Source organism: Gigantopelta aegis, chromosome 4, assembly GCF_016097555.1.
Source record: "Gigantopelta aegis isolate Gae_Host chromosome 4, Gae_host_genome, whole genome shotgun sequence".
Lineage (NCBI taxonomy): Eukaryota > Metazoa > Mollusca > Gastropoda > Neomphalida > Peltospiridae > Gigantopelta > Gigantopelta aegis.
The window spans coordinates 48,584,984-48,720,640 of NC_054702.1; the positions used below are offsets into that span (position 1 = coordinate 48,584,984).

At 36.8% G+C, this 135,657-nt stretch overlaps 1 protein-coding gene across 2 annotated transcripts; it reads left to right on the forward strand.

Annotated features, from left to right (window-relative positions):
- The first annotated feature begins 17,593 nt into the window (after positions 1-17,593).
- LOC121370649 (xanthine dehydrogenase/oxidase-like) lies at positions 17,594-121,646 on the forward strand. Of its 2 annotated transcripts, XR_005957711.1 has the most exons (37): positions 17,594-17,877; positions 25,396-25,453; positions 28,232-28,328; positions 31,042-31,150; positions 32,663-32,789; positions 34,973-35,034; positions 35,323-35,400; positions 41,977-42,048; positions 42,621-42,765; positions 46,610-46,777; positions 48,216-48,292; positions 48,658-48,751; positions 49,239-49,351; positions 50,461-50,645; positions 51,381-51,546; positions 54,233-54,440; positions 58,239-58,411; positions 61,526-61,645; positions 62,090-62,308; positions 69,684-69,747; positions 70,319-70,388; positions 73,414-73,501; positions 73,846-73,932; positions 74,415-74,606; positions 77,610-77,755; positions 78,493-78,574; positions 85,514-85,609; positions 101,231-101,359; positions 102,744-102,818; positions 103,867-103,919; positions 104,360-104,474; positions 104,597-104,683; positions 105,186-105,353; positions 108,351-108,518; positions 113,660-113,874; positions 120,404-120,560; positions 121,022-121,646. XR_005957711.1 is itself a non-coding variant. In XM_041496028.1 (35 exons), exons 1-35 carry the CDS (start codon positions 17,812-17,814, stop codon positions 113,708-113,710), a joined length of 4,008 nt encoding a protein of 1,335 aa, XP_041351962.1. In that variant the 5' UTR covers positions 17,594-17,811; the 3' UTR covers positions 113,711-115,656. The 2 variants fall into 2 exon arrangements, 1 of the variants encoding a protein (XP_041351962.1); XM_041496028.1 differs by lacking the exons at positions 120,404-120,560; positions 121,022-121,646 and having other exon boundaries at positions 113,660-115,656.
- The last annotated feature ends 14,011 nt before the right edge of the window (positions 121,647-135,657 follow it).

The following is a 135,657-nucleotide window of genomic DNA, read 5'->3' on the forward strand; positions in this document are numbered from 1 at the left end:
TAAAAGTCGCCTGCATGGCAGACGAATCTTTATGATGCTTTTCGACAAACTGTTATTTTAGCTCGTGCAGCCAACGCTAATGTGTCAAGAGGTATCTCTTTAAAACGATCAGATGTGATGACCGAATTTACCAAAAACACTGCATCTATTTGTATTGGACACAAACAGAGAAAAAGTACGATTGTAAATGCAATTAATTCTACGCTAAACATTATTTACTTTCCTCGTCCTTTATAGTTAAGATTTTATGCCACTGAATAAGGTTATTATTATTTGTTTCTGCTGGTTTATCATGATCATGATCATCATTATATTATATTTTTATTCGAGTAGAATAAAAGAACAAACTTTGTGTATTGATACAAATCTACCGGTTAAAAATAACTGGATGGTTGGACCCACTGCTGGTAGTTGTGCAGGCGGGACGTAGCCCAGTGGTAAAGCGTTCGCCTGATGCGCGGTCGGTCTAGGATCGACCCCCGTCGGTGGACCCATTGGGCTATTTCTCGTTCCAGTCAGTGCACCACGACTGGTATATCAAAGGCCGTGGTTTGTGCCGTCCTGTCTGTGGGAAAGTGTATATGAAAGATCCCTTACTGCATTAGGAAAAATGTAGCAGGTTTCCTCTGATGACTACGTGTCAGAATTACCAAATGTTTGACATCCAATAGCCGAAGATTAATTAATCAACGTGCTCCAATGGTGTCGTTAAACAAAACAAACTTTAGAGTTAAACGAATCGTGCTATGTCGGATTCACGCAGGAAATATACATAATTACTGAAACTTCTAGGAATTCCACATAATTACTGAAACTTCTAGGAATTCTACATAATTACTGAAACTTCTAGGAATGACACATAATTACTGAAACTTCTAGGAATGACACATAATTACTGAAACCTCTGGGAATTACATATAATTACTGAAACTAGATAGAAACCATACATAATTACTGAAACTTCTAGGAATTATACAGAATCACTAAAACGTCTGGGAAACACAGAATTACTTGAATTTAAGGGATGATATTAAAAATGTCTTGAAATCATTCTTATGAGCGATGACTAACTATTAGGATGCAGGCGTCCAAAACCGCCCCTGCTCAAAGATCATTTTCTTTTTAAAATAATTTTTCCGTACCAGCATTTATCAAACCCCCATCATGGCCAGTAACATCACTTGCCACAGTTTCGAACCCTGCACTCGAGCCTGAATATATGTGATTTTTAATCATTTGGCCCAACTTTGGAGGTATAGTAATCAATGGGACATATGAACAGAACGTCATTAGCCAATACTACATATTAAATATTACATATTTATTAAAAACAGTTAATCATGTCACTGGCACAACAAAAACAAGCCTTTGAAATCAACTCACACACGTTGTATTTACAAAACAACAATTGATTTATTGTGCTGAAAGGCAACAACTATTTGACAACTTCAACTCCTTTTCCGACTTTTCTACTGTTAAATAGCAATTTACAATTTATATTTATTATATCATATGGTAATGTTGAAATTCTTAGCCATATAATAACAGTTATTGACAGCTGTATTTCTTGTAAACTTCTTGTTCCAGCTATCACTGGGGGAGTAATTTAATTTAATTATTTCCAAGTACTTTGATCATTTCGTTTTTATAATATAGACATTTTATTTCTATATATAGGAATACAAATTATGTGTCTCCGTCTGGCCTGCACATTCATATTGTTATTATTATTATTATTAATTTTTTTTACTGATGCTATTTAATTCATATCTCTGTTTGCTGACACTAGATTGTTTGGTATTGTGCAATGAACTGAACTGAATTGAAATGAATTGAATTGTATCGCCTGGTATCATTCATGGTTGCACTTTTAGATGATAACCTCATTGAATGCTTAAATTATGTTTTAAAATAATTTGGTAAAAAGAATAATTTAATTCTCTAAAAAATTAATTTATTTTGCTCTTTTTACTGTACTGAGATTATACAGATGAGCTGAACGAGAAAACGTAACGTTGAAGTAATCGCAAAAGTTGGAAAAACTAACACCTATTATAGGTTATATCTGTATGCATAATACAAACAAAACAAACCATATTGACTTTGTCAGCTATTAAGTACATGCATATTAAAAGCATTTATATTCAAATAAAGAATTTGTCATAAAGAAGCAACAATTGGCATAGCCAAGGGGCATGTCGCACCCCCTACCATCCCCGCCAAAAAAGCAGCTATATGTTTCCCCCACCAACGTTTTAGTATATTTGTCTGTCGTTCCATAACGACTCATGGTGTGAGCCCCCCCCCCCCCCCCCCCACACACACACAGAGACTATGTGTACCCTCCCAGTAGAAAATATTGGCTATGCCAATGGAAGCAACTTGTGAACTTTATCAGAAATACTAGTAGTCAAAGAAGTTACATTGAATCCCAGATCCCTTGCTGTTAATGGAACATGTTGCGGACAATATGTTAGAAGTACCAAATGTTTGATATCCAATAACCGATGACGAATTAATCAAGGTGCTCTTGTGGTGTCGATATACAAAACAAACTTAAACTTATTATTGTATTAGAGACATGGTGAAATAAATTTAGCAATCTGATTAAAATTAGCTCTACTGGTCTACCAGTAGATCTAACAGCATTGCGTGGACTCCCATGTCCAGGTGACATTTCATCTGTAAATAACATACCGGCCTCGATGGCGTCGTGGTTAGGCCATCGGTCTACAGGCTGGTAGGTACTGCGTTCGGATCCCAGTCGAGGCATGGGATTTTTAATCCAGATACCGACTCCAAACCCTGAGTGAGTGCTCAGCAAGACTCAATGGGTAGGTGTAAACCACTTGCACCGACCAGTGATCCATAACTGGTTCAACAAAGGCCATGGTTTGTGCTATCTTGTCTGTGGGAAGCGCAAATAAAAGATCCCTTGCTGCTAATCGGAAAGAGTAGCCCATGTAGTGGCGACAGCGGGTTTCCTCTCAAAATATGTGTGGTCCTTAACCATATATCTGACGCCATATAACCGTAAATAAAATGTGTTGAGTGCGTCGTTAAATAAAACATTTCTTTCTTTCTTTCTTTCTGTAAATAACAATTTAAATATCAACCATGTCATGTCATGTCATAGGGTTTTACGTGCACATTCAGAACAAGCTGTTATAGCGTACGCCTGTCGTGGGCACAAGACAGGAAAGGTGGGGGGAGGGCAGAGGAGGGACCGCCTGCACTGGCAGGTGCAAGGGAGCACCAGCAGCCCGATCAAATCGGTAGCAGGCGGAATATCGACCAATTACACTTCGCCTTTTATAGCGTTATTCGGGAGCATATTCTAAAAATATCGGGCTAGACTGTTTATGCAATAGGCGAACTTGTTGGTCTATTTCAACATTAAAAACAGGGTGAAAAGTGCAGTAATAAACTCTGGATTGTATACTAGTATAAACAGATTATATGGCTATACCATCACGGTTTTTTCCCCGTCTTGAAACGAATTTTATATAAAATTTTATATTGAAATTAGTTTCCGGCATACTTCGTAATTCACCCGAATCATTTCGTATACCTTCGGCATAATCCGAATGTTTTAAAATTCTTTTCAAATCACTGGCATGATTTTGCAAGTAAGATTTTGATTGGTCGAACGAAAGGTCAACTGGACATCAGCTCCAACGGGGTGCTGTTAGATCCACAGGTACTAGTAATTAACCAGGGGAGCTAATTTTAATTAGATTGTAATTTTAGTAGCCTACGTTTTTAATTTAAAAAATCAATAAAAATTTAAAGTTATTGCTATCACGGACTCACAATACAATACAATACAATACAATACAATATATAAATTTACAATCTTTACTGCAACCATTGTATGCTTACACTTTTTAAGGGGACAGATTTCGATTGCAAAAAAAAAAGAAAGAAAAGAAAAACAAAAAAAGAAGAAAAAAAGAAGAAAAAAGCTCATGCTACTCTGTTGACAGTGTCGCACGTTGTACCTTAAATGTCGTCACTACACGCCATAATGCTGTTGGTCAAACTGATGGTCATCAGCAACAGCCGCACGTGATGGGTCACGGCAAAATCTGTCACACTTTTCATATTATATTATTATATGGGTGGGTTTTTTTGGTTGATAATATGAAATGTCTTTCGAACACGACATCTGAGGTAATGTAATCACAACTGATACAAGAATATAAGGTTAATTTGTGTATAAAACCCACAGATATCAACAATAGAAAATACCAAACAGGTTCCCACGAGATACCGTTTTCAGTTACAAGTGTGCTTTCAGTACTTAATCACGAGCGAGCGCGAGTGTTTTACACTCGAAAGCACACGGGTTGAATATGAACATTCTCTTGATGAAACACTATAGTTATTTATTTATAACAACGTTATATATATATATATATATCTCTCTCTCTTTCTATCTCTCTCTCTCTCTCTCTCTCTCTCTCTCTCTCTCTCTCTCTCTCTCTCTCATAAAAAAAATAAAAAAATAATAGTAAAAATAAAGAAATCAAGAAATAAAATGTAATAATTGAGAAACCTAGCCGTTTGTAAATGTTTTTATGCGTGTGCACGTTTTGGCGATCTGCCGAGTGTGGAACCCAACACTGCGATATCGACTTGAGTAAGCCACGAAGTGTTGACACAGTTTGATCTATGTTTGCGTACGCTATCTTATGCCTTGTATACAAGCAGGAAATATAATATTACTCGATTTTTTCTTGGTAGAAAATAACACACACAACACAATACAAACAGAAAGTAATCAATTTTATACATTTAATTATCGCAGCTGGTATTGAAAATATACAGAGGGATACAGCTCACGAACAAAAGTGTCGGATATTTATCTAAATATTTCCTTTCAGGCGTAATGCGGAAACACGTGCTTTGACAATGGTTTTGATTGAGGTTATTACCCCGATGTGCACATTTGTATTCTTTGTCACAAGTAGGAAATGCAAAACAAATGATGAACCAGACGAGAACAGACGCTAACAGGAAATTTAGAATTGTTTGTTAGCACACTGATACTGTGGAGTAGTGGATATTTGTTCTAATATGTGACACAAGATGTTTGCTGACCCATACGGCCATGCTTTGTGGTGTTAAACAAATACATACATACAGGGCTCACATTGGAATAAATTTTGGTTTAGTCAGTTTTCAAATATGTAGATCATTTCCTTGTAAATTATTAAAATGTTTTTAATTTAAAGAAATTGTTATTAGTCAAAGATTAAATGTTGTAGCCACATTGTATATTTTTTATACTTTTTTTTAGCAATTGGCTAATTTGGAAATGGACATAATACGTACGTACATACATACATACATACATACATACATACATACATACATACATACGTACATACGTACATACATACATACATACATACGTACATACGTACATACATACATACATACATACATACATACATACTTTTTTTTATAAAACAAAACAAAATCATCGTAGCCTGCTTCCTAACACCAGGGAGACTCCCTAAAGCATCCCTTTCTGAAACACATACAGGGATTTCGTGCAAACACTTGTAAGAGACTGCTGCGGACGGCGACGGCACGTGACAAAATGCTGGGACATACCAGCCGCATTGAGAATGTTATGTGTGCAGACTCTAAGAAAACTTGGAAAACATTTAGATATTTCATTAAAATAACAAGGTAAAAAATGTTGCCCACGGGCTGGCTTGCCTTCAAGACCTCTCAGTCAACAGTGTAGTCCTAAGCCGGCGACGTGCAGCGCGCGCTAGAAAGCTATTATCACATGGGTGAGAATCGTGAGTCAGTTTTGCGCCGATCCGTTTCTCAGGATTAGATCATCCATTCCACATTTTACAATAACCCGAATGTCTTTGAAAGTGGACACTAAACTTTTGAAGTTTTCAAACTTGAAAGAAGGATTCCTCATGATCGATTACGTTAGGTCAATTACTTTGACCCGCGGAACTGTTAAAAATGCTTAGCCGATATTCTTGGCTAGTAAGTAAGAGTTATGTGAGAATTGTAATTATGACGGCCAATCTGCAGCTGGTGTTTGTCGTCAGTGGTAAATAGTTTCAACATACTGCATTGTGATTGTTATTTGAACAAGCTGTAAAAATAGTAGTATTGTGTAAATTCATAATATTTTCAAAATCAACTTTTACATATGGATGATAAAGTTACAGTTTAGAACATATTGATTAATAATGTGTTGGCTAATGGATGTCAATAATAAATAAATAATGAAAAATGAAAAGGTATTTTAGTATTTTATATGAATTGTTTATATGTGAATATGTAAACCTATTACAGCAGGCAGGGTGTGGCAAACAGTGGTGTGGTGTTTAAACCGATCTGCGCCTGCAGGTGCCTTTCCTCCAGTCCAGTACTTACCTTACTCTGTGAAAACACAATATAAACATTTTATTTCAAGTTATTTTCCCCCTCCGCCTGCTACCGACCACGGTCGGGCTGCTGGTGCTCACTTGCACCTGCCAGTGCAGGCGGTCCCTCCTTCCCCAACACCTTTCCTGTCCTGTTCGGAGGAGCCGGCCGAGGCCGGCTCTTGTGCCCAAGACATGCGTGCGCTACAACAGCTTGCTCTGAATGTGCACGTAAAGACCTATGACCTGACCTGACCTGACCTGACTTATTTTCGTGCTTATCTCCAATTAAGGTTCAAGCACGCTGTCCTGGGAACACACCTCAGCTATCTGGGCTGTCTGTTCACGACAAGGGGTTAGTGGTTAGTTGCTAGTGAGAGAGAAGAGGGTGTAGTGATCGTACACCTACCCATGGAGTCGTTAAAACTCGCTCTGTACCTACCAGCCTTATGTCCGATCTACTGGTGCTGCAAGACACGTATTAGTACTAATATTTAAACTTAATACTGTGCTAATATTTAAACTTAAATACAAGGTCAGTAAATTTAACATATCATCATAAGGTAGGTTTGTTTGTTTGTTTGTTTCTTTTGTTTAAAGACATCACTAGATACATTGATTTATTAAACATCGGCTATTGGGTGTCAAATATTGGTAATTTGACGTATAGTCTTAGAGAGGAAACCCGCTACATTTTTCTATTAGTAGCAAGGGATCCTTTATATGCACCATTCCACAGACAGAATAGCACATACCACAGCCTTTGATATACCAGTCGTGGTACAATGGATGGAACGAAAAATAGCCCAATGGGTCCACCGACGGGGATCGATCTTTGACCAACCACGCATCATGTGAGCGCTTTACAACTCAAGGCTACATACCTTCCCTTGAAATATGTTGATTCTGAATCTGAATCTAGCTCTCAATGTTCGAAATGAACAAATAATCGGAGCCCAGTTTTTTGACTGGAATGAAATTATACTGTAATGGGAACATTATCGCTAAATAAAAGTACATGTATCTATGAATATATTGTATATATAACATAATACATGTTTGCATATTTCTGCATACTTTAAATTGCATATTAAGGTAGTATGATAAGTTTATATATTATAGCAAAACTTAAAATTAAATAGATATACCATGTAACGAACAACGTTTTCCGGATACACTTTCCTTTAACACAGGCAAGTAGCAAGTAGACATTAGACAGTAAGTAGGCTGACTGAGATCAAGGGTGCAAGGGGGGGGGGGGGGGGGGGGGGGTAAGCTCCCCCATACATTTTGAAAACTAGATGTCTTGAACTGCAATTAGCTGCATACTACAAGTAAAATGCATCCCTGCTTTAAGATTTACTACCAATATTATTTTTCATTCAGAATCCCTTCCCCAGCCCTCCCTGCTCCGCCGTGGATGTCACATGTATTGTTATTTATATATGTTGATTGTATTATATTTCTGTGTACGTGTTTCTCGTGTACTTGACTCACGAGCGTACAGATGAGCTGTACAGTGCAGTGTCAAAGAATAATACTCATTATTAGAGGAATCCTTCGTCCAGTGTAAATTGTAGTACCTTTAAAACGCCTTTATAAATATGGATCTGGGATTAGTATATCGACAAGTCTAGGTGGCCTTACGCCTCATAAGTATTGAGTTCGCATCTCAGTACTGTCCAGGCCGTTGTGCAAATTTGCATTTTATTTTAGCTCAAATCAGTAAAATGTATTTCTTTTTTTATTCTTATTACTATCAAGAATTAGAAATCCATTGGTAGCATTTTTTTCAGTCATTTAATCATGGCAGGCCATCTTGAAATTCAAAATGGCCATTATTTTAGGATATTTTACATATATCTTAACTCCCAGTTAACATAAAAACACAATTTTTGTGTCTATTTACATTTTTGAGATCAATAAACTAGCTGATAACATTTTGTTTAGTCATTTGGGCATGACAGCCATCTTAAATTTCAAAATGGCCGCCATTTAATATTTACTCTCAGTTAACCCACAACAACAATTTAGGTATCTGTTTACATTTATAAGCTCAGTGAATGAATTTGTAAAGAAATCAAATTGTTGTCTGACCTAGGCAGATATCTTGAAATTCAAAATGGCCACCACTTTAATACATTTTTCAATATATCTCATCTCCCGTTTAACATACATGTAGAAATACAATCCTTTTTGTCTATGTACATTTATGTAGTCATGAATTTATTGGTGACATTTTTATAGTCATCCAATCATGGCAACCATCTTGAAATTCAAAATGGCCACCATTTAAATGTATTTTCATATATCTTAACTCCCAGTTAAGGTAGAAGCACAATTATGTTTGTCTAGGATCAATGAATTCACTGGTGACATTTTTTATAACCATTGTCCAGTCATGACAATCACATGGAAATTCAAAACGGCATCCATATGGAAATTAAAAAAAAATGGCCACCAATTTAATCATTGGCAAATAATTTTCCTCCTAGTCCACATTCATTTTATGTCAAATAATTAAAATATTGCATTACTAATGACTTTCATGTTTTATATTGTAAACTAATAAAATGGAGGAAGAGACCTGTAGTTCACAATATCACATTAGCAGGGCTCACCCTACTCATGCCAAATTAGCCAATTGCTAATATTTTGAATGAATGAAATGAATTCATTGACCTAAAATGGTTTAATAGACCCTAAAAATATGGTTCTATGTGAAATGGGAGTGGAGATATATAAGAATTTAACTGTCCTGATTGAGGGGTCGTCTCATATCTCCAAAACATATTTATATTGTATGGTACAACGCCTTTCCAGTGATCGGTGGGTGGGGGATTTGCCTTGAAATTTTGACAGTGGCCAGCTGTTGGCATACGCGTTACATGTAATGGGGGTGATACTAATAATTACGTAACGCTCTAGGGGTAGAGGAAGAGGGTACAGGTAGTAGTAAACCAAATAAAATAGCTTGTGCCAATAGTAGGTTAATATCTATAGTTTCCATTAACATTGATTTTTATTGTCATTTTGACATATTTATAGGGTGCTAAGTTATATTTAAGAAAAATTTGTAGTTTTATGCAAAATTTAAAGTAAATTTGAAGAAAAACCTTACCAAAAACATAATTAAATTTGTTGTCACTATTGTGCCTTCGGTTCTTATTTATACATAACAACAGGGTTGTTAAACATATACTTAGATCTCCAGATAATTTTTTTCTCTTAATAATCACTTAGTTAGCTCTCATGAAGAGCATTTTGAGTTTATGCTAAATTCAGAACCAATTTTTTCAAATTTGATTATCTGCCTTGGATTAAGTTGATAATTTATTTTATTGTTAAAGTTGTATTACCTAATGTTACTAGCTAAATAAAATGCTGGATTACAGATTGTAGGAATACATCCAATATATGTATTGTATTCATCCGGATTAGAGAATAATGCAAGAAAATAGATGTTTGGGTACTTTTTTCAGTAATTAATCAAAAATAAATGTGTGAAAGTTGCATGATAATTCCAGATATGACAACTATTAAAACCTCCAACTACAGTAGGCTATAAATAAAATATAGTCAGGAATATTGGTGGCTGGCAATGGTTTTGATGGTTCATTATGAAAATCAGCATGGCCGATGGATTTGAAATTCCCACACCTGGTAACTTGAAGACACCCACACCCAGCATACAGGATTTCCTCCCAACACTAATGTTCAGGACATTAAGTCATTACTTCATACAGGTACAATCATGTTTGTGTTTCCTTCCTCAGACAGTGTATTTTTTTTAATACTGATATTTCTTTAATGTGCCTGTTAAGGTCTTCATAATCTAGGGGTCAATCAAGTGCATGTGTTTTAATGGAATTCTTTAAAGGGGTAGAGGTACTCTGACTATCTTTGTTGTCTCTACATATATACCTGAGTACACACACCCGACTGAAAGTAAATATCTTCAGGAGTTTTCTTTTAAAACATTTTGTTGTTTTATATGACATATTGCATTTGTACAAAACTACATGCAATATATATATGCCTTTTGAGGTGTACATTATATTAGGTTGCACTGTAGAAACAACAGTTTCAGTGAGGTTGTCGGTTTATGTCAGAATACACCAGATCCTGGTTGTCATAAAGACACATAGCTGGACACTTTTTGAAAAATGTATGTTATCAGTATAGGTAGTACTAAACCAAATAACTTCCGGCTGGGTCAAAGTTCGAGGTGCACCCAACTTTTGATAGAGAAGTGGACACCACAAGTCCTGTGATTGGTTATAAATGTAAGTGTATTGGTTGTAAAAAATAATAGTTTCATCTGGGTAAAAAAATATGCAATTTTATTTCATCTAGTACCAATGTGTCAAGTAGCCTTGTGCTTGAAACATGTATGGGGTACCTGTTAAAAAAAGTACTCGAATTTTGTGCGGAACTAGGGTAGACATAGACGCTACCCGTTATCTCAGAAACAAGCAGCTTGACCCCCAATTTTTTCTGATTCACTTTAAGTGTGAGGGGCGGTAGTATTTATATCCGTTGTGTTTATGTCGATTGATACGCTGTAGATAGGAGTTTTAGCCACATATGTTACTATTGTCGTCTATGGGATTTGATTTGGTAGTATACACCCTACTGTGTTCGATTTACGTAACATTTTTCAAGACTATATGTTATTTTTATTCATTACTTAGACCTAAAATGGTGTTTTTTGGAAATGCGTGGTCAGTCTAGGATCGATCGCCATCGGCGGGTATATAAAATACCATGGTATGTGATATCCTGTCTGTGGGATGGTACATATAAACGATCCCTTGCTAAAAAAAAAGGCGCGTGTGCAGGGATTTATATGGTCCCCCCAAAAATACATTTCAATTTTTTTAAGCTTGGGCAAGTAAGGGTTTCGACCTCCAATACCCTTCCCCTGAACATGCACCCGATTCCTCTCTAAGATTATATGTCAAAATTATCAAATGTTAGACATCCAACAGCAGATGGAAGGAAGGATAGCTAGGATATGTTTTATTTAACGACGCACTCAACACATTTTATTTACGGTTGTAATGGGTCGGATGATTATTAAATCAATATGCTCTAACTTTGATGTCGTTACCCCCCCTCCCCCCCCCCACACACACAACAAACTTTACCCTTTCCAAACGAAATAATATTTATTTGAATTTGTCGATTTTAACACGTAAAATTAAGAAGAGAAAACGTTCATTGTCTACTTTAGTATATTTTATTTTAAAAATATATACATGATTAATGTGTTACTAGTATACAAACTAAACTTTGAAAGTTCTACTAACACTTTATAAAATATTAATTCTGAAATAGGAAGATACGACTGTTGATAATACGTTGTCAAGATCAAACCGGTTTTAACGAAAGACTCTAGTAGGCCTACCGTATCCTCAACCGAACGTTCTTCGTACAGCGCAATATTTCTCTTTTAATTTATTGAGACGAACCCTACAATTTGAAATCGGCAAACGCACGTGTTAACTGAAACTGACAACAGGCTGTCGTTTGTGCTTTGCCGAGCTATGGCGGCACAGGCGACGAATCGAGCGTATACTTTTGACGATCTCCGTTCATAGCGAACACACACAAGTTTTTTTTAAAGTGCATTTGAGCTTGTATTTCATATTTGTACATGATGTTATAATATGGTAACCAGAGACTATAACTTTAAGATGGTTAACATGATTGTGCTTAGAAAAAAATGCTACCAATGAATTTCTGGTTCAGGTAGGTCATGGGAACAAACAAAAAAGAAAAACGAAGAAGAATTGCAACCTTCAAAAAATTAACATAATTCCCTGGACAACAGCGAGGTTTAGCAGCTCGAGGTAGGATGAAGGAAGGAAATGTTTTATTTAACGACGCACTCAACACATTTTATTTACGGTTATATGGTGTCGGGCATATGGTTAAGGACCACACAGATCTTGAGAGAGGAAACCCGCTGTCGTCACTTCATGGGCTACTCTTTATGATTAGCAGCAAGGGATCTTTTATATGCACCATCCCACAAACATCCCACGGCCTTTGATATACCAGTCGTGGTGCACTGGCTGGAACGAGAAATAGCCCAATGGGCCCACCGACAGGTAGGATGAAAGACACACACAAATACACAGAACAAAAGAAAAAAAAAGACCTCTAGACCGATTCCCTATCTCACCAGTTACTAACCATTCAATCTTGTCCTGGACTGACTGCCCAGATAGCTGAGGTGTGTGCTTAGGACCACGTGCCTGAACCTTAAAAGGAATAAATTAAAATACAAATAATAATAATAAATAAATAAAAATAAGTGTACCAGTATTAACATTTGCAGTGTAAGGGGAATAACTCTGATTGAACTAACCGTTTACACTCGGTATTGGTAACACTATACCAAATACAATCCCATAGGCGACCAGATTAATGTTTGTGTTTAAAAACACAATGTGCAATATATCAACCAAACTATGACCCACAAATATCAGTACTACAACCCCTACCTCAAAGTATTAACTGAAGAAAATTGTACCTTTCATGGCTCATTTTCGGTATAACCAGATGTTTTTACAACACCCCTAGTTTCGCACAAAATTTGAGTACTTTTCTTTAACTGGTACTCCAAACATATTTCAAGCACAAGGCTACTTGACACAGTGGTACTAGATGAAATCAAATTGCATACATTTTTAACCCAGATGAAACTATCATTTTTTTTTTACAGCCAACACACTCACATTTATAACCAATCACAGGACTTGTGGTATTATTGCCTCTATCAAAACGTTCGGTGTACCTCGAACTTTGACCCAGCCGGAAGTTATTTGGTTTAGCGCTACCTGTAAACGCAATACAAGAAGTAAAAGTCCTCGACCTAGCATATCCAGCAATGCAAGTCCTAGGAGTTACATTGCCTGGGAATGCTGGTTTGACTACATACGGTTTTCCAAATCCTGGCCGGACTCCCATCGCTGGACAATCAAAATATAGGCCCGGTGTAAACAGAGTCATACTTAATTGATGGGAAAAGTGTAGTATTAGAACAATAGATTCACTTGATAATTCTGTTTTAATCCAAAGGAAAAAAGGTAGATCTAGTTCTACCCAGTGTGTACAACCACCCAGAGAAGATTCTAGTCCGGTTATGAGGTGCCGAAAGAAAAATAAAGTTTGTTTTATTTAACGACGCCACTAGAGCACATTTATTTTTTATCTTATCATCGGCTATTGGACGTGAAACATATGGGCATTCTGACACTGTTTTTTTTTAAAGGAAACGCACTGTCGCCATGGCCTTTGCTGAACCATTTATGGATCACTGGTCGGTGCAAGTGGTTTACACCTACCCATTGAGCCTTGCGGAGCACTCACTCAGGGTTTGGAGTCGGAATCTGGACCAGTACCTACCAGCCTGTAGACCGATGGCCTAACCACGACGCAACCGAGGCCGGTGTGCCGAAAGAAATGCTTTCTATAACACAAGAGTATTTTCTGCTATTTTGTCATTGAAGGTTAAGAAGAAGTCAATGAGGGGAACAAGGAAGACATGTAAAATATGGAAAAAGGTTATTAAAAAGGACATTCAAATATTACGCAACACTCGAGGGGTGGGTGGATGTATGTCTAAATGTTATGTAGCATTACAGGTGATGGGTGGGTGTACTGAACAGCGTTACGTAACACACTGTTTTATTACCCAAATATTTTGTTGGATTTTTGTTCCTCCACCCCTACCCCCCAAAAAAAACCCCGTTCTGTCACGGCGACAATGTTTAACATATATAGATAGTTATAGCTGGATGTAAACACAATAATTATTATAAATTGAGTTCAAATGAATATCTATGCTTTCCCAAATGGCTACAAAAAACCCACACCCATAGCATGACTTGTTTGTGAATGGGAGTTGAGGGGTGGGGGGGGGGGGGGGGGGGGCGCTATGTGTGTGTGTGTCTGTGTGTGGTGTCTAGCGTCACGGAGCATCACACAGGGAGTGGGTGTCTAATTTTGACATTACGTAATATTTGAACGGCCCATGATATGTAAAACAAAAGACTGGAAATAAACTTGGGAAAGTTAGACTAGACATTAAACGTTTCATAGCATGTTCATTGAACATAGTCTGCTATACAGAACTTGTTTGTATTATATGGTAATATTATGTTGGTAAACATCCAAAATTGTCAGCAATGCCATCCATTTTGGATTTAACTATTTAAATTCTAGCCGAATGTGGCTAGAATATATGTTTATATATTTATAAATCATATTTAATTTGTTTTGTAACTTCATAAAATGTTAATGCTAATACCATGTAATGAACACAAAATGTATAATAATTTAAAATTGAAAAATGTATAATTTATTTGTAGGGTAACACAGTGTTCAGTATCTTCAGCGATATACAGTATATATTACAATTAATGTTATCCTTTACAGCTTCAGATACATAATAAGCTGTTTAAACAGAAACAAATGAAATATGTTTGTTAATTAAAACAATATACATATGGTTTGTGGACGATAAATTGAAAAAAATTGCATCAAAATATGTACATTATTATCACAAAAACGGTATATCACCATGGAAGTTATCTTTACACATTTTATTTTGCTATATATTGTTTCCATAGGCTCACATCATCAGTTTAATACCATACAGTAACAGGTAGAGGAATAACTAAGTCACACAGAAGTCTAAATATGACCCTGGGGTTGTGTTACAATGGACGCCATCTTGAATTCAAGATGGCCGCCAATATTATGATGGGAAAAACTGCCAACAATGGATTTATTCATTTATTCATGTTAGGTATGCAAAGAAGCTAAAAAAACCCAAAACATTTCACAAAAGGTAACAAAAAATGACATAACAGTCCAGACTATGTAGTTGCATTAAATACTTTTGACAAAAGCAAGATACTCGTCCTAACAAAAATGTAAGACGATTAAACGTGTCTGATCCACAAGTCTATGACGTAAAAAACAATTAAGTTGATACTCAAAAAACATTTCATATAGAGATTTGAACCCACAATAATCTGAAGAGAATCGTACAATTACCCATCACACTAAGAGGGAAGGCTGCCAAAACCTCATTTTTTTATCGTGTCTTTCTGACAGTTCGTGCAAATTGCAAAGTATAACAAACGGACATTTAATTTGCCGAACTAGAAGGAATTTAAATCCGGTAGGAATACAAAGTCCTAGGAACGCCTGTTACGTGTACCAGTACTCGTAAATAATCATAACTTTCCCATATCATATACAAACAAGATTGTCTTTTAGACATAATGCACTAGTATTTGAAAATAATAATAATAATTTAACTACAAAAATGTGATATTTGCGATATAAAATTTATGCTTAAAAGTATAAACTTGATTAATTAATAGAAACATCAGTGACTAAAAGTGGGTTTTAATAACTCAATAGGTCACTACACCGACTAAAACGAAGCAGTAACCCCTGTATTGTTATACTGTCAATAATATGCACACGCAATTAACACATGGCACTTTTACAATTGACAGTTTTGGTCATAGTAAGTATACAGGCATGGGGTTTTTAAGTTCGAATCTGGATAACATTTATTTATATTTGCAAATTTACTACCAAAAAGCTATATATGGTTCAAACAAATCACTCCGCAACTAATATTGTGAGTAGAATAATGGTGAAGTTTTCAGACCAACTAATGTTAACATCTAATTGGTGAAAGGTAATGTCTCAACTACATCCCTCATAAAAGCAGATATGGCACTGATGATTAAAGGCGACCACACATCGTTCGTAAAAACCAGGTCAGGTCAGATCATAGGTTTTAACATGCACGTTCAGAGCAAGCTGTTGTAGCATGCGCCTGTCGTGGGCGCAGGTGTCGACTTAAGCCGACTTCTCCGTCCAGGACAGGAAAGGTGTTGGGGTGGATGGGGTGGGAGAAGGGATTGCCCGCGCTTGGTAAGTGCAAGAGAGCACAAGCAGCCAGACCAGGGTCTGTAGAGGGCGGGGGTATTTATGGTGCTATTGAATTGTAAAAGTGTCACGTAGGATTGAGTCCAAAAATTAAATAGTTTAAGCAATTTCGTGAGGTAATTTTTCGTTTGACCACCAGGTTACACACTTTATACTCGTCAACCCAGTGGAGGCTTTGGGGGCCGGTACCGAGCTACGAACCCAGTACCTACCAGCCCTATGTCCGATGGCTAAACCACGACACCACCAAGGCCGGTCGGCTTTCCTACTGTATGGTGTTTACAAAGACAAACACTGTGAAGTGACACACACACACACACACACACACACACAGACACACACAGAGAGAGAGAGAGAGAGAGAGAGAGAGAGAGAGAGAGAGAGAGAGAGGGGGGGGGGGATAGAGAGAACGGTGACAAACATTCATAGACACATTCATAGACACATACATACATACATACATACATACATACGCGCGCGCAGATACACACACATACATAAATACACACATCACTGACATACACACAACATTGACACACGCACACACATGCACAGACACATACACGCATGCACGTATACACACATACATACACGTACACATACACGCATGCACGTATGTACACACATACATACACGTACACACACATACACACCCACAAAAACACACACAAACACACACTCATGCACGCACACAGTCAGATCAGGGCCGGATTTAGGTACTGGTAGACCCAGTAGAGCTCATTTTAATCAGATTGTGTTTCTACGACATTGTATACTGTCATTAAAACTGTATATAACTGCTACCCAAGGAATGTACAAAATGCTATCTTTGTGACCAGATGGTCTTTATATATATTACAATCAATCTGTGAAACCAGCCATTACGCGTAAAAAACCCGATATTTTGTAAAATCAAACACTTTTCTTCTTTCCCTATTACCTATGCGTGAGTATAAATTATGTGTATGTTCTAAACTACACTGCTCGAATGTTTACAACGTAAATCTTCTTTTGAGTGGCACGCCATGTGTTCGTCTGCAAGTTTAATTATAGCCAATCAAAGTTATTTTTACCCATCCCACTAAAGCGGCAAGAAGATACACGTATCGACCGACGTATTTTCGGTTCAATGCGTTGCCTTCCAGCCCAATACGTCATTCTACCAAATAGGGCACTGTTTATATCGTTACAGAGTATTTCAAGCGTAGCTCCTTTACGACGCTATGTATATAAATATATCTGTATCTATTCAGTTCGTGAAATATCTAACACGCAGTAAATCACAGAAAGAAGGTTCGATCGTTATAAAATCAAAACTGCAGCTTGGGGAAAATTGGACGACATTGCGAAATTGTTTTCCTCGCCTTCTTCAACAGCACTGGTGATTAGACTATATCGACTATTTCGATTTCTAACAACAATCATGGCTACTGCTTCTGCGTGTTCTACACATAACGGAGAGCTTATTTTCTTTGTGAATGGGGCACAAGTAAGTACACTAGTAAAGCACGAACTGGCTTGCTCTACTCAGATTCTAAATCGTATCCCAATTCCATCGACAGGGCAAAGTGAGGTCAGTCGGGAGGTGTAAAGCAACGGCATCCACTTCTCACTTTGAGGTCTTTTAACAATTACGTAACGCACAGGATGGGGCGGGGGTGTCATGGGATGCGTTAAGAAAACGTTAAGGGAGAGAGAGAGAGAGAGAGAGAGAGAGAGAGAGAGAGAGAGAGAGAGAGAGAGAGAGAGAGAGAGAGAGAGAGAGAGAGAGAGAGAGAGAGAGAGAGAGAGAGAGAGAGAGAGAGAGATATTTGTCCAGAAAACGCAGCCAGTTCTTGCTATATTTTTCTTTAACACATTATTTTTTATTTAGTGTTTATTACCAAACCAAACAAACAAATCCAAACAGAAACTCTAATAACATTGGTCAAATTACGTCCTTGTGTGAGGGAAAGCAGGTGGTATTGACTAGCGATACGTAATTTCACTGAATGTTTTAGAGAGAAAGTACCTAAGCGCTACAAAACGTTACATTGTAAGTAAATGTTGAACACCCCCTTGCATAGGCATCTGGATGGGGTGGGGTGGGGGCGAGGAAAGTCAGGCCATCTGGATGGGGGGGGGGGGGGGGGGGGCGAGGAAATTGGGATGAACTGGCCCGTCCGCTCTGAAGCTGAAGTAACCAGGATATGCTTTGTTCTTCCTCTCCCCAATTTAATTCACTAGGCAATAACCTCGCTCCAGCCAGTGCACCACGACTGGTATATCAAAGGCCGTGGTATGTGCTATCCTGTCTGTGGGATGATACATATAAAAGATCCCTTGCTGCTAATCGAAAAGAGTAGCCCATAAAGTGGCGACAGCGGGTTTCTTCTCTCAATATCTGTGTGGTCCTTAACCATATGTCCGACGTCATATAACCGTAAATAAAATGTGTTGAGTGCGTTGTTAAATAAAAAGATTTCCTTCCTTCCTTCTGTTATGATCAGACAACGCTGTTCAGAAAAGTCAAACATGATTGTGCCTATGACTGTGTTTTAAAATCAGTCTGCTATAAGCAAGAAATAATAAAGGGTGATTATAAATTAATTAATTAAAGGATGGATGGATGGATGGATGGATGGATGTATCAATGGATGGATGGACGGATGGATGAACGGATGGATGAATTATTAATGACCTTTACTCAAGGTTCATTTCTACGATGTAACGATGTATGTAGGCCGTAACTTGTAAAAAAGCAGGGTCATTTTATCCAGCTGGAAAATATTTTTTATTACTGTCCTGGTTGTTTTTAACAGTTCATCCAAAATCTACTTGTATTAAACTAGACACGATCCTGGTTTACTTGAGTGGGTAATTTCGTACAAAGACCACACAATAAAATATATATACATAAAAATATGTTCTCTGTTAGATCAATTCTGTATAAAGGTTATACCAGGTGCACTTGTGTGTAGAAGGAACATAATATTGTTCCGTTTCATAGACATGTGCTTGTTTGTTATGAAAGGTGCCATTTATAGCATGTTTAACTGTATACTAAGAAATGCAATGTCATGTAAACGAAATTACCGGTTAATAATTGTTATTAAACTTTTCATAAGCGTACAAACCGTACGCTAAGAAGGGAATGGGGAATTAATACCAGCGTTCACTTTTAAAACAAACAAAAAACTATAAAATATTATTTAATACACAATAAATTGTTATATGGTTTTAGTATGTGTGTGTATGTGTGCGTGCGTGTGTGCAGGGAGTGGGGGTGGGGTGTAGCAACACGAGTACGATTTGTACAATGTTGACAATTAGTGTATGACGCTCCCAACGGTATGGGGTGGAGTGGGGGTGGAGTAGGGGTGGAGTGGGGGTGGAGTAGGGGTGGAGTGGGGGTGGAGTAGGGGTGGAGTGGTGGTGGGAAGGTGTGCGCGGCACGTGACCTGGTGGTAAAGCGCTTGCCTTGTAACGTGTGCTAAAACATTTCAGGTCTTAAACAGACGTGTATCCGTTTTAATAGAAGTCGTTTCAGAATGTAAATTGTATTTTGTATTGGTTCTGACGTACACATTGTCAGGTCACCTCGGTACGTTTTCACCCTGACGTATAAAGATCTTTGCCGCCCCTTTTGTGCTATACACCGCTGATAGTCGTGTGCTATTTATATACGATAACCCGTCACAGTCGGGTAATACACACACACACACACACACCCCAATACCAATATCATGTTTACATAAACATGTTGAAACTTGTGTAACACTGAATCATTGATCGATACAACATATTTGGAACACTACTGCTACTAACTAATATAGCTCTGTATCGTCGCGTATTTCAATAACTGCGAGATATTTGAATGTGCACAGAAAATCCGGGATCATTGTTGTTGTTAAGGTCAATTAGTGCGTTCGTGTGGAAGGGGAAAGTTGCTTATATTCCGTTACGGTTTAAATGCACTCACTCACGGATTTAGTGGGTCTTATTTCTCTAAATACGGATTATAAATGGAAATTACAATCATTTGGAAAACCAAACCTCGCTATTTTAAACAAAACATTTTAAATGAACCACGATCGAGGGAATTCCATTATACACTCCATTTTTAAATTTTGGAAAAGTCATAAAATGTATGGATAAACCGACTCGTAGTGATAAGGCTATTTCGTACACACCCGTTGGTGAGAACACCATGCGTTATTTTTGATAATACATATAGGTATTTACAATTTCAAGACATATGACTGGCTGCTCCTTGGTGATGACCTCTGCCACGTTCCACAAAGCGATCTTTGCCCTAAGGTGATCTTAGTGCTAAGATCGCTTCGTGGAACGGGGTCCAGGTCACCAGTGCCATACCTCCAATATATATATATAACCCACAGAACGGTAGAAATCGATTACACTGTGACGTATAGCAACCATGTGTCTGTGACGCGTAAGTCAACTACAAGTGCAAAGGGTTGTAAATACCTTTTTGTTGGTAAAAATTTTAAATTTTGCTTAAAGCCGCACACCCTAGTTCCATCCAGCGAAAATAAATTATAATTTGGTTAATCTACAAACCTGTAACACACTTAGATCACGTTTTTATCAAATGGAGTGAAAAAGCAGGTTTTATATCGATAAATACCATGGGAATCCCCATGTCCAAATTGCTTGAAATAATTTTAAAAGTTAGTATTCTGATGTCACCGGTAGATGTCGCTTGAAGCACGACAATGCCTACATCACGACAAATTTCACAGAGTGCGCACAGACTTGGGGTGCGTTCTTTTCACCTCTCCTGGACATGTTCCAACTGTTCTGTCCTGGTTGTATCCCCTCTCCAGATATCGTAAGACTTAGCAAAATTATTGGTTTTAAGGGTTTGTAACGTTTTGTATTGAGACACTTACTTGTTTGAACTTTATTGTTACTGAAAATGTTCACGAACTGTGAAGAAAAATCTCACAAATGAACAACAACAAATCGGATGTTGATTGCGCGAACCGTGCACGAGAAAACAAACCGAACCAAACTGATAACGGTCACGTGATATACCAACGTCTGTGACATTAAAAATAGATTGGACCTCGCTTGCTTAACGGTTTTTTCTCGACAACACGTTTTGTGAAAAAATGCAAAAAATGCATTTCGTGGTTTTACAAACATCAGGATTACCAAAAAGCACTTCAGGTGAATGGAAATGTGTATTCTAAATAATAAAATGTAAGTAAAGTGCAATTTTATTTGTGAAAAATGGGGTTTAATAGCGAAAAACAACGCCGTAATGGTTAACAAATAAACGTAACTAGGGTGTGTCCCTTTAAAACATGGTTTTCGAGGATATGTAAGAAATAGTATAATACATTCGTATCCGTTAGATACCATTTAACTCACAACTCATTGTTAAAAACATATCAAACTCGCTTTCGCTACCGTATACAGGAGCACTGCAGGCGCGCGTGCAGGGATTTTAGCAAGTTCTAGCGAAGTTTACAGGGGGTGTTAAGACACGCTCCCCCTGAAAATTATCGGGGTAAAAATTACTTAAGCAGGCGGATATAATTTTGAAATGTATCAGTATTATTAAAAAAAATTTGGGGAGGGGGGGCGGGGGGGTTAGGGTGGGGGGGGCGGCAGGGGTTATTTTGTATTTTAATTTGTTTTTTTATGGTTGCTTTATTGTTTCTGTTTAGCTTTTTTTGTTTTGTTGTTTCATGGAGCTACCATACACAGTACCACTGCAGGCGGGTGTGCATGGAAGTTAACAGATCTGTTATATGTAATACAAAAAAAGAAGAAGAAAGAAATGTTTTATTTAACGAAGCACTCAACACATTTTATTTACGGTTATATGGCGTCAGACATATGGTTATGGACCACACAGATTCTAAGAGGAAACCCGCTGTCGCCACTATATGGGCTACTCTTCCGATTAGCAGCAAGGAATATTTTATTTGCGCTTCCCACAGGCAGGATAGCACAAACCATGGCCTTTGTTTAACCAGTTATGGATCACTGGTCGGTGCAAGTGGTTTACACCTACCCATTGAGCCTTGCGGAGCACTCACTCAGGGTTTGGAGTCGGTATCTGGATTTAAAATCCCATGCCTCGACTGGGATCCGAACCCAGTACCTACCAGCCTGTAGACCGTTGGCCTGCCACGACGCCACCGAGGCTGGTATATGTAATACAGTTCGTGGCTAATATATAATTAAACAATAATAATAATAATAATAATAATAACTTCTGGGAATGCCACCATCTTTAAGTCACTAACCGTACTGATCAACGTAACTAGCTAAACCGTTAACACTGTTACTGAATCATAGTTATTGATTATGCTTATCCGTAAACATAATGGCACAATGGCGTTTCTGGTATGTGCTCGGTTCGAAAACGGGTAAATGTGTCACCAATGTGGCCTATGACCAGCCAGTCGTTTTTCACTAAACGTTTGCTAATTATTTTAACTGATTCGCAAAGTGGTAAAATCACGTCACGGTGGGGTGGGTGTGGGAGGGGGCGCTTGTTACTGAAACATGACATAAATATAGAGGGGGACCCGGGAGTGGTCTCAGCGTTACTGGTAGGAATTTTTTCTTTTATGTTTCATTGCCCCTTACGCATTTCAAATATGATTACATTCAGCAAAATAACGTTTTGGTCATATTTATTGCAATCGGTGAAAAATCATTGTTAGTTTATTTATTTATTATTATTTTATTTTATTTTTTATATTTTATATTTTATATTTTAATTTATTTAATTTTAATTTTAATTTATTTAATTCTATTTTACTTGTTTTATTATTATTATTATTATTATTATTATTATTATTATTGTTTCATTTTTTTTTTTTTTTTATGAGTATTGCAGAGGCAAGATTAGGTTATTCATATACGGTAGGTGTCTATGGAAAACGTACACAAAAGGGTCCGCTAGATTCATATACAACCACGACCACCCTCCCCTGATCAGACCACGCACTGTTCGTACTTAGTGTATATTCCTCCTGTTCCAGATGGTTCGGTAATATGGATCAATCAAATACTTATTTACCGCCTTTATACATTTTTGCTGTGTATATAGCAAGCCCTCGTTACGGAAGACCTGCGTGTATATAGTCACTTCGTATATAAACACCGTCTAGTTCACAGTATTATTTAAAAATATAACAATTCCTATCCAAAACCAGCTGTAATTACTCATGAGGTTATGGCATATTTCGCATCATAATGAATTTAACAAGATGAAAAAGTAAGGTGTTTGTGACCTAGATATTTAGTTTTTTTCCGCGTACGACTAACGATACATTTACCTATACATGGAAGGCCTAACTAGTCAGGATTGTCGACGTTTAAAATACTTCTGTTACTAAAATAAATTAATGTATAAGCTTATTATCGTAACACGAGCTTGTTAAATCGTTCTGACACTGCGGTTATTCGGGGGATGCCCGTCACGTGACTAACAAATAATACGTCACACATCTGCTCTCCAAATACCCGTTATTTTTTCCCGAATTATGGACCGTCGACATGATTCAATTTACAAAGTATTAATAAGTGGGATATGATGGTTATGTAGATGGTTCAATAAAGTACTTTTAGATACAAATCAAATGTATATATTTTTAGATAATACTTTGTTGGATCATTAATTAGGTCAGCCATCTGTGACTGAGTGTCTTTAAGCACGCAGTCCACGCTGTCTGTCCACGACAATGGGTTATAGTACGTGAGCCAGGTCGATTTATCTGTGTCGGAGATTTCACATCTGCAACTCTTGCCTAAACCTGTACGTTAATTGGGAATTTGCATACTTTTGATGGCACGTTAAGGTCAATTTGTGTTCGATCTGCTGCTACCCGAAAACGACAGTCCACGACCCAGACACCAAATTTCAGTTATAGGGGGAGATTAAACACTTTAAATGTCACAATGGTCAGAGAACTTACTTTCACTATACACTTTGTCTTAAACAGAATCTCAATACAGGTAAATTGTGCGTGGGTAGGCCTACCTACCCTCACCATAAACCTTCCCCTGTATAAACATCAGTAAGCACGGGTGTACATTTCTAACAAAGCTACCATTAACTATTTTTAAACATATGTTTTAGACATTAGTAAACACATAATTTTGAGATCAGTTGATTCTTATATAATGGACCATTATAATCATATTTACGAAAAGCGAACTTTAAGTAGCATATTTGTAAAAAGTCCTACCCTCAAAGATAAGATAAATATAAAAAAACCCACCCTTAACTTCGCCTAGTTTGACCCTAAATGACCTTATATGACCCCAAAATGACTTTTAAAGGTCACTTTTGTGTGGGTACCTACCCTCACCGTAAGCCGCACCCACCCTCACCATAAACGATAATATGTACAGACCCCAGTAAGTATTGGTACCCATTTTCAGTAAACCATGCCTCGAAATGCGGACGTAACCTTTTCCTAAACATCCCCCACCTTTCGTTAAATTATGGATCTGTCCCGGAAATTTCAAAATTTCAATCAGGAAGCACCCGTACTAGATGTGTAATGGATATATCTATAAGCCAAAGCAATATTGATCAATATTATTGGAAAGAATTAAAAGAAATCAATGATTTGTGTCGTTTACTGTATATTATATATTCACTCCTGGACTATTAATACCGGGCACGGTTACTATACTGGTGCAAACAAATAAGGGAACACACGCCGCGCCAGATGGACTTTAATTGAGTATAGCGGACGTAAGTAGGAAGTACAATGATATAATGTGGGACTGGATGTCAGTAATATGGTTAGATTCCAGACAATACCGATGGACGTTTTGGTTGCAGCCAATATTCTTGGTATCACTCGTGTGTATTCCCTTATTTTTACCCATCAGTATTTATGTGTGTATGACACGATGGGTTTCACCCACAAGCCGTCAGTAATCATAGGCCTACTTCCTGTCACGTATAAAATATTGTCTTTATTACACTGCAGTGGCAATTTAATTATTATATACGTTTCTTTTGTAGGTTGTGGAATCAAAACCAGATCCACTAATGCCACTCGTGGAATTCTTACGGACAAAATGTATCCTTAAGGGTGTATACCACCAAATAAAATCCCATATATGACATGATAACACATGTGGTTAAAACCGCTACATGCAGCGTTTCAGTCGACATATACTCCATGGATATAAATACTACCACTCCTCACCCTTACAGTAAATCAGAATAAATTGGGGGTTAAGATGCTCGTTTCTGATATAACTGGTAGCGTCTATGATTACCCTAGTTCCGCATAAAAATTGCCATGCTGGTTTTAGTAGAACCCCGCACATGTTTCAAGCACAATGGTAGTTGGTACATTGACACTAGTTCAAATTAAATTACAGAAATTTACTGGCCGGATGAAACAACATTTAATCACAACAACCCTCTGTCGTTTATCACCAATGGCAGGACTGGTAGCCTCAACTGTGGGATGAAACGTTGGGTGCAGCTCGAACTTTTTCCCACTAAAATATTATATATTTGGTGTACGGCCACCTTAAGGGGTAACTTGACATTGAATGATCTTACTGATGGATTAAAAATAGTTTTTATATATAAACAAACTCTGCCAAGAAGGCTGGTACCATCAGCCCCGTTTGAGAGTTCAGTTGATTATTCTAATACTGTTATACTAAACGAGCGAACTACTGCAGGTTTAACAACGTTCACTTTGATTTTCATGATTTTGTCCTGGACACATACCTCAGCTATCTGGGCTGTCTGTCAAAACCAGTGGTAGCGGGTGGTTAGGTGATTTGTTTTATTCAGCCAATCAAAACATCACTAGCGCAAAATTATCAGAGTTAAACATTTTGTAACCAACATGTTCCATATAACAGTTCATAACAAAAGGTCACCTGAACACGAAGTAGTATTGGATAATGTCAGATCTGATAACGGAGGCTTCGACAATTTTCACAACTGTCCATGCATATATCCGATTAATCCGATAGCACACTCTCCTCGAATCATGCCTCATCTACCCGGTCTGTCTTTGCTGGACACAGATTAGTGGATTATAGTTAAAAAGGAAACCTGTTACCATCGTATGGGTGAGGGATCCTTTATAGGCATTAATATGTACATGTTTTGTACGTTCATACTGCGTCTAGTGGTGCACCAACTCAGGCTGGGACTGGCACCGGATTACGCGCCAACATTGATCAATGATCACTGACATCTCTTCTTGAGAGACAACTTAGATACCTGACATGTATACCCAGTTCCACGTGCTTCAATTTAGACTGCCGAGGTGTGTACCCAGTACTGCTTGCTTTAACTTAGATAGCCGAGGTGTGTACCCAGTACTGCTTGCTTTAACTTAGATAGCCGAGGTGTGTACCCAGTACTGCTTGCTTTAACTTAGATAGCCGAGGTGTGTACCCAGTACTGCTTGCTTTAACTTAGATAGCCGAGGTGTGTACCCAGTACTGCTTGCTTTAACTTAGATAGCCGAGGTGTGTACCCAGTACTGCTTGCTTTAACTTAGATAGCGGAGGTGTGTACCCAGTACTGCTTGCTTTAACTTAGATAGCCGAGGTGTGTACCCAGTACTGCTTGCTTTAACTTAGATAGCCGAGGTGTGTACCCAGTACTGCTTGCTTTAACTTAGATAGCTGAGGTGTGTACCCAGTACTGCTTGCTTTAACTTAGATAGCTGAGGTGTGTACCCAGTTCCACGTGCTTCAATTTAGACAGCCGAGGTGTGTACCCAGTACTGCTTGCTTTAACTTAGATAGCTGAGGTGTGTACCCAGTACTGCTTGCTTTAACTTAGATAGCTGAGGTGTGTACCCAGTTCCACGTGCTTCAATTTAGACTGCCGAGGTGTGTACCCAGTACTGCTTGCTTTAACTTAGATAGCTGAGGTGTGTACCCAGTACTGCTTGCTTTAACTTAGATAGCTGAGGTGTGTACCCAGTACTGCTTGCTTTAACTTAGATAGCTGAGGTGTGTACCCAGTTCCACGTGCTTCAATTTAGACAGCCGAGGTGTGTACCCAGTACTGCTTGCTTTAACTTAGATAGCTGAGGTGTGTACCCAGTACTGCTTGCTTTAACTTAGATAGCTGAGGTGTGTACCCAGTACTGCTTGCTTTAACTTAGCTGAAGTGTATACCCAGTTCTCCGTGGTTCGACTTGGATGGCTGAGGTGTATATTTAAAGTACTGCGTGCTTCAACTTAGACAGCTGATGTGTACTGCGTGCTTCAATTTAGACAGGTGAGGTGTACTGTGTGCTTCAACTTAGATAGCTGAGGTGTATACCCAGTACTGCGTACTTCGACTTAGACGGCATAGGTGTATACCCAGTACTGCGTGCTTCGACTTAGACGGCTGAGGTGTATACCCAGTACTGCGTGCTTCAAATTAGATAGCTGAGGCGTATACTTAAATTACTGTATTCTTTGTGACTTAAACAGCTGAGGTGTATACCCAGTACTGTGTGCTTCAATTTAGACGGCTGAGGTGTATACCCAGTTCTCCGTGGTTCGACTTGGATGGCTGAGGTGTATATTTAAAGTACTGCGTGCTTCAACTTAGACAGCTGAGGTGTATACGCAGTACTGCGTGCTTCGACTTTGAATGGACGAAAACTCGAAAATTATTTGAAATATATATACATACGTGCTGTTACATTTTGGATCCTGTCACAATATTATGGTCTGGCCTATTAAAGATTGTAGCTACCATTACGATGGGTTTTCTAGATAGAAATAACGATCTGAGGTCCAATGCTCTCTCATGCTGTGTATTCTGAAATGCCTACCTATTAGCTTGATTCCTAGAAATATATTCCTTAACATATAATCAGTACATTTGACGGGAACCAAGGTGGGGTGTGGTGAAGGAGGGTGCGGGGCCTGCACCGTCATGATATCCAGGTATAACATGAACACTGACACGGTAGTGTATCCTTTTTGACGAGATTTCCAGCTGCTGTACAGAACGGGTCGAGTCCATTGAACACAAGTTCAAATGAAGCTAAAACACAAACTACCCGCGTAAAATTCTCCTTTATACCTTTATAAATGCTATTTTTTGACAGAAAGTGCGTCTGGATATAACATGATAAATGTGGATGTCTGTACAGGTAACATAATAAATCTTGATATCTATAGTATAACAGGATGAATACAGATATCGGTATAGACTAATCCATGGGTCTTTTCTTTCAATACGATTTTTATGTCAACGTGTGAAAACCATATTTTCACGAATTGCAAAGCAAATGGTGAAATTGTGTTTTTTGCAAATCACGATTGACATAAAAATCGTATTCGAAAAAAACACCACGAAATGGTTTATTTATTATGTACATATTTCCTAATTTTTAAAATAAAACAACAACAAATAAACACTAAGATAGAAAGAAACAAATAAAGCCACTGTTAAGAAACGATAAAAGCCCCCCCCAAAAAAAAAAAAAAAAAAAAAAAAAAACAAACAAAACAAACAACAGCAACAAAAACAACAACAAAACAACAACAACAAAAAAAAAACCCAACCCCCCAACACACAACCCCCCGCCCAAAAAAAAAAGAAGAAAAAAAATCCGAATCAAGATTGAAAACCCATGACGCCATGATATATTTATGCATTTGATATACCAGTCGTGGTACAATCAGTTTTAGATCATTTCACTTCATATCCGCAAATAATATCCACAAATACGATCAGATGCCCAAAAACTGACAATGTTACACTGATCTCAATAATCAGACCATAATAATTTTCAAAGCAAATGACTGAAACATGAACTAGTTCCATCTAAATGTAAATATCGTTTCTATATTTTCATTGTAGCTTAATCAGTGAAAAATTACTTTTCGCTAAATATCACTGTTGTGGTTTCTGTACATCTACAAATGTCATGTCTATATATATATATAATAACCTACTGTGTTGTATAGCATAGTGAATGTAGAAAGCAATATAACGTAACATATGGTGGGAATGGAAGTAGAATCAGAATAGTATCACAATGTCATGATACATATAGATATCTGTATAGTTAGATGGATAACTAGTTTAACGTGCCCATATACCACTGGGGTTTCGAACACGCCCACCCAGAGTCCAACCTCCGATAAGATCGGGATGGGGGGGGGGGGGAGGGCGGTAGAGATGAAAATGGGCAGAATTTGGAAAATAGCAATTAGTAAAAAATTTAATAGAATTAAAAAAAAGATAAAAAAATAAATAGAATTGACTGCTCGGCCGAATATTTATATAATTTGAAGCATTTTAGGACAGTCCAAAAATAAATAAGAGAAAGACGAGAGGATCGGACTATTTAATAATATTTAAAAAAATAATTTCGACATAAAAATTTGAACGAAGGTCTAAAAGTTTAAAGTCCGATCTATATGTCCACGTGAGTGGCCTCGTTAAGGCCGTTACGGTGCACAGCTTAGACGGACGAGATGGGTTGCATCTCATCAAGAAAACCTCTAGATTGACAGGTATAGTGCTGTGCTGAAATACAGAGGTTTAGTCCAAAAATAAAATTAGAGTGCTCGGTCGAAAAGGTTTTAAGGTGATTTGAGCAGTTTAGACGGGCTATCAAAAGTAAAGTGTGTCGGACTATTTATAAAAATCTAAACATTAAATTTTTAATGACAGCCAAAATGTTTAAAGTCCGACTTAAGCCCTTGCCTAGAGGCAAAGTTCTTTGAGGTTGGCCTACGGCGAACTGATGAGCGGAGAACCGACAAAGGCGGGAATGAAGTGCATCCATCTCTGGTCGGTGAGGATGGTGATGATACTCCAGTAGACGTTGCCGAAAATGGCCTTGACAATCCTGTGGAAGGCGTGGCTATCCATATCTCTAACCAGGACCGCTTGTCGCTAGATTCCTTCTCGGCACTGAGTTAGTACCAACCCCGTCTTGCCGGATGTAGTTTTGATGGTGTGTAGCTCGTGAGCGCTTCCATGAGGCAGTTGTTGTAGCTCTGGTTCCACTAGTCCGCCCATCAGTGATGCCAAATCCGATGCGTCCCCCTGCACGAAGCCGGACCTGATTTCCCGATCTGAACTTTCCAGACGGCTTCCGAGTCGGAGGGGGACGGTGCTGGTGAAGGTGGAGGCCTTGCCTTGTCAGGCTGGTCACTTGGCTGAGTGATGGCCTTCCTCTTCGCAACGGCTCCTGCCCAGACCGCCGCCTTCCGAACTGGCAAGACTGGTGACAGTGGCCAGTTACATGTAGGCGGTGGCGTAGAGGGAGATGGAAGTCCGTCTTTTTTTTTTGCTTAATGTCCAATGACGCTAATGGTGCAGTTACTGGTTTAATATTTACTTTTAATCTGTTTTCAGTTCACAAAGTATATTTCAATTTTATCTAGAAAAAAAAAAACATCTTGAAAAAAATTTCAATATAGCCCACGGCAAAAAAACAACAACAAACAAAAATGCCGAAGAGAATGAAAAACTCCGCGGTAATCTCCATGGCATTGCCAATTGCCGCCGGCAATTGCAGGGGTTCATTATATTTAATGTAAATACCCGAATGTAAATATCTGTACATTGTGATATAATGAATGTGTAACATGACTGTTGTAGAGTGAAAGGAAAATAGTTAATTTAAGTAAGTGTTCTGAGGGCCCCAGTCTTAACACGCGTCAGTCACTACTCCATCAACTCGTGCCTGGCGCCACTCGCAGCCATGCACGGTCTGGCCGTTACTACAGTGGAAGGCGTTGGCAGTACGAAGACTAAAGTACATCCAGTGCAGGTAATACACTCACATGTACACACATACACGCGCACACATACATACAAAAACATGCACACAAAACCATATATCACATACATCACACACACACACACACACACACGCATGCACGCACACGCACACGCACAAACATTCGCTCGCGTATACAATTGGTAGGCAATGAATAGAATGTAACTATACAGACAGATAATATAGTAAATGAGTAGTGTATACAGACAAATACTGTACACATTGGTTGGACGATGAATGAAATGTATATATATATATACAAGTATAATGTAGACAGTGGGTAGACTATACAGACAAATACTTTACACATTGATTAGACGATGAATGGAATGTATATATATACACAAACATAATGTATACAGTGGGTAGACTATACAGACAAATACTTTACACATTGTTTAGACGATGAATGGAATGTATATATATACACAAACATAATGTAGACAGTGGGTAGACTATACAAATACTGTACACATTGGTTAGACACTTACTTTAGGAGATATGGTCATTACATTTTGACGAAATACCCTAAAAGTTTTTATTTTAGGGGCAAGGGATACAATGGACCCCATGTGTATTATCCAGCAACTCAAGGTATGAAATTGGAAAACGTATTGCTCTGAGCACTTAATGAAGAAACATTTGGCCAATTTGTGGAACTCTGCTTACAGTATTGGTTGACTGAGAAGCCAATGCACTTTGAGCTACTTTCAAATCGAAAGCGATTTCCGATTAAAAATATGTAAAATAAAGTCATTTTACCCCAACCTCGGTTTATGGCAATAAATAATGCAAAATATAGTTAGTAACACCCAAACAACTGAAATAAATCAAAATGAATAATCTATGTGTGTCAAATAATCAATTTATTGCATGAAACTCTAATATATTCATTTTAGTCTTTTGGCGGCCAACCGAAAACCATAAATGTGCTCTGCTGAGAAAACGTACTTAACCTGGAAGTGTTACCCAAACTTTTTCTAAAGGCCTTGCCATATAGAACAAGAAAATTTAAATTAATTCTCTAAAAGAAAAATGTACGCGAACTACTCCCCCCCCCCCCCCCCCCCGAGCCAGGACTATTGGCAGTAAGAGGTCTTTTATATATGACTTCCCTACAGACAGGATAGCACATAGTACAACCTTTGATATACCAGTCATGGGGGGCACTGGATGGGATGGAAATGGAATAATAGGGTTAACCGAAGAGGTTCGATCCTGTGAGCAAAGCTCCTAAGGCGATTGCTCTACTGACTGGGTTAGCCCCACGCCCTCAGTATCTTAAACCAAACTAAACTGACACCACGCACAACATACTGCATAATCGTTTGAACTAAGGTTGGAAAAAGAAGAAGAAGAAAAAACCCACCACCAGTATTTATCTAAGTGCATTTGGCTGGGGTGGGATGGGGGACTTTAGTGTATGTATAAAGTGCGATACATGCGATACATGCACATTTGTATGTAATTTGAATATCAATGGGTGTTGTTTTTTTTTTCTAGGAGCGGATCGTCAAGGCCCATGGGACACAGTGCGGCTTCTGTACCCCGGGTATCGTTATGTCCATGTATACCCTGCTGAGGAACGAACCGCTGCCGAGCCTGGAGCAACTCAGCACTACATTTGACGGTTCGTGCTCTTTCATTAACGCTGCATATAGCGGCTTTGTTAAAAGGCAAATAATAATAATGACGATATTCTTCAGCCAAAAATTTAAAATGAAAAGCAGTAAGGGATGAAGCCAACACTAACGGAAATGAGTGACTGCAACCAAAACCGTTAGTCTCAGTGTTAGGAAGTTAACTGTGTTACTGACATTTAATATCTCATTGCTGACATATTTTAATCCCACATTACATCTTCGTACTTTGTGCAGAAACCACAACGCTAACAGTAACTTCAATTTGGTCTACAATACCAACTTTCTTTGTCATATGCTAGATACCTAAAATACATTCATTTTCTTTGATTGATTGATCGATCTAGACAGTAAGATACCGTCTGACCTGTAACAGGATATTGATCAATCTAGAAAGTGAGATAGTGTCTAACCTAGAATGGTATATTGATCGATCTAGACGGTGAGATACTGTCTAACCTAGAATGGTATATTGATCGATCTAGACAGTGAGATACTGTTTAACCTAAAATGGTATATTGATCGATCTAGACAGTGAGATACCGTCTGACTTCGAACAGTATATTGATCGATCTAGACAGTGAGATACCGTCTGACGTCGAACAGTATATTGATCGATCTAGACAGTAAGATACCGTCTGACGTCGAACAGTATATTGATCGATCTAGACAGTAAGAATACCATCTGACCTGGAACACTATTGATCGATCTAGACAGTAAGAATACCGTCTGACGTCGAACAGTATATTAATCGATCTAGACAGTAAGAATACCGTCTGACGTCGAACAGTATATTAATCGATCTAGACAGTAAGAATACCGTCTGACGTCGAACAGTATATTGATCGATCTAGACAGTGAGATACCGTCTGACGTCGAACAGTATATTGATCGATCTAGACAGTGAGATACCGTCTGACGTCGAACAGTATATTGATCGATCTAGACAGTGAGATACCGTCTGACGTCGAACAGTATATTGATCGATCTAGACAGTGAGATACCGTCTGACGTCGAACAGTATATTGATCGATCTAGACAGTGAGATACCGTCTGACGTCGAACAGTATATTGATCGATCTAGACAGTAATTAAGATATCGTCTGACCTGGAACACTATATTGACCTATCTAGACAGCAAGATACCGTGTGACCTGGGAGAGTATATTGATCTATCTAGACAGTAAGATATCGTCTGACCTGGGAGAGTATATTGATCAATCTAGACAGTAAGATACCGTCTGACCTGGAACACTATATTGATCAATCTAGACAGTAAGATACTGTCTGACCTGGGAGAGTATATTGATCAATCTAGACAGTAAGATACCGTCTGACCCGGGAGAGTATATTGATCAATCTAGACAGTAAGATACCGTCTGACCTGGGAGAGTATATTGATCAATCTAGACAGTAAGATACCGTCTGACCTGGGAGAGTATATTGATCAATCTAGACAGTAAGATACCGTCTGACCCGGGAGAGTATATTGATCAATCTAGACAGTAAGATACCGTCTGACCTGGGAGAGTATATTGATCAATCTAGACAGTAAGAATACCGTCTGACCTCGAACAGGATACATGAAAAATGTACTCTGAAACCGAACTGTAGATAGAAGTCTACAGAGTACTACAATAAATATGCACCAAAAACTGTTTTAAAATCGGTTTAGCATGCATTGACATAGGATAGGGGATAGCCATACAGATAATTATCTTAATAACAAATATAATTTTCCACTTCCATGATCATTAATTAAACATATTTTTAGGGTGGGGTGGGGGAGCAGCTATGTGTATTACTGGATTAATAATACTCCATAATTATACTTCGTCATTGCTGAGTGAGATATACACATTAAATTTGAGATGATGACATTAAACATGAGATGATGAATTTAATGCGAAAATTGTATCATTAAATGTGAAATGATATAAAATGTGAGATAACATTAAACGTGAGATGATATCATGCAATGTGAAATTATATTTATTGTGAGATTATGATGATATTAAAATTTAATGTGAGATTATGATGCATTAAATGTGAGATCATGACATTAAATATGAGATGATGATATATTAAATGTGACATGCTGTATACATTAAAATAATGTGAGATGGATAAGACAATGATTTTGAGATGAAGCCTGTGTACTTTTGTTTGCAGGAAATCTTTGTCGCTGCACAGGATACAGACCAATCCTTGACGGTTACAAAACATTTACGAAGGTAAAACAAATATTGCCCATCATAACGCTATCAGGTAATGCTTTAAAACTAAATCTCAAGCTATTCACACAGGTCGATTTAGCATGGTCAAGTGGGAAATATGTTCCATATATATTGGAGTTCAAAATAGTTCAAAATAATTATGGTAGTAATAATAATTGTGATGCTGCTGCTGATATTGTTAATGATGATGATGATGAAGATTTTAATGACAGTTATTTTGTTAGAATTTTATATACATATATTGATTGACATTAGTCATTTTTATGATAATTTTCCTATTTTTAGGAATACTGTGAGATGGGTGGAAAATGTAGAAAGATCAAACGGAGAAAGCCTAGCTATAGACCCAGTATCTGTAATCAGGTGAATATATTTGATTAAAAATAGATGTTGTTATGACGACCAAGAGACACCAAAAGCTGGAAGTGGCCACGGCCTCTCTGACATGATTGATGATTACCTTTCATAACGGCTTTCTCATTCCAACCAATGCTTCATGACTGGAGTATCCTGTGTTTGTGAAATTCTATATGATAAGACCCATGCTGCTAATTTTCTAGATCAGCCTATGCGGCTATAGGGTGTGGTTCTTTTCTTACTCTTTAAACCAGGTGTCTCAACTGTTTTCATAAAACTATAAATCTGTCATGTTGTTAATACAAATCTGTCATCATGTTGTTAATACAAATCTGTCATCGTGCTTTTAATACAAATCTGACATCATGTTGTTAATACAAATCTGTCATGCTTTTAATACAAATCTGTCATCGTGCTTTTAATACAAATCTGTCATGTTGTTAATACAAATCTGTCATCATGTTGTTAATACAAATCTGTCATCGTGCTTTTAATACAAATCTGTCATCATGCTTTTAATACAAATCTGTCATCATGTTCGTAATACAAATGTGTCATCATGTTCGTAATACAAATCTGTCATCATGTTCGTAATACAAATCTGTCATCATGTTCTTAATACAAATCTGTCATCGTGTTCGTAATACAAATCTGTCATCATGTTCTTAATACAAATCTGTCATCGTGTTTGTAATACAAATCTGTCATCATGTTCGTAATACAAATGTGTCATCATGTTCGTAATACAAATCTGTCATCATGTTCGTAATACAAATCTGTCATCCTGTTCTTAATACAAATCTGTCATCATGTTCGTAATACAAATCTGTCATCATATTCTTAATACAAATCTGTCATCATGTTTGTAATACAAATATGTTGTCATGTTCTTAATACAAATCTGTCATCATGTTCTTAATACAAATTTGTCATCATGTTCTTAATACAAATATGTCATCATGTTCATATACAAATATGTCGTCATGCACGTAATACAAACCTATCATCATGCTCGTATACACATCTGTCATGTTCATATCCAAATCTGCCGTCATGTTCATATACAAATCTGTCATCATGTTCTTAATACAAATCTGTCATCATGCACATAATACAAATCTGTCATCATGCACATAATACAAATCTGTCATCATGCACATAATACAAATCTATCATCATTTTGAACAAACAAATCTGTCGCCATATTCTTAATATAAATCTGTCATCATATTTGTAATATAAAGCTGTCACCATGCTCGTAATACGTTGTATCCCGAAAGTAGTAGTGTATACGGGGGTGGGGGGTGGGGGGGGGGGGGGGGGGGGGGGGGGGGGGTTCGGGTGTTCAACCCCTCTTTCAGACAAGATTCCCTTTTGAAAAACAAAAGTATTTTTTTAGCATGACTGTATAATTAGATCCACTCCTTCACACAACGAACAACAAAGTGTCTGAGATATAAAGAGTTATTTACTAAATTAAGCATTTTCTTAATGATATTTGAACTGCACAAAAAAAACCCGGGAAGTATTGGTTACCACCGGTTTCAAAACAATTAACGTCTGTCACAGACTGCAGTCTCACAATGACATGCTTTCGTTTTTGTCTCGTCTTAACAAAGGAAAAAACCAAGATAGGCCTACAGGTTTGACAATTTGACAAAAAGTGGTCTTAGTGCCCTCATAGGCATAGGAAGGGAGGGGCAGGCTAGTGTTTGCTCGAATTAAACAAAAATGCCCGAATCTGGATAACAACATTTATTCATATTAACATTACTGCCAAACAGATATATAGGGTGCTTACTAATCACTACGCATTTTTACATGGATTACAACTCATTTTGCTGGTACAATGATGGAAATACATGTTAGAAAGATCTCAGATTAGCAAATTTTGCCCAAATATGTCTATCAATTTTGCCCAAATTTGAAAAATTACTCCAGCACTAGAGGACACATCTCGTTCAACCACAATCTGTAATTTAAACACCACCCACGTCTAATGCTACACTAAGAGAACATTATAATTTGTTCATTGAAAAAAATGAACAGTTTATTATCAAATTTGACAGACAAATAAGGAAGTAAAATATGACCTATTATTATTTTTTAAAATCATATAATTAAACAATAAAATCATTCCATAGGAATCCTCAAATAGTAGTAGTCACGTGATTATGTTAACACCATTTTTCACAATGACCTAGTTTAAAAGTTTTATCCTAGAAGACATTTGATAAATACCAAATTAAGTTTTTGTCTTGGTAAGTTAATGACACTATTTGATCAAAATTTAAAAGTTATTACACCTTCTTGAATTTTTCACATATTTTAAAGATATCCTTATATTACTGGAATGTCCACAAAAAATCATAGGTCACCAGACAAAATTTTGATCCACGTGCCATAAAGTGAATAGGTGTATGTTGATTAAAATTACATCCAGCAGACACAAAAGTACATATTTTCACTACTAAAACAGTGTTTTACAGGGTTAAGAATTTTACAAAGGTAGTCGGTTAGGCAACCATCGATTTTAGGGTATGGCTAGTATGGTACCAGTTAAAAAACAGAAACACACTGATGGTGGTGGTAGTTGCCCTCCATGTTTCTGCTCCATACAATAGTACCGACTTCACATTGGAGTTAAACAGGCTTATCTCCGTGTGTAATGACAGCACTTTGGAGCTCCAGATGTTCTTGAGCTGTATAGATGTTCCTCTCACCTTGCCAATCCGTGCTCTAACATCCACATCCGTGCCACTCTACTTGTTAACAGGTAGGTGAAGGTATCTACCTCTTCAAGTGCATTCCCTTCCAGTGTGACTGACTCAGTGCTGGCTGTGTTTACCTTGAGGACCTTTGTCTTTCCTTTATGTATGTTAAGCCCCACTCGTGAAGAGAGGGCTGTCAGTTCAGTGATCTTTCGTGCATCTGCTGGTGGCTGTGGGACAACAGTGCCAGATCGTCGGCAAAGTCCAAGTCCTCTAGTTGTGTCCACAGTATCGACTGGATTCCATTTCGTCTCTGTTACACTGTGTTTTAACTTAACTGTTGAATGTTTATATTGATGTTGATCATCACATTGTGTTTACATTTACCATAGTTTGACACCCAATAGCCGATGTATTTTTCGTGCTGGGGTATCGTTAAACATTCATTCATTCATTCTATTTCGTCTCTGAGTGGTGCATATCTTTATAATCCAATCTAAGACCAGAAGGACAACAGGCAGCCTTATATAACTCTGGTCTTTACTTCGAAACGGTTGGTTAGTTGTCCTCCATGAATTACTCTGCAGCATGTTCGTTCGTAACTGTTCTTAATCAAATTGACCAGCCGTAATGTCGTATTAGTTTCCACTGAGTCGAATGCCTTTTCGTAATCAACAAAGCTGATGCAGAGCGAGGAGTTCCACTCCAAGGATTGCTCTACTATGATCCACGATCTGATCCACGCATGCTCTGTTCGGACTGATTTCTTCCTTGGTAGGCTTGTCACACTTGATGGGTAGGTCCATTTCTGCTGGCTGTATGTCTGGTGGATCTAGTGGGGCAAGTCTGTTCAGAAGTTCTTCAAAATGTTCAGACCATCTGTTGAGCTGTTGCTCAGTTCCAGTGATGGTCTTTCCTTCCTTGTCTTTAACTGGTCGTTCTGGCTTACTGTACTTGCCTGATAGATTCCTGGTGGTGTCATATAGCTGTCTCATATTTCCGCTGCCTGCAGCTTGTTCTGCCTCATCTGCCAAGCTGTCAATGTAGTTGCGGTTTTTTTTTCTCTTGTGCTCTTCCTGTGTCTTTGCCTTTGCTGTTCTTGTTCGACTGTTGTTTACTGCTGATTTCTTCTCCCAGCGCACCTGGATCCTGAGCCAGGTTTCTGCTGTGATCAAATCTTTCATTTGCTGCTTCTTCAAGCCAACTACTTCTTGGCAGGTTGATGCCAGTATCTGTTTGGTGTTATGCCACTGGCTGTTGAGGTCTGGTTCTTCTTCATGCAACTCTTGTAGCACTTGAAATTTGTTAGCAAGGTTCAGCTTGTATTCTCGTCTTGTCTGTGTATCTTTCAGGAGGCTAACATTGTATTTTCGTCTGTCTCCATCCAAGTTTTCGTCAGCTTGAGTTTCAGTTTGGCAACCAGCAGGTGGTGGTCGGATGCCACGTCCGCTCCCCTCTTCACTCTCACATCTTGAAATGACCTCCTGAATCTCTCGCAAGTGTGATCTATTTGGTTCTCTATCACATGGTCAGGTGACTCCCATGTGGTCTTGTTTATCCTTTTGTGTGTAAAAAAAATACTGCCACTGATGACAATGATGTTCAGTGCACATGTGTCCGCAAATCTCTCTCCATTCTCGTTCATCTCTCCAACACCATGTGTTCCCATCACTTCTTCATATCCGTTGTTATCCATTCTGATCTTCGCATTGAAGTCTCCCATGAGAATAGTCCAGTAGAGCTACCTTTTGATAAGTTATTCAAAATTATGGTAAAAAACGATTCATATTTAATTAGCTTATATTATTCTGAGACAAAATCAAAATCTATCTTGTATGCAGTTCCAGCTGACACTAACGTGAGCGCATGCGCGCCTATAAAAATAACAATTGAATTTTCCATTATTACAGGGCTTATTCCAAATGCCAGTTAAAAGGGAACCGATGATTAGGCATAAAATTGATTGTCGTTGTCGGTATCATGCACGAACACCCACACAAAAAAAAAAAAAAAAAAAAAAAAAATCGGGGTTAAAAAAAAAAAAATATAGTTATAAATTACCATGAAACTGCATAGATTAAATCTTTTCTGATATAGGCTTAAGGCAATTGATGGGACATCCAAGGTAATCTGAACGACAAAACCGAAATATATGATCTAGGCCGTATCTCTGCACAGTGCAGTCGAATGAGCATTTGGCAAAATAGTGGATGATTCCATGGATCTCTATCTAGTGTCTCGTCTATAAGAGGGCAGGCACTCCCAAGGAATTCCTTTACTTGAGATTTTACTCCTCTTGCACCACTACAAAGACGACTGCCACTCCCAGACAAGTTTAATTACTAAAGCACGGTCGGTTTTACATTTAGTTTCTTTGTACTGCATTTTCTTTTTACCTTAGAGACAATGCAAGCCATTCTGCATACCTTGTCTGTTCTAGCATTTTGTCTTCACCCCTGTATTAAAAATGAGAGTTAATCTGTATAATTTAATGGTAATATGTAACAAATCAAAAACATTTTATTTATTTTGGATTTCTTTTTGAAAAAAATATTTGACTTGGTATGGCTTTAAAACTTAATTACATATTTTTATATTAATTTTAACTTTATTCATCATACAGTTGCATGCCAATTCATCGGTTTACAAGTAGTGGGCAAGTTGGTTTTTGGGGCGAGATGACCTGCTCCCAGCCGTCTCGCCAGCATGTTTTTGGGGCGAGATGACCTGCTCCCAGCCGTCTCGCCAGCATGTTTTTTGTTTTAATTGTGATCATTAACCACGTATGATCAACGTGTAGACATGTTGAAAGAAATGCTGGCTTTGGATGCGCTGTCCAATTGTCTTGGTGCCCCAAACATTTCCTCACACCAAAGGTCAAAACACCTTGCCCTACCACCTCCCCCCCAAAAAAAAATCCTACCCCTCTTTAAGTTTTATAACTGCAATCAGGTTAGGGTTGCAAAATATTTTTTCTTGTTTATAACTGCAAATATGACCACACCATCCCAATTCAGCGAGTACAACGAGAGAATATGGAAGATTTTCGTTGGACAGTAAAACAAATAATATGAGTGTTTTTTATGGTTTAATCAAAAGTATAGGGGGTGAAGGAAGGGAGATGTAGCCCAGTGGTAAAGCGCTTGCCTGGTGTACGGTTAGTCTAGGATCGATCCCTGTCGGTGTGCCCATTTATGCCATTTTTCGTACCAGCCAATGCACCATGACTGATATATCAAAGGTTGTGGTATGTACTATGCCTTGCTACTAATGGTAGTACTAAACCAAATAACTCCCAGCTGGGTCAAAGTTCAAGATGTACCGAACGTTTGATAGAGTAGTCACACCACCAGTCCTGTGATTGGTTATAAAGTTGAGTGTGTTGGTTGTAAAACAAAATTAGTTTCATCTAGGCAAAACATATATGCAGTTTTATTATTTCATTCAGTACCACTGTGTCAAGCAACCTTGTACTTGAAACATTTATGGGGTACCTGCAAAAATAAGTACTAATTATTGTGTGTGCAGAGCTATGATAGTCGTAGACGCTACCCGTTATCTCTGAAATGAGCAGCTTGACCCCCATTTGTTTCCAATTCACTTGGTGGTTGTATTTATATCCGTGGTGTTTATGTCGATTGATACGCTGCTGATAGGAATTTAAGCCACATGTGTTACTATTGTCGTCTATGGGATTTGATTTGGTAGTATACACCCAAATGGAAAAATGTAGAGGGTTTCCTCTCTATATGTCAAACGTTTAGCATCCAATAGCTGATGATTAATAATGCTCTGGTGGTGTTGTTCAACAATTTTTTGTTAATAAAAAAGTATACTCGAGATTACACTTTTATATGGCGATTAATTATAGAGTATTGGTGATATAGAAGATCTGGTGCCATATGACCCCGCTGACGAACCAAAGTTTCCACTTGACCTTAAGGTAAGTCATAAAATTAACTTCTATACTTATGACAACAAACCCCAGGTGTAGACATTTATCTTGATAAACCAGGTCATGTTTTAAAACCTTTCGCCCCTAAGAATCCTAGACCCATCCTTACTTAAAGTATGATGCAAAGTTCTGTTCATTACATCCATATACGGTTGGGTGTGATGTGAAGTGAATCTATAATTAAAAAAACATGCCCTTTTTGTCCAGCTATCACTTTGCCATAATTCTTTCTCTTTTTTCTTTTTGTTTTACAAAAACACCAAACCGATATATTACTTCTTCCCCACTAATAAAAAACAAATGTAAAGTATTCATACGTCATATAGCCCAGTTTCAATGGCTCAAATGTCAAGTGAATCGTCTACGTTTACAGGATGGCATGTGCTCTGGACTAAAACACTACAGACTGCACCTAACCACTATACCCATACTTTTATTGCCAGTGTGAATAAATGTCATCATCCTTACTACTACTACTACTACTACTACTACTACTACTACTACTACTACTACTACTACTATTATTATTATTATTATTATTATTGATTCAATGCAAACAGGTAAACCACGAGAAATATCACAAGACAAGTCTGACGTTTCGCACGGATCATGTGACATGGTTTAGACCAACCACTCTGGACGAACTTCTTGATCTAAAATCCACTTTTCCACAAGCAAGACTTGTGAATGGAAACACAGAAATTGGTATATTATTATATATATATTTATTATTATTATTATTATTATTATTATTACTTACATACTGTATTTTTTAAAAATATGAATAGACTAAATAAGTTCCTGAATGAGAGAACGTTTATGTTGTAACGGATGTGTTTTCAACAAGCGTGTACTTCAAGAATGAAAGAGAGTGCTGTACGATTAAAAACATATCAGTTGTAACCTACTGTGAAGCAACCAGTAACAAGTCTCAAAGTTATCTACAATATTTGTTGGAAACAATACATGTATTTAATTATTTATCTACAACCGGCCATCTCTTGCACGAAACATAATACTTCAGTTTATTCATGTACGTATATTTACTCACATAAATTTACTTCAGGAATACATTTGCATCTAGTCCTGATGTCGCGAAAAAATACATTTACTCATATGCAAATGTTCTCACTGCGAACCCTTAGCAAGACTACACACATGAATATATTCTAATTCACTTGAAATTGCGAAGGTTACATTGCAGTTTTTATAAACAAATGAAGAAATGCCGAAACTGAAATTAAACTAAAGAAGGGAAAAATACAAGATGGAAACAAAAGAGCAATATAGGAGGGAGGGAAGCATGCAGATCATTCTTGAATATATTAGCCAGCGGTAAAGTCCAAATGTCCAGGTCAAAACAAAAACACAACCAATTATGGACTAAATAGTCCAGTCAAATTAGCTAAAAAAACAGTGGTCAACCCATAAGTAATTGCATCAGAATTGATTTTAATGTTTTTTAAATCTGAAATACCTCATCTCCAACATATTATAAATATCAAGGCGTAGTCGAGGGGGAAATTGCATAGAATTGTATGTATCGCCAAAGATCGAAAAGCGTCTTAAGTCAAGAAGTGTCCTATTTTACGTACGGCATGTTTATTACGAATCTGCGCACGTGTGAACTTTGACAGCACAATAATTCTGAACCTGGAAGTACTTGCTACCGATAAAGAAGAAAAAAAAGAGAGGAAAAAACAGGTAAAAAGTTATTTTTATACAAAATGCATTATATACGATCGTTATTTGAAACAGTAGCATCGATTAAACTCATATGCTATATTAATACATACCTGCATCTACATAATTAGCACTTGTGAACAGCGAAAGAATCCTGTCGCTGTCACGTCTACTTTCATGTTTTGGTCAGGTCACGCAACGTACCTATTTCTTTTCAACAAACACGAATTATGGAAGCCCATCTTGCCCAACATAACTGAAGATTAAATTTGTGTTTTTTCATTTTCGATTTATTTTTTTAACATGGTTTGAAATTTTTTAAAACTTTAAAACAATATTGTGATTTTAAAAAATATATATAACAAAAATTTCAATATAAACTTTTCATTGTTTCAATCCTTTTAGATTGTTAAAATGAAGGTTGCAAAAAAACATGCATGTTACAAATCTGAGACATTGTTAGCTGCATGGAAAGCAGTTCAAGTGGGCATGACTGTCTACAAGGCTTCGAAACGTTTTAGCATACCGAAACAAACTCTGGCTGACCGAAAATAGGAAAAATACGTAACTCACAAAACACTGGTAGTGGTGGTGGTAATTTTAACATGCTTACATGCCACTAGAGCTTCAAGCATGTCTGCCCCGGGGCCGAGTCCTGGATAGCCAGGGGTCTGCTCCGGGCCAGAAATTTAACGGGGCAATTTAGATACTTACTCTAAAAATTAAATAAATATGGGGACAAATTTAAAAAATATATATAGATTTGTTTGGTGTAATCCAAAAACAATTTACTTAAAAATAAATAATACAATTTCAAATTATATCTTTAAATTAAACACGAAATTTTGAACGGGCTTCCGAAATGACACAATCTCATAGTCAGCTTTATATTAATTACTTAAGCCCTTGTTTGGAGAGGGTTGGAGGTTTAAAGGCTCAAAGAGTCACAGGAAGTACCAATTTTTTAATTATATTATTTAGCAGAGGAGTACCGAAAATATCGGTAACTAAAGCGTGGCCGAATGGTAGGGGGGGGGGGGGGGAGGGGGGGGGGAAGAGGGAGGCGCGAAAAAGGGGAGAGGGGGGCTAACCCCAGACAAACCTAACTCTCCCTACGGCCTAAACCGCCTACGCCTAGGCGCCTAACCACTAACCTCCGGTGGCACACCGCCCCTCCCCCACACCCCACCCAACAAACCCCCCCACCCCGCCCAGCCGTCGTGCCCTCCAACATCGGCATCCTCTAATTATCCAGAGGTGGTGTCCCTAGGAGAGGGGCAAAATTAAACCACCTCCGGCAAATTCAAAAAGGAGGTGGTGTCCCTAGTAGAGGAACATACATTCACCTCCAATAAAATTCAAATATTCTGCAAAGTCCGGCAAGTCGTGGGTGTGAAACGTATTCCAGTGAGTGAAGATCCGAGGCGCCTCTCTGTAGACCAAAAAGAACATAAACGTTACGTCATTCAAAAGACACTGGCACCCTTTAATTTAGAAAACCGACGCCTATGAGAAGATATGGGTAAAGCTACTCACTGGTAGTAGACAACTTTCAATATTTAATAAAATTCAATACAAGGAACTAGTTGATCAAATTACATATTTGGCTACTTTAGGTTACAGTTACTCTAGATCAGAAGTTGTCCAGCTGGCGACTGATTATGCCCATTTCGTGTCTGTTTTGCCACCTGACAGGTCATTAACTAATGGATGGGTAAAAAGATTGTTTAAAATATGGCCTGAAATTCAATTAATACGACCGAGAAGCACAGAAATATACAGGGCTAAATGTGCCACACCTGAGGCATTAAGCAAGTATTTTTCTCAGCTGAAAACCATTATGGAGAAGTATGATTTGCACGTAAAGCCACACTGCATTTATAATGTAGACGAAACGGGAATTAACACCGAACATAAGCCTGGTAAGATTGTGACTTTAAACAAAAGCAAACCCCCTTACATGTAACGCGTATGCCAACAGCTGGCCATTGTCAAAATTTCAAGGCAAATCCCCCACTCACCGACCCCTGGAAAGGCGTTGTACCATACCTCTATGGATATAAATATGTTTTGGAGATATGAGACGACCCCTCAATCAAGACAGTTAAATTTGTTCAAAAATTGCGAAATCTCACGTGATCTCTTGTTGGGGAATTCTATACTTTTGATAAGCCAATGGAAACCGAGATCGGTACGAGCCTGTCAAAAGTGTTCCACTTTCAAAATCATGGCTTTGTTTTTGACCTGGATAAGCCAGCGTAGTGAAACCAATGCGGAATTCTGCGTCATATATGCACCAAACGTAATTGGATTTTCTGTTCTATATGCTTAAATAATAAAAATATTCCAGGGAATGTAGTTTTAAGAAAAACAATAGTCAGGTTACCACAAAGCTATAGAGAAATTATTAAACTATTCTATTCAATTACCTATTTTATACCTATACATTATTTCCAACCTTAAGTGCAACACACTTTATTTGACATAGATTTCGTTGGTATAACAACCTTTCCATCTTCATGTGATCTACTCAAATAGAAAATTAAAATTTGTCAGCCTTTTTTTTTGTATAATTCATAAAATACTCACATTGTATTAAAATCATGTGAACTCTTAGCAATTTTGCTCTTCCTTACTTGATTAAATTTACTCTAGCAAGTTTACACACGAGAATACATTTTGTGCTCATATGATGTTTCCAAAATAATAAAATGATATGTTTACTATATAAACAATAGTACAAAATCCATAATCATGTTTGGATTACCTCACTTTTGACTAATACTTTTACATAACATTAATACATAAATCATTTTCAAAACCATTTGCATTTTCTTATGGAAGGAACAATGGTTGTCTATTTTAGCCATAGAAATGCGATTTAAGAAGATGAAATATGATGTGATGATTGCGACAACTCATATACCAGATCTGAAGACATTGGAAAGAAATAAATCTGGCATAACCATAGGAGCATCAATAACTCTCTCCAGACTGGATACATTCCTTAAACAGGAATGTGGGCAGATGGCAGGTACGATTATCGAAACATATAGTCTAAGAGGCATATGGGCAAAAATGCCGACATTGCCGACATTGTTAATTTTTGACAAGAGAAATTTTGAAAAACGTATTTCTCTGCACGAAAAATACATCGGCTATTGGGTGTCAAACTATGGTAATTCAAAACATGAAGTGATGATCAACATCAATATAAAATTTCAAAAGTCAAATAAAACACAGTGTAAAGAACTGTGCAAAAATACAAATATCATCACAGATATATAAAATTAAAATTTAGAGTAAAAGCCAATATCACGTAAAAATTGTAAAATAATTCTGGATGGAATCGAAATGATTCCATCACACTTCTCTGACCAAATATATCTTTTCGAGTTTCTTTCAGATGAGGACACTCCACCAAAATGTGGCGTACCGTCAGAATACACTGACAGTGCTCACACTGAGGTGGAGGATCCTTCTTCAAAATAAATGAGTGGGTCAAGTAAGTATGGCCGATACGAGCATAACACAAGACTATTTCATCCTTCCTGCACTCAATGGCTTGATAGCATGAAGCTTGTTCGCAACCGCACCGTCCCAGTCACGTTGCCAAGTCGAAAAGATAAATTGGTTGATACTATGTTTAAAATCAGTATAAGGTACACCAACCCTGGCATTTTTGTTTTTTAAATTAATTCATTTCTCTGTATAGATATACTTCGAACATTTTATATTGAAACTAGTTAAAGGGACATTCCTGAGTTTGCTGCAATTTTTAAGATGTTATCGACTAACAGAGACTTTTTAACGATTGTAATTACATATCAAATATATTTTTCAGCATAAAATATTAGGTGCTATATATTAAATGTGTTTTTGATCGTTCTAATATTTGTATTAGGTTAAATTTCATTTTATTTCGTAAAACATTGTTTTTTCATACGTATGAAATTATTTGAACACGAAATCCAGTTTGGGCTTCTTAGAAATATTAAGACGACCAGAAACACATTGAATATACAAACACTGATATTCTAAACAAGAAAATATATTTAATATGTAAGTTTATTCGTAGAAATATTTTATTAGTCGGAAACATCTTACAATGGAGCAAACTCAGGATTGTCCCTTTAAAATATAGCGATCTCAGATTTATCAAATACAATTTGCTTAAATATGAAAGATTCGTTACCAAATTTAACGATCATTTCCATGCTATAAACATGTACATTTTATTCTAGATAGACTTAAAAATTGTATAAATAGCATGTCTATGATTTCGTGTACTGCAGAAAATCTAAATTAACCAATTTAGAAACGCATTCGTTTACATAATAAACAAGTCATACACAAAATATTATTATTGTTGGTCATCTGGACGTAGAATGCAGTAACGATATGTACGATCTACAAAAGGTCACAACGCGGAATGGCAGTAATTAAGATCGGATTTGTATGTTTAATTTCAGAAGAAGAAACTCGAGTATATTCTGCCGTGGTCGACATGTTGCAGTGGTTTGGTGGAAAACAAGTGCGAAATGTTGCAGTAAGTATAACTTCACATTTCATGTACATTTTAGTAATTAACAAACAGATATACATGTAATTAGTTGTGAAATGTTGCAGTAAGTATAACAACATTTCATGTACATTTTAGTAATTAACAAACAGATATACATGTAATTAGTTTGAAATGTTGCAGTAAGTATAACTTAACATTTCATGTACATTTTAGTAATTAACAAACAGATATACATGTAATTAGTTGTGAAATGTTGCAGTAAGTATAACTTCACATTTCACGTACATTTACATATATATAATTAGTTGGGGGGTGGGGGTGGGTGTTATCTGAAACCAGTATATATTCTTTATGTAGCGGATTAATCTGTTAGACTACAATATTTTCAGGTTGTTGCTGGTAACATTATGACTGCGAGTCCTATTTCCGACCTAAACCCAATTTTCCTCGCTTCCGGTTCAGTATTAGACGTAGTATCAAGAGGTAAACTTAATTTTCTAATTATTTGTGTGTTATTGTTATGATCTGATGATTCTTTTGATATATCATATCATATTATATATTTTATTGTATCGTATCACATCGTATCGTATCATATATCACATCATATTATATAGCATACATCATATATCAGGTCATATCATATGATATATATCATCATATATCAGGTCATATCATATTACATAATATTATATCATATCATATATCATATCATATATCATATCATATATCATATCATATATCATATCATATCGTATCATATCATATCACATTATATTACATTACATTGCATTACATGTATTGTTATTTTTATTTATTTAACGATATAATCAGAAGTGGGTGTAAGTGGAGAATGCTACTTAAAATGGAATGATAAAAGTCTATCTCTTTGTTTGTCTGTGTCTATATAATCTATCCTCTATCAATCTCTCCATATACATATACCGGTACCATCTACGTTATTTTTTAGAACGAGGAAGACGCAAAATAAGGATGGACAACACTTTTTTTAAAGGATATCGGCGAACTGAGGTTAAACCAGATGAAATCCTTCTGTCTGTCACTCTACCAGCAACACACAAGGTACTTGGTATTATTTACAACGTGAAGGAAAACGCATATTGTACTCGGAAATGACACCAAAAATGGCACATCAAAACACTACTAGTTTGAACAGTTAAATATTTACAAGTATGAAAGAAAGAAAGAAAGAAAGAAATGTTTTATTTAACGACGCACTCAACACATTTTATTTACGGTTATATGGCGTCAGACATATGGTTAAGGACCACACAGATTTTGAGAGGAAACGCGCTGTCGCCACTACATGGGCTACTCTTCCGATTAGCAGCAAGGGATCTTTTATTTGCGCTTCCCACAGGCAGGATAGCACAAACCATGGCCTTTGTTGAACCAGTTATGGATCACTGGTCGGTGCAAGAGGTTTACACCTACCCATTGAGCCTTGCGGAGCACTCACTCAGGGTTTGGAGTCGGTATCTGGATTAAAAATCCCATGCCTCGACTGGGATCCGAACCCAGTACCTACCAGCCTGTAGACCGATGGCCTTCCACGACGCCACCGAGGCCGGTCCTACAAGTATGAAATAATTTAAATAGTATTTGAGGTTGACTAGCAAACAGGCAAAAGGTAGTATAACATATAATTTATTATACATATTTCTAGAAACTATAAACATTTAACGATTATATACATTTATTATTATTTCATGTCTATTTTACTTTAAAATGATAATGGAAAGTGGTAAATGTTTTGTATTACTAGTAAATTAGAACATCCGCTAACAAATACAAAATATTAGGGTTTGCTCTGTTTATAAAACATTTTATTATTAAAATACGAGTATGCATTTAAAATATGTATTAAAACTTTACCATCTTTACCAATATGTTTATCTTTTTGTTCTACTACATCCATAATGATGGTTACTGCTGCATACAATGTACGTATGCTTTCTTCGCAGACTGAAAAGCACGTAACACAATCTGTGCTATACAGTTTGTTTCTTAGTACTTGTTAGAATGGAGAAAAGCTATAGAGTAATTGATGGTAAACAATCACGTGACTTGAGACATGTTTTGTAAATCCTGCTCTCATGCTTACTGAAATCACATAATATAATTAATGTATACATTTTTTTCGGTTACCAATGCTTTCATTTTCGTTGTAGAACGAATATTTCTCGGCGTTTAAGCAGGCCAACCGGCGTGACGACGACATTGCTGTAGCCAATGCTGCAATGAAGGTCGTGTTTCACGACGACACCAACATCATCAAAGACATGGCACTGGCATTTGGTGGGATGGCGCCAGTCACTGTCATGGCAACCAACACCACAGAAAAACTCCGTGGCAGGTTAGTAACTACTCTAGCATCAGGAGATGTTACACACAAAATTGTTTATAGTAGTCTGTTAAAATAAGAAGGGAGAGAAATAATTTTAGTCTCTCGTAGTAACATCAAGCAATTCTCTCAGATTGATTCTAAAATCGGTTGTGTAAAAGGATTCGAAATATCGTTCGTATTCAAAATACCATTGATATATGTAGAACAAAATATGTTTTCTTGATTTTATTTGTAAATAATTGTGTACTAAACAAAATAAGACTGAAATTGTGCATTTATTTTCGACAATTAATTACAAAATGTTTTTATATATATATATATATATCATAACAAATAACATGAAGATACAACCTTTAACCCACAACGTCCGGTTAGTTTATTAGTAAAGGATTATTACTGAAACAGACATTCTGAGAATACTCCTAAAGCAAAACATGTCCCCTACCGGGCTCCCAATTTCAAAGACCACAACCCTTTTAAAATATTGATACATTTAATATTTGACAGATTTATAACCCTTAAATAAATTCCCATGTAAGTAACACTGAAATGTGCATGGCTGTACCGTTTGTGAAAAATTGGTAAATTGCCATGAAAGTCAATAATTGATCTGTAACTGTACATGATACATCTGTACACAAAATTTCAGCTCCGATCAGCCTCTATGGTGACAAACTATTTCCTATAGTTGTCTACAGCGAGTGTGATGGCTAAGTAATCGTGGTTTTCGTTTTTTTGGCGCAGTACCTGGGATAGTGACCTTGTCAGTACAGCGTGCTCGCTCCTCGCTGACGATCTTCCGCTAACACCAGACGCACCTGGGGGAATGGTGCAGTTCAGAAAAACGCTTACTCTGAGCTTCTTCTTCAAGTTTTACTTGCGAGTGAAATCAAAACTGACAATTACACTGGTAAGTAATACAAGAATAATATACGTAATAATTACATTTAAGAATAATTCGGTTGTAGGTTACACTGGCGTAGGAAGCAGGGGGTGGGGGCACTATTTTATTTAGGTAGAAATACTAAAATACCCAAATGTGACTTTGTTCCTTTAAACGCAGGATTGGATGTTCTCAGTGGTAGAGCGCTTCCTTGAATTATGGTGGATTGCATAATTAATTGCTGATGAATCTACTTTTCCTGATCCTAATTGGCCAGGCCCGTAGCCGGGGTGGGTGGGGTGGGGTGGGGGTGGGTGCGACGGGTGCGAACGCACCCTCCACGAGAATTGGAGTTTCGCCCAAAATGTATAATGCTTTTTATTTCTTATTGTAAGTATTTTAACGTTTACCCTAACAGATGGCTGTATTAAATGCTAGTTTATTCGGAACCATTATTGGAAGCCCGCCCTCTGATATTATTTGGCTCGTCACTGTAGAAGCTCAAATATTAATTTCAGCGTTCGGAAATTTCGTAAATATTTTTTGGCCTAAAATGGTACATATGTTACACGAATGATATTACAAGGCGTCGTTATGTTTATATTCAATTGAGAACCAGTCTATCATGTAAGTAATTGTGGCGCGCTCTTTTGTCGACTCACAACTACGACTATCATGGGACGACCTGCCAAACGATGGACGCTTTTCTTACGAAAAAAAAAAAATATAATATAACTGGTCAATAAAATAAACACGTTTACGAAATATCTTGATCAACTACGATCACCCTAGAAATAAATATGTCAGTTAAATATCACTGTTGACTTTGTTGCGTTCGGTGAATTGCTTTTTATAGTTGCGTGTTGTTTAGAGATTAATTTATTTAACAGCTTGCTCTGTCGAATGCGTTCTCAACTCAAACCGTGTCTGGCATGTGATTAGTACCGGTACCGTAAATACGTTTAACATAGATGTCTCGAATAAAGTCATTGGTGAAACTTCGATTGCAATACCTTCTCGAATTAACAATCAAGGGGGAGCAACTGACTTAAATATTATTCACGAAAGCGATTCCGATGCCGTCAATACACGAAATAAAAAACGAAAGCTATGCCCCGTACGAAAATTGAAACACATTGGTAAGCATACACACGTTACATATATTTACGTTTCTTCTACCCATACACATATGCAATATACTCAATTAAGTACATTATTCGTCAATGTTAACGGTTTTACAGTAATGTAACAAGACAACGTGTCACACATTTAATGTAGTTAGTTTACTGCTGCTCTTAAAGTCTTATAAAAAAATGTACACGCTACGACCTCAAAATACCTGAAATAAAATATTAAAAACCCATCATAAATAGCTCAAGAATGCACCTCTGAGCATCTACATTTAACAAATTTCCGGGGAAGCATTCTCCCGAACACCCTAGCTCACTCGCGACCTTTGGGCACTCGATTCAAGTGCCTTCGGCACCCATGATATAAAATTAGTTCCATGCAATATCTCAATGCACACCCCCACCCCCGCAAATATGGCTGACTACAGGCCTGACTAGCCCCACTTTCTATCTGTCGTCTGTCTCTATATGTCTGTAAGTCTGTATGAGTGTATCTGTCTTCTCTCTCTCTCTCTCTCTCTCTCTCTCTCTCTCTCTCTCTCTCTCTCTCTCTCTCTCTCTCTCTCTCTCTCTCTCTCTCTCTCTCACCACATAGTTGTAGTGTACAATGAGTTAAGGTGTGGTTACAGCCGGTAATATGGTGCAATGTATCACAGTGACCAGTGTGTGATAGCGACCAGTGTGTGACAGCTTATGACAGCGACCAGTATGTGACCATGACCAGTGTGTGATATTGACCAGTGTGTGACAGCACCCAGTGTGTGACAGTGTGTGACCAGTGTATGACAGCGCTCAGTGTGTGACCAGTGCGTGACCTGTGTGTGACAGAGCCCAGTGTGTGACAGCACCCAGTGTATGACCAGTGTGTGACAGCGCCCAGTGTGTTACAGTGTGTGACCATACAGTGTGTGACAGCACCCAGTGTGTGACAGCGACTGGTGTGTGACAGTGTTTGACAGTGCCCAGTGCGTGACCAGTGTGTGACAGTGTGTGACCAGTGTGCGACCGTGCTTAGTGTATAACAGCTCTCCACGTGTGACCAGTGTGTGACAGTGTGTGATCAGTGTGTGACAGTGTGTGATCAGTGTGTGACAGTGCCCAGTGTGTGACCAGTGTGTGACAGCGCCTATTGTGTTACCAGTGTATGACAGCGCCCTGTGTGTGACCAGTGCATGTATGACAGCACCCCGTGTGTGACCAGTGTGTGACAGCGCCCAGTGTGTGACAGCACTCAGTGTGTGACCAGTGTGTGAAAGCGTCCAGTGTGTGACAGCGTCCAGTGTGTGACAGTGTGTGACCAGTGTATGACAGCACCCCGTGTGTGACCAGTGTGTGACAGCGCCCTGTGTGTGACAGCACTCAGTGTGTGACAGTGTGTGACCAGTGTATGACAGCACCCCGTGTGTGACCAGTGTGTGACAGCGCCCAGTGTGTGACAGCACTCAGTGTGTGACCAGTGTGTGACTAGTGTGTGACAGTGTGTGACCAGTGTGTGACAGCGCCCAGTGTGTGACAGCACTCAGTGTGTGACCAGTGTGTGACCAGTGTGTGACCAGTGTATGACAGCACCCCGTGTATTTCAGGGTGTGGAGGACAACACAGCGCCGACTGACGAGAGCGCCACACAGCAGTTCGTGGCCAACAGGAAGTGGAAGAGCAGTCAGGTGTACGAAGAGGTCGAAGTCGGACAGCCAATCACCGATGCTGTAGGCAGACCTCTCGTGCACAAAACAGCCTATCAGCAAGCTACAGGGGAGGCGTGCTTTGTGGATGATATTACCCCTGTGGAAGGTAATTACAGCTGTGTCAGTATCCGCTTAACAGATACCACGTAGAACTTTAGATCTTGTTTAGAAAACAAAAACATAACTAACATATCTTCTAGATTTTAATCATATTTCATTTATAAAGTAACCTTTCTGAATGGTTGTTTTGTTTTCAATTTTTTTATTAAATTAAATCCAAGGTATTTATTCTGAGCAATATTACTTAAATGAACATGTTTTAAAAAGTGGTTGATAATTATTTTAAGTCCAAACATGTCACTCTATTATACTATTTCACGTGTTAACTGTTACGTCACTTTGGGAAACAAAACAAATAACAAACTCCTCATTCAGATTTACTTACAATCCAGATTTGGAAACATGTTAAGGTAAATTGCCGTGAAAAATGCTGTCGACACTATTTTTCCACAGCATTTGTTTTTGCCATGGTCATTTTCTTAATTGCAGGGGTTGGCAGCGAATAAAACACACACACATTTAATTAATTGAAAAATGCCATTTAACGATAAATGGGGGAAACTTCTAAAGACTCCTTTTTTGCATTGAAAATCAAAATTGTTTACTGAACATGACAGATGGGGTTCAAATACCTGCCACTGATTTGCGTGCAACACAAATCACCCCCATCCAAAGCCTTTTCAGTGAAACTTTGTTTTTGTTAATCACATACTCTCAAGGACCATGTTATGACGAATACACATAAAAGATACCACAGAGACCCATGTCCCCAAGCAGTAACGTCAAATGATACATGCAAAAATGAATGCAGCCAAGGGTCTTGTCTCCGGGCTGTTAGTGGCAAGTAAATATTCAAACTTGACTATATTTCATGTTATCCATCTAGTGTAAAATTCTAATTGACCAAGGTCCCTGTCCTCAGGCCATTAGAACCGACACACAACAGTTTACATATTAAACTCATACATGCTAGTTACCTAATCCATGTACATTCCTTTGTAGACCATTAACATTTAACCAAAGGCCCTAATAATACACATTGCATGTAGTTAAACAATATAAAACGTACATAAATATGACCAAGGCCTTTGTCCCAGGTCACTTATGACAAATATGATTATGTCAATACAGATATTGTATCATTAATGTCTCACAACAAAGCAGTACGTCCTTAAACCAAAAGTACTCAAATAAGGAAGACAATTGCTCCCATTCCCAGTTCACCAACCTAAACATAATGCATATCTAATAAAAGCTGAATGCAGGAAACATGAATGAATGAATGTTTAAGACACCCTAGCACACAGAAAAGAGATCTTTGTAATGTTTTCTACTAGCTAATGAGATGGAACAACACACAAATTAAAGATATATAATTTAAACCCATGTAGAGGACATGCGTAGCAATTTGTTAACCCTATCCCAACTGTTACTTACGTTCACTTAACTGAAGTGCCGGGATGCGGATGTATTTCGTGAATGTGTCAGAATGTCATCGTTCCATGATATGAATCTTGTCCTCCGAAATTATCTCGGGACTGCCAGGGTCCGTGCAACTTAAGGTTAATGCCCTCTGCTAGAGCCACGTGATATAGCTCTGGACTTACTTGATTCCACTGGAGTTGATCAGGACATATCTCACGCCACTGTCGAAATTTCATTTCATACTGCAATGGCATGTTTGTTTCTCAATATGTTGAATGGAGTCAAATCTAAACTGTGATGTGGATTGTTTAGGGTGTATACTACCAAATCAAATCCCATTATGCCATAGATGACAATAGTAACATGTGGCTAAAACTCCTACATGCAGCGTATCAATTGACATAAACGCCACGGATACGAATGCTACCAACCCTCACCCTTAAAGTGAATCAGAAAAAAATGGGGGTCAAGTTGCTCATTTCTCAGATAACGGGTAGCATCTATGACTACCCTAGTTCCGCACAAACGTTTTTTTTACAGATTTCAAGCACAAGGCTACATGACACAGTGGTACTAGATGAAATAAAATTGCAGACATTTTTTGCCTCACATTTATCACCAATCACAGAACTTATGGTGTTCACTTCTCTCTATCAAAAGTTGGGTGCACCTCGAACTTTGGCCCAGCCGGAAGTTATTTGGTTTAGTACTACCTATACATGCAAGATTGGTGCACCTCTGTATGGCAGTTGAAAACCATGCACAGACCGAAATATGCATCAAGCCATCCCTGTGCTGCAACTCATAAGTGTATGAAGTGACATGACCAATCTACTGTACCGACAAGACTGGTTCACCTCTGTACAGCAGTTGCCAACAGGCACATTCCGAAATATGTTGAAAGTCAACACGACCATTCCCAAGTGTGCCACTACTATACGTATGAGATTGGTGCATCTCTGTACAGCAGTTGCAAACCATGCGCAAACTAACATTTGTTTAGTAACCCAACAGATTGCTCAAATTATCATCTGTGAAATAAGCATGTACACAGAAAATTTGTTGCACTACAATTCAAAAGTGTACACGATAAACTGCATGCTGTTTACACCTGTATACCACATTATTACTAATGTTTGGAATTTGTAAAATTGCTCCACAAATGTTTCTGAAATATCATTAAAATGTACACCATCACAAAATATAAGTAACTGGCTATTGTTAACGCCCTTTAACTTCAAATACAATAAATTCATGTGTGATCTTAATTCAGCCTACTGAAAGGTATTAGTATAACTCACCAACAGGTAGTACTGGTCAGGGAAAGTTGATCTAGTTACAGTTCAGGTGAGTAAATGCAATATGGTTATCTTGGCAATACTATACCTTTGTCTGTAGCGGTCACATAACGCTACTAGACGGATAATTAACTCACGTGCTTGCTCTTCGTCTTCGACAAAGCTGTCAATATCATTACCTCTCCAACTGAACGATCAGATGCGATGGACGGGTCTCCATAATACATCGTTTAAAACGAGTTACATGCGTGTTATTAAAACCTCCCCCCCCCCCCCCCCCCCCCATCCAATGCCCAAAAGATGTACCCGTTTATTACAGTTAAAATGTTCAAATTCTGGATGTCGTTGAATGTAAGCCTGCATGCGTCGTACACGTGAAGTCCCGATGAAAAGTACCGACATGACTTAAACACAACCATTAACAATAATTATAACAAATACCTAACAACCAAACTGAAAGAATCGGAACAACTTCAACTTATCAAACACATTATGGACAAATGTGTAATTGCGGATTATCTAACATATATTAAAAACGCAAATTTTAGACCGGCAATTACGAGATCAAGGATTTATGCTCACAGACTAGAAATAGATACAGGACGTTATAGGAGTGTTGAGAGAAAAGATATATTATGCTGTCTGTGTTATCAGGGTGTAGAGAACGAAATACATTTCTTAACAAAATGTCCCTCAAATGTATACACAAGAATAGAAATACACTGTCCATATTTTACCTTTAGAACTGACTTGGAAATATTTTTTTCTTCCTAGAACGCAAACAATTTTTCTTGCGTGCCCAAATGGTCACGGGAGAAGAAAGAAATATAACTAGTTAAAAACGCAAATCACGATACTCAAGCGTGATACTAAAATGTGGATTTGTATTTGCCATAAATATATTATATAAAATAAATACTCATTTATCAGCAATCTTATTTGAATACTTTAACCAAATCGTTGTTGGCTATCACAATCCAAGAGATATATTTGAGTACATTTTTGATTCACTCTATTCCAAATCAAAATCAAAATCAAAATCTGACCACTATCTCATTTGTAATGCATAATAAATTAAAAAAAGGTAACAGTTGATCATATTGTTTGTTATTGTGTTTCAGGTGAATTATTCCTGTCTCTGGTTTTGAGCAGCAAGACTCACGCCAACATCATCAACATGGACGCCTCGGAGGCGCTGAGCATCGCAGGTGTTGTGGACTTCATTAGCGTAAAGGACGTACCCGGTCAGAACGTCCTACATGGAATTGATGAACACATATTCGCCACGGACAAAGTAACTAGAGACGCATTGTGTGCTCATTCAGTGTGACTGTAAAGTCTGCCAGCAGGGATATACAAAACATCCAATAGCCGATTTTTATTTTAAATTAATTAGTTAATTATTTTTTTATTTCTTAATATTGGTTTCTTTGGGTTTTTTGGGGTTCTTGTTACACATCCATTTGTATGCATAAGCAAGAGAGGGGTAGCGAGAAAGAGAGAGAGGTAGCAGTATACAATTAGTGTACCCGGGCACACAAAGAGTTCGCTTGTTGGTTTTGCACAGATGCATGTTTGAAGGCTAATTATTTGGAATAGGAAGTAAATTCTTACGCTTAGTGATAGCCAACGAGCTACTTTTAAAAATGCCAATCGGTTTGTCACCAGCAGTGCAAACAGTTGAGCTGTAATGAGGCTTGCAGGCTGTCAAGTGTCCCTACTTTTCCCTACTTTTTCATTTGGCTCCTACGTTTTCCTGCGGTTTTTAAAAAAAAATCAAATTGCTCTACTATCCCTACTTGTTTAGTTTGAGACATACAAAATAAAATAGATAAATAAATAATTATTGAAAATCGTTTAAGTATATTTTTAGATGTTGTGAAATTATGATGAATCTAGGCTGGATTCCTCTTGAAGAGTCTTGAGATTGAATGTCTTGGACTTGTCTGTCTGCTTTGCTGCCTCCTGCTATCATTTTAGGTGGATAGCATCAGGGTATGCACTTGGGATTTTTTTTTTTTTTTAAATGCCATTCGGGCGAGTCATGTCGGCATTCTGACTTGACCATGCATTTTGTAAGTCACCCGAATTTTATTTAAATAAATATTTTTTAAAATCTGTCCCCCAAACTAGAAACTGTATCTCTCCCACCATAAACACACATACTCCAGATAACGTTCATACAAACCTGAAATAGACTTACTGAAGTATCGTGCCTGTGAATGTGACAGACGCATATTTACTTTCCCCATGAAAATTTCAACGATGTCGGAAATATGCAATTGCCAAATGTAAGTACTGTTGAGCAGTCGTCGAATACACCGAAACACCGAAACAGGCTCTCCAATAACACTACAAACTGCACAATAAAAACTGTTAAAACCTCTTATCACGTTTTTACCACTTTATTTTCATTTTATTTTTAAATCAGATTACTGTCATACAAATAATTACAACACATGTTCAAACGATGTAAACATTTGGGCAGTTCTAAATATCAGAATAGACCCAATTAGAATTCCGAAAGAGCGACGCATTTAGCTTGGACTGAATTCCAAGAATTCAGGATCTGGAGGTAGTGTTGGCAGGATCAGAGATGGCAGACGCAGGACTATTGGACACAATTTATGCAATACTCCAAAAACAATTATGGAACTTTTTGGTTGTTATAAACATTAGATTTTGAACATTCCGAAATAATACGCTGTAACGAAGTTGTTTTCAATCACCTGGGACGACCAGGCGACCATAAAATGCATACCCTGCTGACACTGATCATATTTGGTCTCAAGTTCTAATCAAGATGTCTCAAGCCAGAAGATTCTGTCGGTGAGTAATATTGAAATAAGAAGACAAGTGATGAGTTTATTAGAAAAATCCCTACCTTTTTGGTAAACATTCCTACTTTTCCGTACTTTTCACCTACCTTTTTGTCTGCTAGAGCCCGTTTTAAAGGGACATTCCCGAGTTTGCTGCATTGTAAGATGTTTCCAACTAATAAAATATTTCTACGATTAGACTTACATATTAAATATATTTTCTTGTTTAGAATATCAGTGTCTGTATATTCAATGTGTTTCTGGTCGTCTTAATATTTGTAAGAAGCCCAAAGTGGATTTTGTCTTCAAGTAATTTCGTACGTACGATAAAATCTGTTTTAAGAAATAAAATGAAATTTAACCTGGTACAAATATTAAAACGATCAGAAACACGTTTAATATACAGCCACTAATATTTTATGCAGATAAATACATTTGATATGTAATTACAGTCGTCAAAAAGTCTCTGTTAGTCGATAACATCTTAAAAATTGCAGCAAACTCAGGAATGTCCCTTTAATCCCCTACTTTTTCATAAAAGACCACTTGACAGCCTGGGCTTGGTATTTATACACCGGGTTTTCCTTGTGACATAAGTGGGGCGTGATAATTTTGGGTAATTTTCAAAGAAACTGATTTTGTGAAAAAGTTAATAGCTAAACCTTTATTCAAATGAGGTTTTTTTTGAATTTTTATAAAGGTTTGATGAACAAAGTTTCCATAAATATATGTGTGATATCCACCAACTCCCGCTTGGGTGTGGTTTGTATGGGTGTGAACATTGTCCAGGGTTCGAACTTGTCAAGGCAAGTCAACGAAGAGACCAATTAACTAAATAATCATTTTATGGGCTAATTTTGATTGTTTGGGATATAAATTGGTGGTAACAAAAGTCCACTTTTGTGCTATCAATAAATAATGTTCTTGACATTTAGTTACTCACGGAAATGGGTATAATTCCGGTAAATTTCGTATTTGAAACTAATGAGTTTAACATAATTATTAATGAAAATCAAACATGTTTTTATGATTTGTGTAATTTTGTGTCATTAGGTACTTTTCAAAAACCACAAATAAATGCTGATTTAAAATATATGTACTTGCATTCTATAAGTACTGACCTATAAACGTAATACCGTAAATGTCAAAATGACAATGTCAAAAATGCACCCAAAATCATGCAGTTTAGACACATTATGAAATGACAAACATTTAACTAAAATTAAAAAAAAGTCCTCTTTTATAATGATGACCGTTATTGTAATTTCCGTGAGACTAAAATACCTGTATCTTTCTTTATTTTTAAACCATAGGTGGGCATTTCGGATGCTATGGGCTGGTATGCATAAATCTCAGCTGAAGATTAACAAAAAATTGTGGTCTTCAACGAGAGAGAGAGAGAGAGAGAGAGAGAGAGAGAGAGAGAGAGAGAGAGAGAGAGAGAGAGAGAGAGAGAGAGAGAGAGAGAGAGAGAGAGAGAGAGAGAGAGGGAGATAGAGAGTATGAGTATATATGGTTTTACCTCACGGCTAGATTTTACAGTACTTGTAATTGTAAATATGAAGTATCCTGTGATGTTTGTATTCCAGGTGACATGTCAAGGGCAGGTTGTCGGTGCGATTGTTGCCACATCTCACACCCTGGCGAAAAAAGCAGCGCAGATTGTTAGGATAGACTACGAAGAACTGGAGAGTGTTGTTACTATAAAGGTAGTACAAATTCTGTGCGATAGTGATCAGGCCAGAAGCTTTTAATGCCCCGACCCTAGTTATTAGGCAATGTTAAATACTTTTAGCTGTTACAACTCTTTTTGTTGTTACCTTACACATTACAATATTTTTCTTAAATTTCTGGTAATTAGTACAGCTAAACATTTATTTTATGCAAAAGAAAAAAAAGATGTTTCTTAGAAACAAGGGTCAGCGACTTTAATATTGGTAGTACTAGGTTCTTATCCTAGTAGCAGCTTTACAAGTTTACATGTTTTATATCGGGCGCAAGTGATCCCAAAACCAAAATCCTGACATTGACGCTGATTTGAAATTAATAAATTAATGTTAAAAGTCATTAGTGCATTTAAAATTATCCCGTAGAGGCTCTTCACCTATAAACAAAACCAGCTGTTTATATTACCAAGCTTTATTTGTTTACAGGACTCCATTGCAAAAGAGTCGTTTTACAAGTTTTCGCCTGTCCTGCAGCACGGCGACGTGGAGGAGGGGTTCCGCCAATCAGACCATGTAATCTGCGGGGAGGTGAGCACGGGGGCCCAGGAGCACTTCTACATGGAGACCCAGACAGCGCTGGCCGTCCCAAGGGAGGAGGGCGAGATGGAGCTGTTTGTGTCCTCACAGAATCCCACAGAAGTACAGGTACACACCTTCTTGAAGATGCTCACAGTTTTTTCCTTCTTTTCTTTTTCCTTAAAATTCTTTGTTTCAGAGTACATTGTGGCATCAACCGCCTCCAGTGTTTAGTCCCACTTGCAGTGGAGCAGAGTAGCACGTGCATTGTGCATTGTATGGTACTGTATGTCATAACAACCATTTCAAGATCGGTGACCATTTTGAAGGTGACGTGTGATGACTTAAGTGGCCAGTTTGAATGTTGCCATATGTGAAGCATATTGTTCTCTATTGCAGGTGCTATACAGCCTTCTGTCAAATGATTTAAAACACTTTTAAGTTAGTAAACCTGCTTTAATATAATGCTTAACTAATGTAAACATGAACTGTAGATATTAACAACTTCCAAGATGGCCCACAAAACTAAAAATGGCTAGATTTTGTCATACATAGAACCTTTTGTCCTTAATATAGTAACTATTTCCGGCTAGCAGATGGATTAGTTTAGTTTTAGATTGTAAACCTATGGTAATGTCATTTTAATAATACAGATCTATTAATATCATTATTAATAATAAGAAAGACAGTCAAAAAATAAATCCAAATGGCTGCTTGGTTTAACCAAGCATGAAAATAATTTCCATAGCCTTGTGACTGATAAATTACTTCAGCACATATAATACTAATGCTTAACAAATGTAGACATGAACTGTCCATAGAGGGCCGACAAAATACAACTACTGTCATAAAAATAACTGTTTAAAGTATTATAGCAACCAATTTTTTCCCAGCAGATGATTAGTTCAGTTTGAGGTTGGAAACCTATGTATATTAGACCGACTTCAGAATGAGCAAAGTGCCACCTGGAGAGGACATTATGTAGGCCTGCTTTTTTGTATTCCTCATCATATATCTTAACAAAAACGTTTTGGTAAACGGGCTTCTGGTGGTGGGTGTGACAAATATGGGGGTCAAAGTAGGCCCCCCTCCCAAAAACCAGGTTCAACTACTAATAGCACTGTCGGGAGAGCAGATAACTGGGAGAACCTTTCAAATGATAATATAAACATCAAACTTGGCACAGATGATCTCCCCGGGGCGTTCTTCAAATTCAGTCAATGAACCACGTGAATTTTCAATATGGTAGCCATTTTTCAAGATGGCTGCCATACTGTCCTACAAAGGTTCATTATTGAGATGTATTTTAATATAATTTTGTATATTAGTCATTTTATATTATTTTTATATGTTTAGAAACATGCTGAACCTAACGTCTGTTATGTAAAAAACCCTCTGGCGTTGGAATTGGCAAATACAGGGGGTCAGTGTATGGCAACCTCCATAAAACATGGTCACCTATTATTAGCACTACTGGCAGAGCAATCACTGAAATGACCTTTCAAATGGTGATACAAGCAAGAAACTTTGCATACATGATTTCAGTAGGGAGTTCTTAAATTTCCAACATTCGAAAATGGAGGCCTTTTTTCAAGATGGCCACCATATTATTCCACTAAAGTCCATTATTAACATTAATAAAGTTAGTAGACTTTTATCATCTCAGTGTCATTTTATAACTATGCTGAACCTCTTACTGATAATTATAATACTATTAGAATATACGTTTTTCTTTTCAAAATGGCTGCAATGTCTCCACGAAACACAGACACCAGCTACCAGCCTTATAATATCAGTTGAAAAGCATAAGCAAGTACAAGTGCACCTTGTTCTGTAACCAAATCACTCTACCTTATTCCAAACATTTACCGATACCATGTCTTATCAATATCCTATTTAATTAGTTTGTTAATTAGCTAATTGCATTATTAATATATCTTTTAAATGTATTATTATTTTTCATTTGTTTCTTAACGAATATATGCCTATACATCTGATCTTCGGTTTCTTTTAATAATTTATAATACGAAGACGTTACTCTGTATTATCTTTTTTCACCTCCAAATAAAGAAAAAAAAAACAATGATGAAGGCTACGTACACTATTCACTTACCCTATTATCATAGCCTTCACGGGAATAATTGTTTTGGTTACCCAGAGGGCAATTATAGGTGTACCCGATCCCCCATGCTATTGTTGGTATGGCCATGTAGGTACTTTCGACTGGACCCTAGTAATAATATAGCGTTGTATAACTCTAAACAAAAAATTTCATGACTCGAAAAAGATTAAAGAAGATTTGTGGTTGAAAGATTTGTGAGCCTTCACCCTTATGTCATAAAGGTAGTACTAAACCAAATAACTTCCGGCTGGGTCAAAGTTCCAGGTGCACCCAACTTTTGATAGAGAAGTGAACACCACAAGTCCTGTGATTGGTTATAAATGTGAGTGTATTGGTTGTAAAAAATAATAGTTTCATCTGGGTAAAAAAATATGCAATTTTATTTCATCTAGTACCAATATGTCAAGTAGCCTTGGTAGCATTCGTATCCGTGGCGTTTATGTCGATTGATATGCTGCAGGTAGGAGTTTTAGCCACATATGTTAATATTGTCGTCTATGGGATTTGATTTGGTAGTATACACCCTACAACACCACACCTGATTTGCTGTATACATGCATTGCTTCAATGGTAGGTGTCTTAATATCTGTAATCATGTAGGGGCAATTGGTAACATTTAAATCTCTTCTTGGAATCATCTCTGGATAGATATGTACTTTGATGTGTTTAGGTGGTTTTGTGAAGAGTTGTCATGCTTTCATCCAAAACAAAGAAGACATCTGCTCATGGAATAATAATACTTACTGAATTTACACTATTTGCCCTCCTGGGTATTGGATTTTCTCTAAGCATTCCTAATGAGAGGACTATGAATGAACATGGCACTGCGAAGATGAAAGGGATACAAGCTAATTACATGAAAATGCTATTAAAAGATATTAAATTAACCTGTTCCAAAGCTTCCTCTGGTTGTTAACGCTAAGTTGTATTTGACCAAGTGTGAAAACATGAGTTCAATAGCAAATTGCCCACTTCGAAGGTTGTGATGGTCCTTTGTACTTCTGCTGTTACAAGTACAGACATTATTCCTAAGTCAGAGATGGGCTCAGATCATTTACAGGTACTACCAAGAGGTACAATGTGGAACAAAGAGTATGAAGTCAGCACACAATATTCTGTTCCAGAGGCAGATGATTTGTCCCTCAATCAAAACGAAGCTGCTGATTGGTTAGCAGAACACCTCAGAAACACTCCAAAGTGTAATAGTTCTGTCTAGGGGAAGATTCCAAGAATATACCAAAATGGAACTTGCTACCAATCATTCAACAGGTATTATCTGTTCCTGTACTGAAATCATTGAAGGCGTTATAATCAGCTTATTTTATGCCATCCATATAATGTAAAATGGATTACAATGCGTGGTCATTCGTGCCAATGGCACTGTAATCGCTGTATTAAGCATATAGTATATACCAGCACTGACTAGCAAGTCTGCATGAGTTGATACGAATGTTGGTCTGTGACTCTTCAGGGACTTCCATTTTTCTACAATCTCAGTGGAAGGTATCTAACCAATTATCTTTGGGGGGAAAGGTGTGGTTTCAAGCATCATAGTTTATGATACATCAGTCATAAAACCTTTGGCAAGCATACAAAAGAACTCAGTCGAGATTTGTCTATTAGGCAATACAGCTATGCATCAGATGCCAGTGCAAGCCTATAGTAAGACATGATCTTCGGCCATTACAAACCCATTAAGACATTATCCTCAGCCAAAAAATATGTTTTATTATCAAAACTGGTTCTACCTATAGACGCTCAGCTTTGTGATCTTGCTACCATCAGTGACAAGCATGCTCTTCTGGTATAGCCAACTATAATATAAAAATTTCAACTGCACAGGAGTATACATAGTGAAATATCCAGATCTAATTTAATCATTTGTCAATGGATGACTTGAATAGATGTCAGAGTCTCTCTCCATCAATTAAAAAGAAGTTGTGTCAGAAAATTCTTGGTGAGGAAATATAGCCAGTGCCCAGACAAATTACCAAGGCTAAACCAGGCTATATTGTTAGTATGTTTCAGTAAAAATATCCACATGGTCAAACAAATGATAGTACGCACGGTCTGGTGCATCTATCATACTCTGCCCACCCCCCCCACCCCCCACCCCCAAACATGAAGAAGACAAGAAGTCGTGGATGAATAAACATTATTACAGATATAGCCATGATAATAAGTATTAGTGAATAGTGCCTGTAGCCTTATTTATTTATTTTCTTTAGTAAAAAATAGTACAGAATATCATCTTTATATTAGAAACTATAAAATTAAAATATCAAATGTATTGGTATATATATGTACATGTACAACTAAATAGGAATACGAACTCAAAAAGATAAATTAATGATGTTATGAGCTAATTAAGAGACAGATTGAAAAGGCTGTTCACAAAAGAAGGTATTGGTTGATATCCATGATATGGTAAAGTAGTTTGGTAATGGAACAAGGTATACTGGCACCAGCTTATGATCTTTTATGATCTTTTATTGTAGCTGGTGACTATGTTTGCTGAAAATATAGCAGCCATTTTGAGTAACAAATATTAATTCTGATAGCATTTTAAATATCACAATTACTTTAAATACTAGTACATATGATAAAAGTCACAGAGATGGCTAAAATCGGACAAAAGTATTATTATACATATTAATAACGGACAATGGTTGGGAAAAATGGTGGCCATCTTGAACAATTACCGCCATATTGACATTTCAAGTTGCTCATTCACTGAATTTGAAGAAGTCCCAAAATCTGTGCAAAGGTTTCTGCTTAATTCACAATTTAAAAGGTCAATTCTGTTATTGCTTTGCCAGTAGTGCTAATAGTAGATGACCATGTTTTATGGAGGTTGCCATACACTGACCCCAAATATGTACCACTCCCACTATCAGAGACGTTTTGTACATATCAGACGTTACGTTCAGCATGTTTCTGGATATATAAAACTAATATAAAATGACTAATATCGAACACCTCCCTTAAATACATCTCAATAATGAACATTGGTAGGACAGTATGGCGGCCATCTTTAAAAAAAAGTGACCACCATATTGAACATTCAAGTGGTTCATTGATTGGATTTGACGAAGCCAGAGAGATCATCTGTGCCAAGTTTCATGCTTCTGTCATCATTTGAAAGGTTCCTCCTGTTATCTGCTCTCCCGATAGTGCTATTAGTAGTTGAACTTGTTTTTGGGAGGGAGGCCCTACTTTTACCCCCATATTTTCCACACCCATCACCAGAAGCCCGTTTACCAAAACATTTTTGTTAACATACAAAAAGTAGGTCTACATAATGTTCTCTCCGGGTGGCACTTAGTTCATTCTGAAGCTGGTCTATATTTGATATTAATAATATAGATTGTAAAAAGTAAAAGACAGTAAAAACCAAATGTCAAATGGCTGCACATTTAACCATGCATAAAAGTGATTTTATACATAGAACGTTATGTTAAGATTGTTGTAACGATTGTCTGCCAGCAGATGGATTAGTTCAGTCTAAGGTTGTAAACCTGTGTTAGTATGATATGAATAAAATATAATGTAAATATCATCATTATTAACTTCAAAGAAAGTAAATATAATTCACATCAAATTTAATCAAGCATAAAAGTAATTTCTTTTGCTTTCTGACTGGTAAGACTGGTAAATTAATTCTGTTGGACTTCTTTTATGTAAGAATAGTTGATGATGTAGATACATGTATATGTATAAAACTACAAACAACAAACATATTGTAATCCAGCACATACAATTACATGGATAAAGAATAAGGAAAGTTTGTCTGAAAAGCTACACAATCAGCAGTGTCCTGAACAGATGCAGAGTGCATTTTAACAAATTTGTAGTGCCCACAGACTTACTTCTTACAACCACCATATATCAGTTGGTAACATCTCTTTGATGCTTCTGGGATGGTGGTTCTGAGTGGCTACCAGTCAAGATGTTGGTCCCCTCTCAGCCAGAAGAAATGGGCATACGTGGATCAGCAGATAAACACATATGATAGATGCTACTAGTGACAAGTCAATGGAAATGGTAAGTGCATTATTGTCCTTAAATGTTTCAGAACAAGTGAAGAATCAATGATTCAACAAAACTATGTCCAGACATGTAATAACAGCCACATTTTATATGATGCTCCAGTGCAACCTGAGTTGTTATGAACTAATTTACTGTGATGGGATGCCGTGGACTCCAAAAGTGGTGTTAAAAGACACTCCACACTGTCAGTTCAGAAGATTGCAAGGTGTCGGCAAATGCTTAAGCAGCTTTCCAAATGGATTGCATAGCATTCAACATACGTTCTGTACTATTTATCCATGTAATTTTATGTGCTAATTATTTTAATTACAATGTGTTTAATTACAATGTTTGTAGTTGGCAGTTTTAATTTATACGTGTATGCACATCATCAGCTATTCTTGCATCATATCAGTGTCAGTTTAATAAATTTAACTTAAGTAATTTGTCTTTCAGAAGGCTATAGAAATCACTTTTATACTTAGTTAAATCTGGATATTGGCAGCCATTTTGAATTGTTTTTATTATATTTGAAGCTATAAATGATGATATTTATATTGAATATAACTTATATCAAATTGACATAGGTTTCCAACCTTAAACTGAACTAATTCATTTTGCTAGCAAAAGAAAAAAAGCTTACAATACGTAGTATGAATAACAAATATGAAATGTGGTGGCCATTTTGAATTTTTTCAGCCATCTTGAAGTTTGTTGACGTTGACAGTTCATGTATACATTTGTGAAACATATTACAATAAGTTTACTGACTTAAACTGCATTAATTCATCTGATAGAAGTCTATATGGCAGCTACAATAGAGCAAAATGAGATACCATATGACAATATTCAAAATGGCGACCGAGGTCAAGACACGTGAACTTCAAGATTGGTCCCGATCTTAAAATGACCGTTATAGTTTACAGAATCAATGTGCCAAATTTCATGAGTGTACCATAAAATGCACAAAACCCTCCATATTTGAGGCTTCTCTGATCCACTATTGGGGCTTTCCCGTTGTCAGCTAGTTGTCCACAACTGGTATTTCGTGTGTGTGTGTGTGTGTGTGTGTGTGTGTGTGTGTGTGTGTGTGTGTGTGTGAGCGAGTGTGAGTGTGTGAGCGAATGTGTGTGTGTGTGTGTGTGTGTGTGTGTGTGTGTGTGTGTGTGTTTGTGTATTCTTTTAGAGTGGAATTTATGCAAACATTACCTTTGTTTGACAAAACAAACATAGACGAGGTTTTTTTTATGCTGGGATGATATTAAACATTCCTTCATTTATTCAGTACACATATATGATGTATACGATATTTCATTCTGAGGTGTATTCTCTTTTTACTTCTGTTTTGTGCAGGGAGTTGTGGCTGAGGCACTTAACATCCAAGCCAACAAGATTACAGTTCGCGTCAAAAGATTAGGTATTCTCTTGTTCCAACTAATGTTTTACGACAGACATGTTGTGTTTGTGTGTAAGAATGTTGCTAATTGTAGAAAGGAACAGTCTGCACCTCAGCTGTAGCTTTCTTCATTTTAGTTTAGAGTTTCAAACAATTAGTGGGTTTCCTCTAAAATCTGTGTGGTCCTTAGCCATATGTCTGACGCCATATAACTGTAAATAAAATGTGTTGAGTGCGTCGTTAAATAAAGCACTTCTTTCTTTCATTAAGGTTTTAATAATAATAATTATTATTTGTTACGGTGTCTTCTCACAAAACAAGGTTAGGGTTAGTTTTAGGGTTAGTAATCGTAATACTATGCAGTATACACAACAAATAATAACAATTATAGTTGAGGTAGGCTAAATAATTTTTGTCCCTCGGGTGATGGAATATTTAAATATCATTATTTAATTTTAATTTTTGATTTTGCATGTAAAACATTTTTATCAACCTAAAGCATATTTGAATAATATAATTTACAATGTTTGAAAATTGTGAATATTTACAAGAAAAACGTGATTAAAACTGTCTTCCTTGATGTGTTTTGTAGGTGGTGGATTTGGCGGAAAGGAAACGAGACCCAAACTGATTGCATGTCCTACAGCTATAGCGGCAGCCAAGTGAGACTTTTATTGTTTATTTGCTGAGCTTATTGAGCATGCCCATTTTGCTCGAATATCTGTCTCGTAATACTTAACGAGTCACATCAGGTCTTAGAACTGAAGAAACAAACATACAGGTCTGTTGATTTTTGCAGAATGAATAAACACGCATGTGTTGCAATGTTCTGTAATAATATCCATCCCAGTAAGCCAGAAAAATGTACTAGTATATAAACACTTTTATTAAACGTGCATTTGTTTCAGGCAAATGGATTAAATTGATCACCATTCGGTTTATAATTCCAAACTTTAAATATCTATTAATCGGTACCATTCCTAAATTTTTATGAAGCACCAGTCAGCTTGACCAATGAAATTGGAGTTACATCTGTACGTGGTGTCCTATTTTGCCAAACACAGGAGTCGCTTGAAAAATTAGTTGAGAAAACAAACTTGTTGAACATTGTTCGTAAAACATCAAGGGCACGGTAACAAGTATAACGTTATTAATCTATGTTCCTTTGCATTGTATTCAGCTGCATTGTGTTGTTTCCGTATTGCCAGTACCTATTGTCAAGATTCCTTTGTCTATAGGCGAGCGAGACAATGGCGATTAACGTGTTTAATTGTTGGTCACTCTTTTGTGAACAGATTAGAAAATTTTGCTAATAGCTTTTACCAGAATGGTTTAACCTGAAACTATCTGAGCGAGTTTTGCGTGCATTATTGCGGGCAGAGTGGGGTCACTTTGTCTTCTATTATTCCTCAACTAGACGTGGAAGTGCAACAAATAAATCGGGAATCGTACTGGTGGCTGGAGGCAACGACCTAGATAGGGATGTCATTAACGGACAGCGAGTGGGTGGAGCCATGTTTTCTCTGGCGAGTTATGCAAACATTGGTTTGGACGTGACTGTAGTCGCAGTGACTCAGCTAGCGTTCCCTTTTAAGATAAGGTCAAAAATCACCAGTGTACAGAAGTACAACGATGGTGTTGTAAATGCTAACTGGAGGTTAGAACATTTAACTGGTCTCGAGAAAAGAACTTTAATACTCTCAGACCGTTATGCAACGGCGTAAGAGGAACATACATATTCTGATTTTGACAAGATGGTTTACAGGAGGGTACAAATAATAGGAATACATTGCTTGGTACATGTATGAATACAAATACAAATACAGTACATGGTATTACATTATAAAGATATATGTATTATCAATATAAATACATTATATTACATTATAGAGATATGTGTATTAACAATAAATATATATTCCGCGATGTAACAAAGTGTATATATATATATATATATATATATATATATATATATATATATATATATATATATATATATATATATATATATATATATATATATTGTAAAATATAATTATTCGGAATATTTCTGTTACAACTGTGTACTTTACAATTCTTGATATTACAATATATAGATGTAAATATTTAGTGCATTTCAATTACATGTATTATAAACGTGTATAATTCAGGGTAACAGCCGAATCATTTATTGGAGTTAACACATATTTATGTAATGTCGTTCATTTAAACTGGGAGTCTACTCACTGAAAGTATAAAATGACTGTTTACTTAGTTAATTGGTCGATTCTTGTAGTGCCTTCACCTGTGATTTCTGTTTGGCAGGTGTGTATTTGATAGATTAGATTATCAGGCATTGCATTGTCTGGTAGCGACGCCACCATGTGGATACAAAAAGTATACATACCGGTATTATTAACATCACAGGGTATTGTGATGCATTTGATTTTACCAATCTGATGTGCTGTGTCTTTTGTTGAAGAAAATATAGGTACTAATGTTATTAGTATGTAGTGGATAATGACCCATGTCATCATATTGCTAAAGGAAATTAAAACGTTCTCCATCAAATAACCTTTTTACATTTTCGATTTCTTTTCCAAAACTGTTTAACTAATTCCAACTATTTTGTGTTAAAGGCTTCCTTGGCAAACGGAGAAACAAATTGTGATCATCAGAGGTTGTTAGGCTGGGCCAAATTCAAGGAAATTAAAAAAAACCTTCTTTACTTTCAGATGGCTATAATTGATGAGTCTTCATATATATGGAAAGGTCAACAGATGGTTTATTTAATTTGTAAATGTTGTTAATGATGGGTTCCTCTGAGACTGTTGCTTCAAAACTACTTTACCAATTCCAAATAAATGTTGTGGAAAATGTCCTTATCACAAGAGAAATACATTTGGGCATTTGGTCATTCTGACCTCTCAAGGGCCCAAGGGTCGAGACCCAATAAGAGAAATTTAAGCCAATCTTTAACAAAAAAATCAAATTACTTCCTTGGCTTCCTTGGCATGTGAAGAAACAAATTTGTGAATTTGGTTATTTGGACCGCAAGGGGCCTGAGTGGAAAATTGAGCCAATTTTAAATAATCTTTTTGACATCCAGAATGTTATAACCGAATAGTTTTCGTATATGTAAAGGTCGACAGATGGGTTATCTATGTGAACCGTGCCAAATTTAGTGCTTTGGGCAAGCAAGTAACGATTAGCCTATTTCTCCTAAGCCACTCCACTAAAACAAACATAGTCTTTACTTCTTTCAGAAATTTGTGAATGTCATTAATGCTTGGTCTCCCGGTTGCCCCGGGGACTGGCAGTTTATTATACCGATATATAAATTTAAACTGTAATTTGTTCACAAGTTCTAGACCATTCCAAACTAAATGGCACCTTCCTTGACCGATGGAGAAACAAAATCGTGAATTTGTTTATTCTGACCCCATAACACCCCATCCCAACCAATGAAAATAGGTGCCCTGCACTTCATGAGTCTGGTAGGTGAGATCAGCAGTTTACTTATGTAACCATACATTAATATATTTTAGTTCATTGTCCTAGGAAGACAATCTGTTTTAACCGACGGTACACTTGAATCTTAATTAACAAGTTTTAATGTACTAGTAACGTAACACACGCTAAACTGTGAATTGTGTTAATTTACTATTTATGTCTAAAAAACAATGACTGTGACATTTTGTGCTTCAGACTTATGAAACGTGTGAGATGTACGCTAGAACGAGAAGAAGATATGGTTTCTATGGGAACTAGGCATCCATTTCTTGGAAAATACAAAGTAAGATGTGAAAATGCATTAAATACTTCCATGCATGCCATTGGTGAGATATTTGAGAGGACTTGTCATACGATGTTATTTCGTACGGCTAGTACCAGGTACTATTGTGCTTAAAACAAGGCGCTAGATGCCAGTAATCCTAGGATGATGATTGGTATGCAGGACAAAGGTAATGAGAAACGCTTCTCCAGAATTATATTTTATCTTCTTTAAGGGTGAGGGTTATAGCATTTAAATTATATGGTGTATAACAATTGTGTTGATTAGGCATTGCATGTAGCATCTTGAGTTCAAAGTGTTTATAAGATATCTTTGATGATATACACCTGTATAAATATTTTCAGATTGGGTTCACGAACCAGGGAAAGGTTATGTCGTTGGAGTTGGACCTATACAGTAACTGTGGAAACTCTCTCGATGTATCGCCGGGGGTGAGTGTTTTCATCTATTTCTGCAACATCTAGTGCTTGTTTCAGAGGATCGTTAACAGTGAACAATAATCTTCTTGATAAATAGAAATTAATGAAAAGTAGTTTAATACAATTACTTTGTTTTAAAATACATGCTTTTTTCTTTTTCTTTTATGAAATTGTTGGCACTTTTTAGCCACTGTCTCCTGACTGCTAAATGAGCCGATTTTTTTATAATTTTTCTAGGACTAGCTTTATAATATAATGTATTCAGGGTTGTATCTAGGGGTTCCGAAAAAGTGTCCCTTTTGTTTAAAAGTATACCTGTTGTAACTTGTATAAATAGGTACAGTTGATGATGAATGGTTGATTCAGGATATCAAATTAGCATATTCATATTTTATATCTCATGACCTCATTCTTGTGTGTAGCCGCGAAATACATTTCTGTTGTTACGCCACATTCCAGAGTTTAGCTTTGAAATTTTCTTCTTTTGGTTGTAGGTGATGGAGAGAGCCCTGTGGCATGCAGACAACTCTTACAGAGTTCCCAATTTTGTCATCCGCGGTTACTTGTGTAAGACGAACCGGACATCATGCACAGCATTCCGTGGTTTTGGCGCTCCCCAGGCGATGTTCGTTGCCGAAACATGGATAACGGATATCGCCTACTTCCTAAACATTGTACCAGAACAGGTTAATCATCGCGTTTGATTTCTCGTGTCAGTTTATATCACACTGAGTTACACCGCTTAAATGATAATAATAAATACATTTTATGTAAGAGTCGGAAAATGCCGGCACCTGGTGTGAGGGATAATTTCACTGTAGATTTTAAATCCTTTCTTGTTTGTAGTATATTAAGGGTTAAAGGGTTGGTAAACACAAACACGAGCCTCGTGTGTTGGAAAGATGCATACCCCGACCACCAACACATACTGACACTTTAAGAAATGAAAAACACGTAATTTTAAAGTTAATAAAGAAAACGTGATTATTCCTGCTAACTTGGGAGCAACCATTTTCTTTTGTTTTCGGTGCGTCCGGAATTCTAGCTTGGGGCGAAGTGATGTCAGCTCTGACCAACTCCTGGGTGCACAGTGTAAGCAAAGGCAGTCATTTACGACAAGACACTTCGCTTTTATCAACCTGACTTGTAAAACTACATAAATGACTTGATAATATAATGAACTATTTAACTAAATCTGTTTCAATTTGCATTAATAGAACGAAATGGGGTTATAGTATTTTTCTCTCTTAAAAAATCCTAAATTGTTTTTAATATTATTAGACCTAGGGTACGTTGGAGCAAAAACGACCACTCACGATACCCAAGTGATAATTTTCGTTTCTTTTGGACTACGTAATTGGTCAGTTTTGTGATTTTAGATGGGAAGGTCTACTTAATCAAGTGTTTTACAGAATTATTTCCAGTAATAAAGCAGAACGGTGATAATATCCATTACGATTTTAGGGGTGATGGCATAGTTATCCCACAATACCCTGTGATCTTCATAAAACAGGCACGTATTTGTTTTATGTCTAGAAACCTTGACTGGTGACCATCCAAAATTCTCCCCTACCAATCAGAAACCACAGGTACAGGCCACGGAAAGAAAATACCAGTTAACTAAGAAAACACTCCAATTATCATTTCAGTACGTGGGTTAATGTATGGACAAAACATAATACAGTTACACTTTGACAATGGTGGTTTGTTTTGTATTGAAAGATATATACTTATTGCTGGCTTACTGGGATGGATATTGTTACAGAACATTGCGATGCATCCACACAAATCAGGTATGTTTTGTTTTTTTAGTTCTAAGACTAATTCCTGACGTGACACCTTAAGTATTACGTAACCACCGGCTCGCCAGAGGGCGTATTCACTGGAATGGTACAAAATGGTTGCACCCGTTATATATAATAGCCGTCACATTTAACCATTTTATTAATTAAATATATAAGATTATACTTGTTTGTATTAAGCAATAATGTGAATTATATATCATTGAAAAAACCCCCCAAACATACCAGTCCAAACGCCTTGCTTAAGCATTCCTTTAAAGGGCCCCTGCGCGTGCTGTAACCTCAACGTGGTGCAGGGGTGTAACATTCTCTTTGAGAATGGCCAATACAGCACAAATTGAAATTTTGAGTAAAAGTCAGTATCTATCTGTGATATTTGTATTTTTGCACAGTTCTTTACACTGTTTTGATTTATATCTTGAATTTTTATATTGATGTTGATCATCACTTTATTTGTTTGCATTACCATAGTTTGACACCCAATAGCACATGTATTTTTCGTGCTGGGGTGTCGTTAAACATTCATTCATTCATTCCTTTAAAGGGAAAATGTGAAACCTAGACAAAATTTAATAACTTATCTTATTTTTATAGGATGCTTCAAAATTGGTGTTTATTATTACAAGTATTATTATTAACACATGATAATATTGTAACTGGAAGTGATACATAAATATTATTAAAACGCCCATAAGTATACTAGGCGGGGGCGCAAGGGAGGGGGCAACTGCCTCCCTAATACTGCAGCAATTCCTCAAATTCGGGTAAAAACGATAGAGATATTCGGGCAAAATTAACTGACGTGAAACCTTTTCACTATGTATTTCCATCATTCTACCCGCAATATTAGTTCGTGTAAAAATGCGTAGTGATTCATTTGCAACCCTACACAGCTATTTGACAGTAATACTAATATGAATAACTGTTATCCAAATTCGGGCAAAAATCAGCCTGCCCCTCCCCCCTGCCACCAACAAAAATGTGAGTCCGTACGCCTATGAGACTATGTAAAATGTTCAACAAAATCTTTACCTACCCTACCTTATTATTTTGGCGAGTGTGATGAAACATGTTCTTTTTGTCTGGACGTAAGGCTAACTTCAGATGCTACTTTTTCATAGCGGTGGTGGCGTCAACGTGAAGTTCCGTTTAGCTCAATGTTAAGGTTTTGCGTTTGGCTCCGTTTCTCACAACTAAAATATAATTTGATATTTATTAGCATGTATAATATCACCAAGATCAAATTAAAATAGACTATTGGAAACATTTACTTTCAGGCAAATCTTGTTATGGGCCTAAGTGGAACTGGGTATTCAGTTTTAGTGATTGAATAGTTCAGAGCCTATAATGTATAATATCACCAACATCAAATTAAAATAGACTATTGGAAACATTTACTTTCAGGCAAATCTTGTTATGGGCCTAAGTGGAACTGGGTATTCAGTTTTAGTGATTGAATAGTTCAGAGCCTATAATGTATAATATCACCAACATCAAATTAAAATAGACTATTGGAAACATTTACTTTCAGGCAAATCTTGTTATGGGCCTAAGTGGAACTGGGTATTCAGTTTTAGTGATTGAATAGTTCAGAGCCTATAATGTATAATATCACCAACATCAAATTAAAATAGACTATTGGAAACATTTACTTTCAGGCAAATCTTGTTATGGGCCTAAGTGGAACTGGGTATTCAGTTTTAGTGACTGAATAGTTCAGAGCCTATAATGTATGCGCAACTTAGCACAAAAGTCATGTCGGTTCTTTTTAATTGTAATAGATGTTATTGTGAAAATTTTCACATCAGTGTAAAAAGTACTCTTTTGTGCTAACGCCTCCTAGTGGAACTGTAGGTGAAGAATCGTGTGTTATTATTACTGAATCAGGTACGACAGACGAATCTGTACAAGAACGGCGATCCGATGCCCTTCGGCATGCAGTGTGACAAGGGGAACATCCAGCACTGCTGGGAGGAGTGTCTCGACACGGCGGACCTCGACACTCGGCGACAACAAGTGAAACAGTTCAACAGGTGAAACTCGCACTCACTCTTCACTACAATAGTTATTGGGAACGTTATGTCATTTTACTCAGTCAGATCGAGCATGGATATCTGCTACACCATTTGTCAGTTGTGTTGTGTGTGTGTGTGGGTGAGGGGTGGGGAAGAGTGACTGAAAGCTGCCAAGATTAGATTTGATGACGTTAATATTTTAGTGATTTATTAAAGGGACATTCCTGAGTTTTCTGCATTGCAAGATGTTTCCAACTAATACAATATTTCTACGATTAAACTTAACATATTAAATATATTTTCTTGTTTAGAATATCAGTGTCTGTACATTCGATGTGTTTCTGGTCGTCATAATATTTGTAACTAGCCCAAACTGGATTTGGTATCCCAATAATTTCGTACGTACGAAAAAATATATATTAGGTAATAAAATTATGTTTGACCTAGTACAACCGTTAGAACGATCAGAAAGACGTTTAATATATAGTCGCTAATATTTTATTTACAAAAAATATATTTAACATTTGATTACAGTTATTAAAAAGTCTTTGCTGATGGACATCTTATAATCGCCTAAAACACAGGAATATCGCATTAAAGCTTATTTGCAATAACTCGGCAAAATAATACTTCCCATCCTCTGTTCTCAGCAAAATTCTTTAAGATGAAAATAGTTGTTCTCAATGTCAGCCTATTTTATATTATATAAAACACAATGTGATAAATATTTAAAGCCTTTGTTGATATAATTACAGAGAAAACCGATGGAAAAAGAAAGGAATTTCTGTAACACCTGTAACATATGGCATTGCGTTTGGATTGTGGGAACTCAATCAGGCAAGTGACGAACATACTATGGAATCGTTAAAGAAGACATTAACATAAGAATAACAGGTTGATAACGTAGGTCCTAGGTTATTGGATTTATTTTGAAGATAAAAATGGTGAACTCGTTGAGGCTTGCTTATTTTTCCTAAACAGGGTATTTAAAGTCAATATATCCTATGCCATTAACTTAACCTGTTATTGTTTACATCCTACAACTCAGCATTCTTCCTGTACTGGGTATTTAAAGTCAGTATGAGGTACATCATTAACGTAATCTGTTACTGTTTTCATGTTTAATATGTGAATCATCTTTATTTCTAACTTCCAATATGCTTAAAGGGACATTCTTGAGTTTGTTGCACTGTAAGATGTTTCCGACTAATAAAATATATCTACGATTAAACTTACGTATTAAATATATTTTCTTGTTTAGAATATTAGTGTCTGTATATTCAATGTGTTTCTGGTCGTCTTAATATTTGTAAGAAGCCCAAACTGGATTTCGTCTTCAAATAATTTCGTACGTACGAAAAAAATAGTAGGAAATAAAATGATTTAACCTAGTACAAATATTAGAATGATCAAAAACATGTGTAATATACAACCACTAATATTTTATGCAGAAAAATATATTGGATATATTATGTAATTATAGTGGTTGAAAAGTCTTTGTTAGTCGATAACATATTAAAACGTGCAGCAAATGCCCCTTTAAGCTGAACAAAGGTTTTTGCAGTATGACATTGGCCTCACTGGTGTAGTGGTTAAGCCATCGGACATAAGGCTTGTAGGTACTGGGTTTGCCTCTCGGTACTGGCTCCCACCCAGAACAAGTTTAACAACTCGGTGGGTATTTGTAAGACCACTATTATACCGACTACTCTCTCACTAACCGCTAACAAATAACCATTAACCCACTGTCCTGAACAGACAGTCGAGATAGCTAAGGTGTATGCCCAGGACAATGTACTTGAACCGTAAGTGGATATAAGCACGAAAACAACTACAAAGCAATGAAATGCAGTATGACATGTATAGTCTAGTCATGTAGTAGCTTATATACTGGAATTGTTCAAAATGTGAAAATGTGCACACTGGTACGATGTTTAATTCTTTCATAGCAGGATGCCATCTTGATTTTCAGAATTATCGCCATCGAAAAAACAATATGCCAATATGTTGGCTCCTAGAATACATAAATACTTGATGTAAGTTGCTAATTCCATATTAATTTTGTAGATCGAAGGAATTTAATAAACATGCTAATAATAATTTATATTTATATTTTACACTTGAAAATCATATACGGGACTCGTTAGATAGAAAACATCGTGAAAACCAAATCAGTTGCACATTATCTTATTTATAGTCAGTCTGTAGTGTAGCACATTCCTGTGCATTTACATATTTCAGTGCATTGAAACTGCTGTTAAACATTTGCAAGGAGGTTTGCATGCTTTCTTGCAGCACATACGTGATTTGGCTGCCTCTGGAAATGTTGTCTAGAAAAGCATCAATTGATCATTAGGGTCCTTAGTCTACTCCAGCCACAAGAGTTTGGTAGCTGTTGTTTAGTTACCAGTGATTGACAAATATGTCCTGCTTGGTATGCAGCACTCTTAGTCTGTCTAGTAAGAGCACCTTTTGTGTCAGGTATACGATCTAGCTGCCTCTCTTTGGTAAAGAGTACCTTCTTTTCCTGGTCCATCTGGGCGTTTTCGTTTGTACTGTCATAAAGTAGTATAACAGACCTTTGAAGCTGATACATTCACTCATCTGTGATGCAAGCGGACATTTGGGACAGACACAAAACATTTTCTGTAATATCAAGAACAGCTGTCTTAAATGTTCTGTGCTGTTTCTACTGAACGATTATAATATGTCACACCAACTGATTGCATATAACAATCGAAGTACCTGTCCTGTATTCTTCTAGCCTGGCTGCAATGTCATGAGCTGATATCATCATATAGTTTCTCTTCATGTCATAGATAATCCATGATACATCAAGAGAAAAATATAAACAATGGCAATTGTAAGGACCACAACATCAGTGTCAACCGATCTGATCAGTACGTTCTTATCTTATGGTCATTCTGTGCACAATGGAGAGTATGTGACATTATAGTCTTGTGTCGGCTTCTACATGATAACATGGTTCCAGATCACGTCACATAGTACACCCATTTGCACACCCATTTGAACACACAACAAATGCTATCTTGTGTGCTGTGCATCTTCTTGTTTTTAGTGGATACTGTTGCAATGCAATGTGACTAGTACTGATATGGCTGAATTTTATTTTCATGCACGTGGAGGAAACTGCCAGTTCTTGTATAATTGAGCAGTAATACAATTAACTATTTTCTTTCCTGTCTCACTAATTACTTTACGCTGTTGCTGATGTATCGATCCCATCAAATTACTACCAAATATCAAAGAAGGTTATTCGATATCATATGGTAACGCCACACCAATCATATAAAAAATATATGATTTTGGCCATTTTTGGCCAAAACATGGCCAAAATGGCAATCTTGTCTTAAGTGGGGTAAATAAGACTGCTATTTTTGGAATCAGCAGCACATTTTACACAAAGTAGGCTTGTCAAAAATTCCTTACCAAAATTGTTTATTAAAGTCATCTACCAATCTACCTCCTGGTGTATGAGTCATGTTGTTTTTCGAGTTAAATAGTTAGTTTGTTTTGTTTAACGACACCACTAGAGCAAATTGATTTATTAATGATCGGCTATTTGTTGTCACACATTTGTGTTCTTTAAGATGAAGTCTGATAGTCAGCCGCCGCCTGGACTGCTTGTTTAGGAGAGTTGAACAGAGCTTCCCTGATTATAGTGTTGTGTAGATTTATTTATTTGTTGTTGTTGATTTTTGTGTGTTTTTTTCTTTTGAGGGGTGGGGGTGGGTGTGAAAGTGTTTTTTGGTGGTGTTGTTTATTTTGTTTTGCTGCCAGAACAAATTAGCAGTGAAATATATGGTCCTCATTCCTAAGCCAAATCTTTTGAACGGCCAAGAGGGATGCAAAATGTACAGTGACCAACTTCAAAATACAAATAGCACTTGATCTGATCCACGAGTAACAAAACCTGAAAACAAGAATTCATCCAAACTTTAGAAACTTGAAAAACAAACTTCTGAAATAAACGTCATGGTCAAATATAACATTTTAACAAAATATATTGCTACCCCATGACTGTGTGGTGTGTGTATGTTTATTTCAATGTATGGTGGAAATAATCTGTACTAAAAGTGGAAGTCTTACATAATTAAACTTTCTAGACTATATAACAAGTGAAAAGAAGGGAGAAAAATTCAGAATGAAGAAATATCAGCTAACCACAAAAACCCAATCATCCTGAAATAAAAATTAAGTGCAAGTGTCTAAACGTGTTAGTAATGTGCACGTATCTAAACTATTTGAGCTTTTGTTTTAAATAAACACAAACCCTACTTGTAACTTCAGACTTAAATTATACTTTAGCCTTTTATAATTATATATAGCCTACTTAATCAAAATGACGCTTCCCTAGATTTATAATATCCTAACTTAAATTTATGAATTTAAATTCAATAAAGTTATTTTACAAACTTTAAATAACTTTGGCTTAGTATTAAATATTTTTAGAAATATTGTTTATGTACTAAGTTTTAATAGCCTACATAGCAATCACTAAATTGCTTAAACGTGATGTCAACTAAGTTGGTACCGGTATCTACAGCTATAAAAACTATAAGACAACAACAACCAGCATCATGATATTTTTCAACAAAATATAAATATCAACCACAAATGACTAACCAATAAACAGACAATAAACACACAATGATTCAAAGGTTCATAATGTATGTACCATATGTGTTTTTATATAACTTAAGTCAATATAGGTTAGGTGGGCTAAATTAATATGTACAAATGAGTGTTTACATACATTCATAAAAGATGTTTCAATGGTAATCCGAATATACAAAATTAATAATTTACATAATTAGTGAATGTTAAATTAATCTAAAAAAATAATTTATTACCAAACTTTAGCCTGTTATTAACACAGAATGATCAAAATTGAATGCACTATTTATTAAGAACTGACTGAAGTAATAAACAAAACTGGAATTACATTAGCTAAACAGAAAACTAAATATTTCAAACTATTAAATAGCAACTTTAATAAATCTATTCAAATGGAATGTTAGTTAAGACATGCAGTTATACAAGTTTGTATATATATTTAGAGAAAATATTCCTTTAAGAGTTACATTAGTCTATAAAGACAGATACGTCCTGTTACCCCCATCCCCTTGAAAAAAATTCAAATTTAAATTTAAATAATTAAACACAAAACTAATTAAATATTTTAAAATAATATTAAACACAAATATTATTTTACTAATTTTAAAATTTAAATTATGTTCAAACACTTATTTCCAATTCAATAAAAAAAAAATCTACAAATTTGAATATTACAAAGTTATTATATAACAAATCTATAAGTCAATTACACAGTAGTTTAGCTAAAAAATAGCAATCTAAAAATATAATCTGTACATAAAATATTAAACTACCTTCATTGGCATCAATATAACCAACTGTGTAACTGATTAAAAACCCCAAATTACTAACTTATTTCCAGAAATAAAACAAATAAATAAATAATTAATCAAAACCAAAAAATATGAGTACATAATCAAAATGTGTAAATTTTGTTTCTTTCAACAGACAACTATGCATAACAATTATATAAGTAAATAAACAAATGAACAAGAAAATATCAAAACTAAGAAAAAATTAAATACAGATTAAATACATATGCAGACATTTCACATCAAACATTTGCATAAAACACAACACACCACCAATAAGTCACTGAAATGTTGAGAAATAAAAGTTGGATGCAAACAAGTCTTTTTCTTGATAATAGTACAAATGTAAGAAATTGTCACATGACACAAAGTCAAGATTCATAGAACAGTCACATGACACAACGCGTAAACGTTCACAAAGCTGTCACATGGCACAAACATAAAAACACAACAACAACAAAAAAATCACCACCAATCACATGTTAGAACACGGTCCCAATCCATTATTAGTCACTTGATCAGTCACATGATCCCAAGGGTCCCTACGTCGGCTCCAATGTTACCGAAGTGTTGTATGAGGAAAACATGAACAACTCGGCAGGGTTTAGGATTTATTAGGATCATCCATCGGGTGGGATGTGAAGATCCCTGGTCCCAAGCATAAGAATAGACAAACACATACACAGAAGCATAATTCTGGTTGTCACCTACATGATTGCGACACCTTTAAAATTCTCTATGAATGTTAGTTGTACAGTTGCTGTGAATAAAAGCTTGTCTTCTCATAAAAGTGGTCTTTTCTCCTTGAATGTCATAAAGCTTCTGACCAGGAGAACACAGAAACAATGACACTGGTCTTGCAAGAACTGAGTTGTCAGTGAGCACAACCCAAGCCCAGAAAACCAAAGAAAGCAAGAAAACAATGAAAGGCTACACAAGTGTAACCTGATATAATAAAACTATGTGAACAGTGTTTTAAATTAGTATGTATGTACTGAATGTAGTTTAAGACACCCGGTTACAAAGCTAATATGTTATTTTATTTTCATGTTTAATTTTGACATAAAATAAGTGATAGTAGAGTAGGTCTGTTGAATTCCGTGGGTGTGAAAACATGGGATTCGCAACTTATATCAAGTATTGGTTTTCGATGGCGGTCATTTTGAACACCTAGCCGCAGTTATGGTTGCATCGCGTGTTTTGTGCTTTTATAGGAAAGAGTATTACAAATTGTACCAGCATTCAAACATTCACGCTTTTTTACATTTTGAAAATGTTTTAATTAATGTAGTAGACAAATACAATATTCATTACTTTATTCTTGTAATATTCTGTTGATTTTTTTATGTCCAAAGTTTTAAACTCATAATTACAAAATAAATGTCATTTTGTTAAATCTACCATAAGAAGTTTTTTTAAAATGTATTGAAATTAACGATGTAAACAATGCACATGTGACAATCCAGTCCAATCAAACAGTCGATTCAGATCACGTTACATTAGTGACAAATTATAAACTGCAATTAGTAGTTTATTATTTTACTTTAAGTGGTCACTATAATCGCTCAATACAATCAGATTGCAAGATAAACAAAAAAATACACGACATATTGATTATAATGTAAAAAGGAAAACAAACACAAGTGCAGACTGTTCAATAAATCTTGGCTCACACTGTAAATACTTTGTTTTATGTTGTTTCTACGTGAGTAGATGGCGGCCACATTTATGGTTGGATCGCGTGTGTCCTGCTTTTATAGGAAAGAGTATTACAAATTGTACCAGCATTCAAACATTCACGCTTTTTTACTTAATATAGTAGACTAATACAAAATGCATTACTTCATCCTTATAATGTTCTGTTGAATGTTTTATGTCCAAAGTTTTAAACTCATAATTATAAAATAAATGTGTCATTTTGTTAAATCTACTATAACAAGTTAAAAAAAAAAAGGATAAAAATTAACGATGTAAACAATATGCATGTGGCTCACACTGTAAGTACTTTGTTTGTCTTTATTTCAATATGTGTTTCCCTCAATATTTAAAATCCTGGGCCCAATTTCACAAAACATTTGTAAGCCTAGTTTTTCACATAAACTTAAATCAACGACTAAACCACAATTCTTATTACTATCATAGTACACCAAATATAGTTTGAAGTACATATATTTCATTTTCTTTTGTTCTTAAAAAGGTCCATCTTCCGTAATGATGTCATTTTCTGCATGAAATAGATGTCAAACACACATAAACGTATGCCCCGTATAACTGTTAGTCGCAAACATAAACTTACAGTGTTTTGTGAAATTGTCCCCTAATGGTGAATGTGTGTTATGTTTTACAGTCTGGTGCACTAGTCCATATATACAGGGATGGTTCTGTGTTGATCGCCCACGGCGGGACTGAAATGGGTCAGGGACTTCACACCAAGATGATACAGGTTGGTTTTACTTTAACTTCTGAATGCAGATATTTCTAGCTATCTGTCTGTCTGTTCCGTCACTTAACCTGGGTTAAAAGAATGATGTTCGCTACTATGATCTCTGTTGAATAAGTCAGAAGTGTGAACAAATGAATGAATGAATGTTTAACGACACCCCAGCACGAAAAATACATCGGCTATTGGGTGTCAAACTATGGTAAATGCAAAAAGATTGATGATCAACATCAAGATAAAAATTCAACAGTTAAATTAAAACACAGTGTAAAGAACTGTGCAAAAATACAAATATTACAGTTAGATAATATTTAAAATTTACAATAAAACGCAGTATCACGTAGGAACTGTAAAATAAGTTCTGGATGGAATCGAAAGGATTCCATCACATTTCGTGGTACAAATATATCTTTTCGAGTTTATTTCAGATGGGTACACTCCACCAAAATGTGGCGTACCGTCAGAGTACACTGACAGCGACACACTGAGGTGGAGGATCCTTCTTCAAAATAAATGAATGGGTCAAGTAAGTATAACCGATGCGAACACGACACAAGACTATTTCATCCTTCCTGCTCTGTCTATATGAGGACTTCCACTCTCCCAAGCATGAAGCTTGCTCGCAGCCGCACCATCCCAATCACGTTGCCAAGTCGAAAAGATAAATTGGTTGATACTATATTTAAAATCAGTATAAGGTACACTAACCCTGGCATGAGGCAAAACCAAAGCAGACGTGGCAGCATAATCTGCCTTTTCATTACCCCTTTTGCCAACATGGCTGGGCACCCAACAAAATACAATATGTTTATTGGCAATAGATAAAAAGACACACATTCGTATAACCATCCCAATTAAGGGATGGTCCAGCTTCATATTGCGCAAAGTTTGGAGACACGAAAGTGAGTCGGCAAAAACAATAAATTTGGATGCACTAGAATCCTTGATTTCTTCTAAGTCTCTAATGACTGCCCAAACTTCAGCACTAAAAATTGATGCCGAGTCAGGCAGTCTCATGGAAATGATACTGTATAATGGAAAGACTGTAGCACAAGCCACAGAATTCCCATCCCGTGAACCGTCTGTATACACAGGAATGTAATCATGGTACTTGTCGTGAATTTCCATGAAAAACTGCTTATACACAACAACATCTGTGCGATCTTTCTTCAGATGCGCCAGAGCAAACACAATTTTAGGTTGTGTAATACACCAAGGTGGTAAAACAAAATATGAAGGAGTTTCCAAAGTGTCAATTAAATCAATATTGGAAAGTGACAAAAAGCTCTTAATGCGAAGACCAAATGTACGAATAGCATAAAAAACCTTCATATATTTGTTATCAAACACCGTATTACCAATAACTTTTAAAATATTAAGAGCTTTTAAGCCCTTCTTTTTAACATAGTTAAGATGGGGCACATGAAGTAAACAAAGACATGGGATCATCAGCATCAGTAATGGCAAATTGTTGCAGTCGAATGCTGCACAGATGCTGAAACTTACCCCAATATGCCTTTCCAGGAGAAATCAAGAAAATGTGAAGGACTACAAAGGGTTAAATCTAACGACGTGAAAGAACCACTAGCAGAATGAAAATATGTATGACTTTTATCATTAAATAAAAGTAAGTCATTTTTGAGAATTAAGTCTTAATTGTTTACCTCTAATATTAATATCCTCGCATCCCCACAAAGTATGGTGACCATTAAAATCTCCCATGACAATGAAGGGGGTAGGGAGCTGATCAATAAGACATTGAAAGTCCCTGGGATTAAAATTAAAATGATTACGAGGTGGCAAGTAAACTGAACATAGAGTAATAGTTTTATGAGCTGTAACCTTTACATCCACAGCTTGTAAATTAGTATTCAATGTTACTGAACTCTGAGGAATGTTTTCATTAACAAGAATGGAAACACCCCCGGATGCTCTATCGTCAGTTTCTTGAAATTTATGATAGAGATTAAATCCTCTCATGGTAATATTATCAGTGCCATTCAAGAAATTTTATTAAAGACACACTGCAAGAGGATTATGTTTTTGAATTAAAATACTTAATTCATCAAAATTGGGCCTAAGCCCACGGCAGTTCCACTGAATGACTGAATTATTCGTTGGGAGGAAGTATGGGTGTAATTTGTTTCTTTGGTTATCGTTTAGAATGTGGATGATCACATGGTGATATATTCATCTAATCATCCAGATCAGCCAAAGATTCATATGGATTGTCGAAAGGAATAAGATGTTTTTCGTACTTCTTCAATCTACCTGAAGAACAATCCTTATGTGGGGGTCTTAGCGTCTTTACCTGACTTAGATTTACTGGGACCTGGCTCCACAGTTAAACTTTGGTGGATTCTTAGAATCCAAAGACACCTGAGTAGATTTGACAACTTTTGTTTGAACAATTTTTGTAGCTTGCTTTTGAGCTTTGTCACTGTCTGAAATCTTCTTAAATCGATCATTACCATTAGGCCAAGTTAAATCCGTCTGAGAGGCAACACTGGTTGTAGAAACCTTAACTGCAGAAGCATACGATCTGCCTGCCGCTACAGTTGTAGATGTCTCTACAAGTTTTCTTGCCTCATAAAAAGACAGGTTTTTATCAACTTTGACCTGCTGTATCTGCTTTTCAACTTTCCACCTTGGCCTACATGCCATATCATTTTGACATGCCTTGCTGTCATGATCATATTGACCACAACGAGCACATGTCAACCTGTTATGACATGTATTCTGCCCATGACCAAACTTTTGACACTTAAAACATCTCAAGGGATTGGGCATGAAAGGTACAACAGGTATGTTTAAATACCCTGCTTTTATCGATTTTGGGAGAGTTAGCACATTAAAAGTCAAAATCAAAGTATTCGTCAGAACAAGGTCATTATTCTGATGAACACTTATTATTTTGACCAACACAACACCCTTGAGGCAAGATTTGTGCAAATCTCATCCTCGCTCACTCCCTCCAAGTCTCTACAACGGATCACTCCCTTAGAAGGGTTAAGGGAGGAATGTGGTGAAACCTCAGTTGGCACATTGCATAAGAATTTCGATTTAAGAACATTCTTAGAATAACTCCCAGTAATGCACTCCACCAACAAAGAGCCATTCCGCAGTTTCTTGATTGTTTTCAGCTCTCCAGTTAGCCCTTGTAAACCCTTTTCAATAGCAAATGGAGATAATTTTCGCAAGGCTCCATCTTTAAATGATCCGATGACAAGGAACCTTGGCCAGGTTTTGCCAGAAATTACCTTGGATTTGTTTTACATTCAAATTCTTAGACTCTTCATCTGATGATGAAGAGTCTGAAACCTCGGTGTGGACCCGCATGAGGGCCCCATCAGAAGTAATTACACTGTTTTCAGCCATAATAAAAGCTCAAATATTCATCAACCATGTCCCCACCCAGCACAGAGTCCAACAATGGGACATGATGCTGCGGATAACCAGCAGACATTCATGCCAGGGATACATGGTTGATATACTCAGGCAATAAAAAATGAAATCACCTGATTGACCCTAGCCACCACCCAAAGAGCAACAAATACAAATGGCCATTGAAACAATGTTTGTTCTTAACTAAAATAAACAAAACAAAGGATATTTGCTCTCAAGCTTGGCTGAGCTCCAGGCCAAAGTGGTGTGTTGCCAGAAAACATACCCGTAGATATGCCCCCAACTCAACCACCAGGATCCCATCATCCAGCATTACGACATGCACCTCACAGCCAACAAGGTGCCTCAAAAGGGGAGTTGTGCTGTATTGGCCATTCTCAAAGAGAATGTTACACCCCTGCACCACGGTGAGGTTACCACACACGCAGATGAAGTGTGAACAAAGTGGGAAGGAACTTTACAACTGAATTTTAACGAAAACGTTAAAAAATATTGGTGATTTATTATCAGATATTGAAAATGTAATAGAAATTAATAGCATTTGAAACACAAAGAACGTATAATTATTCAGTACTCGTATAGCAGTATTTCATTAAAATGTGGAACTTTAAAAAAGTAATAATAGTAATAACAGCCACAGATTTCTAATGTTCTTAGATATGCACTAGATGTCCACTGCCCTCAGCATTGAATATCCTCCGGGTTGACTCCTTTCATTGCTGTTGCACTTGCTGTGCCAGTCCTGACAGAGTGGGCCCTGAATGTAACCCTTACATCGTGTTTTGTATAAGGAAGTGACTTGTGGGGTCAGCCATACCATATATTTTATGTTCATGGCTAATGGTTGAAATGTGTACTGACACGGTCGCTGGAAATCTGTTCCTCAAGGACATGTGCACAATATCTATAAAAAAAAAAATTAATCTGAGTACTTATGATAGGCTTTAGGAAATGTTATGTGTTTGCACGATTCTTATTAGAGTTCCGAAATCGAGATGTTCACGTTTTGAATTGGTAGACTGTACTCATTTGTAAATATATGATAATATATGATGCCAGTAATAATTAATTTAAATTCATGTCTCAAATTTCTCACGAAGGACATAAATTTTATAATAACTGCTTTCAGGAGGGACATAAAATTTATAATAACTGGTGGTACCCATTTTGTTATTCGGTTTATTACTTCAGCTATTTGTTTCTTTAAAAAAACAAAAAAAAACAAAAACAACATATATATATATATATATATATATATATATATATATATATATATATATACTCTTCAAAAGAAGAAACGCAAAACCACATTGTCGTAACATTTGGAGAATTGATTTAATTATTGAATGGTGAGTCCGATAATTACCAAATGTTGCAGGATTGTTCACAATTCACTCTAGTCCATTGTGAGTAAGTGATAGGACACACCACCAAGGTCAAGGTCATCTGGAGTCAATACCGGGTGTGGCCTCCGCGTGTGTTGACAACTGCCTGGCACCGCCTGCCCATTGAAGCAACCAGAGTACGGATGACGTCCCGGGGGATGGTGGCCCACTCGGCCTGCAAGGCTGCTGCCAGCTCGGGCAGGGTCTGGGGCTGTGGTTGTCGCTGTCGGAGGCGTCGGTCCAACTCGTCCCATAGAGTCTCAATTGGGTTCAAATCCGGTGATATCGATGGCCAAAAAAGGACATTAATGTTGTTGTTCTGTAGGAAAGCCGTTGTGAGACGAGCTGTGTGAGGCCTGGCGTTGTCATGTTGGAACACTGCGTTGGCGTTGGCCATGACTGGAACGATGTGTGGCCGGAGGATCTGGTCAATGTAGCCCTGTGCATTCAGGTTGCCCTGCACGTGGACCAGGTCAGTTCTGCCAGTGTGTTAGATGGCTGCCCACACCATGACACTACCCCCGCCGAATCTGTCCACTTCCTGCACGCAGTTTGCCGCATAACGTTCACCACGACGCCTATACACGCGACATCTTCCATCATGACGTCGGAGCAGAAATCGGGACTCGTCACTGAACCACACCTGTCTCCATCGCAATTGAGGCCATTGTCGATGAATCTGGCACCACTGCAGTCGGAGTCGACGGTGTTGTGGTGTTAAGATGACACCTCGAACTGGACGTCTGGCACGAATTCCTACCTCACGTAGGCGGTTCCGTACGGTCTGGTCGGATATCCTGCGCAGGATATCCTGTGGAGGTGGCAGTAGTCAATCGTTCCCGAAGATGGCGTACCCGGATGTAGCGGTCCTGCCCGGGGGTAGTGACCCGTGGTCGACCGGATCTAGGGAGGTCACGTGTTGATCCATGTTGCTGGTAACGGTCCCACAGTCTGGGGATGGTGCCTGGGGACACATGGAATGACCTGGCAACGGCCGTTCTGGATTCGCCTGCGTCTAGTCGGCCGATGGCATTGTTTCTCTGCGGTTCACTGAGACGTGGCATGTCCTGGATTGTCAACTGTCGGCCAGATACAGAGGCCAGGCAAGCGAACACTCTGCACTTTTATACTGTCGGTGTTCATGTTGCACGTGCAGACAACGCACGTGCAGTGGTGACATGGTTTGCACGTGGCTGCGTTTTTGCGAATATTCACATTTTGGAACTTTATTGTACAGTAGCTGCGTTTTATCGAATGTAACCGTGGGAATGTGTTTGGGACATGGAATGACCTTATATTCACAAAGCATGAACCGGTAGGAAACATAAAATCGGAGTTATAACCCATTTGTACCCTTTTGCGTTTCTTTTTTTGAAGAGTATATATATATATATATATATATATATATATATATATATATATATTTTCGATAGTCATACATTTACATTACATGTAAACGACTTTACACACTGTTCTGAGTATTTTTATGAATGTTTGTTTAACGTACACACATTATTTTCAAAAATCCGTGTATTCAAATAACATTTTATTACAAAATTTAACAACGAAAATAGAAAGGCAATAAATGCACATTCTTTAAACTACTTGGCGTTATTTTGTGTGTTTATCAAATTGTGATGAACCATATTATAATTTATAGTGATGGCTATTGCCACAATTTTCATATTGGGATATATTGCGATACATGAAACTCATTGCGATACATAACATGATATATTACGGAGACGAGTTCTCAAAAATTAAGATTTATGAAGTGTTCTAATTTCATGTACATTTTGTATAACTTAATAAAATGATACGCCAGTCAATCAAGATTCATTCCGAACAAGGGAAGGTATTGTTTCTTTTTCGAAACTAGTACTTTTGTTTGTAAATATAATATGTGTGCATTAAAACAAGTACAAAATATATAAGCTCAATATACTGTTACACTAGGAGAATATCACAATAAGTATTTGTTCAAAATGTATATTGCGGTATACCAATTATACCGCACATCTAATACTTTAGTATTGACAAAAATCATCAATTTTCCCAATAATACTGTACAGTGAGAAATTACGATTTTATTTCCCCGGTTATGAGTGTCCACTACGGGTAATAAATATAACATAGTATATGCTTTACATAGTTCATCAGGTTGGAGGTTTTTGTAGAAACATCAAATGTCATCATCATCGGTATCAGACTAATTGTTTTGTGTAAAATAAAACAGCATCTGATCGTGCAGGTAAATTGGGGCAGGTAAATTGAGAAATTTTATATTTTTTACTTTATTATATATAATTATATTTGTAATCAACAAATACATTTTAAAATGATATTTATTATTAATAATTAAGAAATATTTTTATGGGTCATTATCAGATAAAGTCCCATATTGATGTCACCAGCCATACTAGTTAAATGACTACATAATTTTGTAAAAAGAAATGGCGTGTTGGATATGGCACCATGAAACATTGCGTACAGCTATGCATTATAAGTAAATAGTGCCATTTCTGTAAAATGTAGTTAATACCATAACATCAGTACCGTATCATGTTTTGTTTTTCTTCATTACGGTACTGACAGTGTTACTGTACTGACACATTATTACATAATGACTGACATAATGGGTACCATAAAGTGCAAAATATATATTAATATTAGTAATTTTATATAATAGTATACTAAATTAGACCGAAATAACTCAAAACTACCAAATACAGTATTCGTACCATTTCACATATTAAACCGAATTTCTCAAAATCTTAAATACAATATATTTTTTAAATGGCAGGAAACTTTGTTGAATAAGTTTTTAGCTACTTATGATGTGACACATAATACTCCTAGTAAGTCATACACTCAGTTTCTTTTTATCTTCTTATGTTTTCTAATGTTCACGTACTGCTGTTTTCATTATATTTGTTCGTCTTTTTCTCTGTCAAGCTCCCTGTTACAGAAATTGCACCCAGAATGTATACATTGTTAACTTATATATCAATATTTATTTTCATACTAGCCAGAAAATATGTAAACCTGGAGTCAATTAAGGTACAAAACGTAACATTTGGCATTTTTTTTTATAAGCAAAGAAATCACAAAGGAAATATACATTTGGAGTTTAAATGTAGACTTGAACATTCACTTAGTACGTAAATATAATATTACAAGTAATTTGCAATGACTACATTACAAATTATGACTCTAAACTACCAGGGACTTGGAGGTTCTGAAAAAAGGAAAAGATATGCTGAATTATTTGAAACAGAAAAAATCTTAATCTTTATTATTTGCAGGATACACATTTTACTAAGGAACTTGAACCATACATATGCTTATTTAATTCTTACTGTAGTAACTCCAGAGGTGTAGCTATCATGATAAATAACAATTTTGAATTTATTATAAACAAAAGAAAAATGGATGATTCGGGAAATTATAAAGCTGTAGATATGATCATTGATGGTAAGAAGATAATACTTATCATCATTAGGTTCATATATATTTATAACTCCACCTTTTTTGAAAATGTACTGAAATGAATCAGTGACTTTGATATTGAACAGTACATAATTTGTGGAGACTTAAATCTAGTTTTAAATCAAAATTTGGATACTATTATCCTGTTCAATTATTTAGACCCAAAGTTTTTTGCAAATGTTACGTATATTTCCTATTCGATATTTGTTTTCTTTGCATTTACATGAAAACAAACCCAAACCCCGACAGGTTTTATATACAAATCATCATATAAAATGCACGAAGTTGACTTAATTCCACTTTTTAAAAATCTCTGTGTGTTCGGAATGCACGTTATTTCTCCTATAAATAACTACGGTCATTTGCATATCAAAAGCATCATTCTATAGTGCGTTTCAAACTAATGTTCGGTTCTATCGTCCTATCTGCACAAATCGTAGTATGACATATATTTAAGAAAAGAGAGAGACGTGATTTATGTAACGACGCACTCAATATATTTTAATCTATGGTTATATGGTTATAAGGAGAGAGAGAGAGAGAGAGAGAGAGAGAGAGAGAGAGAGAGAGAGAGAGAGAGAGAGAGAGAGAGAGAGAGAGAGAGAGAGAGAGAGAGAGAGAAGAATATGGTATGCATGCGATTGGTGGAGGTGTGACCCTCTGCACAACCCCAACCCCACTTAAGGCTTCTTTTGTATATGGAGTGGGACGTAGCTCAGAGGTAAAGCGTTGGCTCATGGTAGGTCGACTGATCTATCCCACATGGTGGACCCATTGGGTTGTGTCTAGTTCTAGCCTGTGCACCACAACTGATGTATAAAGGCTATGGTATGTGCTATCCTGCCTATGGGATGGTGCATATAAAACGTCCCTTATTGCTTATCAAAATTGCTTATCGGAAACAGTGGGCCATGTGGCGGTAGCGAGTTTCTTTCTCACTCTCATAATGGTCCTTAACCGTTTTGTCTGACGCCACATAAACGTATATCAAATGCGTTGAGTGTGTCGTTAAATAAACATTTCTCTCGTATGTATGTGTAGTCTATATGCATTTCTAGTCGATTAGTTTATAGGTTGTTAGGTTGTTTGATAGTGAATGATATGGAAATAAATTGTTTTTGGTGTTAAATAGTTCATGCATACATTAAAGTAATACTCCTGATGGGTATGGAGAAATAACTTAATCAGTCGACTAACTCATTTCTTCATCACTATCTTCGTTAAGGGGGACTATCACAGGGGGTATTTTATTTCTTATAAAACTATTTTGTTTTCTAAAATCTTCTTCGATCTTTATTACATGTTTAACTGCGTCAGAGAAGTGTGTAGGTGTGACAGAGTTCAATGCATGTGCAAGTTCTCTCCGCACCGTGGTCATTTTACCATCATTATGATGAGCTATGTGCTCTTTGACTTGACTCCAGATCAGTTCTATCGGATTGAGTTCAGAATGTCTTGGCGGCAGTCTTAGACACAAGTGCCCATGTCGTTGAACAATATCATCACTAACAAATTGCTGTGCACATTTGTTACTTTTCACAAGTTCATAAAGAACTGGCTTTGTCATGTTACTCTCAAAAGGTATATTTTTGTTTCGTAGCCACGACTGAATTTCTTCCTTTTTAGCGTTTAGTGCAGGACATCGTGTAATCTCAGTTAATTTGTTGTGGTAGCTTGCGTTATCCATGGCGATAACAGAAGGTTCTGGTAGAGAAGGCATAAGTGCAGCGGCAACTCGATCGACAATTCGATAAGAAGCATACCTAGGTCTACCGCGCTGATATTCATCTTCAAAATAATCGAAAACGTTCTTAATACACGATTTTACATCAACTGAAGTGTTTTTCGATTTACCCATATTTTTCCTCAAATAACAATAACAAGAATGTCGACTAATACATTTTCAATGAATTTATATACCCTACTTAACTTGTATTTTACGTGGTTTACACATTGCTATAATAGCACGTGCAGTCATAGATCGAAATAATGATGTTATTGACCAAGCAATGCTATCGTATTTTGGACATTCAGGGCTGTGTATGCGGGATGAAAAAGTGGTTGAACCCATACGAGTCCGAACAATAGCCCTTTGGTTTTTCGCATTACAAATGTAACACCCCACCCCCAAACCCCAGCCCCTAGCACCACCATAAATACTATATATATATATATATATATATATATATATATATATATATATATATATATATATATATACATGTATATATATATACGTATGAGTTCCCAATTTAGAGGCAAATTAAATAACATTTTTATTATTATTTGATGTTGGTGGCCTTTGACATTTTATCCCCCCCCCCCCCCCCCCCCCCCGTCTTCTGGGTTCCGCCCTGTATTAAATTTATATATAAATTTGGAAAGCACATTCCTGCGGTGTGTAAGGTGATTTGTGTTTATTACTGTGCTACACCTCAGTTGTGTTAGGTTAGGTATGGTATGCTAATATAGAATTGATATAATAAAATAAAAATACATAATACATTAGCTAAATTGATTAAATATAATGCATCTACAAGAAAGGGTTACATGTTCTGTTTGTTTACATATATGTTTAACGGAAAGATTAAACAATGCTGTTACACACTGCAAAACAATAATAACCTTGATTTAGTGAAAAAAGCTATAATGGCCTTCACGTAGCCTCAGATCCCAATGTTTTGATATGCAAATGACCTTAGTTATTTATAGGAGAAATAACGTGCATTCCGAACACACAGAGATTTTTAAAAAGTGGAATTAAGTCAACTTCGTGCATTTTATATGATGATTTGTATATAAAACCTGTCGGGGTTTGGGTTTGTTTTCATGTAAATGCAAAGAAAACAAATATCGAATAGGAAATAAACGTAACATTTGCAAAAAACTTTGGGTCTAAATAATTGAACAGGATAATAGTAACTATTTGCATGTAAACCATCGAAATTAAAAAGCCCCATTATATTGGAAAATATAGGGGTATACAATTTGGTAGATCCATTTAGGGAACTCTATCCACAATATGCCGTCCCTTTATACAGGGATGAGAATGACAATTTGTATTTTCAGCTGAAATTAGCTGGGTTCCAGGGGGCCGCAGGTGCCTGGCCAGGTCCAGGGCAGAGCCCTTGTCGAGTTTTTTTTACAATTGCAAGGCAAAAATCGGTATCAGGAGACAAATACATCACAGAATTACAGAATAACTTATATACCATAGAAAGGATTATTATAATGCATAAACTCCTGTCAATAATCATGACATTGCACATCCTCCTTTGCGATTATACAATTATACAATGCAGAGAAAATAAACGTAATCCCTAATGATACAATTCAATTTGCCATTACTGATCAATTGTGAAGACATAAAAATATTAAAAATCTAGCATTAAATTTCAGTGAAATTGACAAAAAGAAACAAAAAATTAGAAAAGAAAGACTAAAGGGACATTTCATTAGATCTCGAGCTACATGGATGAAAGAGGGAGAAAAGCGAACAAAATATTTTTGTAACATGGAATCTATGAACTTTTATAATAAATTAATTTCAAAAATAGAACAAAAAGATGGAAAAGTTATTACAGATAAAAAAAAAATATTGAAAGAAATCAAATTGTTTTATGAAAACCATTTTTCAAAACAAGTTGATGAATTTGAAAACATAGCAGAGGATATTAAGGAATGCACATTTGATAAATTACCAGAGGACGAAGCAAATACATTAGAATGAAATTAATGTATTCAGAAATTTAGTTTTATCTAAAAAAAAAAAAAAGAAGAAAAATAAGAAAAGTCCGGACTCAGATGACTTCTCAGATGAGTGTTTTTTTTTTTTTAATTTGGATAGACTTGGGATACTTTTAGTTAGATCTATTAATTTCAGATACAGTATCCAAGAAATGTCTAATGTGCAAAAGTTGGGTATTATAACATGTATTCGAAACCCAAAATTTCTTAAAAATTGGAAGGAAGGAACGAAATGTTTTATTTAACGACACACTCAAAACATTTATTTACGGTTATATGGCGTCAGACATATGGTTAAGGACCACACAGATACTGAGAGAGGAAACCCGCTGTCACCACTTCATTGACTACTCTTTTCGATTAGCAACAAGGGATCTTTTATATGCACCATCCCACATACAGGGTAGTACATACCACGGCCTTTGATATACCAGTCGTGGTGCACTGGCTGGAACGAGAAATAACCCAATAAGCCCACCGACAGGGATCGATCCCAGACCGACTGCACATCAAGCAAGCGCTTTACCATTGGGCTACGTCTCGCCCCTTAAAAATTGAAGACCGTTAACGCTTTTAAACTGCACTTATAAAATAGCATCAGGTTGTATTGCAAACAGGATAAAAACATTTTAGATAAAATTATTGAAAAAGATCAAACTGGATTTATAAAAAGGAAGATACATAGGCAAAAATATACGTTTAATATATGACATTATGCAATATACAGAAACACAAACTATACCAGGTCAATTACTATTAGTAGACTTTGAGAACTCTTTTGATTCTCTATCATGGTCTTTCATTCAAGAAGCTTTAGATATTTTTAATTTTAAGACTTCTATTAAAAATTGGATTAAATCATTTGATAAAAAATTCTGGCACAATTATATTTTCATTTGGTTTAAATACTTTAAACTGCTTGTAAACAGTGTCAATCGACATTCCAAATGTCAGACCTAAATAGTTAACTATTTGTCATAATGGTAATCTTCCATTTTCTTTTTCTTATTATTTTAGATGTTATGACGTTAACACTGAAATGCAAAGTGATAAACAAACGTTCCTTCGCGCTTTTTATACTTTTCACATGACGTCACATGACGTCATCTAACCAATCGCGTTACGTAATTTGGCTGGACCATACACCAGATCGGATCTATTTCAGAAATAAAATGCTAAATAACCTTATAAAGAACGTGGGGCAGGTTCAGCCCCCAACGGATCCAGAATCTACTATTACACAGCATGCATGTGCACTTTACTGCCCCAAAATCAAGTAAGTATTGGCTGCACAATTTATAAAACAAACATCGAGTCGGCCGTTCGACTTGCTTCGAACATTTACGTTTATTGCTACTTGTTTTCTTAGTTTTCATACAATAAATACGAATGGGGCCCCACACGGAATTAGTGGGGCACAGCAATACTTAATATTATACAACAATTCATTTTACGATATAAGTCGACATAAAACCATGCCCCATTATTTTGTGGTAATATATCCAAAAGCCGTGCTATGAAAATAGACTACCAAGTCCTATAAAAATTACCAGTAAACTCGTACAACACATGAGAGTAATTCTGCACACAAAAACAAATAGCTTTGTCATTTAGCATCATTCTACGTTTTAAAGTAAAAAAATCAACTTATTTTAATACGTGCTGTATTTTCGACCCCTGTCGCAGGTGAAGTCAATATGGCGGACAACGATGAATTCATCTGCGAATAAGCGCATAGATAGGAATATTTTAAACACCAAAATAACATTAACTAAGAGAAATAACATAATTCTACGTTATTTAGAGTACAGTGAAATCAGTACCAACATCAAAGGGATGCACATCCATTGATTAGTTTTAATTCATCTACGTATGAAAGACACAATGAAAAGTCAATAGCGCGTATGATCACCATCTGCAGCAACAGAAGCCACGCAACGTCCTCTCGTCGACCCGGTATGTCTGCGAATAGTGTTCTGGAGATAGCATTCCACTCCTGCTGTAGTGCATTTCCCTGTTCTCTAAGGTTATTCATTTGTGGACGACGTGAGATGCGTTGACCAAGGTAATCCCAAAGATACTCTATTGGCGATACATCAGAGGACGGTGCTGGCCATTCACACAGAGACATTATTGTTTACTAGATACTGTATTGTAACACGTGCTGTGTGCGCTCGGGCGCTGTCTTGCTGAAATGTGTGCATATCCCGATGCTGATGAAAGAAGGGAATGACGTGATTTTGCAAGACGTTATCCCGGTAGTAAATGTCATTCATTCTGCCGCGGCAAAAATGGAATGCTGTTCGGTGATGACAACTGATCCCACCCCATACCATGACACTCCCTCCACCCCATCGATCCGTCTGGACAAGGCAGTCATTGTGATAACGTTCTCCACGCCTACGCCACACCCGCAACCGACCATCAGCATTCCTTAAATGGAAATGGAAATGATATTTTTAATGCTGTAATATGCCCCATTCACATTTGTTATTATCAACTGGTGGTGCGTTTTCAATGCTGTTCGGTATATATATATATATATATATATATATATATATATATATATATATATATATATATATATATATATATATATATATCAGCATTAAAAATATCAATGAATAAATACCGTACTACCTTATAGACCATACATGACGACAAATAACTTACAAAAACGATTGCCTGAACACTCCATGAAACACAACACAAAAACACAACATATTGCATGCATAGCATAAAAAACGTAAATTGAATGTGCAAATAAATGCTGATTGGGGCTATAAAAGATGGTCTCTGAAAAGCCACTTTTATTTATGAAGCAGGCTTTGAGGGAACGTTAAACAAGTGATGGCAAGGTTGACAGCTGAGGAATGTGAATATATATAGACAAAACATTAAGAACACATGGTAAGTGATCAACATCACGTGGAAAAAAAAAAAAAAAGACAGATAGACCGTCGAACTGGTAGTTGCATGTTTTAACTCGTCCATCAGAATGTTTACTCGTATTTGGTGAGAGGGAGAGTACTTTCTGCAGCCTACCAGTGTATCAACTGATTGTGCTTAAGTGACTTTGGTTTTGAAATTAAATATTCATCGTGATGTTCATGTTTAGTATCAGTGAAAATATCCCCGAATTGCAAATGTGGCGTTTTTACATAAGAGATGACCAAATGGAACAGGTAGTAAATAAAACATTAAGGGACTATCCTGAGTTTATTTCCATTGTAAAATGTTTCCAACTGAAATAACATATTAAATAAATGTTCTTGTTTACAACACCAGTGTCTCCGTATCCAATGTGATTCTGATCGTCCTAATGTTTGAAGTTACTTAAACGTCTTATTATTTCTTAATATACTTTGTGTTCATACATATGAAATTACTGGAAGATAAAATCAAGTTTAAATTAGTACAAACAAGAACAATTAGAATCTCAGTGAATCTGTGGACACCGATATTCTAAACAAGAACATACATTGCCTATGTAATAGTAGTGGTTAAAAAGGCTCTACTAGTCAAAAACATGTTACAATTGCGGCAAACTCAGGACAGTCTCTTTAAAACGCACACTGAGTTATTAATGTCTTACTAGGTGGCAAGTCGAGCGCTAAAACTACCCACAACGAAAATTCACATCAGCGAAACCAACACGACTACAGTTCCCAACACCTCCCCATCTGCCGCCAGCTCGTGTTCAGACCTCAACGGCATGGCTATAGTGGTGAGTATAGTCCACGAGAGAAATTATTATACTGAGAATAGTAATTTATCGTCTTACAGTATTTTCTCCATATTATGAAGATTTTTATACACACACAAACAAAAGTAGACACATAAGTAAATTAATTAATTAATTTTACGGAATTATATACAAATGTAATATTACTCTATTTGTACACTGAGCTTTCACTTAAAACTTGACTATATATTTGCGACACATAATTATGTACAATATAAATTGGACCCAAAATTGTCATTATTTTCTCCCCCAAGAATGCAGTTTAAATATTTGTCATCATTTTGATTACAGAATGTAATATATGTGTGTACAGAACAAATATTTGCTATTTTATCAAAAGCCTCATTTCTGGTTTGTAATAGTTTTACTCAATGTACTAACATATATATGTTCTGTATAGTCAACTGTTTCATTATCACAGAGAATGCATTTTCTATCAAATAATTACATGCTGCGTATTTTAATTATGGAAGATATTGGGAGTGTGAACTTTGGATACACGTAAGATATTGTCCAAAGAGTGTGTATCGTTATGTCTGGGTGGATGTTGTAAATTCGAAGAAGTTCGTTTGTACCCCATAGATGAGACCGATGGTTTTCATTTTACGATTCAAGAAGGGTTCTGTATAACCTGGATCTCCATCGCTCCTTGTCTTCAAATGTACCATTTTGAACATAGCAAGATATAACATCAGTAACATTGTATTTGTATGCTATAGGGGGCGGGACATAGCCCAGTGGTAAAGTGCTCACTCGATGCCTGGTCGATCTGGGGTCGATTCCTGTCGGTGGGCCCATTGGGCTATTTTTCGTTCCAGCCAGTGCACCATGACTGGCATATCAAAAGCCGTGGTATGTACTACCCTGTCTGTGAGATGGTGCATATAAAAGATATCTTGCTGCTAATCGAAAAGAGTAGCCCATGAAGAGGCGACAGCAGATTTTCTCTTTCAATATCTGTGTGGTCCTTAACCATATGTCTGACACCATATACCTGTAAATAAAATGTGTTGAGTGCGTCGTTAAATAAAACATTTCCTTCATTCCTTGAATGCTATATTAAAGATGTTTGAAGTTTTTTTGCTCCATTTCTTACATCTACCTGACACTGTCCTAATTTCCAAAGGAATATTTGTTTAGAAACACATGCTGTGTCTTATCGACTCCAACGTCTAAGAAAAAACAATTTACATTTATTAATATAGGATTCCAAGGACCAGAGACCAAGCGTTTTAGGTTTATTGTCTTACAGTAATTACTGAGAATAGGCATTTAAAGTATGTGTTTGTCGTCTTACAGTTAACACTATTGCAGCAGAACTGTAAACTATGAAAGCTAGGAGCTCACTGATGAGTGTTATTTTCAGGAGGCCTGTGAGAAGTTGTTGTCGAGACTGGATCCAGTGATCCAGGCTAACCCAGATAAGACTTGGGAGGAATGGGTAAGTGTCAGATATATAGAGATTAAAATACGAGCTTGTGTGTCGTACTGATGTTTCGAAACGAGTGTCAGGATTGTTGTATTGTCCGAGTGAGAGCGAGGGTAATACATGAATCCTGACACAAATTTCGTAAAATCAGTACGACTCACACACGAGCGTAATAATTTCTTTATTGTCCATATTTGTATTGTTGTTTTCTTTATGAATAACAAGACCCAACTCAAAATGTTTCAACTAGGAGACGAAGGAATGACGTCATATTTCAAATGCAGTCTGAGCTAGGACTGGAGAAGCAACGTCATGTTATAATATCGCTCCTCGAAATTACGTCATTACACTTGTTATTACACATGTGATTCGTATGATTATTATTAACTCAGTTATGTTGAACCATATGGATAATAAACTGTATATTGGATCTAGTGATCCAGGCTAACCCAGATAAGACTTGGGAGGAATGGGTAAGTGTCAGGTATACTGTAGGTAATGATGTCAACTCTAGACTGATTAATTTTATGATGTGTTTTTCCATGGTTGTTTTAAAATAATTTTACAGGAGTCTCATATTCCACAAGTGTTTTTACTTTAAATTTATAGTTTTTAGTTTTATCTAGAGCAACTCTCCTTGATTATTTCCGACATAGTGGTCAGCACAAGCCTTCAGTACATACTGTCACATAACCCCCCACCCCCCACCCCACACACACAGGTGCATGCTCTATGTACAATATGTAACATATTGTAACAATACTCCAATCCATCCATCCATCAAACAAGTATTGCAAAACACTTTCCAATGAATGTTTTTTTTTTTTATTACGTGAATATGTTTATTACTTCAGAATATATCGCTACGAATGTTTTTCTGTGGTTTGATCGATCATTAGTCTATACGTCTGTAGCCACGATCGGGTGTTCAGTTCTGCGTGCGATGTAACAAATGTTAAACACAGAGTTCATTCCTAGATGGAGATTCATAAAAGGTTGTCTATATCTGTTTCTGGGATTCAGATCACTAACAAAACTGATTTGTTTTTCTTCGTTTTAGATTCGCGCTGCTTATGAAGCACGGATATCTTTGTCAGCGACAGGTTTCTACAAGTAATACCCTTACGTCCAACACTTCTTTCTTGTTAATTCGTTTTAAATACATAGTGCTATTTGGTTTTGCAATATAACAGGTTTCGCCTTATGGATAAAACAAGCATAGCTTTGCAAGTAATGTTTAACATTCTGTTGAGTTGATACATAAAGTCCACATCATTCACCTGACAAGATTTACTCAGTGAACACACATCAATGCTAGAGTGAAGTTTGTTCATATCGTTCAATGTACTACATTAAAAGTTATACATTTAAATTATTACAAACCTTTTCCAGAATTTATTTTTCATATCGTAAAAGTGAATGTATTTGTATGTCAAATTATAATTGTAAACAGTTTATTTACCATCAAGTCAGACAGGACGACAATGTCTATATAAGTTGTTGCGACTTAATAACCCAGGCAGCACTTCTCACACCCAGCTAATACATTACAGAGTGGACAATCTACACTTCGACTGGAAAACGTCTACTGGTAACCCATTCAGCTACCTGTGTTTTGGTGCTGCTTGTACTGAGGTGCAGATAGACTGCCTTACGGGAGACCACGAGGTTAGTCGTCCATTTCATATCTCACCTGTGTGTGCCGTAGTCCTTATGTCTCCACTGTGTACATATGTATGTGTACTGCTTTAGCTTGCATTCATGTAAAATAGCTAAAACTATTTTAACAGATTTTGCAGACAGACATCGTAATGGATGTTGGTAGAAGTCTGAACCCAGCGCTTGACATTGGACAGATCGAGGGAGCATTCATGCAGGTTAGCACCACTTGACGCGATATATTTGCTAGTTTAGATTACTAAACCTTCAATGTAAAAAGGACAGGAAACGGTTATCTGTCATGTAGATTATATGATTACAGATGTTTGGTCCAAAAATCGGCAAATTGCTTATAAATGTTTTAATTCAGCATAAATCTTGCTACACGGCTATGTGGTACCAGTAATTAAGATGGCTACATACTCATTTAATATACAATGGTGTGATCTAAATGCTCTTCTATATCATTATTCTATATCATCACTTCTGTTTGTGGTGGTCTAATGTTTATGTAATTACACACCATGGAAATACATGTATACATAGTGTAAAACATTTATAGCATTACCTTTTCGATCCACAAATTTAAGTACCCAATGAAATGCATTTTAAACAAAAATATTTAGTGCACGGAAATGAAGGATTTCGGTAAATGATGCTGATATGGAATGAAATACCTAGATCAGTGCATGGCACCAATACTTTGCTACAATTTTTCAGGGCTATGGTATGATGGTTCTTGAGCATTACAAGGTGTCACCGGATGGTACTCTGCTGACCAGGGGACCTGGTACATACAAGCTCCCAAGCTTTGGAAATATTCCAACCAGATTCAATGTGTCTTTACTCAAAGGCAGCTCAAATAAACGAGCTGTTTACTCATCAAAGGTAGGTAGATGTCAGGTGTCCAGTTCTTGGTTGTTTTAATAGCTGGTGTTGTATTAGTAATACCTGATTGTTTTATCGAGAAGCATGAACAGTTTGTAGTTGTTTTAATAGCTGGTGTTGCATTAGTAATACCTGGTTTTTATCAACACACATGAACAGATTGTGATTGCTTTAATAGCTGGTGTTCTATTAGTAATACCTCGTTTTTATCAACACACATGAACAGATTGTGGTTGCTTTAATAGCTGGTGTTGCATTAGTAATACCTGGTTTTTATCAACACACATGAACAGATTGTGGTTGCTTTAATAGCTGGTGTTCTATTAATAATACCTGGTTTTTATCAACACACATGAACAGATTGTGGTTGCTTTAATAGCTGCTGTTGTATTAGTAATACCTGGTTTTTATCAACACACATGAACAGATTGTGGTTGCTTTAATAGCTGATGTTGTATTAGTGATACCTGGTTTTTATCAACAAACATGAACAGATTGTGGTTGTTTTAATAGCTGGTGTTCTATAGTAATACCTGGTTTTATCAACACACATGAACAGATTGTGGTTGCTTTAATAACTGCTGTTGTATTAGTAATACCTGGGTTTTATCAACACACATGAACAGATTGTGGTTGTTTTAATAGCTGGTGTTCTATTAGTAATACCTGGTTTTTATCAACACATATGAACAGATTGTGGTTATTTTAATAGCTGGTGTTGCATTAGTAATACCTGGTTTTTATCAACACACATGAACAGTTTGTAGTTGTTTTACTAGCTGGTGTTGCATTAGTAATACCTGGTTTTTATCAACACACATGAACAGATTGTGATTGCTTTAATAGCTGGTGTTCTATTAGTAATACCTGGTTTTTATCAACACACATGAACAGATTGTGGTTGCTTTAATAGCTGGTGTTGCATTAGTAATACCTGGTTTTTATCAACACACATGAACAGATTGTGGTTGTTTTAATAGCTGGTGTTCTATTAGTAATACCTGGTTTTTATCAACACATATGAACAGATTGTGGTTATTTTAATGGCTGGTGTTGCATTAGTAATACCTGGTTTTTATCAACACACATGAACAGATTGTGGTTGCTTTAATAGCTGCTGTTGTATTAGTAATACCTGGTTTTTATCAACACACATGAACAGATTGTGGTTGCTTTAATAGCTGATGTTGTATTAGTGATACCTGGTTTTTATCAACAAACATGAACAGATTGTGGTTGTTTTAATAGCTGGTGTTCTATAGTAATACCTGGTTTTATCAACACACATGAACAGATTGTGGTTGCTTTAATAACTGCTGTTGTATTAGTAATACCTGGGTTTTATCAACACACATGAACAGATTGTGGTTGTTTTAATAGCTGGTGTTCTATTAGTAATACCTGGTTTTTATCAACACATATGAACAGATTGTGGTTATTTTAATAGCTGGTGTTGCATTAGTAATACCTGGTTTTTATCAACACACATGAACAGTTTGTAGTTGTTTTACTAGCTGGTGTTGCATTAGTAATACCTGGTTTTTATCAACACACATGAACAGATTGTGATTGCTTTAATAGCTGGTGTTCTATTAGTAATACCTGGTTTTTATCAACACACATGAACAGATTGTGGTTGCTTTAATAGCTGGTGTTGCATTAGTAATACCTGGTTTTTATCAACACACATGAACAGATTGTGGTTGTTTTAATAGCTGGTGTTCTATTAGTAATACCTGGTTTTTATCAACACATATGAACAGATTGTGGTTATTTTAATGGCTGGTGTTGCATTAGTAATACCTGGTTTTTATCAACACACATGAACAGATTGTGGTTGCTTTAATAGCTGATGTTGTATTAGTAATACCTGGTTTTTATCAACAAACATGAACAGATTGTGGTTGTTTTAATAGCTGGTGTTCTATAGTAATACCTAGTTTTTATCAACACACATGAACAGATTGTGGTTGCTTTAATAGCTGATGTTGTATTAGTAATACCTGGTTTTTATCAACACACATGAACAGATTGTGATTGTTTTAATAGCTGGTTTTGTATCAGTAATACCTGTTTTTTTTATCAACAAACATGAACAGAAAGTGGTTGTTTTAATAGCTGGTGTTCTATTAGTAATACCTGGTTTTTATCAACAAACATGAACAGATTGTGGTTGCTTTAATAACTGCTGTTGTATTAGTAATACCTGGTTTTTATCAACACACATGAACAGATTGTGGTTGCTTTAATAGCTGGTGTTCTATTAGTAATACCTGGTTTTTATCAACACACATGAACAGATTGTGGTTGCTTTAATAACTGCTGTTGTATTAGTAATACCTGGTTTTTATCAACACACATGAACAGATTGTGGTTGTTTTAATAGCTGGTGTTGTATTAGTAATACCTGGTTTTTATCAACAAACATGAAACGCCTGAGGCCTAACAGTCACTAATTCTAGTGTCGAGGAACGTCAGTTTTCCTTTTCTCATAAAATATATTTTGATCAGGTTCTAGAAATAACAGGACGATAAGAAAGCTGGCCCAGGCGACAAAATGATGAATACAGTTTACACAGGTTAAAAACTGGTAAAACAGAAACAAGAAAATGTAGTCTAAGTAATGTATAATATAACTGTAAAAACCTGAAATTATGGAACATATTTTACACTACCTGATTTTTAACGAGTCAAATTTGACGGTAATCTCATGTATGGCAAAAAACAAAAGAAAGAAAAGAGTAAAAACACATTAAAACATTTTCAATAATAGATATAATATAACATTCATTATAAATACATGTACTGACAAAACATTTATTGTCATTATCATCGAAACAATCCTTAAATACGAACGGAAAACTACAAGAATTCAACAGATAAACGTTATAAATATATTTATATATATGAAGCCTAACTATAACAATGCATTGAGAATAGCCATTTCCATATTAAGAATTTCAGAACTTTTATACCTATTGATTGTCTGTTTTACAGGCAATAGGCGAACCCCCTTTGTTTCTGGCCTCCTCTGCATTCTTTGCAATTGTGGATGCAATAAAATCAGCACGAGAGGATGCTGGGTGTTCAGCACCACTCCGACTCAACAGTCCGGCTACAGCGGCAGATATCAGGATGGCGTGTACAGACAGGTTCACTCAGCAGGTGAGTGGCTGTAGAGTGAATGAATGAATGAATGTTTAACGACACCCCAGCATCCAGAGAATGAAGATAATCTGACCTCAACCTCAGTTTCTTTTTAACTTCACTTCTTTTAAATTTACTAATTTCGGAACATGTTATATATGCACGCCTGGGAAACCAGAAACTCAACCACATGCTGAGAACATCAAATCATGCTGACATTTAAGGCATAGACCTGGTGACTTGAACCTGGCCACTTGAATGCGAGTAAGCATAAGAAAACACTTATTATACAAATTCAAAACCAATAATTGAAATTCCCAAAATGTTATTCCCTAACAGAAGTTGGCAAATTAAATTGATTTGTCTCCGGAATCACTTTTATTCTGAAGGCAAATTGGTGTCATGTGTGACTGGTAATCAAAGCAATTTTGATAATTTACCAAAAAATTACAGTCTAAATAATGATATAAGAATACCCTTGATGTCCAAATTCCATAACCTATTTAACTAGCATGTCGAAAATTACAAATTTACTAAATTTGACTGATTAAGGCCTTCTGACACTTGTTGAGACATTGTGACTAAAGTTGAGGTCTTATTAATTATATAGTTTTAAAAACTTTTCTTTTCAACATTACCTGTCCTCAAACAAGTGCACAGTTTTTAATTGTTATGTATGCCGGTCAACTTCTGCAGACTTCTATTGTTTTCTTTATCATTAAAGATTAGTTAACAATGTCAGCTGTTAATACTTTTCGTGTTGTGTGATCTTGTTCAGTTACTAGAAGTTAAGACAGGTTTCGACCTCCGTGATCTCTGTCCAGGCTGTTGATCGCTGTGCGAGATAGATGGGAGATATGTTCTTTATTTGCCTTTGAGTTCAAACCGTATCTTCGTGTCCTAGGCGTGTGGGCTAAGAAGGCCGAGTTTACAACGGCTCCAGCTCTGCAATGCAACCTTCCATTGTTGATTCGTGTCTGAATTCTTGAAGCAGATACTACTGATTATGCTTCAAGATACCTTCCCGATCTTGAATGACGCCATAGGTGCTAGTCCGTCGGCTTCCACTGACCAGCTGCTTCGGTTTCTTCCAATGGTGTTTGCTACAACCGTGGGTTTGGGCGATACGGTACCTGTGAAACCACGGGATTCTGCGACATCGAGTCGATCATCACACTCATCTCGAGAGACGAGCCAGCTGTCCACTACTCATCGCAGTCATAAACACCAGCTCCGCAGTATAGATCAAGCTTCTCGGATGGATGACGAGTCTTGATGGGACTGTACACATTCTGGATCACCACGGCCCTCCGGCGCAACTGATTAGAATGCCTGTATACGGTTTTCCACGGTCCGGTTCGCCATGGTTAGCCACTCTCCATGGTCTTCTGCTAGTCAGACTTCCATGACGACAAGTGGATCCAGCTTCCTTTCAACCTTCACATGGTTTGACGGATTCCGCTGGTATCGATATGTCTACACTAGATTCCTGATACAGTCCTTTGTCTATGAGTGACCCCAACACATTACCTGACAGCTTATTTTCTGTGACGTCCAGTTTTTACAGATCACCTGTTGATCGTCAGTTCGCCACTATTGCTGTTGTGGTGGAAGGATGATTCCTTTATTTCACAACTTCTGTTTGGGTTGCTCTTCCAGCTGCAGTTCCAGTTACAGCTTCTGTATAGGTTACCATAACAACTCAGTGAGTTTGGGGTAAACCTTGCTACACAGTCTTCGCCATGCAGCCAGCTGGGGGAAGTCGTCATGAGAGTTTCACTTGATGTCATCGGTTCGAAGTTACAAGCGTTCTGGTTTGGTGCTGAAGACAGTATGCTGGACTGGTCAACTGTGTTGCGACCCCATGCATTGGTCCGTCTGTTGCTCGATGAAGTTACCGAAATATCCAGCATGTCGATCACTACATCCGTTGGTGTTGTAAGTCAGTCGCTACTTCCGCTGTCTCTGGAAGTTATCAAATTCCCATTATGCGGTTCGTGTTTTTTTTACCACGACCATTTTACTATGGTCCATTGTGGATTATCAACCCACTGACGTTCACTGTGGTTACCGCCAGCGTTTATGTCTGATGCTGAGAAGATTTTCTTTGCTGCTGCCTCGCATCGGGTGGTGTGACTGCCATGGATACCAGCCGTTAGCTGTTTGCATTGTTTCACATCCACGTGTCTCGGGAATATAGCCATCAGTAACTGTTGACTATGTAACAGGATCACTGCTTCGATGTCCTGGTTCCTGCACCACTACTGTCTCATGAAGTGCGATAGCAAGATGACGTTAGCTGTTCATGTTGACTCCATCTTCAGTTCTTGCCACGTCTTCGCTGGACTGTCGATTCATTTGAGCCCTGCTGTGTATGGACCTGGGAATAGTATAGGTTCCCTCCGTCAGATGAGACAAGGTTCAGTCTGCAGTATTCAGTCCTGGCAGAACCTATGACATTCAACTTTTGACAACACCTGTTGGGTACCCTAACCCTGATACTCATGGCCATCTACATTTGTCGTCATCAAGTCTTCACTTTGAACAACCACGGATTGCTGATCAACTTTCTCAACAACCTCCGGTCCAGTCTCCATTAGTAGTGTCTCTTTGAGGCCGTTTTTAAACAACTCAACATCTGTTCGTCGATGCATCACTGGAAAGTTGGGGAGCTCATTTCAACACTCTGGGGTGATGGTCTTCAGACTAGACGTCTTCACACCAATGTGTTAGATTGCCTAGCCGTTTTCAATGCTGTCCCTCATTGGCGTCAGCAGTTGTATCAGTCAACTCATGGTAACCATTGACACCGTGATAGCTACATCTTCAATCAATCGGCAGGGCAGAACACATTCCAGCAGCCTGGTCCGTCACACCTATGGCCTGGTTGATTTGGTAGAGGCCATCCTTCTGCACTTTAGAGCCATCAATTCCAGGGGTGGCGCATGTTCTGGCTGACACGTTGTCCTGACCATCCACTTCGCAAGCCACTGAGTGGATGCTCAACCCTGATGCCTTCCGGGGGGCATGTGTGCCAGCTTTGGACACCATACGTCGACCTGTTCGCGACATGCGTTCAGTGTCAGCTGCAGTTGTACGTCTCATGCTGATGTTCTGTCAGATTCTTGGCCTGCACCCCGAGATGTCCAACGAATCGCCACCTGACGACTCGCCTTGACATTGTTGCTGCACCATTCTGAAGTTCACACACTGGTTTGGTGACAGAACAATTGTCCGGATAACATTACCCTTTTGCACTGCACATTGGTGTAACGTTTCCTTAATTGAACTAACAGATCTTTGGCGTACTAGAAAGAAAACACAGGGGGCTGTTTAGTTCAATGTTCTGGTGGATGCACCCATAACGTTGTTGATGTTTTTATTAACACTCTAATGCATTGGGAGGTTACCTAACACCTGCATTCCATGATGGCTATGCCTTCCCACCCTATCAGAACCTGCTTGAGATATGGCTTACTGGCTACTGGTCCGCTTCCAGTACTTTAGAGTCGTGCATGCCATTACTTACGGATGCCAACATCATCTGCATTGGTCTGTAACGGGCATCCTACGGAGTGGGGTGGGGTGGGGGCTTGCAATGGTCGGCCTATTATTCCACTGTCCGACTATTTCCAGTCTTGAAGACAGGTAATGTTGAAAAGAAATGGAGAAAACTTGAGGTGTTTTCTCTTTTATTAATACATTACTTGTCCTCAAGAATTGATTCTCGCCTGAGCCACCATGATTCCTGTTCTCCGTGCGATGGGATCAGGGAAAAAGAAGGAAGTTACAGTCACGTGACCTGTACTAGAGGGAACATGCCGTAGAAGAATTTAGGCCATCCCATTCGCTGTTGGGATGTTTGGACCAGAATACTAGCAGTAGGGTGGGGGGTGCACTTGTTTGAGGACAAGAAATGTATCCATAAAAGAGAAAACACCTCAAGTTTTCTCGAGGGTTTTTTCAGGATTTGTAAAAAATAGAATACTACATTCGTGTATGTGAGATACCATTTATGTTACAACTCGTTTAAAAATGTATCCAATTCTATTTCACTCATTATATATGTTTTAAAATAACTTTGGAAATGGTATCTAATATGGCCAGACACATAGTATCATCTATTTGTCATCATTTCTGTTTTTAAACCAAAACTTTATCTATTTCATGGTGTTTGATAAATTGGTCACAATATAACTTCACTGTATTAATGTAACTTTTCAGATTATTCATTGAATAGGTAAATGCGTAGGAATATTTCGTGGATTTGTATACTCTCGCTGATGCTTAAACAGTCTATAATATTAAAATGAGATTTCACAATCAAATGCAATGCGTTCGGAACTAATAATTGGACTGTGATGAACATTTTATGGTACTTCTGTTGAAATATGCCGCTTCTTGCTTAAACTATTTATTTCTGCATATCTAACATGATCTTGATTGTCCTAATAACCTGTTGAATTTAATACAGTACCTTTATATTACCGAGTATTACAAAAACAAATTCTGATATTACTGCCATTTTTGTAAGCTTGTTTCTGAAATGCATTCTGTTGATAGTTTGAATGTGTGAAACTTCAGAACTCTTCAGCTGATTCATGAATACATACAAGTATTTACTTGTCTCTGTATAGGATTTTTTAATTTTGGGTTATGGAGTGCACCGCTAATTTGTAGGTCGCTATATATACGCTCATAATTACATTTTATATGTGTACATTTGAAAAATAATTACTTTTTGAAAAGAGGAAGTAAGTTTAAGACAGAAATATCATTTAGTGTTGTAAGATGAGAGAGTACTTTTAATGTGACAACATGTCTTTGCTCATGTAGACGTGCAGTTTTGCAGAACTGGCATGGAAGGAAAATTCTCTGCATAATTTCCTATGTTTAGCCTTACTGGACCACACTACATTTCACGGTTCTGTATATCACCATGGTGTCATGGCCACCAAAACATTACGAATCTGGTCAAATATGTAAAATGACGAGCAATACGATTTCCATAACATAATCATCCTCAAATAGTTTTCTTTTGGTTTTATTTTAGCTTAAGAAATATTTATTGTCATGTTGCTGTGTGTTAAGTGTTTAGTTTGGCATTGAAAGTTCATTTCCTTCACAGTTTTAATGTTAAATGTTTCCCTTTTTTTCAGTTTCCATTGCCGCCTGAAGGGAGTTTCAAGCCCTGGTTTACCGTACTCTAATTTATGTTTCTATTGTGACCAGAAATGTTGTCAACTGTTCGTGTTTTTGAAGATCTCATGCTCCTCAGAAGGGAGGTGTAGTTTTGGTTTACCATACTATAATTTGAGTTTATTTTATCACCAGAAGGGACGTGAAACCTTGGATAACCAAGCCGTTGTTTCAGGTACTTGCCACCAGCGTGAATATGAAGCTATGGTTTACATATTGAAATATCAGTTTCTATTGCCAACAAGACAGAAATTGCACGTGAACCTTGCAAAACATTGTAAATGCAGTGATATCATATTTTATGTTGTTAAGTATTTTTAATTTGTATTTTTCTTCGCACATTCACGCACACAGCTAAATATATACATGCATATTACATGTACATACTAAGATACTTGCACAAATATGAATGTAAAAATAGGAATTCCAAATAAAAACAACAGTAATGAAGTTACTCATAATATGGTAATTCTAATGGCAATAATTTGCCTTAATTCATTGTAAACTAAAGATATATTGAAACTACTATAGCTGTTTTTTTTTCTCCACCTTTTGTAAATAACAGATATTAATAAATCGTTCTATACACCTTAGAAACCCATCACATTATAGCTGTCTTTTTTAATTTTTACGTAAACGCAGACGTGAGAAATAGGAGGATAGCTGGTCACTACCCACCTAACTGAAGATTATGCACCCTCCAGTTACAAGGTGACTTAATATATATAGTTTGCCTTCCCGCAACTGCTGGTAATTTCCAACACCTATGGGAAAGTGTTATACTGTCATTGACGTCACTATAGATTTATTGTAGTTTGGACTTTTTTTCTTGTTTTTTTGTTTGCTTTGTACTGAATTATTTAATTAGAATAGAAGTGTTATCTTATTGTAGTATTATATTTGGTATATTTGGTAAAAGGGCAGTCTTATCTTATTCTATTTGTGCCCCTGCTGTGTGGTTACACTCTTTTTAAATGGCTCCTTACCACGGTGCTGATGAAGTTATGTGATGAATAATGATGAAAGTTTTGCTGCAGCTAGTTCTCGCATCAGTTGTGGATATATTACTGAGGATTTTTATAAATCCATACCAGAATGGAGCTGTTTGTAGCTCACAGTAACCAGGTAGCTGTGGAAAAGATCAAGGTCATAGACACATAGAATGTTTTCTTTCTGAACAAAAATGGTATTTTAAACTAAAAATGGAAGCCACCCCACCTTCATTAGATACGGCCCTATAAAATATCTTAGTAATCTAATGGACTCAAGTATGTAGTTAATCAAGTTAAATTGGCTCATTAAACTGGTTTAATTTTGTGTGTTCACGTGTGTTCTGTGAGACTGCAGTATTGTGCGTGCTTACCCCCAACACAAACGCGCACACCTGTTTCTCTTTGTATATCGTGGTAGCAGAAAGTTGTGTTTTCACTTGTGTTCAAAATTCTCTCCTACTACAGCCATTACTGATGTTTTTATAGATATTGTCGTTATGAGGAGGGATTTAGCTCAGACAGCAGAGCGCTTAATGATGTATGTGTGTAAATGAGAACATTCTTCTATACAATTATTGTTATTGTTAATTTAACGTTATAATGCTGTCGTGGAGTTTTCCGGTCTTTTTTTTTGTAAATAAACACTGAACAGTAATTCCAGTGTGTGCTGGACACCACGAACCCATGTAGTAATCAGACTAGATTCCCTGGGCACGACACGTTGATTAAAACTTTTATTGAATATACGCAACTCATGGTGAAGAAAATGTTATAGTCGCATATCTGAGCTTATGTGTCCGGAATAATAATTATTATGTAAGTCTGTAATAAATATCATCCATCCAATTTATATAGCAAGCTATTATTGTTTATTAATTTAGAAAATGTCTTAAAAGAATACTTTTGAGTAATATAAACAATAATGAGAATAATAGAAGTAAATACATATTAAATAATAAGAAACGTTTTGTTTTTGTTTTCTTTCATTATGGAATGCTACGACAATATTACAGTGACAATTGGTGGGACAACAATATTACAGTTACAGTTGGTGGGACAACAATATTACAGTTACGGTTGGTGAGACAACAGTATTACAGTTACAGTTGGTGGGACAACAATATTACAGTTACAGTTGGTGAGACAACAGTATTACAGTTACAGTTGGTGGGACAACAATATTACAGTTACAGTTGGTGGGACAACAATATTACAGTTACAGTTGGTGAGACAACAATATTACAGTTACAGTTGGTGAGACAATAGTATTACAGTTACAGTTGGTGAGACAACAGTATTACAGTTACAGTTGGTGGGACAACAATATTACAGTTACAGTTGGTGGGACAACAATATTACAGTTACAGTTGGTGGGACAACAATATTACAGTTACAGTTGGTGACACAACAGTATTACAGTTACAGTTGGTAGGACAACAATATTACAGTTACAGTTGGTGAGACAACAGTATTACAGTTACAATTGGTAGGACAACAATATTACAGTTACAGTTGGTGGGACACCAATATTGCAGTTACAGTTGGTGGGACAACAGTATTACAGTTACAGCTGGTGGGTCAATAGTATTACAGTTACAGTTGGTGGGACAACAATATTACAGTTACAGTTGGTGGGACAACAATATTACAGCTACAGTTGGTGGGACAACAATATTACAGTTACAGTTGGTGGGGCAACAATATTACTCCTACAGTTAGTGGGACAACAATATTACATCTACAGTTAGTGGGACAACAATATTACAGCCACAGTTGGTGGGACAACATTATCACAGTGACAATTCCAGTTACTGTTTGTTGGACAACAATGTTACAGTTGGTGGGGCAATATTACAGTGACTGTTTGTGGGACAACAACATTTTTTAAACAATATTTATTGATGTTTATGCTAACGTTGGGGACAACAATTTTACAGTGGCAGTTGGTGGATCATTACAGTGACCGTGGGACAACTATATTACAGTGACAATTGGTGGGACACCAATATTACTGTGACATTTGGTGGGACAACGATATTACAGTTACAGTTGGCGGGACAACACTATCACAGTGACAATTACAGTTACAGTTGGAGGGATAACAATGTTACAGTTGGTGGAGCAATATTACAGTGACAGTTTGTGAGACAACAATATTTTGTTAAACAATATTTATTGATGTTTATGTTAACGTTGGGAACAACAATAATACAGTGGTAGTTGGTGGATCATTACAGTGACATTGGGACAACAGTTACAGTTACATTTAGTAGGACACCAATATTACAGTGACATTTTGTGAGACAACAATATTACAGTTACATTTGGTGGGACAACAATATTACAGTTACAATTGGTGGGACAACAATATTACAGTTACAGTTGGTGGGACAACAATATTACAGTGACACTTGGTGGGATAACAATATTACAGTTGATGGGCCAACAATATTACAGTGACAGTTGGTGGGGAAACAATATTACAGTGGCAGTTGGTGGGGAAACAATATTACAGTGACAGTTGGTGGGGAAACAATATTACAGTGACAGTTGGTGGGGAAATAATATTACAGTGACAGTTGGTGGGGAAACAATATTACAGTGTCAGTTGCTGGCATAACGATATTACAGGTGGGGCAACACTATTACATTGACAGTTGAGTGTGTGTGTGGGGGGGGGTGGGGGTGGGGGGTGGGGGGTGGGGTGAACAACAATATTACAGTTACAGTTGGTGGTACAACATCATTACTGTCACGACTACGTGAAGAAGGGCCCCTAATTTCACAATCTCCCAACAGAAATAATAACAAAGAAACAAAACAGTTAAGCTTAGATTTTATAGAAATATAGTTATCATAGTTCAGTAGATATAGTTAGATATAGTCATATTTAAACACTGGTAAATACTGAATACAGTTCAGTTCATGACACCAGACACCAGACCACAAACTCTTTTCAAGCTCCAGATACTTGAAATCCACTAAGTCAGGGTCGCAGTCATCAACAGGGTGGCGGTCTCCAAACAAGGTCGATCAGTCCTTGCAACCATGACAAAGGTAAACACCATTTTGGCGTTACACCATTAATATGACCACCTACCCCATTGACTCAAACGGCGACACAAATGCCGCCGGCAACCCTCAGAATCATACTACGAGCTTAAAACCAAAAATCGACCTGATAAATGAAATGAGTTAACGATTCAATGTCTACATTTGACACGATCATAAATATTGACTAATTATATTAACCAACTTTTAAAGTGTAGCAAAAATGACGTACATACTGGTTTCCGCATATAAAAAGTACATTTCCAGTAATAATGACTATATCCTTTGGTTGCATATTTACAACACGTCACATCTCACAACAATTCCAGATTACCAATATGTTGCACTATTACTAGTATACAAATATGTACAATGAACTATCAGACTGCGTTAACATGTCCGATATAGGCCAACAACCACTAAACGCATAATAACCTATATCGGTAATTAACACTTGTAACTAAGTTACTTTAATTTATACAAAAATAATGTACAAAAGAAATTACACTAGTTTCCATAATTTACAAATAAAACAAAATAGTTACAACACAATGCAACTCCAAGTATATAATACAACGCTATTTATAAATAATCCAAAACCGTACTTACTCCAGTTGTTGATGGCAAACCCTTCCATAACACCAAGTTACCACATGTCAACACACACCCATCGACGCGCGTGCACAGTATGTAACACAATGGGCCGATTTCATATGTCTGGGTTATCGGTGGGTTTTGGAAACATATGGTTTAAACCTAGGTTAAACCCGGAGTCATTTCACATGTCTGGTTTTCAATAACCCTAGTTTAACACTGGGTTACAATTTTATTACTTGTTTAAACCTGCCCTTGAGGTGGGTTTTCGCTGGGTTTGCTCAAAGTAACTTTTCTTCATGGATAATTTAGTCAGCAAAATCGTGTTTTACGTCAGTATTGCAGAGCCATGAAATGTGAACGTATTTTTAGAGATCATTTGAAGCCACTACAGAAGCGAATACAGGGTGGGGGTGGGGTGCGTTTTAGACAAGATGCCCTTTTTCCTTTTCTTCATAGCACGACTGTATAATTAGATACACTCCTTGACACAACAAATTATTCACTATGTTCGTGGCGAATGAACAACAAAGCGCCTGAGATATATAGAGCATAATAAACGAGATGCCAATTATTATCAAATTTATGTCCCGAGTCAAATACTGTTTAGTTGTCGTGAGCTTTAGCGAGTGACAAATGAAAAGTATTTCACTCGGGACATACACTTGCTAATAACCGGTACCGAGTTTGTTATTCTAGTTATTACCCCAACTATGTTTTCTCTAAACGCCTTTATGTTAGACGCACATACACGTACATGTAGGCTATAGAAACAATGTAAACTACTTTACACACTGTTCTTGGTATTGCTATAACTTTGCATTTTAATCACGTTCACAGATAATTTTTAGAAACAAAAGTTATCGTTATTCTGCTTAAAATATAAATAATGATTTGCGTTAAAATGACATTTTGTTATAAATTTAACATTAAAACAGTCGTGAACGTAAACTCATTAAAGTACATGACGTTATTTTGTGTGTTTGCCAAATCGTGATGATGTTATATTTAGTACCGACAAAGTCATTGGTTTGTCAGCGTCAAATCATCCAGTAATATTGTACGTCACACCACTGCAGAATATTTCTCATTGAGAAAATATGGAAAATATTTTTCCTGTCATGAGTGGTCACTGTGGTAATAAATATAGTTATTTACTAAATTAGTAAAAATAAGCATTTTCTTCATGGCGTATGAACTGCACGAAAACGGGAAGTACTAGCTTGGAAGTTGATTGGTTACCACCGGTATCAAAGCAATAGACTGCAGTCTTATAATGACATACTTTCATGTTTGTCTCGTCTTAATAAAGGAGGAACAAGGCGATATAGGTCCACAGTTTTGAAAATTTGACCATACGTTGTCTCGGTGCCCTAACGTGTACGCGTCCCATCTTTTTTTATATTATGTTAGATTTAAAGTGAAATGCCATTAAGAACGTTTATTGATACTTGCATTATTACCAACAGCTATGTAGGGTTCTGTAAGCATTTAACATGGATTATAACTAACATTGTGAGTAAAATTATGGAAATACATGGTGAAACGTTTTCATGCCAGCTCATTTTGCCGAAACATATCCATCATTTTTAACAGAATATGAAGGTTTGCTCCACACTTTGGGGGTGGGGGGGGGGGGGGGGGGGGGGGTGTGGGGGGGGGGGGTGGGGGGGTGGGGTGGGGTGTGTGTGTGTGGGGGGGTGGGGTGGAGGGTGGTGTTAGCTAATCCCCCACCTCGAACGCCAATGCTAATAATATACCAGTAACGAGTTTGAACTACAAAGTGATGAAGTGTAAGCTATCCCTCGCTTATGTCCCTTTCCAGATCTCCGGGTAACGCATGTAAAAAGCGTGGTTTTGTAAACACAGGTAAAACACACACATATGAAATGAACCACAGGTGTATGTCTTGCTCAAGTTTTTCAGCGTTTTACGTAAACCAGTGTCAGGACGATACAAACACTTGAGTAAAATACATAATCTACACAATATACCAATTATCTACATCTCATTAATACTTATACAATATAACATATTTACAGTAAAATATGGTTGTGACAATTACAGTGACAGCTGGTGGAATAACAATATTACAGTAGCAGTTGATGGGGCAACAATACCACAGTTACAGTTGCAAGGGGTCCAACCTAAACCGTATGACACGTGCTTGAACTTCGTATACCACTACCAAAATGGCGGATAAAGCTCGCTTCGATACACGACGGTGAGTACATTTTGTCTTACAGCTGCATGCTGAATGCCTTTCTGATTAAAATAATATTGCAATACGGCTCTAGAATGAATACTCTATCCATCTCTTTACGTAATTCTCGATTTTGTTCAACCAAAAAAAAAATGCTATTGAAGAAAAACCTCGTTGTTCTGACAGTCAAAACAAACATGATCAAAATATTTGGTGTTATTTTAATGAAACAAGTTATATTTATATACCTTGAAAGTGTCATGATGAAAACTTGTACACCCTGGGAGCTAAATTATGTAAATATGTTTTGAAAGTTATTTTATAATTGTTCATCCAAGACATTTCTTATAGTTTAGGCACATCTTCGTCTGCTCCCCTGGTTTAAGCAAAGATTTCGTTTACTTCAAAAAATTATATTTGAATTTGTACCCCTAAAATATCGTGATTATATTTTTCAACTAAAGGTGTGTTTTTTTTCTCAGTAATGTGGAGTCTTGATACCTAGAAGATCCAGTTCTGGCTGTGTAATCGTCGTACCCCAGACTTTACAAATTGCACAAATAAATGTTTCCTCAATCCATATAAGAAAGCATCTTCCATAGCAGATATCATCACAGAAGAAAGGAGAAAAGCGATTTAGGAAGACGTTGTCATTCGCATCTCAGAGTGTAAATAACAGTGATGATAATCATACATTTCAAGTGTTAGATGAACCGTCCCTTGACGCAAACATGTATACTGATAATATAACAGAAACAATGTCACTCTTCAGAAGCAGTGTTCAAAATGGCTTTTGTTCCACAAAAACCCCAAAACAAAACATTTCCTATGTATTATTTAAAGATACGCTAAAATGGCACTGTCACGGTAATTCATCCTGCATGAGGTATTCTGACGCCAACAAGGACTTGTTTTGGACAGGAACCCTTTTTGTTTTTTGGAGGTCAGTTTATCAGATTGATGAGAGGGTTTTCTCGCCGGGATATATCCTGGACCACCTCAAGGTAGATGAAGGAAAAATACTTCCTTCATTATGACTTGGAAACAAGGACAAATGCTCATGTGTTCAAATGTTACATGCAATTAAAATGTACACATAAACTAAGTTTCAACTATTCAAATGCGTTCTTATTTCTAACAAAACCCTAAAAAACCACCCCAAAAGACCTGTGAATGCTTATATATAACTGGTTTATGATTTGATTACATGTACCTTTATATTCAAAGGCAGCCTGAATAGTCTATTTATCCTGAAACTGCTCGTGTTACATCACTGACACTATGTGATACCACTGGCAGCAGTAATGAAACATTTAGGTATCACACTCCCGATGACAAACATCTCAGAGACTTTAAATGGTATAAAAAACGAATTGTGATGCAGCATTTTTAATGTGACGTCACAATTGTAATTCCTAATTTTTCTCTCTTCAGCTTGAAAAAATTAAAAACAAAATTTAGTAGAATGGCAACAGAAATGTAATGCAAATCCCCTCATTTATGAGATAAGTTTCTCAGTTCATGAAGGTTGACCATTTTACTTATGTCACTCACGTTAGTTAATTTTCAAAACGTCACCTAAGACTAAAACCCATGTCTTAACTAACGAGAGTTAGCAATAATCAACCTTCACTCGTTGTGGAGCTTTCATGTACACAATACAACTTATGTCATATTGTCATTAAATTTTGTCTAAACACTTCTGAAAACCCCAAGATGTAGGTCAAGGGTCAGTCAAGGTGACAATAACCTATTCGAGATACATGGCATACATCCATATACTAGGATTGCTGTTTTAGGTGTCCAGTGGGGACTAACAACAAACTAATACTACATTGCATTATAATGTCGATTTGTTCAACAATATATAAAAACTAGATCATTCATTCCAATGAATCTAGAAACGTGGTGTCCTTGCAGAGGACTCCTAGTTAGCAACTCTCGTCCACAGTCAGTGCACTGGTGCCCGCCTGGTCTGCCGTGATGGACAAACAGTCTGCGGACGGCAGACCTCCCAGAGTATAGTTGGCCGCAGTCTTCACAAACTGTTCTGAAAAAAACAACAAAATTTGGAACATACGATTAGGTGTCCTAAACCCGGGGGAGCAGACGAAGATATGCCTAAACTATAAGAAAATTCTTGGATGGATAATTATATAATGACGTTCCAAAACGTATTTGCTTACTTTAGCTTCCAGGGTATACAAACTTTCATCAAGACACCTTTTAAGTGTATAAATATAACTCGTTTCCTTAAAATAACACCAAAAACTTTGATCATGTTTGTTTTGGCCGTCAAAACAACCAGGCTTTTCTTCAATAGCTTTTTTGTGGTTTAACAAAATCGGGAATTAAGTAAACAAATGGATAGAATATTCATTCTAGAGCCGTATCGCAATATTATTTTAATCAAAAAGGCATCCAGCATGTAGCTTTAAAACAAAATGTACTCACCGTCGTGTAACGAAGCGAGCTTTATCCGCCATTTTAGTAGTGGTATACGAAGTTCAAGCATGTGTCATACGGTTTAGGTTGGACCCCTTGAGTTGGTGCGAGAACAATAATACAGTTGGTGGGACAGCAATATTACTGTTACAGTTGGTGGGGCAACACTATTACAGTGACAGTTTGTGGGGCAACAATATTACAGTGACAGTGGGACAACATAGTTACAGTTGGTGGGATAACTATATTACGGTCACACTTGGTGGGTTAACAATATTACAGTTACAGTTGGTGGGAAAACAATATTACAGTTAGCGTTGGTGGGACAATATTATTACAGTGATATTTGGTGGGATAACAATATTGCAGTTGGTGGGGCAAGACTATTGCAGTGACAGTTTGGGGGAGGGGGTAAAAATATTACAGTTACAGTTGGTGATATAACATTACAATGACAGTTGATGGGACAACAGTATTACAGTAACCGTTGACGAGGCAACAATATCACTGTTACCTTTGGTGGGACAACAATATTACAGTGACAATTGGTTGGATAACAATATTACAGTTACAGTTGTTTTGAAAACAATATTTCAGTGACAGTGGTGCGATAACGATATTAAGGTGACAGTTCCTGCTGTAGGTGTGTGTGGTACCGACCAGTATGATGTAATCCTGAATAAAACTGAATGCTGGAACGTTCGGAAGTCTTGTCATGTTATACTCACCTATATTAGAATAATATCCATAGGAAAAATCCACATAGATGCTTACTTGTGATAATGATTTCAACAACTAATCTTATACGATATAAGGCGCCATTGTCTGGGAGTCAAATTGAAATGTGATATCTGTCAGCTGTGAATCGTTCAATTAATCTGATATCCTGGTAATCTAAACTATGTGAGAGCCCACTTGAATTTTGTTTACTTCTTCCTCCCCAACACAGACACACACACACACATATATATATATATACACACAGTGTTGGATTCGGGAGTGTGGGGAGGGGGTGGGTAGGGGAGGGGGCAGGATGTGAGAGCGGAGTGCCCCTAACGTACATATTTATTTATTTGAAATATGATTTGTTTCTTCTTAAAGATGTATTCTATCTTGAAAAGTAAGAATATATTATATTAAGTATATCCATATAATGCATTTTTAATCCACTCCTTAATACACTGTTTATCACAGTACATGTCATACACTTATGCTAACATAGAGAAAAATGCAATTGAAACATCCGATTCTGAATGGGATCATATTATGGTGCTAAGTTCCAAAAGGGTCTGTAATGGAGGGGTTGATTATATACAACGTTTGTATAAGCTGAATGAATCGTGTTTTATGATATTCATTACTGCTTGACTCTCTGGCCCTAATTCCTGACCACTTGAAGAATTTGAGAAAAGATTTACAGAGTGATACTGAAACTGGATACGCACACTTACGTTTGAACTCTAGACGCGATGAAAACCAGAAGCAATTCTGAAGCGGAGGAAAGAAAACAAAACAAAGACCATGTGTGCTACAATGCACTGTACATCTTTAACTCTGATCCGTGAATGTTTCTGTTTTGATACAATATAAGTGTATGGGTTTTAACAGGTTATTTCGATATATAAACCAGAAGTAATATATTGTTCAAGCATATACACGCTCACACACACACACACACACACACACACACACACGCACACACGCACACGCACACATACACACACACATACACACACACCTCCCCCATGATTTTCACAAGTTGGAATTTTTTTTTATATGAAAATTGCAATATATTCCGTTCATGAATCACTTCTTAGTACAATGTTTGGCACCAACATTTAAGATGTTTCTGACGGGCGGCACGGCAGGACGGCTGCGGTAAGCGGCGCGCGGCAAGACCGATGGGATGTCGTGGCGGGACAGCTGTGGTAAGCGGCGCGCGGCAAGACCGATGGGATATCGCGGCGGGACAGCTGCGGTAAGCGGCGCGCGGCAAGACCGATGGGATGTCGCGGCGGGACAGCTGTGGTAAGCGGCGCGCGGCAAGACCGATGGGATGTCGCGGTGGGACAGCCACGACCACCAAGATATTAATCATCGGCTATTGAATGTCAAACAGTTGGTAATTTTGACAGGTAGTCTTGGAGGAAACCCGCTATCGTTTATAGGCACAGACAGGACAACACATACTAATACAACAATCATGGGTTATTGGTTGGAAAGATCAGAGAATGAGCCACCGAGGGGGACTTCGATCTCAGGTGAGTGTTCTAACGAATGAGTTAAATCCCACCCAGTGAAGCATCATGTTAGTAAAAAAGTGAAATTATTTGACGATGATGTTTTAAGGCTATGTACTGTATAGTGTACCGTTCATAACATGTATTAATAACTACTTAAAATGCAACTCTATGCCAACACATTCTGAGGATGAGTAAAAAATAAAAAGAAAGATAAGAGTCATATCTTGTTTTTATTATTTCACAATCACTGTCCTGTGAACATAAGATACGTATATACAGAAGGTCACATTCAGAGGTTTTAAGGCAAAATACAGTTACTGTTTATTTAGTATAATTGTCCTCATCATTGACCTCATCACCACTGGTAGCAAAATCGTCATCGTCACTGTCTGCTTCGTCCAGATATTCACTGATCCAGGAACGATATTTGTTTAATCTGGAACGAATTTGTGGTCTAACACCTGTCTTGGAATCCACCGACTGTAGAATGTTTCTCGAGTTCATGCCTTTGTCAAAGTAATACATGTATGTCAAAACTCGAGAGTACGTTTCTTTAAACAATTTCCATTTTAGAGCCTTCAGTCGTTTTTCGATGTCATCTTGAGACATATTCCTATCTCGGAAACGTTGTTTCTTGTTTTCAAAATAGTCACGATTTATGGTGCGACATCTAAACACGTCATCCACCACCACCACCACCACCACCACCACTTTCACCACCACCACCACCGCCACCGCCATTATCACCACCACTGCCACCACCACCACCACCACTGCCGCCACCAACACTGCCACCACCACTGCCACCACCACCACCACCACCACCACCACTTGAATTGCTACATCCTTTCACGATGATCGTGTCGGGACCCACGTCGTGTGGGAAAACATTTTTGGTGTACAAACTACTGAAGAATGGTAGAATCAATCCTCCTCCCCAACGGATTATCTGGCTCTACAAAAGATGGCAACCGCTTTACGACATCATTGGGGCAACGGTTCGAGTGGAATTCGTTCAAGGCATACCTAAGAATTTGGAAAACGACCATTATTTGGATCCCAGAATTAGAAATCTCATCGTGTTAGATGACCTGATGTCTACGGCCAATAAAGATGCTCGCATCACGGACCTTTTTACAGAAGGGAGTCATCACAGAAATGTTGGGTGCGATGAACGGTCTCTTTAATAAGCTGCTATATAATAAAAAGGGGGTGGGGGATATTAATTAACATATGTCTTTTAAGTAATCGTTGTCTTCAAATACACATTTGGACAAAATACAGCACTGAGCAATATATCGGTTCTTAAAACAAAAACTGGAATGTACACTGTAAGAGTGACGTCAGTATTACACCAGTTCTTAAAATAAAAGTGTACACACCCTTCTGGAGGCGGGGGGGGGGGGGGGGCTAGTGACGTCAGTGTTGCATCAGTCAGTTCTTAAAATAAACGTGTACACACCCTTCTAGAGGCGGGACCTAGTGACGTCTGCATTGCATCATCCCCTACTGTGCAATTTGACGGCCATCTTGGATGATGCAATAGTGAAATCGATATATCCTATAGTCAGGGTATTACTACTCGCATTTAGGGATGTTAATGACAAATAATAATAATGACTTCAGGGATTTATCGAGAATTGTTTTGCCATGGTCCTATATTTGATGGAACTGGGAAATAAGCATAATTCAGGGCTTCTAGATTATGGTAGCCCCATCGGGGCATTTGTTGGAGCCAAGTATGAGTCCCAGTGGTATATTGGCAGGGTGCCTGAGGTGGACCACGGTGATCAAGACGCTTTAGTTTCTTTTATGACAAACCACGAAAACAAAGGACGAACACAGCTGAAGTGGCCAGAGAAATCTGGTGAAATTTGAGTGTCATTCCAAGATATCATAGCTGAAGTTGAAGAACCACTAACTGTTGGTCGCTGAAAGAGGTTCTACGAGATGAGTGACAGCGACCTCCAGTTGATTCTCAACAAATTTGGTCTGAAGTATTAGCCGACAGATACGATACTTCTCGTTATTTCTACCATTAGTTAAAGAGAAATATCACAGTTATAAAATATTTATTTCTGATTTGCCTGTTAGTGATATCCAATATCCATGACAGTGTTTGTGACTTCGTAGTATTTCAATACGGGACTTATTGTTTGTTCTGTATCAGATATGTTACCATTTGTTCTTTTTCCCACCAACAATTATGAACATGTTTTAAAAGATGATACTTTAACCAATACATGTTACACGCATGTTTCAAGTTAAGTTACTGTTTCTTTTTGCTATTAAACGTTATTTGATCATTTTATTTTCTTATTTTTGAATACTTGAATTACTTGACAGATACGTTACAACTAACCCTTCTATAGAAATTCCACACTAACTTTGTAATTTGCTAAATATAGGGTCACATTTCATTTATAGTTTTAATGACTTTCCCAAGAAAATATTAAATAAAAACGAGGCATATTTTGAGGCTTATCAATTTATTAAAACACATGTTCTCAAATGTTGATATACGTAAATTAAAATTGAAAGTGTGGAATGTAATCTATAGTTTAAACATGTATATGTACATTTACTACAGTTTTACCTCTCTCTACTTTGCCTTTAATATGTCAAATGAATTTGTCTCTGTTGTGGCATTGTCACGTATCTGTTAAACACAAAATCAAATGGGTTTACATTAAATGTCGTATTTTATAAACCACAGATGACGAAGGGAAGCAATTTTAGTTTCATATACTTTAAACAATGGGTAATTGAAATAAACTATCAAATAACCTCCATCTAAAATTACTAATTTTAATATTTCTCTAATCAGTGTGGCTACACTTAGTGGAGAATGAGCGTGGTACGTCAATAGCAACTTTTGAAAGTTGTCCAGCGTTCAGAAAAAACAAAAACAACAAAAAAAACCGCCATGTGCTAGTTTATTTTGATGTAAGGGGTCATTCAAATATTACAAAACGCTTAGGGGTGGGGGTGTAAGTCCAAGCGTTATGTGGCGTTACAAGGGGTGGGTGTGTGTGTATTGAACAGCGTTACGTAACACAATTTTGTTTTCTCTTAAACGTGCCATGCCATGGCAGCAATATATATAATGTAGGTTTTTACAGGTAAATGTAAATCCAAAACAATTATAAATCAAGCTAAAATGCTTTAATACACCAGACATTTTAATATTGTATTTATATGTTTTCCCAAGGAGCGCATTGCCTGGTGGTCACAGGAACTTCGCGAAGTGACTGATTTTTTTTAGGCATTACGCGTAATGACTGATTTCACAGATTGACTGTAACATATATACAGTTTACAAAAATACGTTGTATTAAGTTTGAGATTATATGATAAAGAGATTATTACCCTCGTGTGTTTCTGTATCACCAGTATCATAGATTAGGAATAAACATAATGAATTATGCTCTGCAGACTTGACGTTGTATTTGTCTCATATAAATGATAGTGAAAAGTAAATACAAGAAAAACATAAAAAAAAAAATAATAATAATAATAAAAAATTAAAATAAAATAAAATAAAATAATAATTTGTAGATAAGACATGTAGCATTGCTTAGTAGTTATATGACTGTCTTTTTTAATGAAAACCTACCTCGGTGGCGTCGTTGTTAGGCCATCGGTCTACAGTCTGGTAGGTACTGGGTTCGGATCCCAGTCGAGGCATGCGATTTTTAATCCAGATACTGACTCCAAACCCTGAGTGAGTGCTCCGCAAGGCTCAATGGGTAGGTGTAAACCACTTGCACCGACCAGTGATCCATAACTGGTTCAACAAAGGCCATGGTTTGTGCTATCATGCCTGTAGGAAACGCAAATAAACGATCCCTTGCTGCTTTCGTAAAAGAGTAGCCTATGTGGCGACAGCGGGTTTCCTCTAAAAAAAACAGTGTCAGAATGACCATATGTTTGACGTCCAATAGCCGATGATAAGATAAAAAATCAATGTGCTCTAGTGGCTTCGTTAAATAAAACAAAGTTTACTTTACTTTACTTTTGAATGAAACGATAAGGTGAAAATATAGCTGTAATAAAGGTCTATGTGAGGTAGGGATTTTGTTGGCGGTTTTTTTAGGCGGAAGGGGAGGCATTTTTTAAAATTAAATTTTAAATACTGATATATGTGGAGAATTAAACATTACTAGAAATCCTCGTGAATATAACTATAATTCTAAATCTTAAAAGTAGCAAATACATTCCAATTAAGTTCATTTTATTGTATAAATATTTTAATTTTGCTTTGTTAAAACCCGGCTCCAGAGACTTCGTCAAAGTTAACGTTTCACAGCTTTTGGTCTTAAACCATTCCAATGTAAACTTTAGTAGACCGTTTTTATTGCTGTCATTATACCATCTGATACCAGATATGTATGTTAGTCGCCAAAGATTCCCATCTCCTACAAATCTACTCAAGTCGCTCATGACAACTGTCTGTCTATGATGGATACAGTCGAATGCGCAATATGAATGGGAAAGAGGTCTATTGGTCAGTTTTGTGATTTTAGATAGGAAAGTCTACTTAATCAAGGGTTTTACAGAATGATTTACAGTAATAAAGCAGGTCCCAAAATTATAAAAAAGGCACCATTAAATTTTCCGAAGATAAACGATCCGAGCACCTGAAGGGAACAACATCTGTAGGGGTGGGGGCTCTGGGGACATGCTGTTTTTAAATATATACTAATAGACAAAAGTTATTATGACACAAAAAAGACAAAGATAATTGAGTCTTTACTGCCGTGTATGAAACGTTATAACATGGAAAGAGAAATTTCAGAAGGTATGGACACGAGCAATAGTCCATGGAAAGGGCGCACCTGCGATATGCACATGAGCCACATCACTAGAGGGGGTCAAGAGCGAAGTTCACACAGTCAGTAGCGAGTGTGTCCACCTTGAGCATTGATACAGGCCTGGCACCGTCGTCTCCTTGAGGCCACTAAATTCTGGAGAAAGTTCCTGGGAATACCATTCCAGATCTGAAGAAGGATTAGCCGGAGTCCCTGCAGTGTTGTTGGAGGATTTGGAAGATATCGCAAGCATCGATCCATTTCATCCCAGACAGATTGGTGACAAATCCGGGGACCTGGCAGGCCAGGGTAGCACATTCAGATACTGCTGCACAACTCTAGCAATGTGTGGTCTGGCTTTATCGTGTTGTAATGTCATCCCTATGACTCGCTATCTGTCATTTTCACTGAAGTGTGGCATGATGAAATTGCATCAAACAGTTCACTAATTGTGTTTTCTGACTTCTGGACTTCTGAAGGCTGCACAGAGTGGCAGTGATTTCCGACTGAATGTTTGGCCTTTTATGGTGATCACTGGACAGGATTTCCCCCGAATATTCCATGTTTCTTGCACAAAGCATGCAATCGCTGCTACAACTGCTTGGTTGCAATTTTTCGAGCTGTTTCATGCACATGTTCTCTGGTTTACATCCATAAATCCATTCACAAATTTATTACTCCAAACAATCCATGTCACAATAACTTTTGCCTTTTAGTATAGATGCTCAGGGGAACGTTTTCGAGGCAATGTAGTGTTTTGCTAATTGTTCCGTTGTAAATATTTTAAATTTTGTATATAATATAGTTTAATGGAAAGCTGAAAGCAAGCATCAGCCAAGAAACAACACGTGTAATGTTGTCAGTCACGCTGTACGGAGGGGTGAACAGTGTGGACAAGTTACACGTGTGTCGGCTATTGGATATCAAACATTTTAGTCTGATATATATATATCTATATCTATATCTCTATCTATCTATCTATCTATCTATCTATCTATCTATCTATCTATCTATCTATCTATCTATCTATCTATATATATATATATATATATATATATATATATATATATATATATATATATATATATATATATATATATATATATATATATATATATATATATATATCTCTATATATCTATATATATATATATATATATATATATATATATATATATATATATATATATATATATATATATATATATATATATCACACAAATATACCAGTGATCAAAATATATTTTTGTGAAAGGAGATCCGGGATATCACCATGTGGGTTGAGTAGTAGGAAATACGCCGACTTTAAGATAAGTACGACGTATAAATGTAAATGAACAGAACAGAACAGAACTTTATTACACCCAGGCCGTTAGGCAACGGCAAATGGGGAAACATGAATAATTACATAATATAATATGTGATAAGACAGGACAGGAGTGTTTTTCGAGACTTAGTAAAAAAGGCACAAGTGAATAGATAATGATATTCATCACCAATATCGTTAGAATCACAAAGTGTGCATAACCTATTTTCTACTGGTGTATTATTCAACCGTCCTATTTCAATAGGGAGGTAATGATTTGATGTTCTGAATTTAAGAATAATGATCCATAGTTTTTCAGGCATTATGGTGAGGTATTTTTCAAAAATTAGATGATTTTTAAAAATTGTATACTATTTTCCTCTAGACGATGATGCAATGTTATTGTTCTACGTTTGAAGGTACTGGTCATGCTGCCTCAATTTGATATATTCAAGAAGTTGTTTTTTTTTGTTGAAAATCTTCGAGACAACCATATATCCGTCATACCTAGGTTGTTAAATAATTGTTTGATATGTTGGATCCAAGTGTAGTTGTGTCCATTTACGGATGAGTCCTGTAACATAAATGCATGCAATAGAAAGGATAGTTTTGTTTGTTTTCGTGATACAATTGTGGCCCAGAAATTTATCATTCTTTGTTGAATAATTAGTTTAATCGGTCTACGTCCTAGTTCTCCGTACAACATAAATATCGGTGTACCTTTGTTAACCGGGAGCAGGCGTCTCATGAAATTTATGTGTATGTTTTCAATGATGTCAGTGTTTTCATAACCCCATAATTCACATCCATACAAACAATTTTATCTTACATTCTATTGATAGATTGTTATCTTTAGATTTAGATAAAACGAAATACATTGCTTTTGTAGCTTGTTGGGGATAAACATTTTCTTGTTGTGTTGAACTTGTTTTGCTTATTAAAAGTTAAGCCTAAGTATTTATATTCTTTAACGTTTTCGAGAACCGTATTTCCGATGGTAAATGTTTTTGTTGTAATCATTGGTTGTGCCATTGAAAATTAATATTTTTGTCTTGTTGATATTGATTTTAAGCTTCCATTTATTACAATAATTGCAGAACATGTTAAGGGTATGTTGTAAATCACGTCGACATTCATTCAGTTAATTCATTTCAACTTATTTTCTTGCTTATATCTAAGTAAGGTTCAAGCATGCTGTCTTGGGCACACACCTCAGTGTGTTAGTTGTTAGTGTATAGCAAAAGCCATGGTATGTGCTATCCTGTCTGTGGGATGGTGAATATAAAAGATCCCATGCTACTAATGGAAAATGTAGCGGGTTTCCTCTCTATGACCATATGTTTGAAATCCAATAGCCGATGATTAATAAATCAATGTGATCTAGTAGTGTCGTTAAACAAAACAAACTTTTTTAACATATATACATAGATAGTAAATATACGCATTAGATGATCAAATGACTAAGAATATGTAGCGCGGTGTCCTTTTGAATGGAAATGACGTAACTCGACGTAATTTTGGTGTTCTTACATCAAATTAAACTATTGCTTAACGGTGGTTTTTTTTTTCTGAACGCTGTACAGATTTCCATGTAAAGTTACTATTGAAATGTTTTATTTGATGACTATGAATGCATACGTCAATTGTTGAGTTTCACCCTAGTTAATAAGCATAGTGCCGTGACTTCGATTAATTTGCAAAGTTATGAAATTCTTGAAGTATGTGATATAGAAAATATCACATACTTTTATTTCACTTAAAATGAAATATCTTATATGATAAACAGACACACACACGCACGCACGCACGCACACACACACACACACAGAGATACATAATGCAGATAATCACAAAATAAATACAATTCACTGTTTATAACAATAACTCTGTGTGTTGGGTTTGAATTTGTGTACCACAGCCAGCTGTTCACTATATGATAATATCTGCTACATTTAGGACCTCTCAAATTATTACGGCGGTTAGACTTGATAATGAGAGAATGAAACAGAAAATAATGCTTTTAAATACACACTTCATTAACAGAACTATGGTGCAAACGAGGATATTTTTGAAATTGGACACATTCGCTTATGACAATCAGGTCTGAAACCAAAAATTCCTATTTTCAGAGATCTTATTCACTTTCAGAGTAGAAGTATTGACATTTTAATCATGATTGGATCCATTTACTAATAACATACAAGTAAACACAATAATATGTAAATGGGTAATGAAATCTACTGCATAAACGTTTTAGATAATTTGACTTCGTTTCGCTTATAGTCCCATTATATTCCCCGCATTGGTGATGCATGCATATATTATGATAATATGTGACATTTGATATTAGGTCGGACATTGGTATCATGATCAAATGATATGATAAATGTGAAACCTGTAACTTAACATTACGTGATTAAATTTCAAACAGCATTAAAGGGGCTATATGTGCTAATGTATTTAAAACACTACTATGTTCATGTCATACATGTATCTGTACATGCGCCTGTATAACTATCGATGTTCGCCATTATAGATAGCACTAAACCAATTAATTTCCGGCTGGGTTGAAGTTCGAGGTGCACCGACTTTTGATAGAGAAGTTAACACCACAAGTCCTGTGATTGATTATACATATGAGTGTGTTGGTTGTAAACAAAATTAGTTTCATGTGGGCTAAAAATGTATGCAATTTTATTTGATATAGTACCACCGTGTCAAGCAGCCTTGTGCTTGGAACATGTTTTGGGCACCTGTGAAAAACAGAACTCAAATTTTGTGCGAAAGTAGGGGTGCTGTAGAAACATCTGGTTATACCGAAAATGAGCCATGAAAGGTACCATTTTCTGCAGTTAATACTTTGAGGTAGGGGTTGTAGTACTGATATTTATAGGTCATAGTTTTGTTGATATATTGCATATAGTGTTTTTAAACACAAACGTTAACATGGTCGCCTATGGGATTTAATTGGTATAGTCCAACCTATAACTTCGCATATTGTCACGTGTCATGACTCAGGAATCCAGCACAGTGGAATTATATAAATGTGTGTCTTAAAAATGTAGCGAAAAGAAATGTGTGTAGGATTATTCTGTTCGTCAGTAATAATAAGTGAGGTTTCGATGTTTAGTTTCAGAATTGTTGTTACCTTGATTTTACACTGTGTTCGATATACATTGATGGGGCATTGCTTGGGAAGTTGTCCCTGAGTCACCCCATTTTTGCTACATATGGGTTGGATGTGCACTAATGAACATTTGTTTATCATATGATAAACATTCTATGTTAAGTTTCAGAATTGTGGGTCCGATCTGAATATTGAGCTGATCTTCGAAATTCGACCTTTTAACGGGGCGTCACGTCCAGATAGAGTCCTGAGCCACCCTAGACTCTTCACATTACCAAATAACATGCACTATAGGGTGGATCTGTAGAATTTCATAAACTTTCTATGTTCAGTTTCAGAGCTGCGTGACTGCAAACGAGTATGGTGAAAGTTGCCCCTGAGCCACGCAGTATTTGTGGGATGTGCACTACTGAACACCTGTTTATCATATCATAATCATTCTGTTTAGTTTCAGATGTGTGCGTATGTTGTTGATTCTTTTGCTATATAATCATTTTGTTTTGTAGAGTTAGGCGAGACTTAGCTCTGTGCTTTATTTCCGAGCCTCACTAGATTATTTTACATACCTAAGCCACCCTCAATTCACCATATTATCATAGGAAATACACCTAAATGTGTATCATAGATTTTGAAGAATGTTGTATAATTCAGAAAAAAAAACGTGAATGTTGTTCTGTCAGAGCAATATTCAACATTGAATGTTGAACGTTGAATATCGAACCAACTTCAGCTTCCCACATAGAAACTTGTCGAAATCCCATTAAGAAGATTTTCTATGATTTCAAGAGGATTCATTATTCTATGGGGGTCAGTTTTCAACGTGTGAGGGGTCGTAGTACTACGGGATTTTCAGCTGGTAGTCATTTTTCTCCTGTAGAAAACTGATTCCTTTAGCCGTAGAAATGTGACCGTGGAGTCAGTATTCTACGGGAGTCAAAATACCACGGCCTTTAGCTCAGACTGTGCATTTGAAATATGACGTCATTTCGTCGTCTCCTAGTTGTGGCGGACACATTTTGAGTTTTGTTTTGTTATGCATAAAGAAAACAACAATAATAATATGAACAATAAATAAATTATTACACTCGCGTGTGAGTTGTACTAATTTTACGAAACTAGTGTCAGGATTTTTGTATTGCTCGAGCTCGAGCGAGCTCGTATAATAATCTGTTTAAAGGAACAGTCA

Bases quoted from the DNA above. Each gene is read 5' to 3' on its own strand.
- LOC121370649 (XM_041496028.1), top strand. From the start codon at position 17,812: ATGGCTACTGCTTCTGCGTGTTCTACACATAACGGAGAGCTTATTTTC. The intron at 35,401-41,976 runs GTGAATATATTT...GATTAATTATAG, and splicing joins GACCCAGTATCTGTAATCAG to AGTATTGGTGATATAGAAGA. The intron at 108,519-113,659 runs GTGAGTGGCTGT...CCTTTTTTTCAG, and splicing joins CAGACAGGTTCACTCAGCAG to TTTCCATTGCCGCCTGAAGG.